This window comes from Grampus griseus, assembly GCF_964374135.1.
Source record: "Grampus griseus genome assembly, chromosome: 13".
Taxonomy (NCBI): Eukaryota; Metazoa; Chordata; class Mammalia; order Artiodactyla; family Delphinidae; genus Grampus; species Grampus griseus.
This window is the reverse complement of record NC_139007.1, coordinates 47,309,620-47,453,798: the sequence shown is the minus strand read 5'-3', so window position 1 is coordinate 47,453,798 and position 144,179 is coordinate 47,309,620. Positions and strand designations below refer to the sequence as shown.

At 39.2% G+C, this 144,179-nt stretch overlaps 2 protein-coding genes across 2 annotated transcripts; one reads left to right on the top strand and one right to left on the bottom strand.

Moving 5' to 3' along the window:
• The first annotated feature begins 57,003 nt into the window (after positions 1–57,003).
• Positions 57,004–139,081, top strand: MCM9 (minichromosome maintenance 9 homologous recombination repair factor). The gene is made up of 13 exons (XM_082668853.1): positions 57,004–57,121; positions 59,453–59,763; positions 68,845–69,161; positions 69,630–69,711; positions 73,415–73,615; positions 77,458–77,583; positions 79,031–79,150; positions 108,734–108,908; positions 127,934–128,136; positions 128,759–128,962; positions 130,069–130,151; positions 130,870–131,015; positions 136,317–139,081. The coding sequence occupies exons 2-13, from the start codon at positions 59,460–59,462 to the stop codon at positions 137,788–137,790; spliced, it is 3,435 nt and encodes a 1,144-aa protein (XP_082524979.1). The 5' UTR covers positions 57,004–57,121; positions 59,453–59,459; the 3' UTR covers positions 137,791–139,081.
• ASF1A (anti-silencing function 1A histone chaperone) lies at positions 81,417–95,248 on the bottom strand. The gene is made up of 4 exons (XM_082668854.1): positions 94,763–95,248; positions 88,840–88,955; positions 84,391–84,567; positions 81,417–83,095 (listed from the first exon to the last, which is right to left on the bottom strand). Exons 1-4 carry the CDS (start codon positions 94,869–94,871, stop codon positions 82,883–82,885), a joined length of 615 nt encoding a protein of 204 aa, XP_082524980.1. The 5' UTR covers positions 94,872–95,248; the 3' UTR covers positions 81,417–82,882.
• Positions 139,082–144,179: the final 5,098 nt, after the last annotated feature.

Here is a 144,179-nt window from a genome sequence, read left to right as displayed (position 1 = left end):
CAATTATAATTATGTTCAATGAACTCAGAAGAATGGATAAACACAGTGAAAAGTTTAACAAAGAGATAGAAAATATAAAGTAGAGCCAAACAGAGCTGAGGAATACAATAACTGAAAAAAAAAATACACTAGAAGGAATCAAGAGTAGATAAGATGATAAAGAGGAACAGAGCAGCAACTGGAAGACAAAAATGAAAACACACAAGCTGAACGAAAAGAAAAAAGATTTTAAAAAAATGAGGATAGTCTAAGAGACCTCTGGCACAGCATCAAGCATACTAACATTTGCATTAGAGGGATCCCAGAAGGAGAAGAGAGAAAAGGGCAGAGAACTTATTTGAAGAAATAATAGCTGAAAACTTCTCTAATGTGGGGAAGGAAACCGATATCCAGGTCCAGGAAGCACAGCGAGTCCGATAGAAGATTAACCCAAAGAGGTCCACACAAAGACACATTGTAATTAAAGTAGCAAAAATTAAAGATAATAAAAGAATATTAAAAGCAACAAGGAAAAAGCAACTAGTTACATGTAAGGCAACTCCCATAAGACTGTAGCTGACTCTTCAGCAGAAACTCTGCAGGCCAGAAGGGAGTGGCACAATATATTTAAAGTGATGAAAGGAAAAAACCTACAACCAAGAATACTCTACCCAGCAATGCTATCATTCAGATTTGACACAGAGACAAAGAGTTTTACAGACAAGCAAAGGCTAAAATAGTTCATCACCACTAAACCAGATTTTTAAAAAAATGTTAAAAGGACTTCTCTACGTGGAAAAGACAAGACCTAAACTAGAAATATGAAAATTACAAAAGGAAAATCTCATTTGTAATGACAAGTACACAGTAAAGGTAGTAGATCAACCACTTATAAAGCTAGTAGGAAGGTTACAAGACAAAAGTAGTAAATTCATCTACCCTCAATAAGTAGTTAAGAGATACACAAAACAAAAAGATGTAAAATATGATGTCAAAAACATTCAACATGAGGAGCGGGAAGTAAAAATGCAGGGTAGTAAGAATGCATTAGAAGTTAAGAAAAATCATCAACCTAAAATAATCACAAATAGAGAAAGACAGAGATAGACAGAGATAGAACTCTCAGTAGCCACAAAACAAAAATCTATGATTGATAAACACACACAAAACAGAAAGGAACCCAAACATAACGCTTAAGTTATCATCAAATCACAAAAGAGGGCAAAAGAAGAAAGAAAAAGAACTACAAAAATAACCCACAAACAATTAACAAAATGGCAATAAGTAAATACCTATTAATAATAACTTTAAATTTAAATGGACTAAATTTTCCAATCAAAAGACAGAGTGGGAGAGGGGGAAGATGGCGGAAGAGTAAGATGCAGAGATCACCTTCCTCCCCACAAATACATCAGAAATACATCTACACATGGAACAACTACAGAACACCTACTGAACACTGGCAGAAGACCTCAGACTTCCCAAAAGGCAAGAAACTCCCCACGTACCTGGGTAGGGCAAAAGAAAAAAGAATAAACAGAGACAAAAGAATAGGGACAGGGGCTACCCTGGTGGCGCAATGGTTGAGAGTCCGCCTGCCAATGCAGGGGACACGGGTTCGTGCCCCGGTCCGGGAAGATCCCACATGTCGCGGAGCGGCTGGGCCCATGAGCCATGGCCGTTGAGCCTGCGCATCCGGAGCCTGTGCTCCACAACGGGAGAGGCCACAACAGTGAGAGGCCCGTGTACTGCAAAAAAAAAAAAAAACGAATAGGGACGGGACCTGCACCAGTGGGAGGGAGGTGTAAAGGAGGAAAGGTTTCCACACAGTAGGAAGCGCCTTCGAGGGCGGAGACTGCGGGTGGCGGAGCGGGGAAGCTTCGGAGCTGCCAAGGAGAGTACAGAAACAGGGGTGTGGAGGACAAAGCAGAGAGATTCCCGCACAGAGGATCAGTGCCGACCAGCACTCACCAGCCTGAGAGGCTTGTCTGCTCACCCGCCAGGGCGGGCGGGGCTGAGACTTGAGGCTCGGGCTTCGGTTGGAGGGCAGAGGACTGGGGTTGGGAGCGTGAACACAGGCTTCAGGGGGTTAGTGCACCACGCCTAGACGGGAGGGAGTCCGGGTAAAAGTCTGGACCTGTCGAAGAGGCAAGAGACTTTTTCTTGCCTCTTTGTTTCCTGGTGCGTGAGGAGAGGGGATTAAGACCACTGCTTAAAGGAGCTCCAGAGACCGGCGCGAGCCGCGGCTAAAAACGCGGACCCCAGAGACGGGCATGAGACGCTAAGGCTGCTGCTGCCACCACCAAGAAGCCTGTGTGCGAGCACAGGTCACTATCCACAGCTCCCTTCCGGGGAGCCTGTGCAGCCCGCTACTGCCAGGATCCCGGGATCCAGGGACAACTTCCCCGGGAAAACGCAAAGCGCGCCTGAAGCTGGTGCAATGTCACGCTGGCCTCTGCCGCAGCAGACTCGCCCTGCATCGTGCCCCTCCCTTCCCCTGGCCTGAATGAGCCAGAGCCCCCAAATCAGCGGCTCCTTTAACCCCGGCCTGTCTGAGCAAAGAACAGACGCCCTCCAGCGACCTACACGCAGAGGCGGGGCTAAATCCAAAGCTGAGCCCTGGGAGCTGTGCTAACAAAGGAGAGAAAGGGTTATCTTTCCCAGCAGCCTCAGGAGCAGCAGATTAAATCTCCATAATCAACTTGATGTACCCTGCATCTGTGGAATGCCTGAATAGAAAACGAATCATCCCATATCGAGGAGGTGGACTTTGAGAGCAAGATTTATTATTTTTTCCCCTTTTCCTCTTTTTGTGAGTGTGTATGTGTATGCTTCTGTGTGAGATTTTGTCTGTATAGCTTTGCTTTCACCATTTGTCCTAGGGTTCAATCCATTCTTTTTTTTTTTTTTACTTTTTAAAAATATTTTTTTTTCATAATATTTTTTAATTTGAATAACTTTATTTTATTTTACCTTATTTTATTTTCCTTTATCCTCTTTCTTTCTTCTTTCTTTCTACTTTTTCTCCCTTTTATTCTGAGCCGTGTGGATGAAAGGTTCTTGGTGCTGCAGCCAGGAGTCAGTGCTGTGCCTCTGAGGTGGGAGAGCCAACTTCAGGACACTGGTCCACAAGAGACCTCCCAGCTCCACATAATATCAAACGGCGAAAATCTCCCAGAGATCTCCATCTCAACACCAACACCCAGCTTCATTCAAGGACCAGCAAGCTACAGTGCTGGACACCCTTTGCCAAACAACTAGCAAGACAGGAACACAACCCCACCCATTAGCAGAGAGGCTGCCTAAAATCATACTACATCCACAGACACCCCAAAACACACCACCAGACGTGGACCTGCCCACCAGAAAGACAAGATCCAGCATCATGCACCAGAACACAGGCACTAGTCACCTCCACCAGGAAGCCTACACAACCCACTGAACCAACTTTAGCCACTGGGAACAGACACCAAAAACAATGGGAACTACGAACCTGCAGCCTGCAAAAAGGAGACCCCAAACACAGTAAGATAAGCAAAATGAGAAGACAGAAAAACACACAGCAGATGAAGGAGCAAGATAAAAACCCATCAGACCTAACAAATGAGGAGGGAATAGGCAGTCTACCTGAAAAAGAATTCAGAATAATGATAGTAAAGATGATCCAAAATCTTGGAAATAGAATAGACAAAATGCAAGAAACATTTAAAAAGGACCTAGAAGAACTAAAGATGAAACAAGCAATGATAAACAACAAAATAAATAAAATTAAAAATATTCTAGATGGGATCAACAGCAGAATAACTAAGGCAGAAAAACGGAAAAGTGACCTGGAAGATAAAATAGTGGAAATAACTACTGCAGAGCAGAATAAAGAAAAAAGAATGTAAAGAACTGAGGACAGTCTCAGAGACCTCTGGGACAATATTAAACGCACCAACATTTGAATTATAGGGGTTCCAGAAGAAGAAGAGAAAAAGAAAGGGACTGAGAAAATATTTGAAGAGATTATACTTGAAAACCTCCCTAATATGGGAAAGGAAATAGTTAATCAAGTCCAGGAAGCACAGGGAGTCCCATACAGGAAAAATCCAAGGAGAAACACACCAAGACACATATTAATCAAACTGTCAAAAATTAAATGCAAACAAAACATATTAAAAGCAGCAAGGGAAAAACAACAAATAACACACAAGGGAATCCCCATAAGGTTAACAGCTGATCTTTCAGAAGAAACTCTGCAAGTCAGAAGGGACTGGCAGGACATATTTAAAATGAGGAAGGAGAAAAATCTACAACCAAGATTACTCTACCAGCAAGGATCTCATTCAGATTTGTTGGAGAAATTAAAACCTTTACAGACAAGCAAAAGCTGAGAGAGTTCAGCACCACCAAACCAGCTTTACAACAAATGCTAAAGGATCTTCTCTAGGCAAGACACACAAGAGAAGGAAAAGACCTATAATAACAAACCCCAAACAATTCAGAAAATGGGAATAGGAACATACATATCGATAATTACCTTAAACGTAAATGGATTAAATGCTCCCACCAAAAGACACAGACAGGCTGAATGGATACAAAAACAAGACCCATATATATGCTGTCTACAAGAGACCTACATCAGACCTAGAGACACATACAGACTGAAAGTGAGGGGATGGAAAAAGATATTCCATGCAAATGGAAACCAAAAGAAAGCTGGAGTAGCAATTCTCATATCACACAAAATAGACTTTAAAATAAAGACTATTACAAGAGACAAAGAAGGACACTACATAATGATCAAGGAATAGATCCAAGAAGAAGAAATAACAATTGTAAATATTTATGCACCCAACATAGGAGCACCTCAATACATAAGGCAAATGCTAACAGCCATAAAAGGGGAAATTGACAGTAACACATTCATAGTAGGGGACTTTAACACTCCACTTTCACCAATGCACAGATCATCCAAAATGAAAATAAATAAGGAAACACAAGCTTTAAATGATACATTAAACAAGATGGACTTAATTGATATGTATAAGACATTCCATCCAAAACAACAGAATACACATTTTTCTCAAGTGCTCATGGAACATTCTCCAGGATAGATCATATCTTGGGTCAAAAACCAAGCCTTGGTAAATTTAAAAAAATTCAAATTGTATCAAGTATCTTTTCTAACAACAACGATATGAGACTAGATATCAAATACACGAAAAGATCTGTAAAAAATACAAACACATGGAGGCTAAACAATACACTACTTAATAACGAAGTGATCACTGAAGAAATCAAAAAGGAAATAAAAAAATACCTAGAAACAAATGGCAATGGAGACACGATGACCCAAAACCTATGGGATGCAGCAAAAGCAGTTCTAAGAGGGAAGTTTATAGCAATACAATCCTACCTTAAGAAACAAGAAACATCTCGAATAAACAAACTAAACTTGCACCTAAAATAATTAGAGAAAGAAGAAGAAAAAAACCCCAAAGTTAGCAGAAGGAAAGAAATCATAAAGATCAGATCAGAAATAAATGAAAAAGAAATGAAGGAAATGATAGCAAAGATCAATAAAATTAAAAGGTGGGGCCTTCCCTGGTGGCGCAGTGGTTGGGAGTCCGCCTGCCGATGCAGGGGACGCGGGTTCGCGCCCCGGTCCGGGAGGATCCCACATGCCGCGGAGCGGCTGGGTCCGTGAGCCATGGCCGCTGAGCCTGCGCGTCTGGAGCCTGTGCTCCGCAACGGGAGAGGCCCGCGTACCGCAAAAAAAAAAAAAAAAAAATTAAAAGGTGGTTCTTTAAGAAGATAAACAAAATTGATAAACCATTAGCCAGACTCATCAAGAAAAAAAGGGAGACGACTCAAATAATAGAAGTAGAATTGAAAAAGGAGAAGTAACAACTGACACTGCAGAAATGTAAACAATCATGAGAGATTACTACAAGCAACTCTATACCAATGAAATGGACAACTTGGAATAAATGGACAAATTCTTAGAAATGCACAACCTGCCAAGACTGAATCAGGAAGAAATAGAAAATATGAACAGACCAATCACATGCACTGCAATTGAAACTGTGATTAAAAATCTTCCAACAAACAAAAGCCCAAGACGAGACGGCTTCACAGGCGAATTCTATCAAACATTTAGAGAAGAGCTAACACCTATCCTTCTCAAACTCTTCCAAAATATAGCAGAGGGAGGAACACTCTCAAACTCATTCTACGAGGCCACCATCACCCTGATACCAAAACCAGACAAGGATGTCAAAAAACGGAAAACTACAGGCCAATATCACTGATGAACATAAATGCAAAAATCCTCAACAAAATACTAGCAAACAGAATCCAACAGCACATTAAACGGATCATACACCATGATCAAGTGGGGTTTATTCGAGGAATGCAAGGATTCTTCAATATACGCAAATCAACCAACCATATTAACAAACTGAAGGAGAAAACCATACGGTCATCTCAATAGATGCAGAGAAAGCTTTTGACAAAATTCAACACCCATTTATGATAAAAACCCTGCAGAAAGTAGGCAGAGAGGGAACTTTCCTCAACATAAGAAAGGCCATATATGAAAAACCCACAGCCAACATCGTCCTCAATGGTGAAAAACTGAAACCATTTCCACTAAGATCAGGAAGAAGACAAGGTTGCCCACTCTCACCACTCTTATTCAACACAGTTTTGGAAGTTTTAGCCACAGCAATCAGAGAAGAAAAGGAAATAAAAGGAATCCAAATGGGAAAAGAAGAAGTAAAGCTGTCACTATTTGCAGATGACATGATACCATACATAGAGAATCCTAAAGATGCTACCAGAAAACTACTAGAGCTGATCAATGAATTTGGTAAAGTAGCAGCATACAAAATTAATGCACAGAAATCTCTGGCATTCCTATACACTAAGGATGAAAACTCTGAAAGTGAAATCAAGAAAACACTCCCATTTACCATTGCAACTAAAAGAATAAAATATCTAGGAATAAATCTACCTAAAGAGACAAAAGACGTGTATTCAGAAAATTATAAGACACTGATGAGAGAAATTAAAGATGATACAAATAGATGGAGACATATACCATGTTCTTGGATTGGAAGAATCAACATTGTGAAAATGACTCTACTACCCAAAGCAATCTACAGATTCAATGCAATCCCTATCAAACTACCACTGGCATTTTTCACTGAACTAGAACAAAAATATTTCACAATTTGTATGGAAACACAAAAGACCCCGAATGGCCAAAGCAATCTTGAGAACGAAAAATGGAGCTGGAGGAATCAGGCTCCCTGAACTTCAGACTATATGACAAAGCTACAGTAATCAAGACATTATGGTACTGGCACAAAAACAGAAAGATAGATCAATGGAACATGATAGAAAGCCCAGAGATAAACCCACACACATACAGTCACCTTATCTTTGATAAAGGAGGCAGGAATGTACAGTGGAGAAAGGTCAGCCTCTTCAATAAGTGGTGCTGGGAAAACTGGACAGGTACATGTAAAAGTATGAGATTAGATCACTCCCTAACACCATACACAAAAATAAGCTCAAAATGGATTAAACACCTAATTGTAAAGCCAGACACTATCAAACTCTTAGAGGAAAACACAGGCAGAACACTCTATAACATAAATCACAGCAAGGTCCTTTTTGACCCACCTCCTAGAGAAATGGAAATATAAACAAAAATAAACAAATGGGACCTAATGAAACTTCAAAGCTTTTGCACAGCAAAGGAAACCATAAACAAGACCAAAAGACAACCCTCAGAATGGGAGAAGATATCTGCAAATGAAGCAACTGACAAAGGATTAATCTCCAAAGTTTATAAGCAGCTCATGCAGCTTAATAACAAAAAAACAAACAACCCAATCCAAAAACGGGCCGAAGACCTATATAGACATTTCTCCAAAGAAGATATACAGAGTGTCAACAAACACATGAAAGAATGCTCAACATCACTAATCATTAGAAAAATGCATATCAGAACTACAATGAGATATCATCTCACACCAGTCAGAATGGCCATCATCAAAAAATCTAGAAACAATAAATGCTGGAGAGGGTGTGGAGAAAAGGGAACCCTCTTGCACTGTTGGTGGGAATGTAAATTGATACAGCCACTGTGGAGAACAGTATGGAGGTTCCTTAAAAAAGTACAAATAGAGCTACCATATGACCCAGCAATCCCACTACTGGGCATATACCCTGAGAAAACCATAATTCAAAAAGAGTCATGTACCAAAATGTTCATTGCAGCTCTATTTACAACAGCCCGGAGATGGAAACAACCTAAGTGTCCATCATCGGATGAATGCATAAAGAAGATGTGGCACATATATACAATGGAATATTACTGAGCCATATAAAAAACGAAATTGATGTATTTGTAATGAGGTGGATAGACCTAGAGTCTGTCATACAGAGTGAAGTAAGTCAGAAAGAGAGAGACAAATACCGTATGCTAACATATATATATGGAATTTAAGGAAAAAAATGTCATGAAGAACCTAGGGGTAAGACAGGAATAAAGACACAGACCTACTAGAGAATGGAATTGAGGATATGGGGAGGGGGAAGGGTAAGCTGTGACAAAGTGAGAGAGTGGCATGGACATATATACACTACCACATGTAAAATAGATAGCTAGTGGGAAGCAGCCACATAGCATTGGGAGATCAGCTTGGTGCTTTGTGACCACCTAGAGGGGTTGGATAGGGAGCGTTCAAGGGCGGGAGAGGCAAGAGGGAAGAGATATGGGAACATATGTATATGTACAAGTGATTCACTTTGTTATAAAGTAGAAACTAACACAACATTGTAAAGCAATTAGACTCCAATAAAGTTGAAAAAAAAGAAAGAAAAAAGACAGAATGGCTAAATGGACTGAAAAAACAAGACCAATGTATATGTTGCCTACAGGAAATTCACTTCAGAAATAAAGACATACACAGACTGAAAGAGAAGCGATGGAAAAAGGTATTCTTTGCTAACGGAAACCAAAAGGAAAAGAAAACCTGGAGTAGCAATACTTATATCAGAAAAAAATAAACTTTAAAACAAAGTCTGCAACAAGAGATAAGAAAGGATATTACATAATGATCAAGGAATCCATCCAAAAATAAATAAATATATATACACCTAACACAGCAGCACCTAAATACATAAAGCAAATATTACCAAACAGAAAGAGAGAAATTGACAACACAGTAATAGCAGGAGACTTTAAACTCCACTTTCATTAATGGACAGATAATCCAGACTGAAAAATAATAAGGAAACACTGACCTTAAATGACTTATTAGACCAGATGGACTTAACAGACACATATGGAACATTCCATCCAAAAGCAGCAGAATACATAATTTTTTCAAGGGCAAATGGAACTTTCTCCAGGATAGATCATATGCAAGGCCACAAAACAAGTGTCAATAAAATAAGAAGATTAAAATTATACCAAGAAATTTTTTCTGACAACACTATCAGACTATAAAACAACTACAAGAAAAAGGCCAGAAAAAACACAAACGTAGTGGTTAAAATATGCTACCATTAAAATACCATAAATATGCTACTAATTGATCAATGGGTCACTGAAGAAATCAAGAGGAAATAAAAACCATACCTGGAGATAAGTGAAAATGGAAATACACAATCCAAAATCTATGGGACACAGAAAAAGCAGTTCTTAGAGGGAAGTTTATAGCAATACAAGCCTATTTCAGGAAACAAGAAAAATCTCAAATAAACAACATAACCATACATATAAAGGAGCTAGAAAAAGAACAAAGAAAACCCAAAGTTAGTAAAAGGGAAAAAATCGTAAAGATCAGAGCAGAAAAAATTAGAAAAGATCAATGAAACTAAGAGCTGGTTCTTTGAGACAATAAAATTGATAAACCCAGAAGGAAAGAGAGGACCCAAAAGAATCAAACCAGAAATATAAAAGGAAACGTCACAAGTGAGATCAGAGAAATACAAAGGATCATAAGAGATTAGTATGAACAATTATACAGCAATAAAATGGATAAATGAGAAGAAATGGACAAATTCCCAGAAATGTACAATCTCCCAAGACTGAACCAGAAAGAAATAGAAAATATGAACAGACCAATTTCCAGTAATGAAATTTAATCAATAATAATTTTAAAACTCCCAACAAACAAAATCCCAGGGCCAGATGGTTTCACATGTGAATTCTATGAAAGAATTAGATGATAGATAACACCAATACCCTCCAAAAACATTGCAGAAGAAGGAACACTTCTGAACTGGTTCTATAAGAGCAGCATTAACCTTATACCAAAATCATACAAAGGTAACAACAACAACAAAAATTACAGACCAATAACACTGACGAACGTAGATGCAAAAATCCTCAATAAAATATTAGCAAACAGAATCCAACAATACAGTGAAAAAATCATACACCACAATCAATTAGGATTTATCCCAGGGACACAAGGATTTTTCAATATCTACAAATCAATTGATGTTATACAACACATTAACAATTTGAAGAATAAAAAAATATGATCATCTCAAATGACGCAGAAAAAGCTTTTGACAAAATTCAACATCCATTTTATTTATGATAAAAACTCTCTACAAGGTGAGCATAGAGGGAACGTAACTCAACGTAATAAAGGCCTTATATAACAAGCTCACAGTTAACATCATACTCAGTGGTGAAAAGCTGAAATCATTTCTTCTAATATCAGGAACAAGACAATGATACTCACTCTTACCACTTTCATTCAACAGAATTGGAGGCCCTAGCCACAGCAATCAGAAAAGAAAAGGAACTAAAAATAACTTAAATTGGAAAGAAAGAAATAAAACTGTCACTGTTTGCAGATGTCATGATACTATACAAAGAAAATCCTAAAGACACCTCCGGAAAGCTACTAGTGCTCATCAGTGAATTTGGTAAAGTTGCAGGTTACAAAATCAATATACAGAAATTCGTTGCATTTCTATACACTAACAACAAAATATCAGAAAGAGAAATTAAAGAAACAATCCCATTTGCAATCACATCGAAAAGAATAAAATACCTAGGAATAAACCTACCTAAGGAGATAAAGGACATATACTCGAAAAACTGTAAGACACTGATGAAAGAAACTAAAGATGACACAAACAGATGGAAAGATATACCATGTTCATGAATTGGAAGAATTTTGTTAAAATGACTCTACTACCCAAGGCAATCTACAGATTCAATGCAACCCCCATCAAAATACTGTGGGCATTTTTCACAGAACTAGAATAAATAATTTAAAAATTTGTATAGAAACACAAAAGACCCAGAACAGCCCAAACAATTTTGAGAAAGAACAAGAGAGCTAGAGGAATCATTCCCCCCGGACATCATGCTATTATACTACAAATCTACAGTCATCAAAACAGTATGGCACTGGCACAAAACCAGACACATAGGTCAATGGAACAGAAGAGAAAGCCCAGAAATAAACCCACGCACCTATGGTCAGCTAATCTATGACAAAGGAGGGAAGAACATACAAGGAAGAAAAGACAGTCTCTTCAATAAGAAGTATTGGGAAAACTGGACAGCTATGTGTAAAATAATGAAATTAGAACACTCTCTAACACTGTATACAAAAATAAACTCAAAATCAATTAAAGACCTAAATGTAAGACCATAAATAATAAAACTCCAAGAAGAGAACATATGCAGTATGCTCTTTGATACAAATTGTAGCAATATTTCTTTAGATCTGTCTCCTAATGCATAGAACATAAAAGGAAAAATAAACAAATGGGACCTAATCAAACTTTAAAACTTTTGCACAAGAAAGGAAACCACTGTCAAAATGAAAAGGTAACCTACAGAATGGTAAAAAGTATTTGCAAATATGACCAATAAGAGATTAATATACTATATATATATATATATATATATATATATATATATATATATGTACAGCTCATACAGCTCAACATCAAAAATACAACCTGATTAAAAAATGGGCAGAAGAACTAAAGAGACATTTTTCCAAAGAAGACATACAGATGGGTAATAGGCACATGAAAAGATGTTCAATATCGTTAATCATCAGCTAAATGCAAATTAAAACCACAATGAGATATCATCTCGCATCTTTCAGAATGGCTACATTCAAAAAGAACACAAATAACAAATGTTGGCAAGGATATGGAGAAAGGGGAACCTTCATACACTGTTGGTGGGAATGTAAATATGGAAAGCAGTGTGGAGGTTTCTCAAAAAACTAAAAATAGAACTACCATATGACCCAGCAATTCCACTCCTGGGTAAATATCTGGAAAAAACAACCAAAAAAAACACTAATTCTAAAAGATAAATGCACCCCGATGTTCATAACAGCATTATTTACGATTCCCAAGAGTGGAAGAAACGTAAGTGTCCATCCACAGATGAATGGATAAATAAGATGTGATATGTATGTGTATATTATATATACACATACATATATACGCACACATAAATACACACACACACAAAATGGAATACTACCCAGCTATAAAAAAGAATGAAATTTTGCCATTTGCAACAACGAGGATGAACTTGGAAGGTATTTCACTTAGTGAAATAAGTCAGACAGAGAAAGACAAAAACTTTATGATATAATTCCTATGTGGAATCTAAAAAATAAAACAAATTAGTGAATGTAACAAAACAGAAACAGACTCACATATAGAGAACAAACTAGTGGTTACCAGTGGGTGAGGGAAGAGGGGAAGGGAAAGATAGGAGTAGGGGACTAAGAGGTAAAAACTATTATGTATAAAATAAGCTACAAGGATATATTGTAGAACAAAAGAATATAGCCAATAGTATATAGTAACTATAAATGGAATATAATATTTAAAAACTGTGAATCTCTATGTTGTACACCTGAAACTTACATCATATTGTACATCAACAATCTCAATGAAAAAAAATCACAGGTTTTCCTGACAAGACAGTGGAGTAGAAGGACCTGAGCATGTCTCCTCTCCAAAAACACCAAAATCACACGTAACTGCTGAACAACCATTGACAAAAAGGACTGGAACCTACCAAAAGAGATTTTCTACTTCCAAAGACAAAGAAAAATCCACAATGAGATGGTAGGAGGGGAGCGTTTGCAATACAATCAAATCCCATACCGGGCAGGTGGGCAACACACAAACTGAAAAATAATTATATTAAGGAGGTTCTCCCACGGGAGTGAGAGTTCTCAGCCCCATGTCAGGATCCCCAGTATGGGGGTCTGGCATCGAGAGGAGGAGCTCCCAGAGCAATTGGCTTTGAAGGCCAGTAGGGCATGATCGTAGGAACTCCACAGGACTGGGGGAAAACAAAAACACCACTCATGAAGAATACGTGAGGTCTCGTGTGCACCAGGATGCAGGGGAAAAAGCAGTGACTTCAAAGAAGCCTGAGCCATACCTACCTGCGGGTCTTGAAGAGTCTCCTAAGGAGGCAGGGGTTGGCTGTGGCTCACTGCAGGGACAAGGACACTGCTGGTGGAGGTACAGGAAAGTACTCATTGGCATGAGTTGTCCTGCAGGCTGCCATTTTGATGCCAAGACCTGGTCCTAACCAACAGCCCTTAGGCTCCAGGACTTGGATGCCTCATGTCAGCCAGCCAACCAAGGGCAGGAACACAGCCCCATTGATCAGCAGACAGGCTGCTTAAAGTCTTCCTGAGCCCACAGCTGCCTCTAAACACATCCCTTGACATGAACCTGCCCACCAGAGGGACAAGATCCAGCTCCACCCACTACTGGGCAGACACCAGTTCATCCCACCAGGAGACCTGCACAAGCCCCTTAGACTAGCCTCAACCATGAGGGGGCAGACACCAGAAGCAAGAGGAACTACAGTCCTGTAGCCTGTGAGACCACAAAACAGAAACTTAAAATGAGACAGCAGAAAAATACATTCCAGTTAAAGGAACAAGATAAAACCCCAGAAGAACAAATGAGTGAAGTGGAGATAGGCAATCTACCTGAAAAAGAATTCAGAGTAGTGATAATAAAGATGATCAAAATTCTAGGAAAAAGAATGGAGGCACAGAGAAGATACAAGAAATGTTTAAGAAAGAGCTAGAAGATTTAAAGAACAAATGAACACTGCTGAACAATACAATAAGTGAAATGAAAAATACACTAGAAGAAATCAATAGCAAAATATATGAGGCAGATGAATGGGTAACTGATCTGGAAAACAGAATGGTGGAATAACTGCTGAGGAATAGAATTAAAAAAAAAAGAATGAAAAGGAATGAGGACAGTTTAGGAGACCACTGGGACAACATTAAATGCACCAACATTCACATTATAGGGGTATCAGAAGGAGAAGAGAGAAACAGCCTGACAAAATATGTGAAGACATAATAGCTGAAAACTTCCCTAACACAGGAAACAAACAGTCACGCAAGGCCAGGAAGCACACAGAGTCTGATACTGGATGAACCTAAGGAGGAACATGACAAGACACATATTAAGCAAATGGACAAAAATTAAAGACAAGGAGAAAAATTTAAAAGCAACAAGGGAAAAACAACAAATAACATACAAGGGAATCCCCATAAGGTTATCTGCTGATTTTTCAGCAGAAACTCTGTAGGCCAGAAGGGAATGGCATGATATATTTAAAGTGATGAAAGGAGAGGTCTGAACCAAGATGGCAGAGTAGAAGGACATGCTCTGACTCCCTCTTGAAAAAACACCAGAATCACAACTACTGCTGAACAATCATCGACAGGAAGACATTGGAACTCACCAGAAAAGATACCCCACATCCAAAGACAAAGGAGAAGCCACAATGAGATGGCAGGAGGGGTGCAATCACAATAACATCAAATCCCGTAACTGCTGGGTGGGTGACTCACAAACTGGAGAACACTTATACCACAGAAGTCCACCCACTGGAGTGAAGGTTCTGAACCCACGTCAGGCTTCCAAAACTGGGGCTCCAGCAACGGGAGGAGGAATTCCTAGAGAATCAGACATTGAAGGCTAGCGGGATTTGCTTGCATGACTCTGACAGGACTGGGGAAAACAAAGACTCGACTCTTGGAGGGGTCACACATAGTAGTGTGCACATCGGGACCCAGGGGAAGGATCAGTGACCCCAGGGAAGACAGAACCAGACCTACTGCTAGTGTTGGAGTGTCTCCGGCAGAGGCAGGGGAGGCTGTGTCTCACCCTGAGGACAAGGACGCTGGCAGCAGAAGTTCTGGGAAGTACTCGTTGGCATGAGCCTCCCAGAGTCTGCCATCAGCCCCACCAAAGAGCCAGGTAGGCTCCAGTGTTGGGTCGCCTCAGGCCAAACAACCAACAGGGAGGGAACCCAGCCCCACATATCAGCAGACAAGCAGATTAAAGTTTTACTGAGCTCTGCCCACCACAGCAACAGCCAGCTCTACCCACCACTAGTCCCTCCCATCAGGAAACTTGCACAAGCCTCTTAGATAGCCTCATCCACCAGAGGGCAGACAGCAGAAGCAAGAAGAACTACAATCCTGCAGCCTGTGGAACAAAAACCACATTCACAGAAAGATAGACAAGATGAAAAGGCAGAGGGCTATGTACCAGATGAAGGAACAAGATAAAACCCCAGAAAAACAACTAAATGAAGCGGAGATAGGCAACCCTCCAGAAGAATAATTCAGAATAAAGATAGTGAAGATGATCCAGGACCTCGGAAAAAGAATGGAGGCAAAGATTGAGAAGATGCAAGAAATGTTTAACAAAGACCTAGAAGAATTAAAGAACAAACAGAGATGAACAATACAATAACTGAAATGAAAACTACACTAGAAGGAATCAATAGCAGAATAACTGAGGCAGAAGAACGGATAAGTGACCTGGAAGACAGAACTGCTACAGAACAGAATAAAGAAAAAAGAAATGAAGACAGCCTAAGAGACCTCTGGGACAACATTAAATGCAACAACATTTGCATTATAGGGTTCCCAGAAGGAGAAGAGACAGAGAAACAACCCGAGAAAATATGTGAAGAAATTACAGCTGAAAACTTCCCTAACATGGGAAAGGAAATAGCCACCCAAGTCTAGGAAGTGCAGAGAGTCCCATACAGGATAAACCCAAGGAGAAACACACTGAGACACATAATAAGCAAACTGCCGAAAATTAAAGACAATGAAAAATTACTGAAAGCAGCAAGGGAAAAAAAACAAGTAACATACAAGGGAACTCCCATAATGTTAACAGCTGATTTCTCAGCAGAAACTCTACAAACCAGAAGGGAGTGGCATGATATTCTTAAAGTGATGAAAGGGAAGAACCTACACCCAAGATTACTCTACCCTGCAAGGATCTCATTCAGATTCGATAGAGAAATCAAAAGCTTTAGAGACAAGCAAAAGCTAAGAGAATTCAGCACCACCAAACCAGCTCTAAATCAAACGCTAAAGGAACTTCTCTAAGTACGGAACACAAGAGAAGAAAAGGACCTACAAAAAAAAACCCAAAACAATTAAGAAAATGGTCATAGGAACATACATATTGATAATTACCTTAAACGTGAATGGATTAAATGCTCCAACCAAAAGACTCAGGGTTGCTGAATGGATACAAAAACAAGACCCATATATATGCTGTCTACAAGAGACCCAATTCAGACCTAGGGACACATACAGACTGAAAGTGAGGGGATGGAAAAAGATATTCTATGCAAATGGAAATCAAATAAAGCTGGAGTAGCAATACTCATATCAGATAAAATAGACTTTAAAATAAAGAATGTTGGGGCTTCCCTGGTGGTGCAGTGGTAGAGAGTCTGCCTGCCAATGCAGGGGACATGGGTTCGTGCCGCGGTCCGGGAGGATCCCACATGCCGCGGAGCAGCTGGGCCTGTGAGCCATGGCCGCTGAGCCTGTGCGTCCGGAGCCTGTGCTCTGCAACGGGACAGGGCACGACAGTGAGAGGCCCGCAAACCACAAAAAAAAAATAAAAATAAAAAAATAAAGAATGTTACAAGAGACAAGGAAGGACACTACATAATGATTAAGGGATCAAACCAAGAAGATGATATAACAATTACAAATATATATGCACCCAACATAGGAGCACCTCAATACATAAGGCAACTGCTAACAGCTATAAAAGAGGAAACCGACAGTAACACAATTTTATAGCTAATAGTAATACAATTTTACAGCTAACAGTTATAAAAGAGGAAACCGACAGTAACAAAATTATAGTGGGAGACTTTAACACCTCACTTACACCAATGGACAGACCATAACAAATGAAAATAAATAATTAAACAGAAGCTTTAAATGACACAATAAAGCAGATATATTTAATTGATATTTATAGGACATTCCATTCAAAAACAGCAAATTACACTTTCTTCTCAAGCACGCATGGAATACTCTCCAGGATATATCACATCTTGGGTCACTAATCAAGCCTCAGTAAATTTAAGAAAATTGAAATCATATCAAGTATCTTTTCTCACCACAAGGCTAGGAGATTAGAAATGAATTGCAGGGAAAAAAACATAAAAAACACAAACACATGGAGGCTAAACAATAAGTTACTAAATAACCAAGAGATCACTGAAGAAATCAAAGAGGAAATCAAAAAATACCTAGAGAAAAATGACAATGAAAACATGACGATCCAAAACCTATGGGATGCAGCAAAAGCAGTTCTAAGAGGGAAGTTTATAGCTATATAAGCCTACCTCAAGAAACAAGAAAAATCTCAAATAAACAATCTAACATTACACCTAAAGGAACTAGAGAAAGAAGAACAAACAAAATCCAAAGTTAGCAGAAGGAAAGAAATCATAAAGATCAGACCAGAAATAAATGAAATAGAAACAAAGAAAACAATAGCAAAGATCAATAAAACTAAAAGCTGGTTCCTTGAGAAGATAAAACAAAATTGATAAACCATTAGCCAGAGTCATCAAGAAAAAGAGGGAGAGGACTTAATAAAATTAGAAATGAAAAAGGAGAAGTTACAACAGACACCACAGAAGTACAAAGCATCCTAAGAGACTACTACAAGCATCTCTATGCCAATAAAATGGACAACCTGGAAGAAATGGACAAATTCTTAGAAAGGTATAACCTTCCAAGACTGAACCAGGAAGAAATAGAAAATATGAACACACCAATCACAAGTAATGAAATTGAAACTGTGATTAAAAATCTTCCAACAAACAAAAGTTCAGGCCAAATGGCTTCACAGGTGAATTCTATAAAACATTTAGACAAGAGCTAACACTCATCCTTCTCAATCTCTTCCAAAAAACTGCAGCGGAAGGAACACTCCCAAACTCACTCTATGGGGCCACCATCACCCTGATACCGAAACCAGACTAAGACACTACAAAAAAAGAAAATTACAGACCAATATCACTGATGAATATAAATACAAAAATCCTCAACAAAATACTAGCAAAAAGAATTCAACAACACATTAAAAGGACCATAAACCATGATCAAGTGGGATTTATCCCAGGGATGCAAGGATTCTTCAATATATGCAAATCAATCAATGTGATACACCATATCAACAAATTGAAGATTAAAAACCATATGATCATCTAAATAGATGCAGAAAAAGTTTTTGACAAAACTCAATAGCAATTTATGATAAAACCTCTCCAGAAACTGGGCATTGAGGGATCTTATCTCAACATAATAAAGGCCATATATGACAAACCCACAGCAAACATCATTCTCAATGGTGAAAAACTGAAAGCAATTCCTCTAAGATCAGGAACAAGACAAGGACGTCCACTCTCACCACTATTATTCAACGTGGTTTTGGAAGTCCTAGCCATGGCAATCAGAGAAGAAATAAAAGGAATACAAATTGGAAAAAAAGAGGTAAAACTGTCACTGTTTGCAGATGACATGATACTGTACATAGAGAATCCTAAAGATGCCACCAGAAAACTACTAGAGCTAATCAATGAATTTGGTAAAGTAGCAGGATACAAAATTAATGCACAGAAATCTCTTGCATTCCTATATACTAATGATGAAAAATCTGAAAAAGAAATTAAGAAAACACTCCCATTTACCATTGCAACAAAATAAAATACCCAGGAATAAACCTACCTAGGGAGACAAAAGACCTGTATGCAGAAAACTATAAGACACTGATGAAAGAAATTAAAGATGATACGAACAGATGGAGAGATATACCATAGTCTTGGATTGGAAGAATCAATATTGTGAAAATGACTATACTACCCAAAGCAATCTACAGATTCAATGCAATCCCTATCAAATTACCAATGGCATTTTTTTTTTACAAAACTAGAACAAAAAATCTTCAAATTTGTGTGGAGACACAAAAAACCCCCAACAGTCAAAGCAGTCTTGAGGGAAAAAAGCAGAGCTGGAGGAATCAGACTCCCTGACTTCAGACTATACTACAAAGCTACAGTCATCAAGACAATATCGTACTGGCACAAAAACAGAAATACAGATCAATGGGACAGGATAGAAATCCCAGAGATAAACCCACGCAACCTATGGTCAACTAATCTATGACAAAGGAGGCAAGGATATACAATGGAGAAAAGACAGTCTCTTCAATAAGTGGTGCTGGGAAAACTGGACAACTACATGTAAAAGAATGAAATTAAAACACTCCCTAGTACCATACACAGAAATAAACTGAAAATGGATTAGACACCTAAATGTAAGACCAGACACTATGAAACTCTTAGAGGAAAACATAGGAAGAACACTCTGTTTTTGTTTTTACAGTACATGGGCCTCTCACTGTTGTGGCCTCTCCCGTTGCAGAGCACAGGCTCCGTATGCTCAGGCTCAGCAGCCATGGCTCACAGGCCTAGGCGCTCCGCGGCATGTGGGATCTTCCCAGACTGGGGCATGAACCCGTGTTCCCTGAATCAGCAGGCTGACTCTCAACCACTGCTCCACCAGGGAAGCCCCAAAGAACACTCTTTGACATAAATCACAGCAATATCTTTTTTGATCCACATCCTAGAGTAATGGAAATAAAAATAAACAAATGGGACCTAATGAAACTTCAAAGGTTTTGTACAGCGAAGGAAACCATAAACAAGACGAAAAGACAACCCTCAGAATGGGAGAAACTATTTGAAAACAAATCAACGGATGAAGGATTAATCTCCAAAATATATAAACAGCTCATGCAGTTCAGTATTAAAAAAACAAACAACCCAATCTAAAAATGGGCAGAAGACCTAAACAGACATCTCTCCAAAGAAGACATACAAATGGCCAAGAAGCACATAAAAAGCTGCTCAACATCACTAATTATTAGAGAAATGCAAATCAAAACTACACTGAAGTATCACCTCACACCAGTTAGAATGGGCATCATCAGAAAATCTACAAACAACAAGTGCTGGAGAGGGTGTGGAGAAAAGGGAACCCTCTTGCACTGTTGGTGGGAATGTAAATTGATACAGCCACTATGGAGAACAGTATGGAGGTTCCTTAAAAAACTAAAAATAGAATGACCCTATGATCCAGAAATCCCACTACTGGGCATATACCCAGAGAAAATCATAATTCAAAAACACACATGCACCACTTTGTTCACTGCAGCTCTATTTACAATAGCCAGGTCATGGAAGCAACCTAAATTCCCATCGACAGATGATTGGATAAGGCGGTATATGTATACAATGGAATACTACTCAATCATAAAAAGGAACAAAATTCCGTCATTTGTTGAGACGTGGATGGATCTAGAGACTGTCATACAGCGTGAAGTAAGTCAGAGAGAGAAAAACAGATATCGTATATTAACTCATATATGTGGAACCTAGAAAAATGGTATAGATGAACTGGTTTGCAGGGCAGAAATTGAGACACAGATGTAGAGAACAAATGTACGGACACCAAGGGGGTGAAGCGGCAGGTGGGTGGAGGTGGTGGTGTGATGAATTGGGCGATTGGGATTGACATGTATACACTGATGTGTATAAAATTGATGACTAATAAGGACATGCTGTATAAAAAAATAAAATAAAATTCGAAAAAATAATAATAAGGGAAAGTCCTACAACCAAGAACACTCTACCCAGGAAGGCTCTTGTTCAGATTCAGTGGAGAAATCAGAAGTCTTACAGACAAGCAAAAGCTAAGGGAATTCATCATCACCATACCAGTTTCACAACAATTGATAAAGGAACTTCTCTAGGTGGAAAAGGAAAGCTCACAACTAGAAACAAGAAAATGACAAATGGGAAAGCTCACTGGTAAAGGCAAACATAGAGTAAAGGTAGAAAATTATTCACACACAAATATGATATCAAAACCAGTAATCGTGAGAAGAGGAGAGTACAAATGCAGGTTATTGGAAATGCATTTGAAATTAAGAGACTGGCAACTTAAAACAATCTCGTATACTGATAGACTGCTACGTCAAAACCTCATGGTAACCACAAAGCAAAAATTTACAATAGATATATACACAAAAAAGAAAAAGGAATCCAAACACAACAATAAAGATAATCATCAAATAACAAGAGAACAAAAGAGGAAGGAAAGAAAAAGCACTTACAAAAACAAACCCAAGGGCTTCCCTGGTGGCACAGTGGTTGAGAATCTGCCTGCTAATGCAGGGGATACGGGTTCGAGCCCTGGTCTGGGAAGATCTCACATGCTGCAGAGGAACTAGGCCCGTGAGCCACAGCTACTGAGCCTGCGCATCTGGAGCCTGTGCTCCGCAACAAGAGAGGCCACAATAGTAAGTGGCCCCTGCTTGCCACAACTAGAGAAAGCCCTCACACAGAAATGAATACCCAACACAGCCAAAAACAAACAAATAAAAAATTTTTTAAAAAAAGAAACAAATCCAAAACAATTAACAAAATGGCAATAAGAATTTACATATCAGTAATTACCATAAATGTAAATGGATTTAATGCTCCAAACAAAAGATACAGACTGGCTGAATGGATACAAAAAGAAGACCCATGTGTATGCTGTCTACAAAAGACCCACTTCAGATCTAGGGCCACATACAGACTGAAAGCCAGCGGATGCAAAAAGGTATTCCATGAAAATGGAAAGCAGAAGGAAGCCGAGTTGCAACACTCTTATCAGACAAAATAGACTTTAACATAAAGACTGTTACAAAAGACAAAGAAGAACACTACACAATGATCAAGGCATAAACCAAGAAGAAGATATAACAATAATAAATATATATGCATCCAACATAGGAGTACCCCAATATATAAGGCAAATGCTAACAGTCATAAAAGGAGAAATCAACAGTAACCCAATAATAGTGGGGGTCTTTAACACCCCACTTATATCAATGGACAGATCATCCAGACAGAAAATTAATAATGAAACACAGGCCTTAAATGACAAATTAGACCAGATGGATTTAGTTGATATTTATAGAGCATTCCATCCAAAAGCAGCAGAATACACATTCTTTCCAACTGCACATGAACATTCTCCAGGATATATCACATGCTGGGACATAAAGCAAGCCTCCAAAAATGTAAGCAAGTTGAAATCATATCAAGTATCTTTTCTGACCACAATGCTATGAGATTAGAAATCAACTGAAAGAAAGAAACTGCAAAAAAACACACAAACAGGTGGAGGCTAAAAAAATATGGTATGAAAAAAACGAATGGATCACTGAAGAAATCACAGAGGAAGTCAAAAAATACCTAGAGACAAATGACAACTGAAGTATGACGATCCCAAACCTATGACACATAGTAAAAGCAGTTCTAAGAAGGAAGTTAACAGCAATACAATCTCACCTCAGGAAACAAGAAAAATCTCAAATATACAATGTAATCACACACCTAAAGGAAGTAGAGAAAGAAAAACAAACAAAACCCAAAGTGAGTAGAAGGAAAGAAATCATAAAAGTCATACCAGAAATAAATGAAATAGAGACAAGGAAAACAATAGAAAAGATCAATGAAACTAAAAGCTGGTTCTTTGAAAAGATAAACAAAATTGATAAAGCTTTAGCCAGACTCATCAAGAAAAAAGAGAGGGCTCAAATCAATAAAATTAGAAATGAAAAAGAAGTTACAGCAGGCACCACAGAAATACAAAGCTTCATAAAAGACTACTACAAGCAAGTATATGCCAATAAAATGGACAACCTAGAAGATGTGGACAAATTCTTAGAAAGGTAAAATTTCCCAAGACTGAGCCAGTCAGAAGTAGAAAATATGGACAGACCTATGACAAGCACTGAAATTGAAACTGTGATTTTAAAACTCCCAACAAAAGTCCAGGACTAGGTGAATTCTATCAAACAATTAGAGAAGAGTTAACACCTATCCTTCTGAAACTCTTCCACAAAATTTCAGAGGAAGGAACACTCCCAAACTCATTCTATGAGGCAAGCATCACCCTGATATCAAAACCAGACAAAGGTACCACAAATAAAAGAAAATTACAGGCCAGTATCACTAATGAACATAGATGCAAAAATCCTCGACAAAATACTACCAAGCTGAATCCAACAATACATTAAAAGGATCGCACACAACAATCAACTGGGATTTATCACAGGGATGCAAGTATTTTTCAATATCCATAAGTCAATCACTGTGATACACCACATTAACAAAATGAAGAATAAAAAACCAATATTATCATCTCAATAGATGCAGAAAAAGCTTTTGACAAAATTCAACATCCATTTATGATAAAAACTCTCCAGAAAGTGGGCACAGAGGGAACATACCTCAACATAATAAAGGCCATATATGAAAAGCCTACATCTAACATCATAATAAAAAGTGAAAAACTGAAAGCATTTTCTCTAAGATCAGGAACAATACAAGGAGGTCCACTTTCACTCAACATGGTTTTGGAAGTCCTAGGCATGGTAATCAGAGAAGAAAAAGAAAGAAAAGGAATCCAAATTTGAAAAGAAAAAGTAAACTGTCACTGTTTGCAGATGACATGATACTATACATTGAAAATCCTAAAGATGCTACCAGAAAACTACTAGAGCTCATCAATGAATTCAGTAAAGTTTCAGGATACAAAATTAACAAACAGAAATCTGTTGCATTTCTAACAATGAAAGATCAGAAAGAGAAATTAAAGAAACAATCCTATTCACCACTGTATCAAAAAGAATAAAATACCTAGGAATAAACCTACTTAAGGAGGCAAAAGACCTGTATTCCAAAAACTATAAGATGCTGATGAAAGGAAAGATGCTGATGAAAGAAACTGAAGATAACACAAGCATGGAAAGATATACAGTGTTCTTGAATTGGAATAATCACTACTGTTAAAATAACTGTACTGCCCAAGGCAATCTACAGATTCAGAGCAATCCCTATCAAATTACCAATGGCATTTTTCACAGAACCAGAACAAAATGTTTTTAAATTTGTATGGAGATATAAAAGACCCCAAATAGCCAAAGCAATCCTGAGAAAGAAAAAGCTAGAGCTGGAGGAATCAGCCTCTCTGACTTCGGGCTATACTACAAAGCTACAGTCATCAAAACAGTATGGTACTGGCACAAAAACAAAAACACAGATCAATGAAAAAGGACAGAAAGTCCAGAAATAAACCCACACATTTATGGTCAATTAATCTACGACAAAAGAGGCAAGAATATACAGTGGAGAAAAGACAGTCTCTTCAATAAATTGTTCTGGGAAAACTGGACAGCTTAACACCATACACAAAAATAAACTCAAAATGGATTAAAGACCTAAATGTAAAACCAGATACTATAAAACTCTTAGAGGAAAACAGGCAGAACACTCTGTGACCTAAATTGCAGCAATATCTTTTTTGATCCACCTTCTAGAATAATGAAAATAAAAATAAACAAATGGGACCTAACTAAACTTAAAAGCTTTTGCACAGTAAGGAAAACCATAAACAAAACAAAAATACAACCCATGGAATGGCAGAAAATATTTTCAAACAATGTAACTGACAAGGGATTTATCTCAAAAATTTGCAAACAGCTCAATACCAAATAAACGACCCAATAAGAAATTGGCAGAAGATCTAAATAGACATCTCTCCAAAGAAGACATACAGATGGTGGAGAAGCACATGATACTCAACATCACTAATCATTAGAGAACTACAAATCAAAACTACAATGAGGTATCACCTCACACCGATCAGAATGGCCATTATCAAAAAAATCTACAAGCAATAAATGCTGGAGAAGGTGTGGAGAAAAGTGAACCCTCCTACACTGTTGGTGGGAATGAAAATTGGTATAGCTACTATGGAGAAAAGTATGGAGGTTCCTCAAAAAACTAAAAACAGAACTACCATATGACACAGCAAACCCACCCCTGCACATAATATCCAGAGAAAACCACAGTTCAAAAGTATACACGCAACCCAATATTCACTGCAGTGCTGTTTGCTACAGCCAAGACATGGAAGCAACCTAAATGTCCATCAACAGATGCATGGATAAAGAAGATGTGGTAAATATATACAATGGAATACTACTCAAACATTAAACAGAATGAAATAATGCCATTTGCAGCAACATGGATGGACCTGGAGATTACCATAGGAAGTGAAGTCAGTCAGACAGAGAAGGGCAATATATGATACTGCTTATATTTGGAATCTAAAAAAAAAATTGATACAAATGAACTTATTCACAAAACAGAAACAGACTCACAGACCTAAAAAACAAATTTATGGTTACCAAAGTGCAAAGGTGGGGCTTGGGGAGGGATAAATTAGGAGGTTGGGATTAACAGATACACTATATATAACATAGATAATCAACAAGGCCCTACGTATAGCACAAGGAATTCTATTCAATAATCTGTAATAACCTATATGGAAAAAGAATCTGAAAAAGGATGTATATATGTATATGTATAACTGAATCACTTTGCTGTAGACCTGAAACTAACATATCACCTATATTCCAATATAATAAATTTTTTTTAAAGAGTAAGGGAAAACCCCTGAAAATAATAATAGAAATAAGTAATTTACCAGACGAAGAATTGAACATATTGGTCATAAAAATATTAAATGAATTAGGTTAAGGATTTATGCACGCAGTGAACACTTTAACAAGGAACTACAAAATATAACAGATACCCATACAAATACTGAAATGAATTCAATAGATGAAATATAATTATAAAAAACACTAGAAGGAATGGATGACAGACTGAATGATACATAAGAATGCATAACTGATCTAGAAGATACAGTAATGGAAATCATCCAATTAGAAAACAAAAAGAATTTTAATGAAAACAGTTTTAGAGATCTCGGGATAACATTAAGCTTATGAGGATTCACATTATAGGGGTACCAAGAGGAGAAAAGAGAGAGAAGAGGATCAAAAATGTACTTGAGAGGGCTTCCCTGGTGGCACAGTGGTTAAGAATCCACCTGCCAGGAGGGGGAAAATGGTGGAAGAGTAAGACGCGGAGATCACCTTCCTCCCCACAGATACCCCAGAAATACATCTACACATGGAACAACTCCTACAGAACACCTACTGAACGCTGGCAGAAGTCCTCAGACCTCCCAAAAGGCAAGAAACTCCACACGTACCTGGGTAGGGCAAAAGAAAAAAGAATAAACAGAGACAAAAGAATAGGGACAGGACCTGCACCAGTGGGAGGGAGCTGTGAAGGACGAAAGGTTTCCACACACTAGGAAGCCCCATCGTGGACGGAGACTGTGGGTGGCGGAAGGGGGAGCTTCGGTGCTGCGGAGGAGAGCACAGCAACAGGGGTGCGGAGGGCAAAGCGGAGAGATTCGCGCACAGAGGATCGGTGCCAACCAGCACTCACCAGCCCGAGGCTTGTCTGCTCACCTGCCGGGGTGGGCAGGGCTGGGAGCTGAGGCTCCAGCTTCGGTGGGAGCGCCGGGAGAGGACTGGGGTTGGCAGCGTAAACACAGCCTGCAGGGGTTAGTGCACCACGGCTAGCCGGGAGGGAGTCTGGGGGAAAGTCTGGACCTGCCGAAGAGGCAAGAAACTTTTTCTTCCCTTTTTGTTTCCCGGTGCGAGAGAAGAGGGGATTAAGAGTGCTGCTTAAAGGACCTCCACAGATGGGCGCGAGCCGTGGCTAACAGCGCGGACCCCAGAGACGGGCATGAGACACTAAGGCTGCTACTGCCACCACCAAGAAGCCTGTGTATGAACACAGATCACTATCCACACCCCCCTTCCGGGGAGCCTGTGCAGCTGCCACTGCCAGGGTCCTGGGAGCCAGGGACAACTTCCCTGGGAAAATGCACGGCGCGCCTCAGGCTGGTGCAACGTCACACCGGCCTCTGCCGCTGCTCACCCCGCATCCGCACCCCTCCCTCCCCCTGGCCTGAGTGAGCCAGAGCCCCCGACTCAGCTGCTCCTTTAACCCTGTCCTGTCTGAGCAAAGAACAAACGCCCTCCAGTGACCTACACGCAGAGGGGGGGCCAAATCCAAAGCTGAGCCCCTGGGAGCTGTGACAACAAAGAAGAGAAAGGGAAATCTCTCCCAGCAGCCTCAGAAGCAGCGAATTAAAGCTCAACAATCAACTTGACGTACCCTGCATCTGTGGAATACATGAATAGACAACGAATCATCCCAAATTGAGGAGGTGGACTTTGACAGCAATATTTATGATTTTTTCCCCTTTTCCTCTTTTTGTGAGTGTGTATGTGTATGCTTCTGTGTGAGATTTTGTCTGTATAGTTTTGCTTTCACCATTAGTCCTAGGGTTCTATCCATTTTGTTTGTTTTTTTTCTTTTTAAAAATTTTTCTTATTTTTTATTTTAATAACTTTATTTTATCTTACTTTATTTTATTTAATCTTTATTTTATTTTATTGTCTTTCTTTCCTTCTTTTCCTTCCTTCCTTTTTCTTTCCTTCTTTCCTCTTTCCTTCTTTCCTTCCTTCTCTCTTTCTCTTTTTCCCTCTCTCTTTCTCTCTTTCTTTCTTTCTTTCTTTCTTTCTACTTTTTCTCCCTTTTATTCTGAGCCATGTGGATGAAAGACTCTTGGTGCTGCAGCCAGGAGTCAGTGCTGTGCCTCTGAGGGGGGAGAGCCAACTTCAGGACACTAGTCCACAAGAGACCTCTCAGCTCCACATAATATCAAATGGCGAAAATCTCCCAGAAATCTTCATCTCAACACCAGCACCCAGCTTCACTCAACGACCAGCAAGCTACAGTGCTGGACACCCTATGCCAAACAACTAGCAAGACAGGAACACAACCCCACCCATTAGCAGAGAGGCTGCCTAAAATCATAATAAGTCCACAGACACCCCAAAACACACCACCAGATGTGGACCTGCCCACCAGAAAGAAAAGATCCAGCCTCATCAACCAGAACACAGGCACTAGTCACCTCCACCAGGAAGCCTACACAACCCACTGAACCAACTTTAGCCACTGCAGACAGACATCAGAAACAACGGGAAGTATGAACCTGCAGTCTGCAAAAAGGAGACGTAAAACACAGTAAGATAAGCAAAATGAGAAGACAGAAAAACACACAGCAGATGAAGGAGCAAGATAAAAACCCATCAGACCTAACAAATGAAGAGGAAATAGGCAGTCTACCTGAAAAAGAATTCAGAATAATGATAGTAAAGATGATCCAAAATCTTGGAAATAGAGAAAATGCAAGAAACATTTTAAAAGGACCTAGAAGAACTAAAGATGAAACAAGCAATGATGAACAACACAACAAATGTAATTAAAAATACTCTAGATGGGAGCAATAGCAGAATAACTGAGGCGGAAGAATGGATAAGTGACCTGGAAGGTAAAATAGTGGAAATAACTACTGCAGAGCAGAATAAAGAAAAAAGAATGAAAAGAACTGAGGACAGTCTCAGAGACCTCTGGGACAACATTAAACGCACCAACATTTGAATTATAGGGTTCCAGAAAAAGAAGAGAAAAAGAAAGGGACTGAGAAAATATTTGAAGAGATTATAGTTGAAAACTTCCCTAATATGGGAAAGGAAATAGTTAATCAAGTCCAGGAAGCACAGAGAGTCCCATACAGGATAAATCCAGGAGAAACACACCAAGACACATATTAATCAAACTGTCAAAAATTAAATGCAAACAAAACATATTAAAAGCAGCAAGGGAAAAACAACAAATAACACACAAGGGAATCCCCATAAGGTTAACAGCTGATCTTTCAGAAGAAACTCTGCAAGCCAGAAGGGAGTGGCAGGACATATTTAAAGTGATGAAGGAGAAAAACCTACAACCAAGATTACTCTACCCAGCAAGGATCTCACTCAGATTTGATGGAGAAATTAAAACCTTTACGGACAAGCAAAAGTTGAGAGAGTTAATCACCACCAAACCAGCTTTACAACAAATGCTAAAGGATTTTCTCTAGGCAAGACACACAAGAGAAGGAAAAGAACTATAATAACAAACCCAAAACAATTAAGAAAATGGGAATAGGAACATACATATCGATAATTACCTTGAATGTAAATGGATTAAATGCTGCCACCAAAAGACACAGACTGGCTGAATGGATACAAAAACAAGACCCATATATATGCTGTCTACAAGAGACCCACTTCAGACCTAGACACACATACAGACTGAAAGTGAGGGGATAGAAAAAGATATTCCATGCAAATGGAAACCAAAAGAAAGCTGGAGTAGCAATTCTCATATCAGACAAAATAGACTTTAAAATAAAGACTATTACAAGAGACAAAGAAGGACACTACATAATGATCAAGAAATCGATCCAAGAAGAAGAAATAACAATTGTAAATACTTATGAACCCAACATAGGAGCACCTCAAAACATCAGGCAAATGCTAACAGCCATAAAAGGGGAAATTGACAGTAACACATTCATAGTAGGGGACTTTAACACCCCACTTTCATCAATGGACAGATCATCCAAAATGAAAATAAATAAGGAAACACAAGCTTTAAATGATACATTAAACAAGATGGACTTAATTGATATTTATAGGACATTCCATCCAAAAACAACAGAATACACATTTTTCTCAAGTGCTCATGGAACATTCTCCAGGATAGATCATATCTTAGGTCACAAAGCAAGCCTCGGTAAATTTAAGACAACTGAAATTGTATCAAGTATCTTTTCCGACCACAATGCTATGAGACTAGGTATCAATTACAGGAAAAGATCTGTAAAAAAATACAAACACATGGAGGTTAAACAATACACTACTTAATAAGGAAGTGATCACTGAAGAAATCAAAGAGGAATTCAAAAAATACCTAGAAACAAATGGCAATGGAGACACGACAACCCAAAACCTATGGGATGCAGCAAAAGCAGTTCTAAGAGGGAAGTTTACAGCAATACAATCCTACCTTAAGAAACAGAAAACATCTCAAATAAACAAGCTAACCTTGCACCAAAAGCAATTAGAGAAAGAAGAACAAAACCCCCCAAAGTTAGCAGAAGGAAAGAAATCATAAAGATCAGATCAGAAATAAATGAAAAAGCAATGAAGGAAACGATAGCAAAGATCAATAAAACTAAAAGCTGGTTCTTTGAGAAGATAAAAAAATTGATAAACCATTAGCCAGACTCATCAAGAAAAAAAGGGAGAAGACTCAAATCAATAGAATTAGAAATGAAAAATGAGAAGTAACAACTGACGCTGCAGAAATAGAAAAGTTCATGAGACATTACTACAAGCAACACTATGCCAATAAAATGGACAACCTGAAAGAAATGGATAAAGTTTTAGAAATGCACAACCTGCTGAGACTGAATCAGGAAGAAATAGAAAATATGACCAGACCAATCACAAGCACTGAAATTGAAACTGTGATTAAAAATCTTCCAACAAACAAAAGCCCAGGACCAGATGAATTCACAGGTGAATTCTATCAAACATTTAGAGAAGAGCTAACCACCTATCCCTCTCAAACTCTTCCAAAATATAGCAGAGGAAGGAATACTCCCAAACTCATTCTACAAGGCCAGCATCACCCTGATACCAAAAACCAGACAAGGATGTCACAAAGAAAGAAATCTACAGGCCAACATCACTGATGAACACAAATGCAAAAATCCTCAACAAAATACTAGCAAACAGAATCCAACAGCACATTAAAAGGATCATACACCATGATCAAGTGGGGTTGATTCCAGGAATGCAAGGATTCTTCAATATATGCAAATCAACATGATACACCAAATTAACAAACTGAAGGAGAAAACCACATGATCATCTCAATAGATGCAGAGAAAGATTTCGACAAAATTCAACACCGATTTATGATAAAAACCCTCCAGAAAGTAGGCACACAGGGAACTTTCCTCAACATAATAAAGGCCATATATGACAAACCCACAGCAAACATCATCCTCAATGGTGAAAAACTGAAACCATTTCCACTAAGATCAGGAAGAAGACAAGGCTGCCCACTCTCACCACTCTTATTCAACATAGTTTTGGAAGTTTTAGCCACAGCAATCAGAGAAGAAAAGGAAATAAAAGGAATCCAAATGAGAAAAGAAGAAGTAAAGCTGTCACTGTTTGCAGATGACATGATACTATACATAGAGAATCCTAAAGATGCTACCAGAAAGCTACTAGAGCTAATCAATGAATTTGGTAAAGTAGCAGGATACAAAATTAATGCACAGAAATATCTGGCATTCCTGTACACTAAGGATGAAAACTCTGAAAGTGAAATCAAGAAAACACTCCCATTTACCATTGCAACAAAAAGAATAAAATATCTAGGAATAAACCTACCTAAGGAGACAAAAGACGTGTATTCAGAAAATTATAAGACACTGATGAAAGAAATTAAAGATGATAGAAATAGATGGAGAGGTATACTATGTTATGGATTGGAAGAATCAACATTGTGAAAATGACTCTACTACCCAAACCAATCTACAGATTCAATGCAATCCCTATCAAACTACCACTGGCATTTTTTACAGAACTAGAACAAAATATTTCACAATCTGTATGGAAACACAAAAGACCCCGAATAGCCAAAGCAATCTTGAGAACGAAAAACGGAGCTGGAGGAATCAGGCTCCCTGACTTCAGACTATACGACAAAGCTACAGTAATCAAGACATTATGGTACTGGCACAAAAACAGAAAGATAGATCAATGGAACAGGATAGAAGGCCCAGAGATAAACCCACACACATACGGTCACCTTATCTTTGATAAAGGAGGCAGGAATGTACAGTGGAGAAAGGACAGCCTCTTCAATAAGTGGTGCTGGGAAAACTGGACAGGTACATGTAAAAGTACGAGATTAGATCACTCCCTAACACCATACACAAAAATGAGCTCAATATGGATTAAAGATGTAAATGTAAGACCAGAAACTATCAAACTCTTAGAGGAAAACACAGGTAGAACACTCTATGACATAAATCACAGCAAGATCCTTTTTGACCCACCTCCCAGAGAAATGGAAATAAAATCAAAAATAAACAATGGGACCTAATGAAACTTCAAAGCATTTGCATGGCAAAGGAAACCATAAACAAGATCAAAAGACAACCCTCAGAATGGGAGAAAATATTTGCAAATGAAGCAACTGACAAAGGATTAATCTCCAAAATTTATTAGCAGCTCATGCAGCTCAATAACCAAAAAACAAATAACCCAATCCAGAAATGGGCAGAAGACCTAAATAGACATTTCTCTAAAGGAGATATACAGATTGCCAACCAAAACATGAAAGGAGTCTCAACATCATTAATCATTAGAGAAGTACAAATCAAAACTACAGTGAGATATCATCTCACACCGGTCAGAATGGCCATCATCAAAAAATCTAGAAACAATAAATGCTGGAGAGGGTGTGGAGAATAGGGAGCACTCTTGCACTGCTGGTGGGAATGTGAATTGGTACAGCCACTATGGAGAACAGTATGCAGGTTCCTTACAAAACTACAAATAGAACTACCATATTACCCAGCAATCCCACTACTGGGCATATACCCTGAGAAAACCATAATTCAAAAAGAGTCATGTATCAAAATGTTCATTGCAGCTCTATTTACAATAGCCAGGAGATGGAAACAACCTAAGTGTCCATCATCGGATGAATGCATAAAGAAGATGTGGCACATATATACAATGGAATATTACTCAGCCATAAAAATAAATGAAATTGAGTTATTTGTAGTGAGGTGGATGGACCTAGAGTCTGTCATACAGAGTGAAGTAAGTCATAAAGAGAATGACAAATACCGTATGCTAACACATACATATGGAATTTAAGAAAAAAATGTCATGAAGAATCTAGGGGTAAGACGGGAATAAAGACATAGACCTACTAGAGAATGGCCTTGAGGATATGGGGAGGGGTAAGTGTAAGCTGTGACAAAGTGAGAGAGTGGCATGGACATATATACACTACCAAACGTAAAATAGATAGCTAGTGGGAAGTAGTTGTATAAACAGGGAGATCAACTCGGTGCTTTGTGACCACCTGTATTGGTGGGATAGTGAGGGTGGGAGAGAGGGAGATGCAAGAGGGAGGAGATATGGGAACATATGTATATGTATAACTGATTCAGTTTGTTATAAAGCAGAAACTAACACACCATTGTAAAACAATTATACTCCAATAAAGATGTTTAAAAAAAAAGAATCTGCCTGCCAATGCAAGGGACACGGGTTCGAGCCGTGGTCCAGGAAGATCCCACATGCCACAGAGGAACTAAGCCTGTGTGCTACAACTACTGAGCCTGCATTCTAGAGCCTGTGATCCACAACTACTGAGCCCTGTGCCAGAACTACTGAAGCCCACGTGCCTAGAGCCCGTGCTCCGCAACAAGAGAAACCACCACAATGAGAAGCCCCCGCAGCCACAACTAGAGAAAGCCCGCCCACAGCAACAAAGACCTAACGCAGCCAAAAATAAAATAAAATAAATTTATTTTAAAAAATGTACTTGAGGAAATTATGGCAGAAAACATCCCTAACTTGAAGAAAGAAACATATATCCAGGTACAGGAAGCACAGAGGGTTCCAAACAAAATGAACCAAAACATATCCAAACCAAGACATATAATTAAAATGGCAAAAGTTAAAGAGAGAATTTAAAGTTAGCAAGAGAAAAACAGAGTCATATACAAAAGAATCCCCACAAGGTTATTCCATAATTTCCTTGCAGAAACTTTGCAGGCCAAAAGGGGCATGATATATTCAAAGTCCTAAAAGGGAAAATCTTGCAACCTAGTGTACTTTACCCAATAAGATTATCCTTTAGCATAGGAGAGAAGAAGAACTTCTCAGACGAGTAAAAACTTAAAAATGTCCATCATTACTATGTCTACCAAGAGAAATGTTAAAAGTTCTTCCTCAAGTCAAAAAGAAGAATCTATAGAAAAGGGAATATCCCACTAGGAAAGGCAAATATATAGTAGGGACTAAAGATCAACCACTTAAGACAGTATGAAGATTAAAAGATAAAAAATTTACAAAGCAACTATAACTATAATAAACAGTTAAAGGATAAGCATGATGGTATAAAAGATGACATCAGAACCACAGAATGTGGGAGAGGGAAGAGAAAACGTAGATCTTTTAGAATGTGTTTCAACTTGAATGACTACCAGTAGATATAGTTACAGGTCAACATATATGAACCCCATGGTAACCAGATATCAAAAACCTACTATAGATACAAAAAACTGAAAATAATAGAACACAAGCATACTATGAAAGAAAATCATCAAACCGAAAGAGAAGAAACAGAAAGAAGTAATGAACAGAGAAGAACTACAAAGCAACTGGAAAACAAACAAAATGGCAGTAAGTACATAACTATCAATAATTACTTTAAATGCTAGTGGACTAAACACTCTGATCAAAACACATAGGGTAGATAGACCCTTCTATACACTGTAAACAAGAGACTTACTAAAGGCACACAGAGTGAAAGTGAGGGGATGGAAAAATATACTTCATGCAAATGGAAACAACAAGAAAGTGAGGGTAGCAATCCTCATATCAGATAAAAAAGACTTTAAAACAAAGGCTATAACAAAAGACAAAGAAGGGTATTATATAATGATAAAGGGAGCAGTAAAAGAAGCGGTTATTATTACACTTGTTAACATACAAGCACCTAATACAGGAGCACCTAAATACCTAAAGCAAATACTAACAGACATAAAAAGGAGAAATTGACAATTATATAATAATAGTAGGGAACTTTAATTCCCCACTTACATCAATGTATAAATCATCCAGATAGAAAATCAATAAGGCAACTTGGTCTTAAATGACACAATGGACTAGTTGGAGTAAACAGACTTCTACAGGACATTTCATCCAAAAACAGCATAATATATATTCTTTTCAATTGCACATGGAATATCATCCAGGATAGATCATATTCTACCTAGGCCGCCAAACGAGTCTCAGATTTTTAAGAGGATAAAAATTGTATCAAATATATTTTGACCACAACAGTATGAAACTAGAAATCAACTGCAAAAAGAAAAATGGGAAAACAATAAACATTTTGAGACTAAACAACATGTGACTAAAAAACCAAGGGTTAATGAAGAAATCAAAGAGAAAATGAGGGACTTCCTTGGTGGCACAGTGGTTAAGAATCTGCCTGCCAATGCAGGGGACATGGGCTCGAGCCCTGGTCCAGGAAGATCCCACATGTCGTGGAGCAACTAAGCCCATGTGCCACAACCACTGAGCCTGTGCTCTAGAGCCCGTGAGCCACAACTACTGAAGCCTGTGTGCCTAGAACCTGTGCTCTGCAACAAGAGAAGCCACCACAATGAGAAGCCCGCACATTGCAACGAAGAGTAGCCCCCAGTTGCCGCAACTAGAGAAAGCCTGCACGCAGAAACGAAGACCCAATGCAGCCAAAAACAAATAAATAAAATAAACACAGTTTTTTAAAAAGGAGAGAAAATGAGAAAATACCTTGAGGCAAACGAAAATGGAAACACAACACTCCAAAATCTATGGGATGCAGGAAGAAGAGTTTAGGATGGTAGTTTATAGTGATACAGACCTTCCTCAAGAAATAAGAAAATCTCAGGACTTCCCTGGTGGTCCAGTGGTTAAGACTTCATGCTTCCACTGTAGGAGGCACAGGTTTGATTCCTGGTCAGGGGAACTAAGAGCCCACATGCTACATGGCGTGGCCAAAAAAAAAAGAAGACACAAGAAAATCTCAAACAACCTAGGCTACCACCTAAAGGAATTAGAAAAAGAAGAACAAACAAAGCCCAAAGTCGACAGAAGGAAGGAAATAATAATCAAAGAGGAAATAAAATAGAGAACAAAAAAAAGAAAAGATGAAGCCAAGAGCTGGGTTGTTTTAAAAGTAAATAAAATTGATAAACCTTTAGCCAGGCTCATGAAAAAAAGAGAGAGGACCCAAATAAATAATAAATGAAAGAGGAGAACTAACAACCAATACCACAGAGATACAGAAAATCATAAAAAAGACTATGAACGGTTATATGCCAACAGACTGGACAACCTAGAAAAATGGACTAATTTCTAGAAACACACAACTGCCAACAATGAATCAGGAAGAAACAGACAATTTGAACAGACCAATCACTAGTAGTGAAATTGAATTTGTAAAAAAAAAAATTCCAGCAAACAAAAGTCCAGGACCAGACAGCTTCATAGGGAAAATCTACCAGATATATAAAGAAGAAAAAGTACCTTCCTTCCCAAACCACTTCAAAAAACTGAAGAGGACGGAACATTCCCAAATTCATTCTACAAGGCCACAATTACCCTCATATAATAACCAGACAAAGACACTACAGAAAGAAAATTACAGGCCAGTATCTTTGATTAATATAAATGCAAAAATCCTCAACAAAGTATTAGCAAACCAAATCCAAGAATATGTAAAAAGGATCATAGGGCTTCCCTGGTGGCACAGTGGTTGGGAGTCCGCCTGCCGATGCAGGGGACACGGGTTCGTGCCCCGGTCCAGGAGGATCCCATGTGCCACGAAGCAGCTGGGCCCGTGAGCCATGGCCACTGAGTCTGCGCGTCTGGAGCCTGTGCTCCACAGCGGGAGACGCCGCAGCAGTGAGAGGCCTGCGTACAGCAAAAAAAAAAGGATCATACACCATGATTAAGTTGGATTTATTCCAGGGAGACAAGGACGGTTCAATATTTGCAAATCAATTGGTGTGATACGCCACATTAACCAAAGGAGGGATAAATCACATGATCATCTCCATAGACCAGAAAAGGCATTTGACAAAATTCAATATCCATTCATGATAAAAATCTCATGCAAGTGGGTGAGATTATATCTCAACATTATAAATGCCATTTGTGAGAACCCCACAGCTAACATCACATTCAATGGTGAAAAGCTGAAAGACTTTCCTCTAAATTCAGAAACAGGACAAGGATGCCCACTGTTGCCACTTCTATTTAACACTGTATTGAAGTCCTAGCCACAGTAACCAGACAAGAAAAAAAAAAAGGCATGCAAATTGGAAGGGAAGAAGTAAAACTGTCACTATTTGCAGATGACATGATACTTTATATAGAAAACCCTAAAGTCTCCACCCAAAAACTACTAGAACTAATAAATGAACTCAGCAAAGTTTCAGGATACAAGATTAATATACAGAAATCTGGGCTTCCCTGGTGGCGCAGTGGTTGAGAGTCCGCCTGTCGATGCAGGGGACACGGGTTCGTGCCCTGCTCCGGGAAGATCCCATATGCCGCGGAGCGGCTAGGCCCGTGAGCCATGGCAGCTGAGCCTGCGCGTCCGGAGCCTGTGCTCCGCAGCGGGAGAGGCCACAACAGTGAGAGGCCCGCGTACGGCAAAAAAAAAAAAAAAAAAGAAAAAAAAAAAGAAATCTGTTGCTCTTCTATACACTAATAATGAACTATCACAAAGTTTTAAAACTCCCATTTAAAATCACCTCAAAAAGAATAAAATACCTAGGAATAAACTTAACCAAGGAAGTGAAAGACCTATACACTGAAAATTATACAACATTGATAAAGGAAATGATCCAAAGAAATGGAAAGTTATCCTGAGCCCTTGGATTGGAAGAATATTGTTAAAATGGCCATACTACCCAGAACAATCTACAGATTTAATGCAATCACTATCAAAATACCTGGGACATTTTTCACCCAACTATAAGAAATAATCCTAAAATATGGAACCACAAATGACCCCAAATTGCCCAAAACAATCTTGAGAAAAATAAAAAAATCTGGAGGTATCACCCTCCCAGACTTCAGATTATACTACAAAACTACAGTAATCAAAACAGCATGGTACTGGCACACAGACACATAGGTTCATTGGACCAGAATAGAGAGCACATCAACATCATTAATCATTAGAGAAATGCAAATCAAAACTACAATGAGATATCATCTCACACCAGTCAGAATGGCCATCATCAAAAAATCTAGAAACAATAAATGCTGGAGAGGGTGTGGAGAAAAGGGAACACTCTTGCACTGCTGGTGGGAATGTGAATTGGTTCAGCCACTATGGAGAACAGTATGGAGGTTCCTTAAAAAACTACAAATAGAACTACCATATGACCCAGCAATCCCACTACTGGGCATATACCCTGAGAAAACCATAATTCAAAAAGAGTCATGTACCAAAATGTTCATTGCAGCTCTATTTACAATAGCCCAGAGATGGAAACAACCTAAGTGTCCATCATCGGATGAATGGATAAAGAAGATGTGGCACATATATACAATGGAATATTACTCAGCCATAAAAAGAAACGAAATTGAGCTATTTGTAATGAGGTGGATAGACCTAGAGTCTGTCATACAGAGTGAAGTAAGTCAGAAAGAAAAAGACAAATACCGTATGCTAACACATATATATGGAATTTAAGAAAAAAATGTCATGAAGAACCTAGGGGTAAAGCAGGAATAAAGACGCAGACCTCTTAGAGAACGGACTTGAGGTTATGGGGAGGGGGAAGGGTGAGCTGTGACAGGGCGAGAGAGAGTCATGGGCATATACACACTAACAAACGCAGTAAGGTAGATAGCTAGTGGGAAGCAGCCGCATGGCACAGGGATATTGGCTCGGTGCTTTGTGACAGCCTGGAGGGGTGGGATGGGGAGGGTGGGAGGGAGGGAGACGCAACAGGGAAGACATATGGGAACATATGTTTATGTATGACTGATTCACTTTGTTATAAAGCAGAAACTAACACACCATTGTAAAGCAATTATACCCCAATAAAGATGTTAAAAAAAAAATGTAATCAAAGGGAGAGGAAAATTACAGCAATGAATGCATAGGACGAACCTGGGAACATTCCTTTCAGTATCAAACTTCTTTCTTAGCTCCTATTTTGGAGGCTGATAATGGTTTTGTTACCTATCTTGGAAAATGTTTGTATTTTAGCAGATGCCTCTGATGTCTCCATCCATGTCTTTAGCCCACATGATAAAGTGGGCCATCAGGTACAATGGTAGGTAGGAGTTTTAAAGCAGAATGGCCTGACGGAAAATCTCAACTCCCTTCATGTAAGCAAGTGCTTACTCCACCTACTTAACAGTCACATATATTCCTGCATATCTGAAAATAAAAGATATAACCATCGTAAATTCACAGTCAAAAAGTAAGTCATTAAGATTTCTTAACAGGGCACAAAAGAGGCCATGAAAAAAAAATTTCATTTGAAATTAGGGGTTCCTTGCCTGAGTAGTAAGTTTGCACTTTGCGACATTTTATGTGTCCTGAATAAGCACATATGTCATAGACTGAATTGTGTCTCTCCAAAAGTCATTTATTGAGGCCCTAACCCCCACTGTGATGGTATTTGGAGGTGGGGCCTTTGGGAGGTAGTTAGGTTTAGATGAGGTTATGAGGGTGGAGGCCCCATGACAGGATTAGCGTCCTTTTAAGAAGAAGAAGAGAGATCAAAGTTCTCTTTCTTTCTTCTCTATGTGAGGACATGACAAGAAGGTGGCCATTTGTAATTCAGGAAGAGAGTCCTCACTGGGGAACTAAATCAGCTGGGACCTTGATCTTGGATTTCCTAGAACTGTGAGAAATAAATTCCTATTGTTGAAGCCAAAAAAAAAAAAAAAAAGAATAGAGAGCACAGAAGTAAACTTATGCACCTATGGTCAATTAATCTATGACAAAGGAGGCAAGAATATACAATGGAGATAACACATTTTCTTCAATAAATGCTGCTGGGAAAACTGGATAACTACATATAAAACAATGGGATTAGAACATTTCCCCACAGCACATACAAAAATAAATGCAAAATGGATTAAATGCCTAAATGTAAGACTTGAAACCCTACAACCCCTAAAAGCAAACATAGGCAGAACACTCTGACATAAGGTGTAGTAATTTTTTGGATCTGTCTCCTAAGGCAAAGGAAATAAAAGCAAAAGTAAATAAATTGGACCCAATTAAACTTAAAATCTTTTACACAGCAAAGGAAATCACTGACAAAAATGAAAAGACAAAGACAACCTACACAATGGGATAAAATGTTGGCAAATGATGACTGACAGGGGTTAATACCCAAAATATATAAACAGCTCAAACAACTCAGTATCAAAAAAACAACCCAATTGAAAATGAGAAGACCTGAATAGACATTTTTCCAAAGAAGAAATGAAGATGGCCAACAGACACATCAAAAGATGTTCAACATCACTAATCATCAGGGAAAAGCAAATCAAAACCATGAAATATCACCTCACATCTTTCAGAATGGCTATTATCAAAAAGATCACATAAAAAAAGTGTTGGTGAGGAACCCCTGTGCACTGTTGGTGGGAATGTAAATTGGTGCAACTGCTATGAAAAACAGTATGGAACAACATTGTAAATAAACTATTCCTCAATTTTTAAAAATTATAAAATAAAAAACAAAACAGTATGGAGGTTCCTCAAAAAGTAAAACAATAAGTTCTATAAAATCCAGCAATTCCGCCCCTGGATATTTATCTGAAGAAAACAAAAATACTAATTCGAAAACACACATTCATCCCTATGTTCATTACAGCAGTATTTACAATAGTCAAGATATGAAAGCAAACTTCATACCCATCAATAGATGAAAGGATAAGAAGTTATGGTATATAATAATGGAATGTTACTCATCCATAAAAAGGAATGTAATTTTGCCATTTGCAACAACATGGTTGGACCTACAGGGTATTATGCCAAGTGAGTACTGTATATACTGTACGATTTCACTTACATGTGAAATCTAAAAAACAAATGAATAAACATAAGAAAACAGAGGCATAGATATAGAGAACAAACAGCTGGTTGCCAGAGGGGAGGAGACAAATAGGTGAGTGAAGTTAAGAGGTACAAACTTCCAGTTACAAAATAAATGAGTCACAGGTATGAAATGTACCGAGTGGGGAGTATAGTCAATAATAATGTATTATCTTTGTATGGTGACAGACGTTAACTAACTTATTGTGATCATTTTGTAATGTATAGAAAGATGGAATCACTATGTTGTGCACCAGGAACCATCAGAGTGTTGTAAGTCAGTTACACTTCAAAAACAAACAAACTCGGGCCTCCCTGGTGGCGCAGTGGTTGAGAGTCCGCCTGCCGATGCAGGGGACACGGGTTCGTGCCCCGGTCCGGGAAGATCCCACATGCCGCGGAGCGGCTGGGCCCGTGAGCCATGGCCGCTGAGCCTGCGCATCCGGAGCCTGTGCTCCGCAACGGGAGAGGCCACAACAGTGAGAGGCCCACGTACCGCAAAAATCAAAAAACAAACAAACAAAAACAAACTTATAATAAAAGAAAGAGATCAGATTTATGGTTACCAGAGGTGGGGGTTAGGGGGAGGGGAACTGGATGAAGGTGGGGGTTAGGGGGAGGGGAACTGGATGAAGGTGGTCAAAAGTTACAAACATTCAGGTATAAGAAAGTAAGTACTAGGGATTCAATGTACAACATGATTAATATAACTAACACCACTGTATGTTACATATGAAAGTTGTTAAGAGAGTAAATCCTAAGTTATCTTTTTATTTTATTAATTAATTTATTCATTTATTTATTTTTGGCTGTGTTGGGTCTTCGTTGCTGCGCACGGGCTTTCTCTAGTTGCGGGGTGAGCGGGGGCTACTCTTTGTTGTGGTGCACGGGTTTCTCATTGCAGTGGCTTCTCTTGTTGCAGAGCATGGGCTCCAGGCACACAGGCTTCAGTAGTTGTGGCATGTGGGCTCAGTAGTGGTGGCCCACGGGCTTAGTTGCTCCATGGCATGTGGGATCCTCCCGGACCAGGGCTTGAGCTCATGTCCCCTGCATTGGCAGGCAGATTCTTAACCACTGCGCCACCAGGGAAGTCCCCTTATCTTTTAATTTGTATCTATATTAGATAATGGATGTTGACTAAACTTACTGTGGTAATCATTTCATGATGTATGTAAGTCAAATAATTATGCTATAAACCTTATACAGTGCTGTAAGTCAATTATATCTTGAAAAAACTGAAGAAAAAAAAGTCCTTCCAGACTAAAATTCAATTTTCTGTGTAGCAATGTCATAAACAAATAACATATTGTGGAAAAGTCACTGATTTTATTTTTCATTTAATAACTTTGTTGCATCATCATTATGTGCCAGTTAGTGTTCAAAATGCATTTGTAGTTGCTATTGAACCACCTTTTTCTAATAATTTAAAAATAGGCCACAATTCATGTTTCTTAAAAACATTTTAAGTGGGGAAATTTGTCCTATTGACTATGACGGCCAGGCATGCATCAGTGATATCCATCCCCCAAAATAATCTAGAAACCAGAATAGGCTTTAAAGTGTTCTAGTAATAAGAGATCATTACTCTAATTTACTCAACTTAGATGTTTAATAAAGTGATTTACGGCGAGAGGAGTTCTGGATCCCAGCATTGGGTGGGTATTTGGGATCCACAAAAATACAGGCATTTGGAGGCTCCTGAGAATCAGTGAGGATCTATGCCCAGCTAATGAATCAACAATTCTTGTTTTCTCTGTGCACTTCCCCTAAAAACACTCCTTGGTCCACAAGGCTGGCCCCTGGCAGTCACGTTTAACTATATGACTTGGCCAGCCTCGCTGTAGCTAATTGAACCAAAGATCAGTATAGAGCTCTAACTGGGAAAATCTGATTCTCTCACCAAGAACATGGAACTCAGCACAAAGCAAGTTCAGTTAATTTTATCATGTAGCTGCATCTGTAACACCTAAGACTTGGAGCTGCAAGGCCACCAAGTTCAACTAAACCGAGGAGTAAGAAACAGCAACCAACAGAAAGAAACCGTGGAGCAAAGAAGTGTGAAAGAGACTGAAGATTCAGAGATTCCTGAGGGCTTTCACTTCGTGGTTAAGTCCTTCCCTGAGGAAGGACTTAACCTGAATTCCTCCTCTTTGGCTATTTAAGGTACTTAGTATCTTTACAGGAATTTTACTGAAGCTATTTTGAGTTAGCTTCTGTTATTTGCAGCCAAGAATTCCTTAAAAACACATACACTTGGAAATAATATCAATAGATTTATCCTTAATAATCTGGCCAAGTCTGTGCCCTCTTAATGGCATTTATTTCACTTGTTACTTTGAAGCTAAGAAGTTTGCATTAAGATTTAAACCCACCTTCATGAACGGTCTCTATCAAATGCAGTTTGGCATATTGTTTTGCTGCCTTAGCCAGATGTCTTTTCACTTCCCTGCAGTCTTAGGTTAACCAGAAGTTAAAACAGTTATCTTTGTATGGTGACAGACGTTGTGTGTTGATACTCTCATTTGCACAAACGTGACAAAACGACTGATCTCTTTCTGTCATTAACGCTTTAGTAGGAGATGAAGAGGGAAACTTTTTCATGGGAAATTAGGAGTGTTCAAAAGATCTTCAGATAGCTGCCTTCATTTTAGTTTTTGTAATACTCTAATTTCAACAATATAGTTACCAATGGGCTCAGAAATTGTTATTTTGAAAATTAAGATTGAGGGGAAATATTTAAACGTCATCTAACACAGTGGTTCTCACGTTTTGGTCTGCATGAGTCACCTTGGTTACTTGTTTAAAATACTGACTTCAGGGCCCCACCTCCAGAGATTCTTATTCCATGAGTCTCAGGTGAGCCAAGGTATCAGCCTTTAATAAGCATTTGATTCACATGGTGAGCTATAAAGATGGTTAAAAAAAAAGGAAGGCTAACTTTTTCATAAACTTTCACCATAACCCTAAAGCAATGTTTGTTTATTATATACCCATAGTAAAATGTTTGTGAGCACACAACCCCAAAGAAGTAACTAATTTATGTAGATGCACATATTATTGTACTGATATACACATTATGTAGAAAAAAACCCATCACTATGGTGATGGCATTTATATTTCAAGGCCTCTTCAGGCACAGTTCATGGCTAATGATAGTAGATGATATAATCTAAGTTTTTTCTATGTTAATTTAGTTAAATTTAGAGACATATAATCTGTAGGGTGACAACATATATTTAAATAATATATCATTGTTATATACTAATGTAATACATCAATGTCATATTAATTGTATCATTATAATAAAAATATGATATAACCTGAACAATATATAATCTGTAGATCTATACACAAACTGCAACACAGTCACAACAGAAAACAAAGAAATTGAGGTACAGTGCTACAGTCCACACATGCAATTTTAGATCTCCCCCTCTCCCCTGAAAACTCAAGAACTTTACCTGAAAATCATCTGACATAAACATAAGGGTCCAGTTGCAATTTTTACAATACTTTTTCTAAAATTTAAAATTTTTGGCTGCATTGGGTCTTCATTGCTGTGTGCAGGCTTTCTCTAGTTGCAGCAAGTGGGGGCTACTCTTCGTTGCGGTGCATGGGCTTCTCATCGTGGTGGCTTCTCGTTGCAGAGCATGGACTCTAGGCATGCAGGCTTCAGTAATTGCAGCACGTGGGCTCAGTGGTCATGGCAGGTGGCCCTAGAGTGTGTGGGCTTCAGTAGTTGCAGCACGCGGGCTCAGTAGTTGTGGCTTGTGGGCTTAGTTGCTCCACGGCATGTGGGATCTTACCAGAGCAGGGATTGAACCTGTGTCCCCTGCACTGGCAGGCAGATTCTTAACCACTGTGCCACCAGGGAAGTCCAACAATAAATACTTAAATATATTATTTTTAGACTCAAAAATAAATATAAAATATATAAATAGAAGTTCCAATAAATGTCTCTTCATCACAGTGGCTCATCTTGCACACCCCCTGAAGTTGAATACTGCTTCCTCAGATCACAGATAAAGGTTTCTCTATGAAAACTTCCTCCTATAACTTGCCCTTCCAAATAATACATTATAAATTATTGGAGCTTGAAATTTTCTCTGATTCATTGAGGAGTGATCCATGGGAAAATATTCTTCCAATCCATATTCTCTCCATAAAGGATTTAGCAACACCATCACCTACAGTGGCACTGAGATGGTCAGAGACAAATATGTGCTGCATTGATTGAATTGAGAGCAGGCAGCAAAACAATAAATGTGCCCTCTCAAACGAGGGGTGTAAAAAATAGGCATATTAAGGGCTTCCCTAGTGGCACAGTGGTTAAGAATCTGCCTGCCAATGCAGGGGACATGGGTTCAAGCCCTGGTCCGGGAGGATCCCATATGCCATGGAGCAACTAAGCCTGTGCTCCACAACTACCGAGGCTGCGCTCTAGAGCCTGCAAGCCACAACTACTGAGCCCATGCACCATGACTACTGAAGCCCGTGCACCTAGAGCCTGTGCTCCGCAACAAGAGAAGCCACCACAATGAGAAGCCCGTGCACAGCAACAAAGAGTAGCCCCCGCTCGCCACAGCTAGAGAAAGCCCGAGGGCAGCAACGAAGACCCAACACAGCCAAAAATAAATAAATAAAATAAATTTATATTAAAAAAAGGAGGCATATTAAATATCCTTGTTAGGAAGCCAAATCTAGACAGAATGAATCTATGTGTTCAAAGTGAGTTTAAAGAGGTCTGTCCGTTTCTAAGGAGAGGGCTGGAATCTATTAGGGACCATGGTTTGAATTCACAGAGCAGGAAACATTGAAAAAGACATCCTGTGAACCTTGTGAACTAGTCTCACCAAAAACAAAACTGTAAAAAGTCAAAGGTTGAAGTAAATTTTTAAAAAATTAGTCATGTAAAAATAATATCTCCAACATTTGTTGCACACCTTCAATATGCTGAGAACTGTTTTATGACTAGGGATATACCAATGAGGGGAAAAATGCAAAAAACCTGCTTTGTGTGCTCTGTGGAGCTTATATTGTTGTGGGAGTGTATCTGTATACATACATACATATGACAGATTAAAAAATCAGTAAAAAGCACAATTGTGTATTGTCAGATGGTAATGATAAATAAAATGGAGAAGAACAAGGGACGGAAGACATGGAGTATGAGGCAGGGAGTGGGGATGTGGGGACTGAACCAGGTAGGGAACTGGGGGTGAGCATTCCAGGCGGGAGTAACAGCAAATGCAAAGTGCTAGGAAAAGCAGGAATGTCTAAGCAGCAGCACTGTTGCTGTATTGGAGTGAGCAAAGGAAGAAAGTATGCAATAAATTGATGAAAATTTTAAAAACTGAAAAACATATTTAAAGACTAGAACCAATTCATAAGCTCAAACATTTCAGTAATATGACAAGAATTCAATTCAACAAACAGTATTCAGAATCTACTATGTGAAAGGCCCTGTTTTAGTAGCTTCAAAACCAACAAAAATTCCTGCTTGCATTTTAGCAGAGTGTAAATTGTGAGAAAGTAGAATAAAAGAAAATACAAAACAGTAGGACAAAAATAGAAATTAAGAATTCTTGTAATACAGTATAATAATTTTAAACTATACAACTAAAAATTTACAGAAATAAAACAAGATAAAAGATTCAAAACTACATAATTAACAATATGAACAATAAGTGGTAGAGGATCATGTTAGGTAGAGACATGATAGAAAATACTTTTTAAATGACCCAAATCTAACTTCTGGAGAAGAAAATTACAATGGCTGAGATGTAACATACATTGAATGGATTAACAGCAGATTAGACATTGCCCAAGAAAAGATTAGTGAACTTACAGACATAACAATAGAAATTATCCAAAATGAAACAGAGTCCAAAATATTCAGGGTATCAGTGAGTTCTGTAGGACAAAGTCAAGTAGCATAATATATGTATAATTGGAGTCCCCAAAGGACAGGGGTAAGGGAAGCAGAAAAATATCAAAAGAAGTAGAAGCCAAAATATTTTCCAAATTTGATGAAAACTATAAGCCCACAGATCCAAGAAACTCAACAAATCCAAAACACAAGTGTGAGATAACAGAAGGTATATACATTTGACCCTTGAACAACACAGATTTGAATGGTGCAGGTCCACTTATATGTGGATTTTTTCAATAAATACACACCATGGTACACATCATGTGAGGTTGGCTGAATCCTTGGATGTGGAACTGCAGGTATGGAGGGCTGATTGTAAAGTTATATGCGAATTTTCGACAATGCAGGTGATCAATACCCCTAATCCAAACATTTTTCAAGAATCAACTATACTGGGCTTTGCCTCTGGTTTCTGGCACAGAACTCCTGAAATCCTTGTAATTTCCTAAGTGATAAGAACACTGGAGCACCTCTAATATTTATCTTTGACGCTGTTCCTGACATAGTGCTCTGAAAACCCTTGTAAACTCCTAAGTGATAAGAGGAGTGGGAGCATCTTTTGTTCTATTGAGAAGACTCTAAAGGGCTCCTGGATGGCTCCTGAATGGGGCTGGTCACCAGAAAGACTAAGCCAGTCTCTCACATTTCTCCAGAGAGGGGAGAGGGGCTGGAAACAGTTAATAACAGACCATGCCTATGTGAGGAAGCCTCCGTAAAATCCCAGTAGTATGGGGTTTGGAGACCTTCCAGGTCAGCCAGCACTTCGACACCAGGAGGATGATGCACCCCAACTCCATGGGACAGAAGCTACTCAGGGGCTTTCCCAGACATGATCCTATTGTAGTTTTTTATCTGGTGTTCATCTGTATCCTTTATCATATCCTTATAAACGTAAACATAAGTATTTCCCTGAGTTCGGTAAGCTGCTCTAGCAAATTGATCAAACCCAAGGAGGGGGTTTTTGGAACCTCTGATCTACAGCAGATTGGTCAGAAGCACAGGTGATAACCCGGGCTTGCAACTGGCGTCTGAAGTATGTGTGTGTGGGGAGGAGGGGTTCAATCTTGTGGGACTGAGCCCTTAACCTATGGGATCTGATGCTAGCTCTGGGTAGATAATAATAGAACATGGTTAAATTGTAAGACACCCCACTGGTGTCAGACGTGCGTGTTTTTGTGGGGTAAAGCCCCCACACATTTGGTATTCAGAAGTGAAGTGTTTTTTGTGAGGACTAAAGGAGACTCACAGAGAAAAAACACATAGTAGGAAAAAACCTTTTTTTTTTTTCCTACATAGAAAGGAACACAGAAAAAACTGAGTTTTTCATTTTCAACAAGAAATTGAAGAAAAATACATCCAGGCAAATCACAAACTGCTGAACCCAGTGATAAGTAGAAAATTTGCAAAGGAGCCAAAGGGAAGAGGTACAGAAAATACATGAATAAATAATGAAAGAGCACTGGAAATCATAACTGCATGCATAAATATATACAATTATTTTCTTGTTATTTAAATTTCTTTAAAAGATGATTGAGATGTCTGATTTCTTGTCCAGCAGAAACCTGAAAATTGCCACTCAGTTCTAACAAGTAAAAACCTGAAACACTGAAAAATCAACAACTCTTCTTAAATCCATGAGAGTGAGGTCACAGGGCAAATTATTGCCCTCCAAACTGAAGAGACAACAGAGAATCACAACTTACCAGAGTAGAAACTCATGAGCTGAAAACTTCTACAGGAACTGGTGCTGCGGTAGGAAAACTTGAACTGTAATTGACAAATCACTGGAGGCTTGGTGCAGGCAAGTCTGAAAAGTTAAAAACTCCAGAGGGGCCCACTCACACTTTTGTGGGTTTTACCTCCAGGAGTTCATCAGGTTCTCACAGTAAATACTGGAGAAAAATCCCTTCCTGCTTCTGGCAGGAGCTGGGGAAAGAGAGCCATTTTGAAATACACCAGAGCATTCTGTTCTTCTTAATAAGCTCTGCCCTCAGCTGAAACTATTTAACCAGAGCCTAACCTGCTGGGGTCTATCAGAGACTAATTGACCTTGGGAAAGGGAAATATCCATCTCCAGCTGGATCTAGCTTTCCACATGAAGGAAGGAAAATACACAACTCCAGCCTCCTTTAGCCTTCCACATGGGAGAAGGAAAATATCCAGTTCCAGCCCATTCTAACCATCCTGTCCCACATAATTGGGGAAGGGACTGAGAAGAACATGCAAACTTCATAATCCAGTGGCAAAGATAATCCAGTCACTAAAAGATTGACACCTAATCACAGGACTACAGAACTTCTTCCCACTCCACACCATACCACCACATTACTAAAGGCATATTTACAGCACTTTTATCCAGTACATCATCTCCATCTTTCAACAAAAAATTATATGATATATTAAAAGAAAAAAAAACCCACACAGTTTGAAGAAACAGAGCAAGCAACAGAACCAGGCTCCGATATGGCAGGGATGTTGGAATTATCACACTGAAAATTTAAAACTATGATTAATATGCTAAGGGCTCTAATGGATAAAATAGACAGCATGCAAGAACAGATGGGTGATGTATGCAGAGAGATGGAAATTCTAAGAAAGAAGCAAAAAGAAATATTACAGATTAAAATCACTGTAACTGAATAAGAAATGTGTTTGATGGGCTCATTAGCAGACTGCACACAGCTGAGGAAAGAACCTCTGGGCTTGAGGATATATCAGTAGAAACCTCCAAAACTGAAAAGCAAAGAGAAAAAAGACTGAAAAAAAAAAAAAACCCCACTGGAATATCCAAGAACTGTGTGACAATTACAAAAGGTATAACATACAAATAATGGGAATACCAAAACTAGTAAGAGAAAGGAACACAAGAAATATTTAAAGTAATAATGACTGAGGACTTCCACCAAATTTATGTCAAATTAATGATAAAGATAAAAAATCCTGAAAGAAGTAAGGGGGGGAAAAAACACTTGTAGAGGAACAGAGATAAAATTTATATTCAACTTACCTTCAGAAACTATGCAAGCAAGAAGAAAGTAGAGTAAAATATTTAGTGTTGAGAGAAAAATCCCACCAACGTAGAATTCTGTACCCTGCAAAATTACCCTTCAAAAGTGAAGTAAAAATAAAGATTTTTCTCAGACAAACAAAAATTGAGGGAGTTTGCTGACAGCAGACCTGCCTAGCAAGAAAAGTTAAAAGTCCTTTGAAGAGAAGGAAAATAATATGTCAGAAACTCAGATCTATATAAAGTAAGGAAGAGTATTGAAGGAGGACTAAATAAAAATAAAATCAAAACTTCTATTTTTCCTATTCTTAATTGCTCTAGCAGACAACAATTTGTTCGACATAATAATAGCAACAATGTAGTCATTATGCATATCTAAGTCTTATAAGCTTATATAAACAAAATAGATGAGTGCAATGATACAAGGGATAGGAGGGAAGATTCAGGATTACTTTGCTACTATAAAATATTTGCACTACCCTTGAAGTGGTATAATGTTATTTGAAAGTGGACTTAGATAGTTATAATGTAAATTCTAGTAGGCAACCAATTAAAATGAAAAAGGAAGCAACTGAATGCTAAGAAAGGAGAGAAAATGGAATTATATAAAATGCTCAATTAAAACCACAAAGGGCAGAAAAAGTATGGAAGGCAAATATAGGAAAAAAGAACAAGGGTAACAAGTAGAAAAGACTAACAAATATAGTAGATATTAATCCAACCATGTCAATAATCACTTTGTATGTCTAATGGTCTTAATTCACCAATTAAAAGTCAGAGATTGTCAGAGTGGATTAAAAAAATAAGACCCAACTATATATTTTCTATAAGAAACCCACTTTAAAGATAAAAACCTATAGATTAAAAGTAAAGGGATAAAGAAAGATATACCATACTAACACTAGTCAAAAGAAAGCAGTAGCTATATTAATTTCAGACAGAGTGGACTTCAAAGCAGGAATAGTTGTCAGGGAGAGAGAGGGGCATTACATAATGATAAAGGAATCAACACACCAAGAACACATAACACATATCCTTAATATGTATGGGCCTCAGAATATGTAAGCCAAAAACTGATGGAACTCAAGGGGGAAACAGATGAATCTAAATTATAGTTGGAGACTTAAACACCCCTCTATAGAAATGTACAGATCCAGCTGGCAGAAAATCAGTAAGGCCATAGTTGAACTCAACAACACTATCTATCAACTGGATATAATGGACATCTATAGACTGCTTAATCCAATAACAGCAGATTACATTCATCTCATAGAACATAGAATATTGAACATCTATGTTCTAACATAGAACATTGACCAAGACAGACCACATACTGGGCCATAAAACACACCTTAACAAATTTAAATGAACAGAAATCATACAGTGTCTGCTCTCAGACCATGGTGGAAGTAAACTAGAAATCAATAACAGAAGGAACGATGGAAAAACACAAAATACTTGAAGATTAAGCAACACACTTCTAAATAACAAAGGGGTCAAAGAAAAAAACTCAAAAGAAAATCTTAAAATATTTTAAACTAAATGAAAATGAAAACACAATTTATCAAAATTTGTGAGATGCAGTGAAAGCAGTGCCTAGAGAGAAATTTATAGCATAGAATACATATATTAGAATAAAGGAAAAATCCAAAATCAATCATCTAAGCTTCCATCTTAGGTAACCAGGCAAAGAAGAGCAAATTAAATCCAAAGTAGGCAAAAGAGAAGAAATAATAAAAATCAGAATAGAAATCAATGCAACTGAAAAGAGGCAATCAATAGAGAAAATCTTTGAAAAGACCAATAAAGTTGATAAGCCTCTAGCCCAAGAAAAAGAGAGAAAATACAAATTACTAATATCAGAAATGAGAGAGGGGATATTATTAAAGATCTCACAGCCATTAAAAGGATCATAATGAAATATTACAAACAACTCTATGCCCACAAATTTGATAACCTAGATGAAATGGACCAATTCTTTGAAAGACACAATCTGCCAAAAGAACAAATAGAGTCTGAATAGGCTTATATATGTATATATATATAATATCTATATATTATATATATATATACACACACATATATATATATATATATAATTAATACAGAAAGCACCAGGTTCATAGGTTTAATGGTGAATTCTTATCAAACATTTAGGGACAAAATTATACAAATTCTCTATAATCTTCCAGAACACGACAGCAGAGAGAATACTTCCTAATTCATTCTTTCAGGCCAGCATTACACTAATACCAAAATCTTACAAAGACATTACAAGAAAACCACAGACCAATATCTCTCATGAACATAAATGCAAAAATCCTTAACAAAATATTAGCAAATTGAATCTAACATTGTATAAAAAGAATTAGGCACCACACCCAAGTTGGATTTATCATGATATGTAAGGCTGGTTCCAATCTAAAAATCCATTAATGTAATCCCTCACATGGTCAGGATAATGAAAGAAAATCACAGGATCATATCAAGAGATGCAGAAAAAGCATTTGACAAAATCCAGCACCCATTCATGATAAAAACTCTCAGCAAACTAGAAATAGAGGGGAACTTCCTCAAGTTGATAAAGAACATCTACAAGAAACCTACAGCTAAGATCATACTTAATGGTGAGAAAATTGAAGCTGTCCTACTAAGAAAGTAACAAGGCAAGGATGTCCCCTCTCATCACTGCTTTTCAATATCATACTGGAAGTCCTACTTTATGAAATAAGAAAGGAAATAAAAAGCATACAGATCGGGAAGGAAGAAATAAGCTGTCCTTATTTGCATATGACATGTCTGTTTATATAGAAAATATGGAAAAAATCTACCAAAAAAACTTCTAGAACTAATAAGTGATTATAGCAAGATTGCAGGATATAAGGTTAACATGCAAAGTCAGGTGCTTTCTTATATACCAGCAATGCACAGGTGGAATTTGAAATTAAAAATGTATTACCATTTACATTAACACCCTCCCCAAACAAATAGTTTGGTGTAAATCTAAGAAAATATATACAATATGTATATGACAGAAACTATAAAAATTTGATAAAGTATATCAAAGAAGAACTAGATAAGTGAAGAGATAGATATTCCATGTTCATGGATAGAAGATTCAATATTGTCAAAATGTCAGCTCTTTCCAACTTGATCTATAGAGTCATCTCATCACAATCAAAATCCCAGCAAGTTATTTTGTGAATGTTGACAAACTGATTCTAAAGTTTATGTGAAAGGGCAAAAGACCCAGAATAGCAAACTCAATATTGAAGGAGAAGAAAAAAGTTGGAGGACTACTAACAATACCTGAGTTCAAGACTCACTATAAAACCACAGTAATCAAGACAGTGTGGTATTTGTGAAAGAATAGACAAATAGATCTGTGGAACAGAATAGAGAGCCCAGAAATAGACCCACATGAATATAGCCAACTGATCTTTGACAAAGGAGCAAAGGCAATACAAATCGTTGACAGATGGAGCAAAGATAGTCTTTTCAACAAATGATACTATTACCGAGTCCAAGCTCTTACCGCTTGCCACACAACAGGCCAATAAATCGACAGACGAGTGGTTAGGGCAAAGAATAGCAACTTTATTCAGAAAGCCAGCAGACTGAGAAGATGGTGTCCCAAAGAACCATCTTTCCTCAGTTAGAACTCAGGCTTCTTTTGTGCTAAAAGGGGAGAGGGGTGTGGCTGGTTGTTGTAAACTTCTTGGTGCTGGAATCCTTTGTTCTTGCAGCTGTCCAGGTAGGTCTGGTCACAATATTCCTATAAACCTCCAACAAGACAGATGTTATTCTCTGTTCCGCAACTTTTTATCTCTATATGAATGGAAAAGTGTTACAGCTTTAAAGGTCAGAGCCTTGAGAATGGGCTATTCCGTATATTTCAGGCTATAGGCAACATTCTTTTATAAAAGGTTCAGAGCCAGCATGACTAAGCACAGGCAACAGAGCACAAGGGTTAGAGCTAAAGGAATAGATTCAACATGGAGTCAAGTTTGTTCTTCTCTGTTATAGTACTGGAACAACTGGATGTCCACAGGCACGTGCACACACACACACACACACACACACATCTAGACACAGACGTTACATTCTTCACAAAAATTAACTCAAGATGGATCATAGACCTAAGTGTACAACACAAAACTGTAAGAGTCCTAGAACAGAGGAGAAAATCTAGATACTCTGGGGTGATGACTTATTAAATATAACACCAAAAGCACAGTCCATGAGAGAAACAATCGATAAGCTGGACTTAATTAAAATTAAAAATCTGCTCTGTGAATGAAAATGTCAAGAAAATGAGAAGACAAGCCACAGACTGGGATGAAATACTTGCAACACACATTTGATAAAGGATCCTTAAAACTCAACAATAAGAAAGTAAGCAATGTTATTTAAAAATGGGCAAAAGACCTGAAGATGCCTCACCAAAGAAGATATATAGATGAAAATTAAGCAGATGAAAAGATATTCAACATCATATGTCATCAGGGAAATGCAAAGCAAAATAATAATGAGAGACTACACATGTATTAGAATGACTAAAATCCAAAACACTGAAAACACCAAATGCTGGAGAGGATATGGAGCAGTAGGAACTCTCATTCATGGCTGATGGGAATGCAACATGGTACAGCTACTTTGGAAGACATTTTAATGGTTTCTTACAAAACTACTCTTATCATATGATACAGCAATCATGCTCCTTGGTATTTACCCAAAGGAGCTGAAAACTTACGGCAAAACCTGCACGTGGATGTTTATAGCAGCTTTAGCCATAATTGGCAAAACTTGGAAGCAACCAAAATGTCCTTCTGTAGGTGAGTGGATAAAGTGTGATACATTCAGATAATGGACTATTATTCAGCACCAAAAAGAAATGAGCTGCCAAGCCTTGAAAAGACATGAAGGAACCTTAAATATATATTACTAAGTGAAAAAGCCAGTCTGAAAAGGCAACATACTGTATGATTTCAACTATATGATATCCTGGAAAACTACAGAGAGAGTAAAAAGATCAGTTGTTGCTAGGGGTTAGGTGGGAGGGAAGGATGAACAGCCAGAATTCAGAAGATTTTTATTTAGGGCAGTGAAACTATTCTGTATGATACTACAGGGGTGGATGCATGTTATTATACATCTGTCAAAACGGACAGAATGTACAACACATAGAGTGAACCCTACTATAAGCCGTGGACTTTGAGTGATGATGATGTGTTAATGCAGGTTCATCAGTTGTAATAAACCCACCACTCTGGTAAAGGGATATTGATAGGGAAGCTGTGGGTGTGTGGGGGCAAGGATCATAAAGGAAATCTTTGTACTTCCTGCTCAATTTTGCTATGAACCTGACACTGCTCTAAAAAAAAAAAATTAATTTAAAAATTTTAATAATAAAATTTAAAAAATCAATTGTATTTCTACATGCTAGAAAAGAACCAGAAATTGAAATTGAAAATATCATTTACATAGCATCAAAAAGTATGGTTCCTTGGACTTCCCTGGTGGCTCAGTGGTTGAGAATCCACCTGCCAATGCAGGGGACATGGCTTCAAGCCCTGGTCCACAAAGATCCCACGTGCCGTGGAGCAACTAAGTCCGTGCACCACATCTACTGAAGCCCACGCGCCTAGAGCCCACGTGCCATAACTACTAAGCCCATGTGCTGCAACTACTGAAGCCAGCGCGCCTAGAGCCCGTGCTCCGCAACAAGAGAAGCCACCGCAATGAGGAGCCCGCGCACCACAAGGAAGAGTAGCCCCCGCTCGCCGCAACTAGAGAAAGCCTGCGTGCAGCAAAGAAACACCCAACGCAGCCAAAAGTAAATAAAAATTTTTTAAAAAGTATGGTTCCTCCTTCCCCATGATTTTAGGGATAAATTTGAGACATAAATCTGACAAAAGATCAAACATTTTTGAAATTATATAACACCTAAATAAATGGTGAGGTTTACTTTGTTCAAGGGTCATATGATTCAATATTATTAACACATAAATTCTTCCCACATTGACCTATAGATTCCATGCAACTCCAACAGAAATCCCAGCTTTTTAATAGAAAATGACAAGCCGGCTTTAAAATTCATATTGAAAGAGAAGAGCCCAAACAACTTTGAAAGAACAAAATTGGAGGCCAAACACTACCCGCTTTCAAGACTCATTATAGTTAGAGTAATTAAGACAACGTCGTGTTCTTACAGTTAGACAAATAGATTGGGGAACAGAAATATTAAGTGTTAGACCCACATATAAGGACAACTGATTTTTGACACAGGTGCAAAGGCTATTCCGTGGAAAAAATACAGCTCTTTCAACAAATAGTGGTAGATATCCATATGATAAAAAGTTACCTAAGATCCACACTTCGCATCATTTCCAAAAATTAGCTCAAAATGAATCATAGACCTAGACATAAAACCTTCATTCTAAAACTTCTAGAAGCAGACAGATAATCGTTGTGGCCTTGGCTTTGGCGGAGTTCTGAGCCGGAAAGCCCGGGCCGTACACTCCCTCATAGCCTAAGCACAGCCCGGCACTCCTCCCCACTACCGAGCGGCGGCTCCGCCCAGTCCCGCCCGGGACCCTACTCGCCCCTCCCAGCCAGCCCTGCCCCGCCCCTCTCGTCCCGCGGCGGCTGGTGGGGCGCGCGCCCGCCCGCTTCTCCACCCGGAAGAGCCACCTGAGCCGCCAAGTTGAGGCAGTGCACGTCCCGGCGCCCCTCGGGAGCGCGGGGCCGGCAGAGCCGCCCGCGTGGCGCCTATCTCGTCCGGGCGCAAGGTGGGCGCGCTGGAGCCTGCGCGCCCCCGCGGCCGACGGCGCCCCGCGCGGCCCCACGCGCGCGCCCCGCCCCGCCCCCACCCGGGCCTTCTCCCGCCTCTTTGGACCCCGCCGATCGGCTTGAACTCTCCGCGCCCCTCGGCCTCGGGAGCACTGCGCCCTCGGTGACTTCTTACACCGCGTATCCGCCAGTAAGTGACAGCCGCTGCCTTGTTGCACCATTATTATTTTTCCCATAGTGCGTCCCAAGTCTCGCCCACACCCTGGTTAGTTCCAAAACTATTCAACTCTGGGACCAGGCCGGCGATGGAGCTGCCCGCAGCCGAGCCTGGGAAGTGTCAGAGACCTGCCGAATTCTTGTAGGGTACGGGCTACGTCCAGAGACGGAAGTGTGGAAAGCAGTTCTCTGGGCACAAATCGCCTCCACGTTTGCCGAGCGCCCGCGGCGAGCCAGGCGTGAAGCAGGCGCCGACCTGAAGCGGGCGGGCGGGGAAGGGGCGGTGCCAGCGGGGAGGGTCTTGGGACGCGGAGGGGCGTGGCTCCCGGAGGGGCGGTGCGGCGGGGGGCGGGCTGGCGCCTGGGAGCCAGCTAGATTGCCGCTGATGCATTCTCCCGGATTTTTCTTGTTGGCAGTTTACTCAAGAGGATAAGGTAGCACAACTTGTCTTTATTGATTTTGTCTTCAAATGTTCCATAAGGAAAAGGAAACGGAACTTGAAAGTTGTAAAACACTGCCACCAGTCAATCTGGGTGAGCATGTTTCTAGCGTTTGCAAACTGCTAAGAAATATTTGATTAGTCAGTTGTGTCCAGGTATTGAAAGTGAGTGCTATTTTTTTTAGTGATGCTATTTCAGAAAGACTAGGCGAAATTTAATCTGATCTTAATCTGAACCATGAATTCTGCGGCTGTCTCCTTCCTGCCCTATGTGGAACTGCCTTTTAAATTGCTAAATTTGTGGCTCCAAATTTAATATGCATTTATAGAATCTTAGAGATATTTTATAGCCACTCTTGGGATTCCAGATTTTTTTTTTTTTTTTAGCAACGGCCACATCGTGAATATATTGTATGATTAGCTGTTCCTTCCCAAGTGCTTTTTCTGCTTTATGCTTAGGTGAATTTATATTACCTAACCCAAACTAAATACTTACCAATATAGTGGCCTACACATCTCTTAATCTCACATTGGCATCCTCTAGGTGTCAGGATTCTTGACCTAACTGTGGTATACCGTGCCCCTCCCTACACACCTTCTAGTAGAAGGCAAATATTGCTAATAGCACGTGTAATACATATTTAGGATGCTAAACTGTGAATGTCATAATCTTCTTTAATCTTTCTGTTTCTAAAGCCTAGTACAATAAACGTTGGTTGAACGAAATTAGTCAGAGGACACTTATCCTTTGACTAATAAGAATTTCTTAAATGATCCGTTTGGACAGTTTATTTGTAACTGTCCATTGTCACATCTGGGATTATCACTGCATTTAAATTTAATCCTTCTCTTCTTTGTGCTCCTATTTGTATTGCATTTTTGCCACTTTTAGAGCACCGTTTCATTTGATCTGTACCTTGGTTCTTTGAGGGCATAGAGGACCTTTTATTATGCTTTTTTCATTTCCCAGAATAGTGCCTTGTACATGGTAGATATCTACGTGTATACATGAAAATAGAATGGGGGTAGGCCCTTTTAATCTGTAGGTACAAATTTAAAAATATATACATATAGCCAGGAATTTAATATACTGTATTTACTTTCAATCATAGTGATTTATTAGAGACCAATTTCCTTTCCTCAGTTTAATGATCTAGTTTTTTTAGACTCTTGACAGCTGTTTTTGCTGAAGCTAATAGTTTTCCTAGGTTAGAAAAAGAAAATAGGAACAAGTTCACCTCCAAATGTAAATTTCTAAAGCCAATTTGTTAACTATTTAAGTCAGAATTGCTGACCAATCTGAATAGTAGTGTGTGTTCTGTTTAAGTAGCAGAATACAAATGAATGTGCGCGTGCGTGCGTGTATGTAACTAGGTTGTGGGGAGACAGAGAGAAAGATACGTTTTTTATGTGACTAAAATGTAGAACCAGGATGCTTGCAAAGAACTCTACTAGGAGTAACTTAAACCAAAAGACTGGCATTTAAGATTTTATACTTGAGAGCAAACGCATATATGGAATCTGATTAAAGAAAAGACAAAGGACTTTTACATGACGTATTATAGAGTTAAGAGGAGGAAGTTTGGGGAAAAGATATGGGCAAGGCATTGGACCATTTTGGATTTCGGTTATCAGTACCAACATAATTCTTTGACTTAAAATTAACTTCACTCACTGAAAAAAATAAATTTGATAAGTGACTGTGACTCTGTCAGATCTAATTAAGATTTGAATTCAGATAGTATTTTGAGATTAGAGTGTGGCCCAAAGTCAGAATGATTTATAACCAATCTTTTTGTAAACTAGTGTATAAGTCTAGAAAATCAAAGGTATAATACAGTCCTTTGTGTTTCTTTTGTTACCTAGATCCAAGATGAATAGCGATCAAGTTACACTGGTTGGTCAAGTGTTTGAGTCTTATGTTTCGGAATACCATAAGAACGATATTCTTCTCATCTTGAAGGAAAGAGATGAAGATGCTCATTACCCAGTTGTGGTTAATGCCATGACCCTTTTTGAGACCAACATGGAAATCGGGGAATATTTCAACGTGTTCCCTAATGAAGTGCTAACTATTTTTGATAGTGCACTTCAAAGATCAGCCTTGACAATTCTCCAGTCCCTTTCTCAGCTTGAAGGTGTCTCCATGAAGCAGAATCTTCACGCCAGGATATCAGGTGAATCACTTAAGGATTTTACTGCCATGTTATTGTTTAGAAAGATTTTGAGAAATCCCAACATATATTGAATTTAAGCACTAAGAATTAATTGACATTTATACTTTAAAATATATCCATTATGTAGTTGATGGTCACTTTTGGAAAAGAATCATGATTTTATACTGTTTTCTCTGGACATTTGGGAGGCTGGGGTACTAGCCATGCCAACTGAGAGGAGGGAGAATGTGTGGAGGCAGTATATTTGTGTGCATATACACATATATGTATGTGTGTACAAAACTAGTTCAGCTTTCTGAGCTTTTATGACTCCTGACAATGAAAGAATTGATAATTCAAAGAATTAGCAAAGTGGTAGATGCTACCTAGTGATCTTCAAAACTATTTTAGGAAATTCATTATTTTTATATATCAAGTTTAACATTGTGCTGGCCACCTATTAGGCACTCAATAACTTTTTTTGAATGAACGACAGATAAAGCCTCTTAACTTTAAAGAAATCACAGTGGAGCAATCAGCAACTTGTGGTGTCAAAGCTGTGTCTTTGAATTCCTGCACTCTTTGATTAAGTTGGAGAACACATGTACCATTTTGTTTAAAAATAAATATTTACTTTATAGTACATTTTAGAAAGGTGGGGATTTATAATCAACAAAAATGATTACTGTGATTCCAAAAAAGGTTAGGAGTCACTATAGAATTTCTTGGAGATAAATTAAGATTCAAAAAACTTCCAGACATTTGATTTAAGTGAAAAATTAGTATCTGAGTGAAAAAATAGTATCTGCGATTGCACTTACTGGAATAAAATTATGAAGATTATTAATATTCATGCATCAGACACTAGGTAATCTCTTGCTAGGATCAAGAAGAAATGTCCTCTTCTGATAATGTTGCAGAAGGATTATTAAAAGAGGCTTTAGTTAATGTTATTGAAATGGTATTTAGCAAATGGTTTTAGGCTGTCCTTACATTTAGAAACTTTTCCATGCTCAGTTTAAATACTAAAGTTCTGTCTGCCTGAGTGACTCTATTGGTTTCAGGTGAATTTAGCCTAGTTCTTCATTATTCTCCGAGAAAGTGAGTTGCAAATTATGTCACTACCATAGTAACCTTCATTCTACAAGCATATCCCGTGTAGGCATTTGCAAGACACTTGGGAAACCAAAACGAATATGGTATAGTCCCTCATCTAAAGGAGTTCAAGGCTGTAGGGGGGACAGCTATATATTCAAATATTTCCATATCGTGTATGTATGCCCACAGGTACATGCATATGTACATATTAAACATAATTGTAAAGGAGCTTACTGGCAGCTTTTACTTATGTGATGCATGCATCACTCAAGGTACGTGTGAGATATATTAGCTCACTGGGCAGGGAGTGAATTGTCCTAGGGGTTTCACCCAAAGATTCAAGACTAGATGGTGAGATTAGGGAAGGATGCAGGTGTCCCAGGCAGTGAACCAGGGATGGGAAAAGTCTGGTTTTAGGTATATTGCACCTCCATCTTGGACTCCAGACAAGTGAATTAGTAAAACCCAGGATGCCTCTGTGGTTCAGTCTCCTTAGGAACATTGCATTGCTCTTTGTCTTCTGGGATTTTTATTGGTCGAAAGTTTACTTGCTATTCCCAGTGGTTTTGATGAAAGGTATTCAAATACGCAGTTAGCATCAAAGTATTGAATAAATGAGGAAGAAAAAAATAGCCTTCACGTGTTATTTAGAGTAGTGTTTCTCAAACATTAATGGGCATCAGAATCACCTGTAGGGCTTATTAAAGCGCCGATTGCTGGGCCCCACCCCCAGAGTTTCTCACTGAAGAGGTCTGGCCTGGGGTCCAAGAATTTGCCCTTCTCAAAGCTCTGAGGCTGATGCCGATTTCTAGGGACTGCACGCTGGAAACCATGGACCTGAAGTAATTGATCTGGACCTATCTCTAACACAGATGTGGACATGTCTCTGTTTTAAATAAAAATTTATTTACTTATTTTGATCCGTGAATGAGTCAGAGAATGACAAAGGTTTTTGTTGTTTAGCACTAATGGTGGCTTAGTGCCTGATGTACCCTGCTTCACTGGGATAGTTGAAGAACACACTTAGTAGCATATAGTAAGACAGAAAGATTAAAATGAATTGACATTTCTATCAAAACACTGTCCCTTACCCTTTTTTAGTTCTAAGGTTTTGATTTTCGTGGTCAGTTTTGCTTAACATTATGTTACTTTTATCTCTGTCTTTATATTATAAATTTACTTTAAAACTTGTGATATGAAAGTAAAGACTCTGAAGATCCAAAAATGTACTCACCTCTGCTACCCTTTTCTTAATATAGTTACTTTATTATACAAAATAAACCACTTAATGGAAATGATATCATGTTTTAGACTAATTTGCTTGATTCTAAAAAAAAAAAAATGTTTATCCTAACAGGTACCATATACATGATTCCATTCAGTAAGATAAGAACATTAAGGATGGCATATTGCCCCATATTATAAAAGTATAGAAGATAATGAAAAGCTAATCTTAGAAAAATTGGTTGTAAATGTTTACATAGTTTTTTCTTTAGAGGTGCTGTAATTGGGTTTAGACACAGGCCCCTTGTTGGAGGTGGGCGGCAGGGAATTCACGCTTGCTGGCCACACTTCAGGAGGGACACAGAGAAGGTTGGTGAGCATATGAGGGACACTTGTGGCTGAGCCTGACGCCCTCCACCTCTCACCTGCCTTCTTCCTGAGTGTGTAATATCTCTCCAGCACATCTCCTTATGCTGATTGAAATAAAATCAGTATTGCATAGACTTGTCATGACCCAGCATGCACAGGCCTAAGTTATCATGTGCAAGGAAAGGAAGGTGTCTCTGGACCTAAGGAGTATCTTCTTTTGCACTCTTCCTGGCAGAAGTTTCCTCCAGATATAAGAAGCATCTTTTATGCAATGATGCATTCATTTGACCATTTTGCTTAGCTGTTCCATTTGTGTCTGTGTGAGGGTGCTAGCCTGGACTTAGGGAAGTTTTCTTGCAAAAGGGTAAACATGAGTGTACTCTTCCTGGCTGAGTGAACTGGGGAGAGTTCTCCAGACAAAGTAGCATGCCTAAGGAAAGCTACAGAGGTACCACGAAATGCACAGAAAAATTCATGCACTTTGTCTGGACTAGGAGATCGGAGGCCAGATGTGATAAAGGGAAGGCTAGAGAGAGAGGGAAAGCCCATTTCCCCTTCTCTTATTCTCTAATTTTCTCCTTATCTAAAAGTACTTAATAAAGCACTGGGCTGGGCACAGAGGAGCATGGAAAGGATCTCAAGAAGTGACGCTACCCTCCAGATACAAAACGGTTAAGGAGCAGGCGCAAAGCAATACGTGACTAAGGTCCTAAATGACTGGTTCAGGCAGTAAGTGATTATGAGTGTCCCTATCATGTTGTCCTAGCATTTGGGGCAGGTCGTGTAGGATGTGATCTAAACAGGAGCTGAGTAGGCAATAGGAGACGTTAGGGCATTACTATTAAATGAAAGGAGGGGAGGGAGGTTTAGTGACTGTTCCCACAATGTAAGCCCCTTTTTCTAGTCTTAGAGGTATTGATATGCAAGTCAATAGAACTATGGGACTGAGGATTTAAATAAGAGGTTCTTCAGGGTTATTATGTTGAGAAAGTTACAGAGCCTCTTCAGAAAATGCAGGTGTATATATATTTAAATGTCTGCCTGAATTTCAAGAGGTTCAGGGCTTTCCTAAAGCCCAGCCATGGCCTCTACTCAAGAATCTGGATTTAGATGAGACATGCATCCTGGTAAGTTACCATCTTAGGGAGATGGGTAAGCCAGGTGCTAGAAGTCAGTCACCACTCATACCAGCACCCCGGGGGAAGCATGGAGCCTATGGGGGTGTGGTGGGCGGTGGCCAGGATGACCAGGAATCCTTTCTGTCTCCCTTTCAGGAGAGAGGCCCCTCTTTCAACTCTGTGTCCCTCTACCCTCCATCTACTCTCCTTTCATAACAGTGTTTTGCCTGAGTTCATGCCTTCTTTAGCATAACCTTCTCCCATTCACCCTTTCACCTCCACCACACTGAACGCACCCTCCCCCACCTTCCCAGTGGCTGCCTCATGGCCAGACTGAAGGACGAGTGTCGGGATTTCTCTTCCTTTATTTCCCTGCTGGATTTGATACTGTTGCCTCCTCCCCCCTTATGAAACTCCAGCCTTGGCCCCACTGACAGCACTGTCTTGCCCTTTCCTCCCTCTCTAGCTGTGGCTTTTCTCCCTGCTCTGGGAGCCTCTTCCTTTACTGGTCCTGTAGGTGTGAGGTCCTCAGGGTGCAGATGTGGCCATCTGCTCCTGAATCCTGCGTTCCCTTCCTGATGGGGTGGCCTCCATTCTGAACCTAGGCTTCAGCTGCCACTTATAGAGCAACAGGCGCCAACTTGATTGATTGATTGCTTGATTGCCAGAATCTGTCTCTTAAGCTCTGTATTCAGATATCCTCTTGTCCGTCAGATGTTTCAAACTAGAGATATCTTCTTGCAAACTCAGTGTATCAAAAAGGGTAGTCATGATTTCCCTCCCCTCTCTGTGCCCCCCTCCATCTGAAAATCGTATTTCCTTATTTATTCTTTCATTAGATATTTACTGATTGACTACCATGTGCCTTCCAGAATTCCCTGACTTGGTTAATGGAACCAGAGAACTAGGAGTCGCTCTAAATTTCACCCTCTTCCTTATACCTTATCTCTAATTGGTTTCAAAGCTCATGTAGTATCTTTAATATCTATTCCTCCCCTCTTCCTTGCCTTCCTTTCATCTATCTTTCTTTCGAGTTTTTTCTTTTTTAATGCTTACTATTTATAAAGCGATGATAATATAGTAGTGAATAAAATTTACCTCTGCCCTGCCCCGATGGAGTTTATATTCTAGAGTGGAAACATAATAATTATGTATCCTTTTTATTTAAATTGTGGTAAGTGGTATGAAGGAGAAGAACATTGTGTTAAGGCACATAAAAGAGGGAATTTAACCTGAAATGGGTTAAAGAAAGATTTCATTAAGAAAATTATGTTTAAGCCAACCTTTTAAGGGGGAAAATGATAAGATTACATATAAGAACTGTTTAAATGGTGCTTGCTATATGCAAGTTACTTTTCCAAGAAACTTTATATGAATTCTTTTAATCTTCTTGTGATCCTGTGAGGTAGGTTTTGTTGTTATTGCCATATCACAGGTGGGAAATCTGAGAGGTTACAATTTGGCCAAGGTCACACAGCTAGTGCGTGATAGAGCTGTGACTCAACTCACTCATTCGGGCTCCACAGTATGTATTCTGAACCCTTATGTTGCTTCTTAGTGTGGGCATTTTTGAGGGACAGAGTAGGGAGGAGAGTGTCAGGCAAAGGGGACACTGTATGAGAGCATTCGAGTGCCCAGAGGGCTTGGTGTGAGAAGAAGCCCGTCACAACGTCCTGTGGTCCAATCCCACATTTGGTTCCTTATTCTTAGATCTGGGAGCAGCATGGAAGGGTTTAAGTGGAGGAGATTAAAAGTTAGGCCTGTGTTATTTCTTGCCTGGATTACTATAGAAGCACCAGGGAATATGGTGTTTCACTCTTCCACTTGAAGATGCTCTTCAGAGTAAGACACAGCATCAATTTAATAGTAGCTTTTTAGGAAAAAACTACAATAAAATTATACATAGCTTCATTTTTAAGCTGAAGTTTGTTTTTAGGACAAAAATAGCAAGCATCTAACTACATGATTATGTTAAGACCTTATTCGTTATATGTATGACTTCATCATATTGAACATCCAGAGTCTGCTGAATTACACTGGGCAGTCTGTGGTTTCACTGGGCATTCTGCTCTGTGCATGGCATCAGAGTAACATAGCACTCTCTATAACCCACTTCTTGTGATCTTAGTTTTTCTTAAGTTTTAATATATTGACAGTAGAATTTAAACTGAACAATCAGTTTGCATCTGAAGCAGAGCTAGGAATGAGAGGAGTAGAAATGGGATGAAAAGTGTTATTTCTTTAGGAGCCAAGAAAGAGAATGGATGTTTCAAACATCTAAGTGTTTTCAAAAATATAATTGTTGTTAAGTTCTCTAACCCATCACTTTTTTTTCCTATTCTCCTCCTCACTTTGCTCATCTTTCTCAGAAGTAATTTTGATAGATTTTGTTTATACTTTAAGAAGCAAATTGGGTTAATAATCCTGTTTCCCACTTGAGTATCCTTTTACATACTTACCATAGAGAACACTTAGTGATTCTTTGAAAACTTAAAAAGTAAAATTATTATAAAAAGTATATTCAACCCAGCAATCCTACTCCTAGGTGTATGCCCAAGATAATTGAAAACAGGTATTCAAACAAAAACTTGCACATAAATGTTTGTAATAACATTATTCATAATGGGAGAAAAATGTAAACAACCCAAATGTCCATCAGCCGATGAATGTATAAACAAAATGGTATATCCATACAGTTGAATATTCAGCCATAAAAAGGAATGAAGAACTGATACAGGTTACAATATGGGTGAATCTTGAAAATGTGTGCTAAGTGAAAGAAGCCAGACACAAAAGGGTGCATATTTTATGATTCCATTTACATGAAATGTCCAGAATAGATAAATCCGTAGAGACATAAAGTAGCTTAGTGGTTGCCAGAGGCGCAGGGGAGGGGGTATAGAGACTGTCTGCTACTGCAAACAGGGTTTCTTTTTTTTTTTTTTTTTTTCTTTGCGGTACACGGGCCTCTCACTGTTGTGGCCTCGCCGGTTGCGGAGCACAGGCTCCGGACGCACAGGCTCAGCAGCCATGGCTCATGGGCCCAGCCGCTCCGCGGCAGGTGGGATCTTCCCGGACTGGGGCACGGAACCCGTGTCCCCTGCATCGGCAGGCGGACTCTTAACCACTGTGCCACCAGGGAAGCCCCCAGGGTTTCTTTTTTAAGCAGTGAAAATATTCTGGAATTAGATAGTGGTGATGATTGTATAACCTTGTGAATGTACTAATAACCACTGAATTATATACTTAAAAAAGGCAAATTTATGGTACCTAAATTATATCCTAATTTTTAAAAAGCATTCATGTGGGGAGCAAGAAAAAGGTAATTGAGAATCTGCAAGCGTTGTGAAGATGTGTTGCCATAATGTACATCGAATTAAGGCCAAGTAAGAAGAGACACCTCCACTTGGTGGATTTTTGTTTCTTAACATTCTAGGATGGGAACTAAAAGAGGACATTGTACCCCTGAAACATAAGCAGTGAGGATATGAGGACTAGACCTGTTCTTTTTTTTTTTTTTTTTTTTTGCGGTACGTGGGCCTCTCACTGCTGTGGCCTCTCCCGTTGCGGAGCACAGGCTCAGCAGCCATGGCTCACGGGCCCAGCCTCTCCGCGGCATGTGGGATCTTCCTGGACCGGGGCACGAATCTATGTCCCCTGCATCGGCAGGCAGACTCTCAACCACTGCGCCACCAGGGAAGCCCTAGACCTGTTCTTAATGAAAAGCTTTTGGTTGTTAGTTTGGCTTTTACTTGGTTGTAACTAGAAATATTGGTGTGTTCTCAACATTTAGCTACATGCAGCTGAATTAACAGACGCCTGAGATGAGCACTGAGAAATGAATACAGTGGGTATTTTAATGGCTAAAACCTGCTTTATTCCTGCCCCAACCTCTCTGTCTATTCCTGCATGTATGATGTAGCACTGGTGAGCCCCAGGGTGTTTTAATGAAGCGTTCCCTAGGAATTTGGAAATAGGAAAATAAGTTTGTTTTCTGATAGTTAAACTGTAAAGTTGACACAGAACAGAGCAGAGATACACAAAATCATCGTAAGCAAAAGTATGGCTCCCTTACTGGCAAAGTGTGATACAATCCAAGTTCATATAAATAAAGAGTATTTCCATTAGAAAGCAGGCAAGTCAGCCTTGGAAGCTTAGAAAAAAGAGTCATAGTGGCAAATGTTGCAGTGCCCACCCTGTTTATACAGTATAGGATATATGGAGAGAGAGTCTCAGCCAGCAGCAGAGAAAATTCAGGTCTGTCTGTAGACGTCTAAGCTGTATCACCAGATTAATGTAGGCTGGCGCCTTAAGCATTCAGTTCATCTAACCAGTCTGCTGCTTTTTTTTTTCCTTAAATTCCTTGCATCCCAAACTGCCTTCTGATGACAGTGATGATGACAGTGATGATAATGATGTGGCTTTCAGAATAGATATAAACAGGGAGAAAATGTTCTGACCATAGAAACTTAAAGTGTAATCATGCCTATTATGGTTATTTCTTATGAGCTTGGCAAATCCAATAGATCTGTCTTCAGTGTTCATACTTATCAGGTTTCAGAGCTAAGTTCAAGGACAAGACCATAGACCACGGGACATGAACCAGTGTAACAAATGCTCCCTTGATAAACCTGTTAGGAGGCAGCCTTTGACCATCACAGACAGCATCTCTCTACTCCAGTGGTGCCTTGTAGCCAAATACGAGAAAGAGGGCATTTCCACATAAGAATTTTCTTTGGCATTTTGCACCTTTTAAGTTGCCTGTTTATTAATGGTGAAAAACACAAGGTTTTTAAAGGATGAAGTGGTGCTGTAGGTAAACCTCTAGGTAATTCAAGACTTGAAAACACTATCCGATTTATGTATTAATAAATCCTGAACCTAACTAGAAAAAGCACTAGCCTTTGTTCATTCCACTACCATCTCTTTATCACTCAGCTTTGATTTTATGTGTGGCATGTGGCAGTATATTCTTCATTGAATGAGGTTAAAATTATATACTGCGTTTACATCCTACTGAGATAGCCCTCTTAAGAGAATCAATTCTTTTTTTAATCCAGGTTATTATCAATATATCATCTAGATACATACTTTTAAAGAGAGTCCATTGATAATTGTTATTTGAAATAATTCTTTTATATTTTCTTGAGTTGATCTTTTTTCTTAAGTAAAACACAAAGATTTCTTTTTCCTGAAATTATACTTTCTCCCTCAGGAAATATGAGAAGAATGTATTGCATGGAGTCACATCCCAAGTAGAAGTTGATGTGTTTTTGTTTTGTTTCTCCATCAGGATTGCCTGTTTGTCCTGAGCTGGTGAGGGAGCACATCCCTAGAACCAAGGATGTGGGACACTTTTTATCTGTCACTGGGACAGTGATTCGAACGAGTCTGGTGAAGATCCTGGAGTTTGAGCGGGATTACATGTGCAACAAATGCAAGCATGTATTTGTGGTCAGGGCTGACTTTGAGCAGTATTATACCTTCTGTCGGCCATCCTCATGTCCCAGCTTGGAGAGCTGTGATTCTGCAAAATTCACTTGCCTCTCAGACTTGTCTTCATCTCCAACTAGGTGTAGAGATTATCAGGAAATCAAAATTCAGGAACAGGTAAGTGATCAAATAAATGCGAAAAATAACAAATTAGAAGAAGTGTTTTTCATCTGTGGGCAAATTGCCAGGACTAGGGAACACATTTGTAATCTGTTACTAAGAAATAATCAGAGGCACCGAGTGATTTGTCTTATGACTAGATGCAGGAAAGAACTGCCTCTCTTTTCTAGTTAAGTAAATGTTACTGTGTTTAGTAGTTGGAGCATGTGTTTATTTTGCCCATCCACAAGGTAGATTATATTTTGAGATATTTTCCATATGGATGTTTTTATTTTATTGTAGTTTTAGTGAATTCTTAAACTGATAGTAGGCACAAGTTTCAAGAAAATTCCATAAATCCCCATCGTAATTAAATTGTGTGATAATACCAGAGAAATAGAAACAGTAATTGCAAGAACTGCTAGGCTTCTGAATACTTAGTATGTATCTGAGCATACTCAGTGTCTGCTTTCTTTTCCCTGCTAGGTTCAAAGGCTATCTGTTGGAAGTATCCCACGAACAATGAAGGTTATCCTGGAAGATGACTTAGTAGACAGTTGCAAATCTGGTGAGAATGTTAGCTTATATAGTAGGTCCTAAAGTATTGACTAGGAAAAGCCACTTTTTATTTTCCCAAGATCACTGGCAAGTGAGTGTGGGGAACTTTAGAACAGAGACTGGCATGAGGAGGTAGGTAATAGCAGGAAAGAAACTGGGCTGGAGTTCAGCGATCTAGTCTAGCTGCTTGTTTTACAGATGAAGCACCTGATTTGCCCATGAGAGCTTATCCTTTGTGTTTCCTCCTCTTATTCCAAACAGCTTAAAAACTGTTGCTTTTACTGTTTGCCTAGCAATTTCCACTGGCTGTTTAACATTTAATTTAAATTGAAGGTGGGTCAGAAAATGCAAATGATTGTTGTCAACGATTGCCTTTCAACTAACTTCAACATTTCCTGCTTTAAGTATTTCCCACCCTCACTAAGAACCCCTTAATCTCTATTAAAAAAAAAAAAAAACTAGCACCAATGTGTCCCCTGGGCAGTAACAGGTATGTCTGACCTCTTATTTCATATCCCAGTGCTCCCCTACTGGACAAGTCGAAAATGCTTTATGTCTCTAAATTCCATCATTTCCTTTTCTTAACCCTAAGCTTCTCCAAATGCCTCATTTTTACTGAGCTGCCATTTCATTAAAATGATGAGGCAAAGGCTCTATGGAAACAGAGTTCAGTATCTAGAGTCAAGAATAATTCCTTGTCAAAATATTCTCCCCTTCCACCAAGAATCACCAACCCATAGTTAGAAATTTATGTCAAATATATTAACAGTTCATACTTGTCTAAACAGTATTCTAAGTAAATAACAGCTTCGATCATGGTTTGCCTGCTAAATGGACAAGGCTGTGTCAAAGTACCTTGTTCATATAAGACTCTAGATTTTAACCAGAATCTGTAATGTCTGGATCAGCAAAGCAGTGCTTGTATGAGCTTAGCCAGAACATGAAAATGTCCTTTGATAGAGATTAAGATGTTTTCATGCAGTTCATCTAAACTAAATTCTTTCTGCACTTAAAAAAAAAAAAATCTGGGCTTCCCTGGTGGCGCAGTGGTTGAGAGTCCACCTGCCGATGCAGGGGACACGGGTTCGTGCCCTGGTCCGGGAAGATCCCACATGCCGTGGAGCGGCTGGGCCCGTGAGCCATGGCTGCTGAGCCTGCGTGTCTGGAGCCTGTGCTCCGCAACAGAAGAGGCCACAACAGTGAGAGGCCCGTGTACCGCAAAAAAGAAAAAAAAAAAAAAAAAAATCTTAAGCTATTTTTCTTTCACATGTCACTAATAGAGAATGGATGGAAGCAGTCTGTCATCAGCTGTCTTTCATTTATCCATTGCTACAAACCTCTGTGAGAATCAGAAGACATAAATGGCATAATCCTTGCCCTTCAGGAATTTACAGTCTAGTTAGGAACCCCAGTCTGACGTTGCAGAGTAATAAAGTTGGAGGTTGTGTACTGATAACTGTTAAGTGCTGCAAGAGATCAAAGACGGGTCTGACCAGGGTGGCTGCAGTGGTAAATATGCTGCAGAAGATAGAGGGGACAAAGAGATTGGATTGTAAAAGTAAGAATTTTAGCTTTCTGAAGATAACATTCTTTCCAGTAACATTTACTATGGAAAAACATGCAAGTTTCAAATTAGTATCTATTGCCTTGGACTATCATGTATACCTCACAATTGTTCTGATGATCATATGAATCTTTCTCTCAAATATCTGAATAAATGAACACATGTATATATTAAAGGGTGTTTAATGGTATTAGTTGCTTTACAAATGTAAAGTAGGTTTACTATAATAATAGCTAATATGTATTGAGCATGTATTCTAGATATTGCATGAAGTACTTTATATATATTATCTGACCCAATTCTCACTATAGTTCTGTGATGTAAGTATAATTATTCCCATTTTGTAGGTCAAGAAATAAGCTCAGTTTATTAGGTAGCTTGCCACACAGCCAGTGAGTGGTGGAGCTGGGATTTGAGTCCACATCTGGTGAGTCAGTGCTCTTGTCCATTCCTGAGCACTTCACATTTTCCACATTACTGCTGCTTAGTAAAGTCAGGTTATTACTAGCGGGTGCAATACCTGAAAGTTAAATTTCTCATTTGACTTAATGTAGAAACAACCTATATATAACCCATTAAAATGACCGTAGTAGAGAATTCTTTGAAGTGCTCATATAAAGTTGCCCTGGCCATTTTCATCTAAAAAATTGGGGGCAGACAATATAGTAAGTGATCACTATTCCCGATTGGATTTGAAAACCATCCAGCAGTGGTTGAGGAAGTATCTTGAAAATGTGTGAAGATTTAATGTGTTCATCACCATTTACTGTGAAGTTGCCTTTGGCTAGAAATATGCCTTCTATTCGGTGAATTGCTACCAGCAGTTCCATGCATTTAGCATTCACAGAACACTTTTCTTCAGGAAATCAAAAGCCATGCAGATTACACATTATACATTGACATTTAGAGAGTGAAAGGCATTTTGTATCAGCAGATATCATATATTTGACATAGGCTTGGAAATGAAGACTTGCCTGTTAGTTCAGAGTGTAAATACTAGGATTGGATTTAAGGTATGTCCAACATCTTATGTTCAACAAGATTGAAATCTGGGGGACTAGGATTATCTTTCCTTTTTTGCCCACTTTTCTCCAGTACCAAAATATCGAATGCCAAGCACTCACCTATACTCGTTAATTGAATTGTATGTAATAATAAAAACAGTTGTCATTGTGCCTGTAAGTTACCCAAGGCCTCTTAGGAAAATCTGTAAAAGTTTAATATTCTACCCATCAATTAGGAATGGGAGAGTTTCCTTAGATGGGAAGGAACCAGCCAAGAAAGAACAAGCAGAGTTGTATCTTCTGCTTTCATAGCTTATGGAAAGGAGCTTTGAAGTAGAACAAGTATTCATTCATTTCTTAGTGCACTCATTCTTTTGTTCATTAAAAAAAAAAGGCAGCGAGTGAATGTTAACAAATGCAGTTAAGTAAAAATGAAATATACAAGAAACTAAAACTAGTATAGTATCCATTATCTCGAGATTATCTCCTTTCCTGACACCAAATTGATTATGCAATTGACCCTTGAACAACATGGGTTTGAACTTTGTGGGTCCGCTTATACACGGATTTTTTTCAATAGTAAATACTACAGTACTACACGATCCATGGTTGCTTGAATCTGCAGATGCGGAACCTCAGATTCAGAGGGCTGACTGTGGACTTGAGCATCCGTGGATTTTGGCATCTGAGGTGGGTTCTGGAACCAATCCCCTGCAGATACTGAGGGCAGACTGCACTTTAACCTTTTGGCTGCAATTCCTACCTCCAATTCTCCTTAAGTGAGAACTATATGGTTAGAGATTCTGAGAGGATGAACATTTCACCCAATATAATCATGATGAATAAATCATCCAGTAAACTATTTTCCCAGGGAAAGTTTAGAATTTGGTGTGATTATCATGTGGCAGATTAAGAAAAATTAAAATGCTGGCTTTAGCTTCTAGCCGTGCAAATACAAGTGCCTGTTTAAAAAAAAAAAATCGGGACTCTGTGGTGTTCTTTTGCCCCAAATGGTTTCTGGAAGAATGTGTACTACTCTAAACCATGGTGGGGTAGTGGTTTATTTCTTGGTTCTGGTCCTTTGTCGAGTTTGTGCCCAAGCAGGCAGGATGCTACTGCTGGACTCACTCGGTGCTTTGTCCCAGGTGATGACCTCACTATTTATGGGGTTGTAATGCAACGGTGGAAGCCCTTTCGGCAAGATGTGCGCTGTGAAGTGGAGATAGTCCTGAAAGCCAATTACGTCCAAGTAAATAATGAGCAGTCTTCAGGGATCAACATGGATGAGGAGGTCCGAAAAGAATTTGAAGATTTTTGGGAATACTATAAGAGCGATCCTTTTGCAGGTTTGTGTTAAGGGTATAGAGCTGATAATTATTAACGGCATTTTATTCATTAGTTAAATATAATGTTTGTGATTTACATGCTATGTATCAGTGACTGTGCAAAGGGAGTAGCATTAGTCAGTACCTCTAGCTGTAGTCTCCCTTTGCAGCCCTTTTCTGGTATAATCTTTTCTATTTAGAGATCTTACTGGAAATTCCAAGAGATTTTCCATTTCAACTATTATTTTAACATCTCTTATATTGCCAAAATAGTTTCAGAGCTTTCTACCTTCTTTACCAATTAAATACATACATAGTTCTGCCTTAAATAGGCAAAACTCATCCTATTATGAAACTTCATCCTATTAAAACCATTTCTTTTCTGATGTATCTGATACAGTTAAGACAGCTTCACACAGTTTTAGCTGAAGATTTAAAAATATGAAGTAGGAAAGAGATGCAAAAAATAAGCTTTGTCATCACAGCAAAAAAATTTTGACTGACACTAAGATGTCATTACACAGATTAAAACATTATAGCCATTGGGTTTGTAGAGTATTTTTTATTTTAAAATCCCAAATGTATAAAACACCAATTAAATCTTCAAATGTCTATTTTCATTCTTCCTTGGAGGTATCTTCTGAGAAAAATAAACGGAAGCCAGTAAAAGACTATTTCTGATAAACCTCACCTCAAATCTAATACACAGTGATTACTTTATTCTTAAATCACATGCTGAACTGGACAGATACTGTTTCACAAAAAAAGACTTTCAGGGACTTTCCTGGTGGTCCAGCGGTTAAGACTCCGTGCTTCCAATGCAGGGGACGTGGGTTCGACCCCTGGTCGGGGAACTAAGATCCCACATGCTGCGTGGCTCAATGAAATAAAAATTAATTAATTAATTAACTTAAGAAAAGGCTTTCACTTGCCTAAATATAGGCAGTTTGCTTTTATTTTGTGGGATGATTTTATTTTATTTTTATTTTATTTTGCTTATGTGTGTAACACAAGTATGGTAGTTACGGATTATTCTTTTATTTGATCCACACAGAAAGAAGCAAAGGTCTCTATGTTGTGGCTTTATTAAGCAAACCTTTTAAGAATCATGTATTTTTAAATAAATTTTTTTACTTAAAATTGTTTCTTAGGCTCAAATCCTCACAAAAAATCTGTAACTCTTCCTTGGAACGTAATCATTCCTTATTAATTCCAGTGCCACAGCTACACTCCACCTAGTAACAGTGAAGGAAGGGCATCATACAGTGTTCCAACTAGGCCGTCAGAAGTTCTCTGTGCTGGTGATTAGTCTATTTTGTTTTAATTAGAAGGCTATAGCTATACATCTCATTTACTGGATGAAAAGAAGAAAATAATATTCTGTGAGAAGACAGGGAGAAAACGAGGCAACTATTTTCTTTTTAGCATGAACAGATTCTGCTTTCTTCATTTCCTAAGTACCAAGTATCAGCCCACTATATTTTACCATTTCAAAGTGTATGTGTGTGTGTTGGGGGGTGTGGGGAGGAGGGTGGAGGTGGGGAGCTGCATCCAAAAGCGTGTCTTCATTTTGCTGGTCTAAAGCCAGAGATGACTTCACTGCTCAGCTCTGGGAGGTTGGCCTGCTTCATTAAGCTCTGGTGCTGTGAGTATTGACGAGGAGCTAAAGATTTTCTTCTGATCTACACTGATCTCAGGGATCCCCTGGCCCTGATGCATAGAGGCTGGATAGAAACCCAAATATAGGGGTTGGGGTCTTCTGGGCCATCTCAACCCACTCCAGGGTGACTCATTTATCTTAAATCCTAGAAGTTCTCTTCCTTGGGGTAACTGAAGGCCATGCCACAAGAGTGGATTACATGGGCACACTATTAACATGGTCTAGAACCAGAAATTTGAGAGGGAGGGAGGGAAGGAATGGGGTAGCATTCACCCTAATGCATTCTCTTCCATGATATAGTCATGGGAGCTTCTATTGCCATGACCCAAGGAATCAAGTTTTTCAACTTTAGATGACAAATTTAGGGAATGGACCTTCCCCTTTGCTTTTCTCTGGTACCTCAGACCTGACTTCAGAGTGTATCCTTTGTGTTGACCACAGTGTGAGGAAACCTTGAGATGAGAAACAAGCACAAGTAGTACAGGTAATATAATAGTTAACAAGTAAGTAGCTCCTACTGTGTGCCAGATACTATTCTGTGTGCTGTGCACCTATTAGCTCCTTAACAACCCTGCGAGATACCATCATTATCTCCATTTCACAGATAAGGAAATGGAGGTGGAGAGAGTAAGAGACCTGCCCAAGGTCAGACAGCTAGTGAACAGTAGCACTGGGCTCTGCCACCAGAGCCTGTGGGATGTGCTTCCTGTCAGCACATTAGTCACTGAATCCACCTTTACTGAAAAAGCTGGCTCTAACAGCTCTGGCTTGAGTGTCTTCTAGGCCAGTTTGCCTACTTGTTCCCTGCTTGCTGAGGCTATTCTTTCTTTCTTTGTATGTGTAATCTCCAGATTCTGGTCAGAATTTACATACCTGCTGTCGGGTCTTAACTATGTAGATCTCAGACCTTTCATCTTTTTTCTCTAGACTTTCTACCTCAGGAAAGGAGGGATTCCCTCCAGCAGTTAATGAACTTCCTTCCAGGATTTACTAATGCTTCTTTTTGGTTCCCTTTTTACTAAAATGTTTTCTTTCTTACCCATTTCTGCCATCCCAGGTCACATCACCATAGCTTAATTGCCGCTGAGTCAATTTTGATTCGTTAGGAAAAGTAGCCTTTGTGCATAGGGACACAAATTATGGAGGAAGGCCCTTTCCTTTATCTTGACGGAAAAGCTTCTGGAACTGGAATCATCAGCTAAAGTAGTACTTCTATGATTATTTTCCTCCTCAAAAGAGCTATCATTGAAACATGAGTACAAGCTCAGAGTTAAATATAAAAGCCCTCAAACGTGCAGATTAGTTACCAGCATGTGGACATTAATTTCTGGTAACTTGAATGCAGACATACAGAGTACCATCACAGTAGTGAATTCCATATAAGACAGACTCCGTAGGGGCTTGTTAGAGTCTCGTAAATTCTGTGGGCCTCATTGGTTGATTGGCCAATGACAGAATGAAATACCTACTTTATTCATTGATGGCATAGGCAGATCTCAGATTTGGTGTTTGATATTTCTGAAAACAGAACCTAAAACCGTGGTAATCGCTTATGTAAAGCATGTTATCAGAAGAATCCTGAGACCTCCAGCTTGGATTGCTAGAGTTGTCGTTTATAATGATCTTCTAAATATCCTGATACATTGATGCTTAGTCTAGATAAGACAATTTACCAAACTGCTCAGAGCAAATGCTGAATTGACTTGCAGGATGGGTTGATTTTACCTCTCTTATACCTCTGGAGAAGCTCCATGAGCTCCAAGTACCTTTTGTATTTAAAGATTACAGGCTTCTACAATCTGTCTCATTGTTTCTGAGATGGAACACCTTCCTTTTATTTAGGCAGTGGAGTAATTTTACTGAAATTATTGCACAAGAAGTGCAGCTGGTATTATTTTTAAGGGATAATGTTGGTCCAATGAGGGAGAAAAGAGATTTCTTTCTGTCCCTTGTAAAGTACGCTAAATTTATAGAAACAAACAGGGAGCACCCAGGAATAAAAAGAATTTTCATCTCATGGCATTATAAGAAGAAGAGGACTTTTAGGACCAAAACAAAGTTATTCACTCCTTTTAGTCATTTGGAAATGGTACCCTTGATCATTTTAGAGCATAGAGTGTTTCTAAGAAGATAGGATAGAAAGGGAAATTTCAGCTAGGATTTCTTGAAAATTATTGGTAACTCATCTTTCTGCCTTTCCCAGGAAGGAGTGAAATATTGGCTAGCTTGTGCCCTCAAGTTTTTGGAATGTACCTAGTAAAGCTTGCTGTGGCCCTGGTGCTGGCTGGTGGGATTCAAAGGACCGATGCTACAGGAACACGGGTCAGAGGTTAGTACCCATTTAAAATTTTTGAGAAATATTAACACACAGAGTAAGAAGAGAAGCTAGAATTTTTCTTTCCTGAATAAAAATTGTTTGTTGAGCTTTATTTTCCAAATGTAATCTTTTAAAACTGACAGTTGTTCCCTATGTAATATTCAGTTCAGCATCAGGAACTACTGTGTAGAATACCAGTCTTTCCAAAGACTTTCAATGAGTATATATTTTTGTTCCAGCCTATCAGGGTGCCACAAAATAAAACCTTTACATTTCTTTTACTGTCTGTTTTTCATTGGATCCCCAGTCTCTCTCCAAGAGGAAAAGATAAGAAATAGTGCTTTTTAATGTCTCCAAGTCAGTGTCTCTCCATCTGTGACTGTCAGTGTGTTTGTCTCAGACTGCTGCTCTCAGTCATCTGCCTGCTGATTCCCCTTCTGCTGGTGGGTAGCAAACGTGCCATCTGCCAAGAGGTGCTGCCATAGGTCATGCATTCCAGCAAAAATTACTCTAAGTGTGTAATTACATCCAAATGGCAGAAAGCTCTTTTGTGGTTAACACACTTAACTGACCTGACTCTGGCATAAACTAGGTTTATTATGGCCCTCATATAGGCAATATGAGGGTCATAACCAAAGGCTTAACCGAAAGACTAAAAGGACATTATTGTAAATCAGACTTTTAGTAGGGACTCAAAAACCATACTGTACAGTATAGAATAGTAAGTATAATAAGGTTTATGTGTATTGTATGTTTTGATTACCTACTGTTTGCAAGGCCTTCTGCTAAATGTTGAGCTTATGTAGTATTTCCCTATTAATGTATTCAGAAAATACTTGAATATTACTGAATAAATTTGCTTGATCAGTGAGATAACATATGCTGCAGGATGCTCATATGTTCATCTATGTTATGTTTGAAAAATAAGAGTACGTTAAGATAGATATTTCATTAAACTACTAAAATTTTCATAGAATGAAAAGGTTTTCACTTAACTGTTAGAATCATAAGTGATTTGGTATTTATAAAGCACTTATGAAGTCCCAGACACTTAAAAATACTTAAATAAAAATAGAATAAAATACTTATATGGTGGGATGGAAAGATTTAATCACAGTATTTTGATACTTAAAATAGATTAAATAAAATCAGAAACTTTATAAGCCAAAAATTTTTTAAATGTTAAACAGTCTTAAACATCTGGAAATAGCACAAAAATCTGTTAAAAAATTTAGATTTTAAATGGTATTCAGAAATCAATTAAAAGATTGTTATTTACTTTGAAAGTCAACTTTTCTAAGATATTCTGGTTAAATCCCTCCTTGAATGACCTTAAGCAAAAGCACCATATAAAATATAAATTGTGTGGGCATCCCAAGTGGACCATTTTCTTTTTGATTAATTACACTTACGAGTCTTTTCATAGAAATTTAAAACTACATTATTTATATTTTTCTAGGTGAATCTCATCTTTTATTGGTTGGGGATCCTGGCACAGGGAAATCTCAATTCCTCAAATATGCAGCAAAAATTACACCAAGGTCTGTGCTCACCACAGGAATTGGATCTACTAGTGCAGGTATTTTATGTGACAATTTCAATTAATTTAATGTTACTGCAGAAGCTAACACAATGGTTGCTTTCTTGTGGAAAAGTACCTATAACAGGATACATTTCAAGATTTTTGAGTTACTGCCAAAAACCTAAGTAAATATGTAGCATTACTTTTGTAGCTCCAAGAAAATATTTTAAAACCTCCACCTTCACTTAAAGTTATTTTCCAAAAGCTTATTCCATATATCTTTTTGTATCTTAAGTTTTGAATGATCCTATTCAATTTTCTCATTCTCTGATTACTTTCAAACATGTTTATGCAGCATCTGTTATTCTGTGAAGACCCAGCAAACAGTGCTGAAATTAATAGGGGGAAAAATCTCACTTCATAAAAGTACATAGCTGGCGTAAAGCTTAAGACATTTTCATGCTCATGGATCTCACGGGCAACAGTAATTCCTACTGAAAATTCTTAGGTAGAAAATTTGTCTTAGTATGTGGAAAGCGTACTTTCATCATTGCAACGTGTAGCTTCATTCATACATTGTAATGATTCTTCAACAAGTATATTTAAAGCCTTTGCTGATATGTCAAGATTTGATTATAAAGTGACTTCAGGAAAAAATTATTTTAAAAAACATGTTTTGATGCCTTTTTGAATTTTTACACTGTTTTGATTGGGGAAATATTTCTCCTATTCTCCTATAATAGGCCTTTGGTTTCACACATTTTAAAAATGTTATTTGTTACTTGTTAGGGATGCCTACTGTCCGTGGCTTGTGCTCAGATTTCTTATGAGAAGCTTATAGTCAAAAACTTATCATAAAACAGCAAATGCTCCATTAATGGTCCTATGTAACAAGAGCCCCATTTTAATGGACTCTTAGGTTTTGAAATATAACTAAACAGTACATTAAGCACTGATAAGAAGGGATTTATGGATTGAGAGGCGTAGACAAGCTTTAGGATACTAGAGGCAAGCGTATATGAAGAACACTTCATGTGCATTTTAAAATTGTTATGACCCAGTGTTCTAGAGTTCTGTATTAAATGATATTAACAACAAACAAATAAAGGTGTTTCCCGAGTAACAATGTGGAATGTTTCCTAAGTTAATTATATGGAGTGTCAAGAAATGAGTCCAATTTGTGGACTATTAGTAACTTCAGAGTATTTGGACAGTTTTAAAGTGAATGGCTGATGAATTCACTGTATTAGCCCTTTTCCTTCTTTTTCTTATTGCCAAATTCATAATCTGAATATGAAAGAAATGACAGGTAGAGGGAATATAAATTTTAGAACTGTAGAAAAGTTATTGCTACTTCTTGTCTACCCAAAGGGCCAGACTAGCCTTTCTTTAAACTGTATCACAACCCATTAGAGGGTCATAAAGTTATTTCAGTGGGTCAAAACCAGCACTTTCAAAATAAAAGATACTAGAATATACTAGTGCACACAGTAAAGGTGCACAATTAAGGGCACATTTTCATGAAAATTGTTAATATAAATACATATTTGTGTTATCAGGTCATACTTAAATTTTTTTTTTTTACCATGGATTACATAAAAAGTTTTGAAAACTGCTGCCACAGGCTTTCTTGGTAAAACTAGAAACCCCAAACCTGAGGGTAAGACCACATGGAAGCCTACGGTTGTATAAGGTTATAAATGAACGAATGCATGCACGTTTCTCAGACTTCTGCTTGTTTTCTCAGCTCAAATGATATCCTTATTCCCTCCAGCCTACACGCCTATCTCTTTTGTGGCAATAACTAATTTGTTCATGTTTATCTTCTGAGGACACAGCTATTTACTGTGATCAGAAAGGGAAAAAACAGTTCTAAACTTTCTAGCTATAATTCAGGCAGCATCTAGCTAAACAGGAAAAATAAAAAACAACCTGTGCATTACAGTTTCTTAGTTCCTAATGTCTGAATACTAAATATTTTAATTTTTAAAATTATCTTATAGAACCATAAAAATTTTAAATAAGAGATAATAGTTTTTAAGTCTCAAACTTTTGTGAAAATTGGCTGTTGGTTTACAAATTGATATAAAAACCTAACCCTTTGATGTCAGTACAAACCAATCATAATTAATCAGAATAAAAACTCAGCAGTGAATTGATTTGGAAATTTGGCTTATATATGCTTTATTCCTGACAAGCACATATTGTGTTCTTGTTATATTAATCACTGAGCTCTTGGTTGGAAAGTATTACTTTTATTTTCATTTTAATATTTTAACATTTTCTTTTAATTGCAATTAGACAAAAATGAAATTTTCTTCATATGGTTTTAACAGCCGGATGTATTTTACTTTTAAAGTCTATGAACTAGTTAGTGGACAGTATTTTAATTATCTGGTATATTAAATTTCAAAGTTTAACATTTAGCAAAATTTTGCTTCACAAAGTCACTTTTTAGAATGACAGGAAATATATACAACTGAGAATCCATATGCAGACAAATGCCCCTTTCCCTTCCTCAAAATAAGCTTTAAAAAGTGCAGTATAAAAGTTTGAGATATGAAGGCACTGCATAACTCTGCATTATATGGCTAATGTCTTGCTTAGCAGCAAGAGTAATGAGAATATTCTACATTTAATTTACTGGAGCATAAGAAACTCTTTGAGGAAGGACCTAGCTCTCATCAGTGAAAAAGAACTTTTTGGCCCATTTAGTTAATGCATTCCTTTCCAAGACTGCTTTTAAAAAACTTACCTGGAAAAGCTATCTAAAATATGTCCACCACAAATACGCCTAATCTTATTGTGCATGAGTGTCAGGGGATATGGAGAAGAGTACTACATGTGAAAATATATATAGTTCCAAAATAGTAACTTATCTATTATGATAAAGCTAAATATATCTTTCCAAATCCACTGCTTTTATATAAATGCTGCCAACAACAGATGACCTAGCAAAACAGTTTTAAAGAGTTAAGTTCATAGTATTATAAATCTAACGAACGGAACGAAGTCATTATACTCTCCTGCTCTTAAACTTAGGGAATTTGTATCTGCTCTTGACCTGCTGAATTCACTGGGTAGTAATGATGTATGATTCAAGGAGTGTTCTGATGTCCTGAACTGTTATAAAAACAAAAATCATAGCCAGAGGACCTTATAAACAATTAACCACATTTGTTGTCTTAGAAACCAAACTGAATGCTGGCTAACATTATATGAACTGAACAGTAGCCGTTAAGAGGCTTCAAGGTGGCCTGGAAAATCAGATCCTAGAGTTCTTGGTAGCATACAGTTGACTTCAAATCCCTTCTTTAAGGGCATGCCGTAAAAAGAATGAAAACTTGCCCCTTAAATCAAACCAAACTATGTGTTATCACAGGAAGACACATTTTAGTTGAAGTTAACTTTGTTCTTTCAAAGATTAGTAAAATAGTGGTCCAAAGATTATTGTCCAAGAGGCTAAGATATCTTTACAACCTGGTCTAATGATTCACTTTTCTTTATAAGTGCTTTAATTACATATAGAGGAAAAGAAAATAATATATATGTTTTAATCAGATTAGTTTCAGAACAAATAAAATAACACATTAGAGAAAAAAATTACTTAAAAATAGTTGTATTTATATTCCACAATTTGCTCAAATACTGGTTTTCTTATAAACTTTCTACAGGATGTTTTTTAAACAAATTCTTCACATTGTATCTTGACTATGGACTTATGGAATTTCAGGGAAATAGTTCTGTGTGTTTTTATAGCTTAATTTGTACTATAGGGATGGCAGGTGGTCACATGCAGTCCATGTGGGATTCTAACATGACATTTAGTGAGTTTTCTGATGTGGACCATCCCTTTGATGCTGAAGGTAATGCATCTGTTGAAAGAAGTGATTGTAGATTTGGATTACTGCTCTCTGCATCTTCCAGTTTTTCTGTGTTATCTTCCCAATTAATGTGGAATCTTGTGACTCTGGGATTGGATGCCAAAATGTTCCTTTGAAGCTAGAGGAAGAAGGAAATATATAAATGGTAAACACTAAGAAAGTTAGATTACCATACACAAATAGACCTTAATAGAATGGTTCTTTATATTAGTACTCCTTAAGGGCTAATTCATATACAAAAGTGTAAGTCAAGTAAAGCACATTAAACATAACATAAACGAGAAATAGGGCCGAAGCAAAGAAATTATTTTAGTCTAATGGAAGCAAGATGTGGAGAACCTGAGGGAATTATCCAGCTCTTTTACTATCCAACAAAATATTCTAACTCTGTACTTGTTTCCTAAAGGGGAGAGAATCTCTTGAACGCTTCAGAGGATGCTTTATTTAACAAATTAACATGCTTTCTAGATTAATGTGGTGTTTCTTCACTAATATTTTCAAGGAAAATGAAAAATATTCCCACATATGACCTCTCATTATTAATAGTTTCCTATCTTTTAATTATTATGGCTCATTCTTAGAAACAATATTCTAGTTTCTTCTCTTTTTGCTATACAAGGAACCATACAGGTAACTAATAAATTTGAAATGGAACGTTCCACATCAGAATAAAAAACCTTCCAGCCTTATTATCAGAAAGGAGAACATTCCATTCTACTCCCATGTAATTTTTCTTGCATGGTCTGGCAGATAGGGTGTTATGTTCAATCTCACAAAAATCACCAGTTACTAAACTATTACAGCTCCCAATGGAAAATCATAAAGTACTTAGTATTTTTGAGAATACCGAATCACAGATTTTCAGCTTCTCACTCAGAAGCTACGCTGTTTTCACCACCAGATAATATTTAAGACCTTTAGTTTAACCTCTGAGAACAGCACATAAAGCAAGGCGTACAGGAGTTTTGAGATAACAACGTTCCTATGAAAAACAAACACAAAACTTCCCCCCACAATTTTGGGAAGAGTTACAGACAAAAATATTATTGAATAATCAGTAAAACAAACATGAATTTGAATGTCTAAAGACTGAAATGGATAGAATCATGACGTATGGGGAATGCCACACAGGGAGCCATTACTAGAGACCTGTTTCTTATAGGAGGCACTTTCAATTTTCTAAATCATCAGAGACTCTCAAGGTGCCGAACCAACAGTAATTACTAATGACTAATCTGGAGGTAGGGTTTGAGGTCATCCATGGTAATGGAACAAAGATTAGTTTGCTCAGTTGGCACAAGGACCTCAAATTTATTTTGTCTCAAAGCCATTTTCATAGTGTACCATGAAATGGCAATTGCTTAAAAAAGTTGTATAGTAAAATTAATGAAAAAGGAAAAATCAGAGCATTACCTTAGAAAAGTCTGGTTTTACTGGCGGATTTTCCCTTAATTCTGTCTCAGTATATTCATTATTTACATAATAACCAACTCTAATAAATTCTTGACCTCGATAGGTGCATGTAATTAGCACAACTGTTACACCTACTGCATCTGCATCTGGAATGAGTCCCGGATTAGGTGCATCAGCCTAGAATAATTTAAAAAGAAAAGAAACACACATCACAAAAGGTTGTTAACCATAAGCAAAACTGGAGTTTTGGTTACACTGAGCACCTTTGGTTAAGGGTGCAGCAACCAAAATATGGAAATCATACTGGGAAGGCAAATGCTCACTTTTTTTGAAACTGACTTATAGCTAGAAAATATAATTCACGTGTTTCTCCACAGTATACCTAAGTACCTGGGCACCTGAAAGCATCACTACGTCTAGAGAAAAATAATTCTGGCTACAGTGTGTGGTTGTTCATGAGGGATTATGCAATATTCAATAATAGAACCTTTTATAAAATATAGTAAGCAAATCAATAGTCTTACTAATTCCAACCTTTCCCAGTCATAATTTTCAGACCTAAATTAGTAAATATTCAGTTATCTCCATATAGCCTTTTGGCAGCAAATGTTTGTTATCCAGTTTCCCAGGACACATATTCTCATATCCACTCATCCACCCTTCACAGATATTCTAATAGTAAATTAATATAAAACTGAAAATGGAATGGAAATAGTTATATAGCAGATTTTCAAAAAATACAAATAGTCCCACACATGGAAATTCAATGAAGGTAAAGATTGTTTGAGATTGATCATGTAATCAATGATCTTGTTTTGAATCAAAGTGCTGTAAGCTGAACCTTGAGGAACGCAGAAGGTGGGGCAAGTGAGCTAGAGGTGGCTGAGAACATGAGTGAAGGCTAGCGCCCTGTCCACAGCCGTGTGGAAGACAGTGAGGACACTGGTTGGAAGGAATCACAGACTGGGGACAGGCAGTGATGGTGAGGCATTGAGCATGACCTGAAGCAGCTATTCTGAGTGGTAAAGTGCATGAAGTCCCAGCAGATTGGCTTACTCTTGCTACGACACTAAGGACCATCCCTGGGCCTCGGTGAACACTTCAGCCAATGTCTTAGCTTGGGAACACTTCTGACTAGTGTTCTCAATCAGGCCATTATCATAGAAGACTCATAATTACAGTATACCTACCACATGTAGGTGACACAAAAAGGCATAAAACACTCACCTAGTTACCCAGACTAAAAATCTGTCACCCTCAGCTTCCCTACCTCCTCCATCTAGGCAGTTTCAATGTTTCCCATCTCTGACAGCAGAATTCAAGTCTTTATCTCTTATCTGGAATATTGCTAAAACTTCCCTACTGGTCTGCCCCAGCAGTAGCCTATTTGCACTGAGGCCAGCATTCGCTATCTAAGCACAGATCCATTCCCATCCCTTTACCAGGTTTTAAAACCTCAGATGATTACCCTCATTTCTGAGATAAGGATCTCAGTTTTTAACTTCATTTATAAGGCCCTTCACAACTGGTCTCCACCCAACATCACAACCCCTTTAACTCCACATCTCTTGGTCTAGAAATGTAGGTTCTTTAAAATGTAATAATAAGCTTTCATGCCTCTGTGCCTTGCATATACTCCTTCCCTAACATTCAGAAAAATTCATCTTTGAAGCTTGCATCAAATGTATCCTTTTTAGTGAAACCCTTTCTAACTCAAAGGTGTAATTAATAGCACTCTTTATGCACTCATATTATTCAACACAAATTCTCTCTCTTTTTTTTTTTTTTTTTTTTGCGGTACGCGGGCCTCTCACTGCTGTGGCCTCTCCCGTTGCGGAGCACAGGCTCCGGACACGCAGGCTCAGCAGCCATGGCTCACGGGCCCAGCTGCTCCGCGGCATGTGGGATCTTCCCGGACCGGGGCACGAATCCGTGTCCCCTGCATTGGCAGGCGGACTCAACCACTGCGCCACCAGGGAAGCCCACAAATTCTCTATTAATGTATGTCCAATGATCTAAATATGTTTCCCCTTCAGTCTTCTCTGCGATTCTATGCTTTATCTCGGGCAGGCATCCCATCCAGCTCATCTTTGTGATCTCGAGTCCAGCATAGCTCTAGGCACACAGTATATACTTAGTATTTTGAAATTCATTCGTAACTCAGTTCCTGCCCTGACGTGGTTTATGATCTCTCTTGGAGAGATACCAGAATGGGGACAGAGGGCCTGTCCTCAGAATATGCCGTTTGCCTTTGGGTGGAGATGGGAAATAGAGGTAGTTCAGTAATATGGGAACTTTCCCCTCTATTGCTTCCCATCCCCTCAGCAAATTGGTTCTAGGCATGTTTGTGTTTTAACAGTTGTTTGCTAAAGGATTCAGCTTGAGCAAATTCAAGGAGAGAAGCCTGCAGGCCTCTCAGATCATTTAGGATGGAGAAGTGATCAGCAGAGATCTTTGACTCCAACAGGCAATACTAGGCAGACGTCCGGGCACCTTCCTGCTAGCCTTATTCTGAGGCAAAATCCTGGCAGACCAGGGGAATGCTATGGTAGTTTGTTTAAAACATAAAAACTGTTTTAGTTCCTTTCTGCTGATAATGGTGAATCCTAAAAAATGCACAGGCTGAACATATGATCTAAATCACACTGTACTTGCTTTGTACTTTTGGCAACATGTGCACAGGATGCCAAGGTAAAAATCACTAGAGGGAAATAGTTTTGAGTAATTTTTTTCCTATGATACTTCAAGCCAAAAACTAAGGAGTATTCTTAACCAACATAAACACATAGAAAAGATTTTTAAAAGTCTGTTTCAAAAACATGGCATTTATTTGCAAGTTCTGTTTTTTGTTTTGTTTTAGCAGCATAGAAAGGTATATTACTACCTCTCAAATCAAGTTTCTTGCATCATAAATTATCATCTGTGAAGTAGAGGTTCTCCAGGCTTGTGGGTTAGAGCAAATACTGCTTCTCTGTATAACAATTTCAAGAAGCTAAGAGAATAAAAGCTTAGTTCCAATTATAGAAATAGGCACTGTCTGTCAGTGATTATACTAAACTGCTTTATTCCTCATTTAATCCTCGTAACGTTCTTATGAGGTAGGCTAGTATCCACGTTTTAGGGATGACTGGAGTGACTAGGGGAGGCTGGGAGCCTGTCTGAAGTCACACGTGGCTAATAAGCAGCAGAGTGGGATCTGAACCAGGTCTACAACTGCAGTGCATCCCCACACAGTCACACAACTCAGCTTCACAGCACTTTTAATATATTTGAGCCTTTAGTCAATATATTTAAGCTTTTCTTAACTGTTTATTTAAAATATAGTATTTGTTGCTTTTTATTTAATAAAAAGCACTAGGGCTAGGAGAACAAAATTCTGAATTCTATATTTAGGAGAGGGGAGGGAGCAGTAGCAGCTCTAGAGATACCATATGTCTGAGAGATTCTTAGCTCATATCTGGTGGGATTATTTGACCAACAGTATTTATTTAAATTGGTCCCATCTGTGAAGTGAGCGAAGTGAGAGGTCAGGGAGAGAAAAGTTAGATTTTCAGTGGGTTCTACTTAACTAATGAGACTCTGTTGGGTAGAAATACTTGTAACAAAATTAAGAATAATAGTTTTTTAAAAAGCAATGGCTACTCACTCTTTGGATTATTATAAATATCTCCCTCTAATAAACATGGATAATTGAGAAGTGACTGAATAGTTTTATACAACAATTTGACATGGATTAAAAGAAGTAATATTTTTGAATGCAGAAGACAATGTCCGAAGACTTGGCACAGACCTAAATACTGTCAGTGGTATCTGAGAACATAATTATGTTAGCAGAATTTCTCCTCACAAATGATAAATAGAGTTGTGGATTTGTAACTGTAATCCTCTATAAGAACTGTAGAGTAGATGCTTTAGTAGACCACTGGACTTCATTTAGTTCCAGTGACCCAAGATCTCGTACATCTCTATCTTCTAACATACCTGATAACCTAGCTGAGTTATTGATTATGCTGAAATAAAGTTGTTTTGTTATATCATCATCATTCCTAGTGGCTGAAACTATAATCTGAAAATGCATATTACTAACTATCCCCAGTTAGTAGTAAGCATTTTGAATCCCTGTTTGGGGCTGCTGGACAGCCACCCTGAAGGTCTCATACTAAGGGACTATTCACAGGAAGAGCCCAAAATTAACCACCACGTGGTCCTGACAGAGTATAAGGTTTACTGCATGCTGTGCAAACCCTGAAGTATAAACATCACAGTAACATCTCTCAGCACACAAAAACAGGAAGTGGCATTCCTTCATGACACAGAGACTTCTTAAAACATGATAGAAGCAGACAAAAAGTGAATGCAGCAGAACCAGAGTGATTTAACCCAAAAGGAAAGGGTTAAGGACCATTTAGAAATGTATTTGGCATACATGTTTACCAAGAATAATCTTACCTGAAATACAAACATATGCCTTCCTGCAGGAACAGGGCCCACTAAAACAGAGTCTAAAACTTGATCGTATTCTTCACTTTCTGCAGAGCCCACATAGATAATTTTCCATTCCAGGTCTAGGGTTAAAAACCAAAACATTATTTCATATTCATTAATTACATTATGAGATGACATCAAAGACCCTTTGAATGTCCACTTACACCATTTATTGGCTGCTAAAATTGGCTTTTCATAGCAGAAAACCCAGAAAGGCACTGAAGTGCTCCTTATAAATTTTGGGTGTGAAATTCTTACATTTCATAGCAGAGTTTCTCAAAATGCTGTTTTGTGAAATACTGGTCCCTGGGCAGGGCTCCTCACAAACAAAACAACATGGCCAAAAACTTGGGAAATACTACAACCTTCTCTTGAGGATTCATAAAGCACACTGGTACAGCAAGGGGTCTGAAAAATCCTTCAGTAAGGAACACCAGTACCATTAATCCAGTGTTTCCTAAACTGATTTGGCTAAGGAATCCCTCCCCCCCCTTTTCTGTATGTCATCTTTTAACAACCTGCTAAGCACACTTTTGAAGGGCTCCCCCATGCTATGTTGCACAGATCCAAATCATCAAAGAGCTCCAAAGTGGAAAAATCATTACTTGCAAACTGCTCTTGTGGATCAGAAGCCCCTTAGGGCTTCAACTCATCAACTGTTAAGGGCCCACAGCGGGGTTTTTCCCTCATGGCACCCCTTCATGGCATACATTCTTTACACTGGGAAGAGGAAAACCAAGGATCCTTATACCACTTGATACATCAGAATATTTACAGTGGGAACAGGCACGAGTAACAAGACAGAATAAAGTGCAACCTAAGACGTTCCGTGTAATTCAGACTTTATTGAGCACCCTTTACAGTGTGCTCTGTGAGAAGAACCCAGAGATGAGTCAAATGATTGTTCTTTGGAAGAGGCCTCTTCTTTAGTAGGGGGAGAAAGACCACTCTACAAATTCTCTGAGACCTCCTGGTCCCGTTAGGGTGTTTGGCACTGTGTGGCCTGCCTCTTGGATTCACTCCACAGAGTCTACACCAGCAATCCCAGAGGGTGTTTCTGGGCCACCTGTGGAGAATCCAGTTAATGCCACCATGTATTGTCATTTTTCTGTAACTTTGTAGATATTTTTGTTCCCTAAACAGATAACAGAAGTGTAGTATAGGTAATACTTATTCATACTGTATTACAAACTGCAAGTTATTGAACTAAAAGATCCCTTAGGTTTATATTTCTTTTATTATGTCATGGTTCTGTCCCAGACCTAGACCACTTTATCTCCAGTTTCTAGCACATTTCCAGATGCAGGGTCCTACATCTGACATCTCATGAGATCATCTGTTTGTTGATGAAGATTAAGAGAGGGAACAAGCAATATGAATATCTAGTCAGAAGGAACAGCAAGTACAAAGTCCAGGCAGTAGGCACATGCTTGACATGCTCAAGAAAAAGCAAAGTCGCCAGCGCAGGAGCAGAATGAGCAAAGGGGAAAACAGCCAACCATGAAATTGGGGGCAAGAGGCGTGGCCAGATGATGCAAGATCTTGAAGGCCATCATCAAGATTTTAGGCTTTTACACTGAGTGGCATGGGAAGCCACTGGAGGGTTTTGGGTAGAGGAGTGACATGATCTGACTTTCATTTTAGGAGGATCATTTTGGCTGCTGTGTTCAGTGTAGACTGTAAGAGGGCAAGGGAAAAAACAAGAGACTAGTTCAGCTGAGGCAAGAAATTATGGTGGCTTGGACCACATGTAGCCCTGGGGGCGAGAAGGAGTAATATTCTGGATAAATCCCGAAGATAGAGCCAGCAAGAGCCACTTATTTTTACAGGGGGCAGGGGAGGGAAACAATCAGGAGTTCTAGAGATAATGAATAAGTGGAGATAATGAATAGGTCTGGTAAAAATTTAGTTGAAAATAGGTGGGATCCCTAGGGAGTGAGCCTGGGCACTCTCCAAAGTTAAGAGGTTGGGGAGATAAGATCAATAAAGTCACAAAACTAGTGGCTAGTGAGGTAGGTAACCCAAAAGTCAGTTGGAGAAACGGTTTTAAGAAGAAAGGGGTGTGGAAGCTACTAAACTAGCTGAGTAGAGATAAGACTGGGAATTGTCACATACAGGTTTTCATAATGCTTTGTTCATTTCATGTGTATCTGTACCACTCTGTATCGTGCTCTTAGCTCAATTGGTATAAATTGGCATTTGTGGTCTGGCATAGGAACATGGTTATGACTTAAAAACTTACTTTCATAAAATACCTACTATGTGCTGGGCATTGGCCTTGCCACTTCACACCTGTTGTTTAAAACCTCAACAGCTTTGTATCATATGGATTTAATTATACCTATTATACAAATAGGAAAGTTAAGACTCAGAGAGGCTAAGTAACATACCCAAATTCATACAGCTAGTAAATCGAAGAATCAGAATCCAAGCTATGTCTCTGCTTGGACATAAACTCCAAAGCCTGGACCCAACTTGGACCCAACTCCAAAGCCTGGGCTCTTTCCAAAAATCTAAGGAAGATAAATTATTCCTTTTAGTTCTCAAATGAATAGTGAAATAAAGGAACTTAATTGTGGGAGGTGGGAAGGAATGGGTGAGGGCAGAGGCCATGAGGAGATAATCTAGCCTTAAGGAGTATAGGCTGTAACTCAGGGAACACCTGTAGCTTAATTTTTATGCTTATGGATGCTTGCTGTAGCTACTGAGTTTAAAATGCTCAGTACTTATTTATAAATCAGCATCAGTTGTTTTGTCCTTTTTTTTTTTTTTGGAACCCAGCTTTCATTCCCTTGTCTCCTATATTTGAAACAAGAAGGGATATGGTCAGATGCTTTGCACAGATTATCACTTGAAGGAGTTTACTCATTTATTTAAAAAGTTAACTTTCATTTAATCATGGTAATCCCAGCCTGCAAATTATCTCCATTTGTGGTAGGAGTGAGGGACGTCACCAAGGGAATTTCAAACTAATTACACTACTTGGGAAGACCTGTGATCTAGGGGGAAGTATGTAGTCTTTGTGAATTAGTACAAGCCTGAGGTTTTAAAGTAGGAAGCACCATTCAGTTCTGGTACATTATAAGTATTCAACTGACAGTAGCTATAATTATTGATATTGATCAACTTAAAAAAGAAAAGGCTCCATTCAGTAAAGAAGCAGAGAGTCAGCAATCCACAAGGCATAACAAAGAGAGAAATAAAGTCAATCAAAACTTGTACAGGCTTGGTGACCATCAGATCAAACACATCCAAGGTCTCCTATCTCCCAGATTTACAGGAAAGCCTCTGTTTAAATCTGTGGATTGCTGTCCTACCCCTGTATAGGTCTTACAGTAGAAACAAGTATATTCTCTTAAGAGTAAGTACTCCTTAAAGCTTTTTCTGAAGCAAAGCTACAGGGCAGCTTTTAAAGGAAAGTGAAAACATTTGGGGGCTATTGACAACTTAAAGTATGGAAAATGGCGGCCAACCTCTGACTTGGGACTTGAGACAAAATTATAAAGTGAAAATTTCTCTTCAGAATATTCTTTAGTTCAATTTCAAGAACAAATTTTTTTAAAGAACTGCAGTATAAAAGATGGGACCTATAAGAAACCTTTGCTAAGTAAACTCAATTTCCTTAATCCACACAGCCTCTAGGTGGAGTATGTAAGCATGGCACCTTTTTGAAAGATTCCTTTGCAGCTTTGGTATGACTCAGCTTAAACTCTTAAACAATACTAAATAAACGCCCAGTATAGATGCCCTGGGAAGAGAGGTATACAAGCAGAAGTAGGTATATTCCTGACATTAGTAAAAACTTTGATGTGATTCAGCTGGGTTCTGAACAGATCCTAGTTAACAAACAGAACACATCAATGGCAGGTTTCAACCATCCAATGTCAAAGCCCTGTAACAACATCCTGAATCATCTAACTTCCTTGTTCAGAACTGACTCCTAAAATGGAAGGTATCACTTAGAAATACCCGTAATTTCAAGAAGTTCTAATGCCTAAAACACTGTAGTATAAGTTGGAAAGGACTCAATAGTTTTTCGTGCATTTGCCCATTTTTATATGCAATTGGTAATAAAAAGGGAAAATTAGTTTAAAGGGCATGAAAATGGGCCTGGTCGCTGAAGTGCTTATGGTAGTACTATGGGAAAGTAACCAAATAGTTTCAAAGTACCGTAATAAGAAAAATCCCCTTTAATGTTATTACCAATGGCCTATTTAGGAATTAGTTTAATAAATGAATCGTCTCTGAAAATGTGCCCTACTTATATATGTGCATTTGTGCTTTATATATGTAGTAAAACTATATGGAAGAGCACAGACTAAAGTGTTAATTATGGTTACTTAGAGTGAGATTGGGGAAGGTATTGAGTACAGAGGACTGTTAACTTTATATATGTATGTACAACTTTTTAAAAAGTCTATTACAATGAGCATATATTGTTTTTGCAATTTAAAAAGTTAACAAGTTAACACCCTACATAAAATACATTATACAGAGATTAAGAACTAATTTTTAAAGTGAAAGTGCTTTACATGCCTTGATTAGCATATAATTTAAAGTGCATTTTGCTAAACATACTTGTAAGTTCAAAGAAGTATGTCCCCTATTTAATTGTTGAATTACCATTGATGAAGTTAAACTTTTTCCCCCTCAAATTTTGAAAATGGAGCACTGGATTGTTTTAATAAAATCGCAAAGACCTTGGCAGATTTTAGCTTTTTAAATTTATTACTGCATATATTAAATATTTATCTTTTTGAAGACCTTAAAACGTACTTAGAAAAAAATAGTAAAAAATTTTGCATTGCCATCAGGACTTTACCTTTTATTTCCTAGCCCACTTTAGTGTTTTATGTTCAGGGTATTTGGATGTGGAGTTACTGTATTTAGATTTCAACACGTTCTTGAAGAAAGTCTTCTTTCAGACTACTTAGAAGCCAGTGATTAAGTCCTGGAAATTATTTAAGTATTTTACTTATTTCTGTTCTCGGGTTAAATGTAACTTCCTAGCTTAGCAATATTTTTCTTCCTGAGAGGAGAGAAGATTTCGGTCATTAAGGATGAGGAGTCCACGCTGGTCTGGGCAAGCCTGAGCGCCAGCATCCCCAGGCGCCCCGAGCATCCCGGGCGCCGGCCGGGGAGCGCCGGCCCGCGAGCACCGGCGGCCCCCGGGAGCACCGGCCCGCGGCGCCGAGGGGCCGAGCCTGCGCCCGCCTCCCCTGCTGGTTGGTCCAGGGAGCCAGAAATCAGCGCAAGGACAGCCTCGCTCTCCTCCCCGAGGCGGCCGGGCATGGCCACCCAGGAGAGTACGGCAACTCCAGCGTAAGCCCTAAAAATGGATCTGCCTCTTGCTCGGGGGCAGGAAGGTGGGCAGGCGGGGCGCCGCGTTCGTCACCCGCGGAGAGGAGGCGTCGTGACGCCGGGGTCGGTGGCCCAGTTCTCTACTCTCGGTAAGATGGCTCCGCTGCGAACTCGCCGGCGCGACCACACACATATGCCTCTCCTTCCCACCTCCTCACTGGGGCCGTGGGGGCCGCGGAGGCCGTTGGCGGCCGGGGGCCAGCCCAGCGCGACCCCCGGCCGGCGCCACGGGCGCGAGTGCGGGTCTCGCGAACCGTCCGCCCGCCAGACAAAGCTGACAACATGGCTACCTCCGCTCGAACAAGTTCCTCGCAAGTTGAGCCGCGGCAGGCGCCCGGGCTGCGGCCGAACGCCGCGCGCGCCTCGCCGGCCGTCGTCCATCAACTTCAAGTTTCCCTCCGCAGAGCCGAGCCCGCAGCCCGCCCGGCGCTAAGCACCGGCCGCCCGCGCGAGGCCGGGCCCGGGAAACTTTCAACGTCTGCAGCCCGCAACTGACAGCCCGGCGGCGGGCGGGCGCCCGACTCACCTTCAGACAGGTCCTCGATGCACTCGAAGGTGATCTCGAACTGGAATGGGTTGTAGAAAGGAGAAGGGTTATCCAGCACCACTACATTGTTCACCTGAACCTTTGCCATATTTTGAAAAAAACACAAACAATGGGAACGGGGGCTTGTTGCGGCACAATAAAGTCCAGCGCGTGGCCGCTCGGGAGAGCGCAGACCCCCGCCCCGGCGCCGGCCCGACGTCGTGCAGCGGAGACTTGAGAAACTTTTTTTTCCTCTTTTTATTTACACGGGAACACTCCACAGTGTTTTGCAGCTTTCCTATTTCACTAAACTACAGCCCATTCTGCTCTGATAACTAGCAGCGTTGTCCACGATTGGCTGCACCCGAGCTCTGACCCTCCTCCTCCAGCGAGGGCCTCCGCGGCGAGCAAGATGGGCTCCCGCTCTCGGAATGGACTCGGAAACTTTAACTGCGGCTCCACCTGCTGGTGTGGATTAGGACAAAGGCGGAGAACAAAGTGAGTGGAATACGGGCTGTGAGGCCCGCGCGGAGGCCGCCGGCGGCGGCGGTGGGAGGGGCGGCTCAAGCCCCGCCTCCGGCCCGGCGGCTCCCGCGCCTCACGTCGGGCGTGGCCTCGGTGGGGCGGGGTCGGAGGAGGAGGCGTGGCCACGGCTAGGCGGAGGGAGGCGTGGCCACGGCGGGGAGGGTTGCTCGTCGTCCGCACGGCGGCGGGAGAGCGCGATCTCCGGCGAAGCCCGCCCCTCGGGTTTGCTTAGTGTGGTTTTTTGGTTTTTTTTTTTTCTTTTAACGCTTTCTTTACATAAGTCCAACGGCTGTGCCGGCTCTCTAGCAGATGTGAATTCGCTGTCTACACTAGGTTAGGTTCAGTTGTCTGTATATTGGGTAGTATTTGAGGTACAGGGAAGGGTTGGTTGCAGTGGAAGTAAATTGCATTTTATAGACTGATGCCAGCTCGAAAGGAGCAAAGCCATTTTGGAAATCTAGTTCTTGGCCAGTATGCGTTTGGGCACGACAGCGCCGTTAGTTAAATAGATACAAAATGAAGGGCAAGGAGACGCTTTTCCACCCACACTTTGTGGAATAGGTAATATTTGGGCTGCACCTGGGTCTTCCTCCTCCCATTCCAACCGGAAAGTCTGGAATAAGAAAAAGATGATTAAAGGTGGGATCAGTTACGCCCAGGTTTCTCCCGTGCGGTGGGCACAGCAGGAACATAAAAGGAGAAAATGGAAGTGTCAGGAGACCAAAGGGCAACAGATAAAACAGAGAAGGGAAAAGCAGAGGAGAAACCACAAAAGCATACCAAGACATGCAATTTTCAAAAAATTCATGACCTAAACCGTTAGTAAGTAAAAATTTGTGGCAGACACCACAAGTTCAGAGGAACCTTTGCTTGATTATTCTCCATTCAGTGTCAGTGTATTTATGCTGCTTGACTACCTCTGTAGGGAAAGGGAGAGCTTGTAACACATTTTTAAGGTTGTTGAACTGTTTCTATTTACTAAGTGAGAGGGGTATAAAGGGATTTTTTTTTGCTGCTGCTGCATAAACCATTTTTTTCCTTAAGTATTTTGAAATGAAACAATTAAACGGCTAATTAAATTCAGAGAGAAAATTATTTAAGTATCATCTATGCTGGAAGTTTGAGAGAAAATAATTTCTTAAGTATCCTCTATGCTGGAAGTTTTCTCTTAGAGAATTTTTGCAGAGAATTTTTCAGTTATCATTCTTTGGACATTGTTCATACCTAAGTAGTTTGCTTTTGATGACTTTTGATGACTTCTTCATCTGATGGTCTTTTGAAAATTAATATGGGACAGCTAATACCAGGCCTCCCCGCATTTAGGGAAAGTACTTAGAGTGGGGATCCCATTTTATCGTCAGTGGATTAGCAGTCCTATATGACCTACTAGAAAAGGTTGCCTCAAGCCCAGTTGCTTGTGTGCATTAGACTATAAGAGTGATACTGTGGCGACAGATGCAGATTGCGTTGAGTGATAAACTGTATTTTCTGTTCGCTGTTATTAATGCTGGGCCTAACACCGCCTCAGATAAAGTATAAATTGCTGTATGCTGTAAGACACACTGGACATATAAGATAAATAACCATTTGAAGTATAAAACATGACTCCCTTGAGAATGGTGTATGGAGTTTCCTGATTACTGCAGGCACACTTAAGAGGAGATTCTAATCCACTTGCTTTATAAAAATGACCTTATAAGCTTGGTAAAATCAAGTGCATTTTGAATCTGACCATAGGTGTGTCATAATAAGGTGCGTCTTATCATAAGATTTGCTTCTGGTGGTATGCAGCATGAAGAATGAGAAGATTTGCTGGATACTACTTGTTTGGCTTATTTTCTTTGAAATCTTTTGTTTAACATGTCGTATATAACAGTATTTAAGGGGGAAAAAAACCCTCCCTATTAGTTCACTGGAAGCCACAGAATTGGCTCCAGGCCTTTCATATTGCCTTTCGCCATCTTAACTCTCTTTGTTACTGCCCCTCAGAAGTATTAAAGAGCCTTTGGGTATGCTCTCCAATAGTTTCCTCACCGCTGACAGTGCTTTCTAGGAAAGGCCAAAGGGATTCTCAGACGTACCCTCGCATATCTCTAAATTAACTGGCATGCCATAGGGGTAAAGATTGTAAAAGCATTATTCTGGTTTCAGAGGCAGTCTATAAGATCTGTTGCTGAACAACTTTTTGGTGACCCTCAAACAGTTAACGATATTGCAACAGATGGGTCACCATGAATGCTGTCATGTCTTAGGTACCCAAGGGGACCCACATGATGCTTGGAGGTCTACACGGAATGTAATCCCCAAATCACTTCTCTCTGTACAGACTGATTGGGGGAAGGATGGCTGAAAAAGGATGCTTTGGCTCTTAAATGAACAAAGCCTAAATTAATGCCTAGGACAGAGGTAAATAAACCTAGTTAGCTATCGTTATGGGCCGAATTGTGCCCTCCACCCCCAAATTCATATGTTGAAGCACTACTATGCCCTCAGTCCCTCAGACTGTGACTGTATTTGGTGACAGGGCCTTTAAAGAGGTGGTTACGTTAAAGTGAGTCCTTTAGGTTGGGCCCTAATCCATTCTAACTGGCATCTATATACAAGGAGGAAATTTGGACGTAAAAAGAGACACCAAGGGCACTCATGCACAGGAGAAAGACCAGGTGAGGACACAGCAAGAAGGCGGCCATTTGTAAGTCAAATGAAACCAACCTTGCTGACACCTGATCTTTTATGTCTAACCTCCAGAACTGTGAGAAAATAGATTACTGTTGTTTAAGCCACCCAGTCTGGTGTTTTGTTATGGCAGCCCTAGCCAACTAATGTAGGTGTAATTTTTCCTCCCAGAATTAAGTTTATTTGGTACTCTAAGTGTGTTTAATCCACGTACTGTCCATCTATCAAGGGGCCATTTAGCCATGCCAGCAGGCCGTGGGGTGGGGTGGGGTGGGGTGCTGTAGCTGTTCCTCAGAGGAAGTGCCTGCTGTAGGGTGTGCACACCTTAAATTCTGAGCAGACCAGATGCAACTCGCGTCTGTGTTCCGAAGCTCATCTACAGAGGGCTCCTAAGTATCTTAAACTTGAAGTTAAATTGAAGTCACACACAAAACTAGATGAAGGAGTGAGTTAAAATGTACTAGAATTAAATTGGATTAAGTTAAAATATACTGGATTAGGGACTTTCCTCGTGGCGCAGTAGTTAAGAATCCACCTGCCAATACAAGGGACACGGGTTCGAGCCCTGGTCCGGGAAGATCCCACATGCCGCGGAACAACTAAGTCCGTGCGCCACAACTGCTGAGCCTGCACTCTAGAGCCAGCGCTCCGCAACAAGGCAGGCCACCGCAATGAGAAGCCAGTGCACCGCAGCAAAGAGTAGCCCCCCCTCGCCTCAACTAGAGAAAAGGCTGGGTGCAGCAACAGAGACCCAGTGCAACCAAAAATTAAAAATAAATAAATTAAAATATACTGGATTAAAATGTATTAGAACTAAGAATTAAATCAAAGTCTCAGACCCTACCTGCTGCAGAAGTTATCATAGGTATGGAAATGCTGACCTCTTGCCTTTGTTCAAATCCTAAATTTCACCTGGGGTAATTATATTATCACTGTCTTGAATTCTCTTTGAGAAGACATTTGCGTTATCGTCCCCATCTCTTAAAAAAATTCTCATGTAAGGCTTGTTGTAATATGATCTTTAGTTTAAAGGGCTCCCTATTCTTATTATAGGATGTCAAAATTTCATGACAGTTTTAAATGAAAATTTCTGTATGAATGTAGAACGTAGAGATTTGCTGCAGTTTACAGACATTTCTAGAAGGAATAACTCCTAGAGTAATGATTTTAATAATAATAACTCATTATATATGTAGAGAGAGAGTATTTATTATGTGAATTATTGTGCTAAGCTCTGCGGAATATTCAAAGACAAAAACGTATGTGGACATTATCCTCAAAGACCTTATGGTCCAGTAGGAAAGATAACTACGTAATCAAGTCAGTATGGTACAGAATAGAAAGTGTTAGATGCAACTTTAACAGTAATAGTTAAAGTTCTATGGGAGGCAAAATATGGTATCACAATAAAGGCTGTGTGTGTGTATATATATACGGTATACATACAGATATATGGCATATATGTATATACCTATGATGTTTTCTTTACTATTTGTAAAAAATTTTTAAATAACCTGTTTTTGAGCCTTGTAGCACACTGGTATGGTAGGAAGGTAAAATATTATCATCTCCAGATAACAAATGAGGACACTGGTGCTCAGAAACCTGCTCCTTTAAGTGCTGACTTAGTGCTTCTCTGTTTTCTGTCCACTGTGTCGGATAATATTTAAAGTGGACTTTACGTGGTGCAGAAAAGCAATTGGTATAATTTCCTGGAAGAACCCACAGGCTGGCAGACACTGCAGTAATGACTTGATGAATGAACTCTTGAGGAACAAAGCTCCATGAATGAGGTTTGCTCCGGTATATACTGGGAGTGAGAGGAGGCTGCAGCCAAGGCAGAGCTGTGGGAGCCTCCCCATTGAGGCTGCATATGCCAAGTCTCCTGTTGCGGGAGGAGTGATTGGGAGGTGGGGAGGATAGATCCTGGAATGCATCATTACACTCTTAATAAGGTTTTTATGTTTGTTACATAAAGTGTGTCCCCCTCCTCCATTCTCTGTAACAGTTTCACTGTTTTGTGTTCATTGCTACCCACCATTAGGTTACAAATTTGTTGAAGAGAAGCTGTGTTTGGCCCCTTATCCATAGCTGGACTATACTGTTAAACAACTTTTGGATGGACTATACTGTTAAACATCTTTTGGATCACTGTCAATACTAGTCAGCTTTCTGAAGCACCATAATCACGTTTCTTGTGGACAGTCTGCTGATGTCAATATCATGGTATTGTTTCTGACCAGAAGAATATGGATGGACATGCTTGATAATTATATTGTTTCTTTCTTTCTTTTTTTTTTTTTTGCGGTACGCGGGCCTCTCACTGTTGTGGCCTCTTCCGTTACGGAGCACAGGCTCCGGACGCGCAGGCTCAGCGGCCATGGCTCACGGGCCCAGCCGCTCCGCGGCATGTGGGATCTTCCCAGACCGGGGCACGAACCCGTGTCCCCTGCAGCGGCAGGCGGACTCTCAACCACTGCGCCACCAGGAAAGCCCTATATTCTGTTTCTTGTATCTAGTTTTTAACCATGTGTTCTTAGTCCTCTTATAAATGAAGCTCCTTCTAAACTCGTTTCCTTTTGAAATCAGTCTCTACTTGTAGTCCACTGTCCTTCATGTTTTACATTCTGTCCTTTTCTCTTTCACCCTCCACCTCTCCTGTTTGTCAGAGGCTCTGTCCTTTCCCTAGTACCAGGAAGAATTCAGTGCTAAGTAGAGAGGGGACTCAAGTCTTTAAAACATCTCTAGGCTGGACCACTGCTTGCACAAAACCTCTGCTAAGCACAGCAGCTTTTTTAGTCGGTTACTATAGAGACAAATGACGTTAGATGGAGTCACGCTTGACGGAAGCTAGGCAAGTCAGCTTCCTGAGATTGGAGGCCTTATATGCAGGGTTTTTTAGAAAAGGTAGAAAACTAGCAAGGATAGGAAGTGGAAAGGTTTCACAATGAACTGATAGCTAATTAATTGGTGGATCTTGTTGGTAGAATTTGTGCCCGTTAAGGCCTTGAATCCAGCATGCAAAGAATCTATCTCTAAATACCCCCGGTATGATTACACAGTGATTTTTTTTTTTAATAACAGATATATTGCTATCAACATTTGTATACAGATTTTTGTGGGGGACATATGTTTTCATTTTTCTGGGTATATGCTTAAGAGTGAAGTTGTTGGATCATATGGTAACAAGAAGCTACTAGACTGTTTTCCAGAGTGGCTGCACCATTTCACGTTCCCACCAACAGTGTATAAGCTTTCCAATTTCTCCACATCCTCACCAACACTTGTTACTGTGTCTTTCTGATTATACCTTTGGGTGCTGTGAGAAGTCGTTCTCACTGTGGTTTTGATTTACATTTCCCTGGTGGCTAAAGGTGTTGAGCATTTTCCATTTGCTTATCAGCCATTTGTATGTCTTCTGTAGAGAAATGTCTCTTCAGCTCCTTTAGCCATCTAAAAAATTGGGTTATTTGTCTTTTTTATGGTTAGATTGTGAGTTATTTATATATTCTAAATATATATGGAATATATAGTCTCTGATAAGAGACTTGTATTTACCAGGTTTGCAAAATTTTTCTCCTGTAGTGTAGCTTATCTTTTCATTTTCTTGGGGGTGTCTTTTGCATCACAAAAGCTTTTAATTTTGATGAAGTCCAATGTCGTAATGGCATAACGATATAGACCAACAGGACAGAGTTGATTGTCCAGAAATAAACCCATACATTTATGGTCAGTTCATTTTTGATAAGGGTTCCAAGACAATTCATTAGGGAAAGAATCGTCTTTTCAAAAGTTACTGCTGGGAAATTGGACATCCACATGCAAAAATATAAATTTGGATCCCTCTTCACACCATATGCAAAAAATAATTCAAACTGGCTCAAAGACATCAACGTAAGGTGCTAAAAGTATAAAACTCTTAGAAGAAAACACAGGCATCAATCTTCTGGCCCTTGATTAGGCAGTATTTTTGAGAGATGATAAAAAGCACAAGCAAAAAAAGTCTGAATATGGGGTGTTTTTTATTTACATCATTTTAAATTTCTTTCAACAACGTTCTGTACTTTTCACAGTACAGTTTTATATATTTCTATATATTTTTATATATTTTTATATATTTTTATATATTTCTATTTATATATTTTTATATATTTCTATATTTATATATTTCTTTTGTTAAATTCATTCCTAAGTATTTTATTCTTTTTGATGCTTTGTAAATGGAATTACTTTCTTAATTATATTTTCATATTCTTCATTGCAAGTATATAGAGATACAATGGATTTTTTAAAATTGATTTTGTATACTTCAACCTTGATGAACTCATTTGTTAGTTGTAGTTTTTAGTGATTTCCTTAGGATTTTCTATATGTAAGATCATGTCATCTGCAAACAGGGATAGTTTTCCTTCTCCCTTTCCCTTCTGGATGTCTGTTATTTCATTTTTTGCCTAATTGCCCTTCCTAGAACCTCCAGTACAGTGTTGAATAGGAGAAGTGAGAGTGAACATCCCTGTCTTGTTTCTGATCTTAACAGGGAAGCATTCAGTCTTACATCAAGAATGATGTTAGTTCTGGGTTTATCAGGTTGAAGAAGATGTCCTTTATCAGGTTGAAGAAGTTCTCTTCTGTTCCTGGTTTGAGTGTTTTTTAATGAAGCGTGGTTGAATTTTGTCAAGTGCTTTTCCTGCCTCTATTGAGATGATCATATGCCTTTTGTCCCTAATTCTATTAATATGAGGATATTACATTAATTGATTTCCAGATGTTATACCACCAATCTTGGATTCCTGAGATAAATCTCACTGGGTTATGGTTATATAGTCCTTTTTATATATTGCTGGATTTGGTTTGCTAGTATTTTGTTGAGGATTTTCGTATATGTAGTCATAAGAGATATTGGTCTTTACTTTGATTTTTGGTGTATGGGTAATACTGTTCTCATAGAGAATGAGTTAGGAAGTATTTCCTCCTTTTCTACTTCTAAAGATGAGTTTGTGAAGGATTCATATTTGATTCTTTTAATGTTTGGTAGAATTCACCAGTGAGGCCATCTGTGTATGGTTTTCTCTTTGTGGGTAGTTTTTAAATTACTAATTCAATCCCTACTTATTATAGGTCTGTTCAGATTTTCTTTTTTTTCTTGAGTCAGTTTTGGTAGTGTCTTTTTAGAGTTTTGTCAATTTCATCTAAATTATCTAATTAGTTGATATACAGTTATTGTTGTGTCCCTTTGTAATACTTTTTATTTCTGTAAAGTCATTAATAATGTCCCATCTTTTTAATTCCTGATTTTAGTAATTTTATTCTTCTCTCTCTTTTTGGTTTGGTCAGTCTAGCTAAAATTTGTCAATTTTTGGATTCATTAATTTTCTCTGTTGTTTTTATATCTCTGTTTCAGTAGTTTCTGTTATATATTATTTCCTTCCTTCCGCTTTCTTTGGGTTTAGTTTGCTCTGCTTTATTTCCAGTATCTTAAGGTGGCAGCATAGATTGTTGATTTGAGATCTATCTTCTTTTTTAATGTAGACGTTTATAGCTATAAGTTACTCTCTGAGCACTGCTTTAGCTGCATCCCATTAGTTGTGGTATGTTGTATCTTCATTTTCTTTCATCGCGGTGTTTTCTAATTTCACGTTGTTCAGCCACCTATTCACTGCATAAATACGTTTCTACACTATCTCTGATAACTGGACTTTCCACTTTTACTTAAAGATTACTTTGACGAACAGTTTATTCCTTTGCAAAGTAGCTCATTCCTTTTTAAACACCTCAAGGTTTCCAGTAGTTCCCTGTAAAATTCTGCACGTTGGTCTCAGTAATTTCTTTTGAAGCCACCCCAAATTAGCCTAATTGCTCTTCCATAGGATAGTTCTCTAAATATGTAATAATTATTACTTTCTCTTCTCTAAATCTTTGTTTCAGGCTAATCATAGCCTATGCAGTAAACTATTTTTTAAGTGGCATTATTTCCATGTCCTTCATTATTTGTTTACTTTCTTTTTTATTAGTATTTCTTTTAAAATTTGATGTCTCAATGTAGATATTAATACTGTACATCAGGAGTCAGCAACTTTTTTCTGTGAAGGGCCAGATATAAATATTTTAGATTTTTGAAGGCCATTCAATGTCTGTCACAACTACTTGACTCTGCCATTGTAGTGTGAAAACAGCCATAGACAGTATGTAAATGATGAGCATGACTGTGTTCCAGAAAACGATTTTTACAAAAACAGGTGGTTGGGCCAGATTTGGCCCACAGATCATAGTTTGCTGACTCCTGCTCTGGATGTTATCTAACCAGTGCAGAACTTAGTGTGATTTTATCTTCACTTCTGAATGCTAGTCTTGCCTTAATGTATTTTTTAGATTGTATTGAAATATTCTGAGGGGAAGTTGGATATAATTCTCATTTATGCTCCTCTATAGGTAAGGTGGTTTTTTTCCCCCCCTCTGGCTTTTTTCAAGACTTTTTTCTTTACCTTTGATTTTCTAAAGTTTAAATCATATGCATAGGTATGGTTTCTTTAGTGTTTTTCCTGCTTTATAGTCTCTGAGTTTTCTGGATCCATGGTTTGGTGTCTGACATTAATTTTGGGAATTTCTCATTATTGCTTCAAATACTGCTTCTGTTCTCCTTCTCTCTTTCTTCTTCTGGTATTCCCATTACATACACTGCATGTATGTTACACCTTTTGTAGTTGTTCCATAGTTCTTGGATATTCTGTTCTGTTATTTTCCATGTTTTTCTCTTTACTTTTCAGTTTTGGAAATTTCTACTGAGTATCCTTATTCTCAGAGATTCTTTCCGTAGCCATGTCCCCTCTACAAGTGAGCCCATCAAAGGCATTCTTCATCTCTAGTGATTTTGATCTCTAGAATTTCTTTTTGATTTTTTCTTAGACTTTTAATCTCTCTGTTTACAATGTCAGAGACAAATTGTTGACATTCAATGTGAGAACCTGGTAGAGCTCTTGGAGGTGAAACTCACAGAAGTGTGTGTACCCACCCCCTCCATGACTGGGTTCCTAAGGAATTTTTAATTCTCAGAGTTGTCCACAAGGAGGCTCCAGCAATTTGTCAGTTACAGTTCAGGGATTCCTGTCCCAGTGCTGGTGCCCGTAGAGGATTCTGTTCTGGTAAGTTACAATTCTCTGTCTTTCCAATTTTGGGGGCAGCAGTTTGCCCTGTGAGCTCATTTTTTTTTTTGATGGATCTTAGAACAATTGTTGATTTTTCAGTTTGTTTAGGTTTTCACTTTTTAGGATGGATTAGCAACTTCTAAGCTCTTTAAGTGCTGCACCAGAAACCAGAGGAGCTCACATAGCTTTTTTCCTGTTTTCTTCTATAAGTTTTACATTTTTCATTTAGGTCTTTAATTCATTATGAGTTAATTTTTGTATTAAATGTGAGGTATGGAGAAATAATGATTTTTTTTCTGTTTGCATAAGGATATCCAACTATTACAGCACCATTTGTGGAACAGATTATCCTTCCTCCATCGAATTGCTTTTTCATTTTTATCAAAAATTACTTGACCATATATTTGTGGGCCTATTTTTGGACTCTTATTCTATTTCATTATTCTGTCTGTCTATATCTTTTCTCCAATACCACACATAATTGATTACTTCAGCTTTGTAGTAAATCTGGAAATTGCGTCGTGTGAGACCTCCTAGTTTCTTTTTTGGTTTGATTCTTCTATTTCCTTTGCTTCTCCATTTAAATTTTAGAATCACCTTGTCAATTTCTATAACAAGAAAAATCCCACTAGGATTTTGTTTGGACTTGCATTGAATCTATAGAGCAGTTTGGGGAAACATCTTAAAAGTATTGAGTTTTCAGTTCATTCCATGAACATGGAGAATCTCTTGATTTGATTACATCATCTTTGATTTCCTTTATCAATGTTTTGTAGTTTTTGCACACAGATCTTGCACATCTTTTTTAAGATTTATAACCAAGTATTCATATTTGGGGGTAATATTATAAATATATTATTTTAAAATTGCAATTTCTAATTGTTTTTTCCTAATATATAGAAAGATAGTTGATTTTTGTATATTGACTTGCACCCTGCAACATTACTACACTTACTTATTAGTTTTAGTATTTTTTGTAGATTATCTGGAATTTTCTACGTAATCATTTTCTGCAATTTTAATTTTTCCTTTTCAACCTGTACATTGTTTATTTCTTTTCCTCGTTTTATTTCGCTGGCTAGAACCTCCAGTATGATTTTGAATAAGTGATGAGAGCTGATCTCCATGCCATGTTCTGATCTTGGGGGTAAGCATTCAGCCTTTCATCATTAAGTATGTTAGCTGCAGGATTTTTGTAAATACCCTTTTTCAGATTGAAGAAGTTCCCTCTGTTCCCTAGCTTTCTGAGAGATTTATTCTTTTCTTTTTAATCGTGAATGATTGTTGAGTTTTATCAAGTGTTTTTTCTGTATCTGTTGAGGTTTGCTTTTTCTTCCTTAGTTTGTTGATATGATGAATTACAGTGATTAATAGTTGAATGTTGAATTAGCCTTGCATTCTCAAGGTAAACTTCATTTAGTTATGATCTGTTATCATTTTATGTACTGTTTGATTTTTATTTTTTCAGGGTTTTTTGCATCTATGTTAATGAGGGGTACTGGTGTGTAGTTTTAGTATATCTTTATCTGTTTTGGGTATCATGATAATGCTGACTTCATTAAATGAGTTAGGAAGTGTTCCTTGTTTCTCTATATTTTTGAAAGCTTTGGTATAATCGGTATTATTTCTTCCATAAATGTTTGGTAGGTTTAACCATGAAGTCATCTCAGCCTGTAGGTTTCTGTTTTGCATCGTCTTTAACTACAGAATCAATTTTCAAAGTAGATGCAGGATTTTGCAAGTTATCTATTCCTTTTTAGGTAAACTTTGGCAGTTTATATATTTCGAAGAATTTGACCATTTCATCTAAGCTAGGACATAGAGTCATTCATTGTATTTCCTTAGGGCCTATAGTGATGTCCCCTCTTTCATTCCTGGTATTTATAACTTGTGTCTCCTCCTTTTTTTTTTCCTTGATCAGTCTAGCCAGAGGTTTATCAATTTTTATCAACAGTAGTTATTATAATTACTCATTGTGCTCCTTTCAAAGAGCTTTATTTATATTCTATTTGAAAATCTAAGAATCTGTTAAGTATTTTCTATTGTTATCCTTTTTTTATAGATAAATAAACTGAGGCCTGGATATACGGGCATACCTCAGAGATACTGCAGGTTCAGTTCCAGACCACTGCAGTAAAGCAAGTCATGAATTTTTTGGTTTCCCAATGATATAAAAGTTATGTTTACACTATGCTGTAGTCCATTAGGTCTGCAATAGCATTATATCTAAAAAATAGTACATACCTTAATTAAAAAATAGTTTATTGCTAAAAAATGCAAACCATCATCTGAGCCTTCAGTAAGTCATAATCTTTTTGCTGGTGGAGGGTCTTGTCTCGATGCTGATGCTGCTGACTGATGAGGGTGGTGGTTGCTGAAGGTTGGGGTAGCCATGGCAGTTTCTTAAAATAAGACACCGGGGAAGTTTGCCACATCAGTGGCTCTTCCTCTCAGGAATTCTCTGTAGCGTTCTACAATATTTGGTAGCATTTTGCCCACAGTAGAACTTCTTTCAAAATTGGAGTCAATTCTCTCAAATCCTGTTGCTGCTTTATCAGCTAAGTTTCTGTAATATTCTAAATCCTTTGCTATCATTTCAGTAATCTGCATAGCATCTTCAGTAGCTTCAGTAGATTCCATCTCGAGAAACCACTTTCTTTGCCCATTCATAAGAAGCAACTCCTCAAAAAGTTTTATCGTGAGATTGTAGCAATTCAGTCACATCCTCAGGCTCCACCTCTAATTCTAGTTCTCTGACTATTCCCACCACACCTTCAGTTACAGTAGTAACAGGAAAGATCACCGATCACAGATCACCACAAGAAATGCAATAATCATGAAGAAGTTTGAAGTATTGCGAGAATTACCAAAATGTGACACAGAGACATGAAGTAAGCAAATGCTGTTGGAAAAATGGCACCAGTAGACTTGCTGTACTCAGGGTTACCACACACCTTCAATTTGTAAAAAACACAGTATCTGTGAAGTGCAGTGAAGCACAGCTCCATAAAACAAGGTATGCCTGTATTAGGAAACTTGTCTATAATATGACAGCCAGAATGACAGATCCAAGGTTCAAATCCAAGTCTAGGTGGCTCCAGAGCCTTTGCGTTTGACCAGCTCTGCTTTATTGACTGGTATAAAGGATGACTCAAAATCCGATAATACTTATGAAGGGAATCCTCTCCTTCACACTGCGACTGGCAGCAAACGTTTCATTTTCATCATTGGACTGCAGTACCTACTGTTCTCGGTCTTTGGACTCTTCTCTGTAAACAGCATATAGTTCAGCACTTATTGTCATAAGATCTCTGGAGATCTGTTTGCTCCATCTAAAAGTTTAGACTGCTCAGTGAGCGTACCTACCAAGGAGAGACAGAAAATTTGGGGACTTCTGTCTGCCACAAAATACTCAATAACACATATTAGATTTTCAGAACATAGAATCTCCCGAGATCTTCCAGTGAATGGATACCTGCAGTAGCTGTCCTGATGCCATCTGTTGTTGGTAGAAATTAAAGCCTTGACTCTATCCCCTTCCCTTTAAAATATAGGAATTTCTTTACCTTCTTAGTTATAAGATATGCTTTCGAAAATAAAAACTAACATAGCTTGCTTGTTTCCTTAGGTCTGACGGTAACTGCTGTAAAAGACTCAGGAGAATGGAATTTGGAGGCTGGGGCGTTAGTCCTTGCAGATGCAGGCCTTTGCTGTATTGATGAGTTTAATAGCCTCAAAGAGCATGACAGAACCAGTATCCACGAAGCAATGGAGCAACAAACCATAAGTGTTGCTAAGGCTGGGTAAGAATTTATTTTCTTTAAAATGTATGGGAATAGTGAGATTAGTTAATATATGACTATGGGAAAATGTGAACCATATTGAACTGCAAGGTATGTTTGGTCCTCTAAGAGATTATCAACTGTCACCGTTCAACACACATTAGTCTTCCCATGGAGATACGTGAAGAAGTAAATTGAGGTGTTGAGAAAAAGTAAGGTAAGGCTAAAGTATAAATGTAAGTTGACTTAATTCTTGCAGGGAACTTATGAAGAGCTTTCAATGCAGCATTCAACTCGTCCTCACATTTAGTAATTGTGTGTCTACTCTGGGCATAGTACTATGTTAGGAATTTTGAAAGATTCGAAAAGAAAAAAAATGTAATTTCTGCTTTCGATGGCATTCTCCTTATATATCCTAATGGAAGGTTTATCACTGCATATAGAAACCTAAATAATATATATTAGCATAAGATGAAGTACCTACTGTGACTCAAGGAGATTCAGAGGTTCAGGTATGTGAGTCTCTGGCTGCACGTGACCAATGAGGAGCAAACTCTGCCCCACACCGCCACACGAAGCACAGGGTAATGACAGCTCAGCACAGAGAGAATTTGAAGTCTGTGCTGCACTAAGAGTAAAGATCACAACAGCAGTGCCAATCCCCAGACTAACTGTGATGGTCTTGCACTCTACCTGAAGTGGTATGGTATTATTTGAAGGTAGACTGTAACCAATTAAAGATATAAATGCTAGAACAACCACTAGAAAATAAGAGACAAAACTAAAACTAATATGTAAGTTGTGGAGGTAAAATGCTATCGTAAATAATCCAAAAGAAGGCAGGAAGAGAAGAAAAAGGGAACAAAGAATAGATGAGACAAAGAGAATATAATTAGCAAGATGATAGATTTATTTATTTATGTATTTATTTATTTGGACTACATCAACATTTAAAACTTCGGAGCATAAAAGGATGCAATGGAGTGAAAAATTAACATGTGGAATCAGAGAAAATATTTGCAAATAATGTATCTGAAAAGGAGTTAATAGCCAGAATATATAAAGAACTCCTACAGCTCAGCAACACAAAATAATCAAGTTAAAAACTGGGCAAAGAACTTGAATACACATTCATCCAAAGATGATACACAAATGGCCAGCAAGCACATGAAAAGATGCTCAGCATCACCAATCACTAGGAAAATGCAAATCAAACACGATATCACCACACAAATGTTAGGAGGCTACCATAAAACAAACAAACAAACAAAAAGGAAAGAACAAGTGTTTGTGAGGGTGGGGAGCAATTGGAGCACCTGGAATCCTTGTGGATTATTGGAAATATAATATATAAAATGATGCAGCCACTATGGAAAACAGTTTTGCAGTTCAGTTTCAGTTTTGCAAGATGAAGTGCTGGAGACTGGTCACACAACAATTTAAACACATTTAACACTATTGCATGTACACTTAGAAATGGTTGAGATGGTGAATTTTATGATATGCATTTTTACCACAATAAAAAATAATATACAAATTTGAAAAAATATAACCCATTCACATTGTTGTACAACCATTTGTGTACTTTTCAAAAGAGTTTTCTAGCCAATAGGAAAGTGAGGGTGAGAAGATACTTATGACTCTCCAAACTTACTTACTTCATTTGTATATGAAGGTGTTCACAGGGACTCCTTGTGTTTATGAACTCAGTTGATTCTCCAAAATAGTTTCAGAATTATTACCCCAACACCATTGCCAATAACAACAACCACAAAGAAACTAAGTAATATTTAAGCCTTCTTTGCAGTTCTTTTTGGGTTTAGAGTATATTCCACTAAGATTATATATGGTCAGAGTGCATGTTCAAAAGTTATTTGAATTAATTCTTTTCTTTGTGTGGTCATATTACTGATTTGGTATACAGTTAGGAAACAGGTCTTTAAACCTATGTTTGTGTACACTTTTAGAGTTTGCCTTTTGATTAATTTTGTTTTCTGAATTTGTAAAACATATTTCAAAAGTCAAAACTATTATACCAAAGAAGTTACACTTATATCCCTTCACCTTCCATTCTGTTTTCTCCTATCCCTTTCCTAAACCTTGGTTTCTGATTTATCCTTCCTATATTCCTTGTTTTAGCAAAAATAGTCAAAAACACACATGTGGGTATTTGTGCACACTCGCATGCACACCTCCCCTCTTTTTTATGCAAAAGATAGCATAATATATATGCTCTTTGTCACTGTTTTAATGGTATCCTGTAATTATTATATGTAGTGTTCTCATTATCATTTTTTATATGTTTTTTATAAATTCTGCAGTTTTGGTTTGTACATCCCTTTTCTCTCAAGGTTTTTTTTTTTTTTTTTGCGGTACGTGGGCCTCTCACTATTGTGGCCTCTCCCGTTGCGGAGCACAGGCTCCGGACGCGCAGGCTCAGTGACCATGGCTCATGGGCCCAGCCGCTCCGCGGCATATGGGATCTTCCCAGACCGGGGCACGAACCCGTGTTCCCTGCATTGGCAGGCAGACTCTCAACCACTGCGCCACCAGGGAAGTCCCTCAAGGTTTGTTTTAAAGAGTTTTTTAACCTCCAGGTAGAAGGACCTTTTGAAAATTATTTGTTTTTCAATGGTGCTATTCATTTCTGGTTTTATTGCATTGTGGTCAGAGAATGTTGTTTGTATTATTTCTACTTTAAGGAGCTTCATGAGTGTTGTTTCTTTGTGGCCTCATGTTAGAACAATTTCATGACTGGCCCATCTTTGCTTGAGAAGTTATATTCTTTATAATCAAGATGTGATACACACACACACAGATACACACACACACACACAAACACACACACCTATAAACTATACGTTATAAGGTCTTCTATATCTTTATTTACCTTTTGTCTGTTTGATGTGTCTTAGGCTGAAAGTGGTTTGTTAAAGTATTATTACTGTGTGTCTGTTGTTTTCTCTTTTCATGTCTCACATCAGAAACTTTGCATAAAGTTTCTGCTTTATCAAGGTAGTTGCTGTGGCTTTAGCATTTGCAGTTTGTGTTAATGCTGTGTGGCCTGAATTTTACCTTGCCTGGTATCAAGATCACAACTCCTGATTTCATATTTTTTACATTTGCCTAATATATCTGCCTCTTCCTTTATGTTCAGCCTTTTGATTGCAATTTGTTCTCTTGTATACAGCATAAAGTTGGTTTTATTTTACTTTGCTTTGTCTTACAAGTAACCTGAAAATCTATTTCTTTTAATGTGAGTTAAGCACATTTACATTTATTGGTATTACCAATATGCTTGGTGTCAAGTGTTTCATTTTTTTAAAAACTTTGTTTCTTTTTCTATTTGTTTGGCATTTAAGAAGGTTTGCATTCTTGTTATACATTAGGGGTTGGCAAATTTTTTGTATAAAGGTCCAGTTAGTAAATATTTTAGGGTTTTGTGGGCTATATAGTCTCTGTTGCAACTACTCACCTCTGCTAATGTAGACAATATGACTGCATCAATATGTCTATGATGTGGACAGAACAAAGAAGCCATAGACAATATGTAAAACAATAGGTGTAGCTGTTTCCCAGTGAAGCTTTACTTAAAAAATAGGTAGTGAGCTGGATTTGATCTGCTGGCTGTAGTTTGACGACGCCTGTTCTAGGGCTTACCTATAAATACCTTTTATAATGCCTGCAGCCCCCTTTATCTTCCCTTGGGAGCTTTAAGTAATATCCTTTGACTGTACTTACCCATTTGGTAACCAATGAGCATATGCTACTTTCCCTTTTCTCCCTTCCCTTTACTATTAAAAAATTGTTATATTATTTATACTTTGTCAGGACAGATAACACTTATATGTATATACTGTTCTACTTTTATACCTTCCTTTGTTTTGGTCTTAGACCTAAAATTAAATATATTCAGGGCTCACCATCAATCCTTTTGCCAGAGTATCACTGTCATCTCTTGGTTGAATGAAGGTCTCCTCTAACAGATTCCTTGGGAGGGGTTCCTGAGTACTGTACTGAGATTGTGCAGGTTTAAAGCTATTAATATTTTTCATAGCTTTGATACTTGAAGAACAGCGTGACTGTATATAAAGACCTAGCCTTATACTTTCTTTCCTGTCATCTTGCGTTGCATGTTGCTGTTGACAAATCTAATGCCATCCTGATATCCTTTGCTTTGTAGGTGATTTGATTTTCTTGCCTGAAGGCCCAGAAGAATTTTTCTCTTTGTGGTTTAAGTGTAATACTTTTACTAGGCTATATCTTAGTTGATTATCCTTGGTCATTTTTTTTTAGATGTTAGTGAGCTCTTTGAAATGTATCAATACAAGACTTCATTTCTCTCTGGAAATGTTTCTTGAATTATAGTTTCACATATTCTGTTCTTTGTTTTGTTTTTATTTTTCAGAAATTCCAATTACGTGTATGTTAGGTCTTCTTTGCCTAGATTCTATAGCAACCAATTTTTTTCTGAGACTTTTTAGCTGTTTTGTTTTTATTATCTTGGCATTTTTATTCCTCCCCTTAGCACCCTTTATTATATTTTCATTCCTGTCTATCCTCTCTTTGGATGCCCAGATTTAAATGTTCATTTCTGAAATTATTTTGTCTCCCTCCCTTCCCCCATTTTCTTCCCTGAGTCATCTCTGGATGTTCATCTTCCTCTTTTTTATATGTTTCTGAGTTTTTGAATTCTGATTTGGAATGGTTCTTCATACGTACAAATGTTTGTTTAAGAATATTTAATTTAAGTGAGTGTATTAAATACAGATTGCTTCTGCTTTGTGGGCTTTTTTAGGGGGAGGTGGGGTGGGGGTTTTACCAACTAAGGTATTTTGATTCTTGTGGTAGTTTTGTACTAATAATGCATATTATTTCCATTCATTCTGAAATGTCTTATCTTTTCCTGAATCAGTAGTAGTTATTCTGTTAAGTTGGTGGTCAGAGGTTTGGATGGTGTACTAGTTTTTAGTTCAGGGTAATCTCAGCTCAGTGCATTTTACTTAATAGAGTTTTTTCCTAAGGTTTAAGGGGGGCAGGTGATGTGTTCTGATTTTGTGTTTCTCATTTGTGCTGTAGGATCTTTAATATACTGCTTGCCTCCTTCTCCTGATTGCCAACACTCCAAGACACCCTTGCCCCTTGTAAGTCATCTCCATCCACTCCAGGACCCTTCCCAAGCCTGCCACCTCTGGTCCCAGGAACTTTCACGTTCCTCTTTCTATTGCCCAGTAGTCACTGCTTTGATGAGGTCTCAAGGCTGTTCTCAATATTTCCCCGCTCCTTGTGGAATTCCCTCCTTGTAAGGGTGGTTTTATCTGTGTTCCTCCATCATGAGGAACCCATTGCCCGCTCCTCCTTTTCACTCAGTCTCCACCCATCTTCCTGTTCCAACATGGGCTCTAGATTAGCTTTGCTGGTTTCTAATGTCTGTTTACATGGAAATTGAAGTTTGTAGTATTCTGTCTCTCTCTTAGCTAGCTTTCAGTTTTGTTTTACAGCTTTATTTGCTCTTCTTGTTTATCCCTAAGGTCTCTGGAGCATGTGTTGAGAGATTTGGATATAAGCAGCTGCCATTATCCTATGGAAGCCTGGAAGTCAACATTTTGTCTTTTAAGCTATTCTTTCTTGTTGTTTAAATAACATCAACTTTTTGCTGTATGTTTTTAAAACATTGCCTGTGTTTTCCTTGAACCATTTCCAGAAAAAGTAATTAGATTGTTATCTGCAATCATTTTGAAGGGCTCAAATATAGATATGGAATTAGACTTGTTCCATATTCTTTAGAATCAATGGATTGAAGGTTCAGGGAAGCATATTTAGAATCAGTACAAGCAAGACTTCTCAGTGGCTAGAGCTGCCTAGAGATAAGTAGGCTGCCTATAGGGTTTAGAGGTCTTCAAGTTCATCTAGAAAAAAGTTATATAAGGAATTCAAGCATCTAATGAGTAAATGGATAACCTTTAAGGTGCCACCTATGAGATGCTGCAAATTATGGGCTGGCCCACAGACTCAGCCATGATGAACGAATTCAGCTGCTGGCTGGTTTATTGCAGAATATGTACAATACGGTTTCACATTATATCATGAAATATGGAACATGATCTGTGCTAGACATGGAACAAGTTCAGGAAACTGCATCAGGAGCTCTACCTTTTTAAAATGACCACAAGAATGTATTGGGTATTGAAAGAATTATCATAATGATGAAGAGCAAGAGTCCCCGAGCTAGTCTGGCTGGGTTGAGGTTCCATCTCCACTTCCTGCTAGCCAGGCATATCACTCGACTCCTCTGTGCCTTGGTTTCCTCATGGTACGATGGTGAGAATTGTTCTATCTGTTTCATACGGCTGTTGTGAAAATTAAGTGAGTTAATCCAGTGAAGTGCTTAGGATAGAACCTGGCACATAATAAGTGCCTTTTAAGTGTTAACTATTATAGGTCTCTAATTCCTTTCAGAAACTCGTGGGGCCCAAATGCATGTTCGAATTCAGATTTTTTGTTTCAATTTTAAGAAAGCACTACAATGCATGTGTCATATATTATGAAACCCACTAGCAGTGTCTGAGACAGCACTCTGTATTCAAATGCCTTAATTATTTAATTATTTTGTGAAACTTATAAAACTTCACACTAAATGGGATAAAGACTCACATCAATTTAGGTCAGAGTTTGCTGCCAGATTACCTATGAAAACCTTGCCTTTTTTAAGAGCTTTTTGGATTTTGAAATTGTTATAAGTGAATATGGGCCATTGTCACCATCATCATCAGGTCCCTGCATTTGTCTAGGATCCTTGAGCTGTCAGCAACATGGTTCTGCTCCAGGATGAAATAGTGAACCTACAAGGTGGATGATAACTGTAAAGGTTTTTTAAAGTTATAATGAGACTAGCTCAACTTACCTGAAGTAGACCTTAAGCCAGGCCTGCTAGGGTATGTGGGAGAGTAAAAGCTGCCTTTGGGTGTGACTGGAACATAACTTGGGGGATGGGAGTTTGTAGATATAAAATAGCAGCTATATTATCTCATTGCCACCTTAGCATCAGAAGTATATTCATTTTCAGACCTGCTCTCCCATTGTTGTGACTCGGATATTTTCTCTGTCTTTGATTTATCTGTGTGTTTGTCTTTTAGGCTTGTTCACCTCTCTTTAGTAGCTCAGCTCTCCCTCTTGTGTCCATTTCAGATACCCTCAAGAGAGGCCCAGTTAGATATTGTCATCTAGATTTATGCAAGAGCAGCCCAGAGACCTCTGGCCAGTTTATGGGCTGACTGCTCTTGGGTCAGGTTCCAATATCAGGCCCAGCCAGTCGTCCATGTAAGGCAGTTTACATACAAGGGATTGTGGAGTTACGTGCTTGGTGGGCATTCCAGTGGTTGGCCTGTCCAGGACTATAATGAGGACAAAGGATCACTTAAGAAATATCCCAAAGAACAAGTCATATGTCAGTTGTAAGTATTAGTAGATTTGTCGGTGCTGGGAAACAATAGTTTGTTTACACAGACAGAGTACCCTGGTGAATCAATCTAAATAGGAGGTAGCTCTTCATGAGCAAAGTCTCGAGCTCAGTGGATTTCAAAGAGATGGACAAAAAGGATGGCAGGGTTTTAAATGACAGTACTTAGTCACATGTACCTAGTGAGTTGTAAACTCTTGGTCAAGCTGTGTAGTTTGTAGAAGTTCTTACAGTTTCTCCCCAGATCATAGCTCCCACCAATTATGCAATTATGTGATCTTCATTCCTCCATTCGAGTTGTCCTTTTACGTTTGGGGTTTTTTTTAACTTTTATTTTGACGTCACTGTAATAGCTATAATACCACTTACAGAAAAGTGCAAGAATATGGTACATGTTGGTTTTGCTCTTGGGCTGGCAGTTAAGTGTGCCCTCAGTTACCACTGTCCATCTGTCATCTCCTTGGTGGTGGGAACCAAAGAAAACACTCTTCAGGTTCCACTTAGCTCATGTGTTCATTTGTCATAGCACTCACTCTGGGCCACTCTACAATTTAAGAAAAAGTTGGACCTGCTTCAAGCAGTTGCTCATCTAATTTTGTGGCCAACAGTGTTCAGAATCTTAAGTTCACTCTCCCTAATTAGAAGCCTGTTAATCTTCCTGATGGAAAGTATACAGTTAATTGCTAAATGCAGAACTCTTTCAGAAAATGTCTCTAGATACATAAAGCATGTCAGGTTGTTCATTAGTAAGCAGGTAAGAAGGGTTAAGTATGAAAAAGGAATACTTAATCATGTATTCAACTAAAATAAAATAAGAATACTCTGAATTTTCCTCTTGAAACACCTTACCTACTCCTCACTCCCCAGTTTTCAGACTTTTCTTCCTTTGGCTTTCGTCCCCTAGAATAGGAGTCCTTCAGTGAGCCGTCATCATCCAGATGTTCTGGGCCCTTTCTCTAGGACCATGTCAGGATTGTCTTTGAGATGTTTGATACCTTGCAGCATCATTTTTAGGAACTCTTTGATATGTATGCTTTTGTTTTCTCTCTCTCTCTCATGTCTCAAGTGACTAAAGTCTGATTGACTTGTGAAGGAATTTTTGTTTGAATTATAATCTCCCTTAAGGGTATCAATGTGAACTGCTGGATCAGAATGGCTGGCCACCAAGGCTGCAGGGAATCTTGCAGAGAGGTGTGTGTGTGTGTGTGTGTGTGTGTGTGTGTGTGACTTTATATACATTACATAGAAGTAGAGAATTCTTTTAAAAAATAAGACCCACACACTTAATTGTTCCATGTAACTGTGCCAGTTCCACAAACTGTTTTTTAAGTTGAGGTTAAAGTTTATCCATGTGGTGAGCGTATACCTGTGAGGGCATATCATAAGCCATATACCCACCATTCAAATGCACAAGGGGCTGGGAGAGAATCAGTCAATATGATTTCTGTGGTGTAAAAGCTTGTTATGGGCAGTCAGAATAGAAAAAAATGCTAAAACACTCAGGATGTCTACTACGAATGTCTACTGTCTACTAAAATGTAACTTACAGTGTTAGTGCCAAAATATAGGTCTTATTGAATCCATATTTGTTTGAAAAGACCAATAGTTTTATTGTTCTCTGCTTATGTTACTTAAATCTGAAAACATTTTTAAAGTTTGGGAGTTTAACACTTTACATTTGTCCTGGCTGCTTAATGAAAGAGAAGAAGAAACCAAGAAGGAAAGGATGCAGTGTAAGCTTAAAAGGGGGTATCAGTATTTGAAAGTACCTGTTTAAGCTGTGCAAATCAGTCCCTGCAACTGGCAAATGGCAGCACAGTGCCACTGTGTGAAGTCATTTGAGAGAGCTTTACGTGGTGATGATCTTTAAGGCTGTAGAATGCTAAACTAAATAATGATTTGGGAAAGATAGTGTTTCATGTATTTACCAGGTTGCTTTCAATCCTAATAGGATAGCTTCTCATCAAAGGCAGGGTATCCGATTCTTAAATAATAGAGGATACCCTCACTATTTGCTGAGGACACATTTTAGGAGAAAATCTGACATTGCAATTATATATTTGCTGCTACCCAATTATACTCATATGCCTAGGTGGAAGTACGGTCTAAAATTTAAAAACAGCAAGATGGCAGATTCTTGTTTTGCTCAGCAAACATGTCTTGAACACTCAGCAACATCATGGTCTCTGCTAGCTACTGACACCACAAAGGTGAAAAGACAAGGCCTTTGTTCTCAAGATGCTGACAACCTTGTAGCGAGACAGACAAGTAAACATTTATTGTGCACCTCGATTCCAATAGCCATGGAAGAGCCACAGCACCAGTCCCCACTGGGCTGATCTTCAGTTTTCTAGCCCACACCAGGCCTACCAGTCAGAATCTCGGAGGTGGGACCTGGGAATGTGTATTGTCAAAACCCACCTGGGTTCTCATCGACAAGCCAGGCTTGGGAACCATGGCTCCAGGGTAAGATGCCTCCACCCCTGGCACCCAGCTTGCCTCCTCCTTCCAGGATCTTGAGAAGCTGCTTCTCTGGTAGCATCCTTCACAGACTAGCCTCAGGTTAAGAGGGGGAAACAGGGAGAGGAGGGAACAGATTGAGAAGTGTTCCTTAGAGGCATCCAAGCATGCCACCAAGATGTGAAAATCTAAGTGCACATCAGGTACTCAGAGAGTGTCCTGTTCTTTCTAGACAATACGTACGAGCAGTACTTTCACCCCTTTCCTCTTTCCTATTCCCATTGCCTGTGCATCTCTTGTTACCACTCATTGGGTCAATCTAGATGTGAAAGGTAACTTGTCAACTTTATCGACCTTGTTAGAAAGCAGGGGAGGGTGTGTGTACCTCAGCGTTTAAGATTGCCAAAAAGAATGTAATGGATTGTGAGAATATCATTATTATGTTTTTGCTTTGTATAGTTTTGTGGGTGTTTTCATCACATTTTTCGGGGTGCTAAACATTTTTATTTTTAAATCGAGGGCCTATTAATCTAGAAAAGTTGGATAATCCGGAAACTGATATGTGAATGCTGCATCCAGGCTGTTTTCTGGCCTGATTCTTTAGGTTAGGAGGAGATCACTTAAACACTGGGATGGTTATTGTCATAGCCAGCGGATCTGGAGCTCAGTAGAGAGATGTGCTGTGTATTAGTCAGGTCAGGCTACGCTAACCACTATAGCAAACCGTGGCTTAACACAACCTAAGAATTAATCCTCAACTACTGAGGGATCGTCAGTCAGTAATCTTTGCTTCCCCATCCCTGGGTGGCACAATTCTAATGTATGTTCCTCGAGGTTCCCTGGCAGGACTGAGCCCCAATTTCCTGCCATAGTAACTTGCTCATCATTGTACTCTTTATTGGCTTTTCTCTTTTTCTGGTCTGACTCTCCCCACTCCTAGGGTTGCCTCCCAAATAAACTCCCTGTTCCTAAATCCTTATCTCAGAAGTCAGCTTTTGAGGGAACCCAGCAATGCACGGTCGAGCTGAGAAAGACAAGTATGTTCCCACCCTACACAGTATATACCATGGTGGACCAGACTGGTTGATCACAGTAACAACCTCTACTTAGAAAGGGGGAAAACGGAAAATACATGGCAGGCACTGGATTGTAGAAATTCTGGGGTCCTGCTGAGCGGGCATTATTAAGGGAGGTTTTGTGATTAAACCCTGGTTCTAATTCTAAGATAACTCCTTTTGCACTGTTCTCTGGCCCCTGGCTCAGCTCAGCACACAAAGGGTTCTTCTTGTCCGTTATCTTCCTTTGGCCACATCTGAAGGCGGCACCTGAGCTTCCCAGCCTGCATCCTCCTGGAGCAAGCTTAGGGGACCAAGATTGTTATTTTTGTTTGTTTGTTTTTTACAAACGTACCATTTTATTTTGATTCTTTCCTCTGACTTTTTCTCTTAACAGCTTTGAGGTATAATTCACATACTACATAAAGTCCACCCTTCTGAAGTATACAATTCTGTAGTTTTTAGTATATTCATAGAGTTGTGCAGCTATTACCACTGGTTCCTGAGCATTTTAGTCACCCCAAAGAGAAATCCCATATCCTGTAGCTCTCACTCCCCATTTTCTGTCTCTCCCAAGCCCTTGGCAACTACTAATCTGCTTTCTATCTCTGTGGATTTGCCTGTTCTGAACATTTCATATAAATCGAATCATATAAGATGTGACTTTTTGTGTCTGGCAACTTTCACTTGTTTTTAAGGTTCATCCGTGTTGTTGCATGTATCAATAGTTTGTTTCTGTATATGGCTGAATAGTCTTTCTTTATATGAATATACCACATTTTGTTTATCCATTCATCAGTTGATAAAAATTTAGGCTGTTTCCAATTTGGGGCTATTATGAATAATGCTACTAAGAAGATTCAAGTACAAGTTTTTGTGGGGACAATATGTTTTCATTACTCTTGAGTGTATACATAGGAGCAGATTGCTGGGTCAAATGGTAACTCCATATTTAACTTTTTGAGGAACTGTTTTCCAAAGCCACTATACCATTTTACAATCTCTCGAGCGATGTATGAAGGGTCCAATTTCTCTACATTCTTGCTAACACTTGTTATTGTCTTTGTGATTATAACAGTACTAGTGTATCTAAAGTCGTATCTCACTGTGTTTTTTTTTTAACTAAAGTGTAGTTGATTAACAGTGATCCAGATATATATACAGTTATATATCTATATATCTATATATATATATATTCTTTTTCAGGTTCTTTTCCCTTATAGGTTATTATAGAATATTGAGTATAGTTCCCTGTGCTATATACAGTAGGTCCTTGTTGGTTATCTATTTTATATACAGTAGTGTGGATGTGTTAATCCCAAACTCCTAATTTATTCCTCCTACCCCCCTTTCCCCTTTGGTAACCATAAGTTTGTTTTCTATGTCTGTGGGTCTATTTCTGTTGTTTAAATAAGTTCATTTGTATTTTATTATTTTTCAGATTCCACATATAAGCAATATTATATGTTTGTCTTTCTCTGTCTGGCTTACTTCACTTAGTATGATAATCTCTAGGTCTATCCATATTGCTGCAGATGGCATTATGTCATTCTTTATACACCTGAGTAATGTTCCATTGTATAAATATACCACATCTTCTTTTTCCATTCATCTCTTGATGGACATTTAGGTTGTTTCTGTGTCTTGGCTATTGTAAATAGTACTGCCATGAACATTGGGATGCATGTATCTTTTCAAATTATAGTTTTCTCTGGATATATGCCCAGGAGTGGGATTGCTGGATCATATGTTAACTCTATTTTTAGTTTTTTAAAAAACCTCCACACTGTTCTCCATAGTGGCTGTACCATTTTACATTCCTACCAACAGTGTAGGAGGGTTCCTTTTTCTCCACAACCTCTCTAGCATTTATTATTTGTAGACTTTTTGAAGATGGCCAGTCTGACCAGAGTGAGGTGATACCTCCTTGTAGTTTTGATTTGCATTTCTCTCATAATTAGCAGTGTTGAGCATTTTTTCATGTGCCTGTTGGCCATCTGTATGTCTTCTTTGGAGACATGTCTGTTTAGGTCTTCTGCCCATTTTTTGATTGGGTTGTTTGGTTTTTTTGATATTGAGCTACATGAACTGTTTGTGTGTTTTGGAAATTAATCCCTTGTCAGTAGCATTGTTTGCAAATATTTCCTCTGATTCTGTAGGTTGTCTTTTCTATTTTGTTTATGGTTTACTCACTGAGGTTTTGATTTGCATTTTCCTAATGACTAAAGACATTGAGCATCTTTTCGTATGTTTATTAGCCATTTGTATATCTTCTTTGGAGAAATGTCTATTCCAATCCTTTGCCCATTTTTAACTGGGTTATTTATCATTTTATTGTTGAGTTCTAAGAGTTCTTTGTATGTTCTGACTATAAGTCCTTTATCAGATATATGATGTGCAAATAATAATTTCTTCCATTCTGTGTGTGGGTTTTTTCACCTCCTTGATGGCATCCTTTGAAGCATAAAAGTTTCAAATTTTGATGCGGTTCATTTTACCTATTTTGTCTTTTTTTTTACTTGTGCTTTTGGTGTCATTTGTGCAAAAGGTTGTTTTTACAACTTGAAAGCAATTGTCAATGAAAAAATTAATCAATAGTCGATCTAAGAAAGAAATGGAAAATTTTATTTGAGCCAACCTGAGATTATAACCTGGGTGACAGTCTTTCAGGAAGCTCTGAGGACAGTTCTGAGGTCAAAGCACAGTTATGTAAGTTTTTGACATGATGGGTTATATGTCAAAGGATGTATTATTGACAGTTTACACAATCCAGATCTACACATACAAAGTGAGCTGTGGGTCATGGGTCATCATGGCCCCTTACAAGATTAAGAAGGAAGGTTATCTCCTAAGGAGGTCTGGTTAATGCAGATACACAATACACACTAAAGGGGAGGGAGGAGGCCCAAATAGGCAGAGAAGAATTTTATGTTTAAATTTTCTTGTCTTGCCATAAAGTATGAATTTTATTCCATCACAGCAAAGGCTTCTTCAGACTGAGTTTGTGGTTTCTTTGGCAGTGCAGATCCCGTAGTAATTTAGGTCTCTGATCCCTTTGCTTCTAGTCAGTTGCATATGCCAGTATCCAGAATTCCTTTCTTGACATATTTCTCAAGCTCAGTTTGTTGGGTTTTGGGGGTTTTTCCTTCTTTGCCTTGGGCTGCTATAACAAAATACTGTAGACTGATTGGCTTAAACAACAGACATTTATGTCTCATAGTTCCAGAGGCTGGGGAGTCCAAGGTCAAGATTTGATTCCTAGTGAGGACCCGCTTCCTTGCTCTGAAACAGCTGCATTCTTGCTGTTGCCCACATGGCCTCCCCTCCCTGTGCGAGCCCGAAGAGAGCGCTCTTGTCTCTCATCCTCTGCTTTCAGGATGTGAATCCCATTATGAGGGCTGTACACTCATAACCCCATCTAAACCTGGTTACCTTCCTAAGCTCCCCAACTCATAATATCAGCACTTTGGGTGTCAGGGCTTCAAAATAGGAATTTTGGGGGGACACAAACATTCAGTCCATAACGCTGTCCATTCCATTTTTTTCAATTGTGGTTAAAAAACAAAAAACATGTAAAATTTACCATCCTAATTATTTCTAAGTATACAGTTCAGTAGTGTTAAGTACATTCACATTGTTATGTAACCGATCTTCAGAACTCTTCATCTTGCAAAACTGAAACTCTACACCCATTAAACAACAGCTCCCCATTTTCCCCTCTCCCCAGTCCCTGGCAACCACCATTTTACTTTCTGTTTCTGTGAATGTGACTACTCTAGAAACCCCGTATAAATGGTATCATATAGTATTTGTCTTTTGTGACTGACTTAATTCACGTACCATGATGTTCTCAAAGTTCATCCATGTTGTATTTTGTGACAGGATTTCCTTTCTTTCAGGCTGAATAACATTTCATTGTGTGAGTGTGTGTATTGTTTATCCATTTATTCATCCGTGGACACTTGTATTGCTTCCTCCTCTTGGCTATTATATAGCTGCTGTGAATGTGGGTGGGCCTTCGTTCCATTTTTCTTCAACTTAATGGTGGCTACCCTAAGGCCATCTAAGCTGAAGGCTTCACTCTTTTTTTTTTTTTTTTTTTTTTTTGGGCCTCTCACTGTTTTGGCCTCTCCCCTTGCGGAGCACAGGCTCTGGACGCGCAGGCTCAGCGGCCATTGCTCACGGGCCCAGCCGCTCCACGGCATATGGGATCCTCCCGGACTGGGGGCACGAACCTGTGTCCCCTGCATCGGCAGGCGGACTCTCAACCACTGCGCCACCAGGGAAGCCCAAGGCTTCACTCTTAATCTGGGTCACTTTATACTACTGAGAAAATTGACTGGGCCTTTGTTGTTCAAAGCCTGTTTCAGTCTTTTCCCTTACTTTCTGGGGTCTAGAGGCAACTGTCTTTTCCAGCCCTTCAAAGCCTCAAATTCCTGAGCTGTCTATTCTCTTTCGTTACTCCTTGAAAAGTGGTCACTTCTCTCCTGTGCTCATCTCTTCCTGCAGTGTTTTGCCAGAGGGAGTTTTTCTTGCTTGAGTCACAGTCTGATGTGGGTGGTGGGTGAGGCGCTGTGCTCCATAGTCCCTCAGGTGGCTGTCTGACTCCAGGGCCTTATCCTCACCTGTACCAGCAAAGAGAGAGAGAAGCGGGGAGGGTTGCACAGGAAGGCTTTTAGGAGCCTGACCTGGAAGTAGCATATGTTCTCCTACCCCCATTCCATTGGCAAGACTTGTTATTACAGCTCTCCTTAACTGGAAAGGAGGATGGGAAATTAAATCTTGCTCTGTCCCCAGGGAGAAAGGAAAACAAGGTTTGGTGAGCACAGAGCAGCCACTGCCACAGGCTAGAGCTAAATTTGGAGGTGCCAGCCTATAGGTAGTGATTAAACCCATGAGCAAAGATGGGGATCACCGGTAAAGATGTAATGAGAGTAATGGGGGACCATCACAAAAATAAGGGCACTATCGGGAGGGCCTGTCATGGTAAAAATAATTTATGTAACTTAACTTTACGATGTTTAGAAAAAGTACTCCCATGTATATAGGAAGTTTTAAACATGTGGATTAAAAATGGAAGAATAGCTTTTTCAGAAACTGGAATGTTTTCATTCCTTGAAGTTAATGCAGAAAACAAAATATATTAGCGTGATTATTTTATGACTGATGAAGCCTGTGAGTATAAAATGACTCTGAATTTTAGAAATACTGTACTAAGTAAAGATTAATTTTTGTTTATCACTTATTCAGTACATGTTTATTGAGCATCTAATATGTGACAGACAGTGTGAGCATTATAACAGTAAGTCACAGGCCCTCAAGGGGGATCAAATTAAGTAGGAAAAAAAATAAGGCAAGGAGGGCTTCCCCAGTGGCACAGTGGTTGAGAGTCCGCCTGCCAACGTAGGGGACACGGGTTCGTGCCCCGGTCCGGGAGGATCCCACATGCCGCGGAGCGGCTGGGCCCGTGAGCCATGGCTGCTGAGCCTGCGCGTCTGGAGCCTGTGCTCCGCAACGGGAGAGGCCACAACAGTGAGAGGCCCGTGTAACGCAAAAAAATAAAAAAGTAAGGCAAGTAATGAATACCTAAAACATGAGGCAGAATCTTCAAGACCACAGGAAGTATTTAAAATGTGACACCACCAGGGTGGCAGTCTGGAGATGAAAGAGCATTGGTTTTGGAGTTAAGCAGATCTGGGTTTGAATCACAGCTCTGTAGCTCTCCACGTAACCTTGGGGAAGTTATTAACAACTTGGGACTTCTAGTTTCCTTATTTCCAAGTTGATGATAATAATATCTACCTTTCAGGTTGTTGTGAAGATTAGGGGTAATATGTATACACAAAGCCTAACACAGTGCTTGGTATTACAAATATGGTAGTTATCTTCTTATTACTGAGGAAGGTAGAGCTCGTATTGGATTGGAAAAATGACCCTTACCTTCCACTAATTCATGAGTTCCTCATTCAGTAGTATTTAGCGAAGCTTTACTGTGCACACAGTACTTAGACTGTGTGAGTATCTTTGTTCGCTACAGCCCCATTCAGTTTGTAATGCAGTCATGTTCGTACACAGGTCTGCAGCCACCAGGTTTATATGCTGTCTTCCCCTTTCAAGTGATCGAGACCACTCTGTTCCTTCTGACGCCGTCCCCATCCTCCTCTTTGCTATTGGCAGCTGCCTGACTTACTACCCCACACAGTCTTCTCTTCTCCTGCCCACCGCTCTACCTTCATTGCTTGAATTTCCACAAGCTGCCCCTCAGGAAACCTGTTTTCTTCACATATAAATCTTCCTTAGCCCCCTTCCCTAAGCTTCTCCTTTCATTTTTTCCCAGTTACCTCAGGAATAACTCACCACCTTTTTTCTGTCTTGGCTTGCTCATTTTCCTTCTCACGTCATGGATATCGTTAAGAGTCTATGTCTTACACGTATCCAGGCATCTCCACAGAAGTCTCTCTTTGTGGACACTGACGCTGACGCCAGCTTCCGTTGCACACGTCCTGTCTGGCAGGCGCTGTGTTGAGCCTCCTTATCCTCCAGCAGTCCTATTGTAAACTAACTGAAGGCCGGGACCAGCTATACACCCTTCTCATTTCTCAGTACAGTCCTCTGCACACAGGAAATGGCTTGTAAATAGCTCTTGATCAGAGAAAGGAAGAACAATCAGTTTTACCTGTCAGAAAATAATTTTTGAGAAATTAATTCATATACAGTTGTATTTTGTTTCATTGCCAGTATTGCAGCAATATTCCTTTTTTATGATAAATGCAAACAGCCTCGCTTCAGTATTGGATTAAATGTGCTTTTTGTGGGATTAGTTAAGGACCATTTATTACATTGTTTTTATGGCAAACTTGAATCTGAGTTCTAAACAGCTGCCTTTACAAAGTCATTTTGGTGCATAAATGTTAAGATGTGGACTCTCTGTTCAAAATTTTTCCCTATCAATAATTTTTTTAAAAAGAGGATTTAGTTTTCAGTGAAAGTGCCTCGTTTGTCTTTCTCTTCTGTGTCTTCTTGTGCCATTTACCAAAAATAAAAATTCTCAAACTTTTTCAGTCTTCAGGCATGAGGTAATTGCTAGAGCCAACTGGAAATAGATCAGGGATTAACAGACATAGCACATGTTTGCCGATGTCCCAGGGTTTTGACTGCTGAGAGGCAGACATGCCGCTGTAACTGAAAACAGTCATCACTGGAGAGCATACAACTTTACAGAGAAAGAATGCTGTACTCGTTGTTGTCAGTGAATGTGCCGTATTATTTTGAGGGCTTGCCCATCATAAACAAGTTTAAAAACAACATCTAAGTTATGTCACCTCCGTATCTATCCTGTCACTGCTCTGTTGAAGACTTGAGTGCCTCTTCCTGGGCCACTGCCCTTGTCTCTCCCATGTGTCCCGTCCGTGGTCCTTCCCCATCTGACCAGCCCTCCTCCGCAGCCTTCCCTTCACTGTTGCTCCTCAAAAACACTACGCTGATCAACCTTTCTTTTTCCTGATTTCTTCTTCTTTTATCCCTCCCTCCCTCCCTCCCTTTCCCTTCATCCTGTTTCTTTCACTTTTAGAAAACCGAAACAAAGTAGGTAAACGCACAGAACAAGTCCAGATTTCAGGAAAGGCCCAGTTCAAAAACTACTTCGTAATGTTTCTCTGAGTGTCTCTTCCATCCACATAGATGAATACACATCATCTTTATTTCCCCTGGGAAATTTATGTTTCTAGAACTTACCATATTCTGCCTTGTCTTACCATTATAGCTAGTGGACTGCAAGCTCCCTAAGAGCAGTATGCATGTGTGGTTTAACTTTGTACACCTCTTAACACCCCTTAGCAGAGGGGTCTGCTCATACTCAGGGCATAAGAAGTGTTTGTTAAATACTTACTTCTCTTCAAGATAGGCTAGTGTAAATGTCCTTCATTTGAACTTGGTGTTTGTATCATTCACATTCTCTTTCACATGAGTGTAGATTTTCAAGGGGCAAGAGCAGTCCCTTTCTATTAACAAGTTTAATCTTGCTTTTCATTTGAATCCCAACAGTCAGTGAATTGTACCTTCTCTTTTGGTAGCCTCGTGTGCAAGCTGAACACAAGGACCACCATCCTCGCAGCAACCAACCCCAAAGGCCAGTACGACCCCCATGAGTCTGTGTCAGTGAACATTGCCCTTGGCAGCCCACTCTTAAGTCGATTCGACCTGATCCTGGTTTTGCTTGATACCAAGAATGAAGACTGGGATCGTATAATTTCTGCCTTTATCTTAGAAAACAAAGGTACGTGGAGACGAACAAATCATTCAAATTGACAAAAAGTAGACGTAACAAATGAAATTTTCCTTGAAGAAAATTAAATAAATACCCAAGGTACCGTAACTAATGGGCAGTAGAGAGAGGCTTAGATAGAAAGCAGTGAGAAGAGTCAGTTAGTGAGCCCAGAATAACAAACGGAAGGAAAAGGGTCTTTCTCTGCTTGCCATTGATGAGATTAAAGTTGGTAAATGTGTCCTTTGTGGTGAAAGGGGGCAACCTTATGATATATAATTACCACGTGGTTCACCTCTTGCACCCAAAAAAATGGACTGAGTTTATGAAACAGAATTCTAAATGTGGGACTTCTGTCAAAAACTTAGATTTACCAAGTACTATTTATTTCTGTATATGGCAGAACAGAATTATTCTGAATAATTTAAACCTCTGTAGGAAGCTTACCTTTATTAAGCTTAGCGCCTAAGACTGTTTATTATAGAACTATATGCAAAGACACGTCTAGATTTCAATGGCCACAAAACCTGAAGGTCATCTTTTTAAAAATGAGTACAAGAACTTTAGCAAAACCCTTAATATGAGATGTTTGCCTGTTCTTAGAAATTACTGACCCAATACGTGATATATACAGGTTATCCAAGCAAATCAGAGAAGCTCTGGAGCATGGAAAAGATGAAAACCTATTTCTGCCTCATTAGGAATCTGCAGCCCACACTGTCTGATGAGGGTAATCAAGTTCTCCTCCGGTACTACCAGATGCAGAGGCAGAGCGATTCCCGGAACGCTGCCCGGACAACCATCCGCCTGCTGGAAAGCTTGATACGATTAGCAGAAGGTTTATTTCCTTCAGCAGATAATACTTTTATCGGGTGTCCAGTGTGAGCAAGGCATGGGGCTTGGCACCGTGAATTCAGAGATGAGTGAGGATGACCTCTGAGGTGCTTGCTCATAGTTGCTTAAAAAGTAAAAACTCGGAGCTATGAAACCACTCTTCTGGGGACGGATTATAGATGTTGAGTGGAACGAAGCGTCGTTCAGAAAGAGGAATCTCTGTGACATCTCAGAACCTCCCATAACTTAAGACATCATTCATGTAGAAGGTCTCATTTACGGATGTTTGTTTCTCGATGGCTTCTGTTAGCACTTGGGGTGGAATACTCCCTTACTGGGAAATATTTCCTATATAGCACCCTGGGTTATTTCTTACCAGTTGCCACTCACAGCCCACCACTAGCACAATAATGCTGAATTAACAGTACCATGCTCTATCCCATCCCTAAGGTATGAGACTTACATGCATACTTGCAGCTAATATGCGTCTCCAGACGTTTTCTTTTTTTTCTAATACTGGCTTTTACATTTAGCCTTTATTAAACAATCCTAAATTTTTTTCACATGAGCTGACTGTATCATATGATGATATAATATATGCTTACCAAAAAGTTCTATAAAACAAAAGTGCCTCCCTCACTTTTTCAAGGATTTATAACGAATATTAAGGCAAGAAATACCCAAGATTCAGGCTTGCAAATTTGGCAGTTTTGAAAAGCTCACAGATAAAGAGATGTATCAGAGATGAGAAATGAATATTAATTTTAATTTTGTATGATTTATAATAGATTAGAAAGTAAGGATTAAAAGTCACTGAATATTAAATATATGCCGCATAGCACCTTTCTTTGCTGGAGCCCAGAGTACCTTTTCATGTAAATACACAGAACTGCCATGGGCTGTGCAGAAGGATTAGGCCCATTATTAGAGAAACAACCTTAAAGCTAGTTGAAGTTAGACTTACGTGCTTGCTCTAGTAAAATGTATTTGTTATTAGTAGCTCATTTATAAAATACAGTTTTGGAATGGGGGGATCCAGGAGAGTATTACATTTATCACCTCAAAAATTCATAAAAATAATTCTTCATAATTTCAAATGCAACTTATTAGCTCATGCTCGCCTGATGTTCCGTGACACAGTGACTCTGGAAGATGCTATTACAGTGGTGTCGGTAATGGAGTCCTCCATGCAGGTAAGGATATTTTGTACCTAATGTTTTGTTTTGTTTTGTTTTGTTTTTCCGGTACCCGGGCCTCTCACTGTTGTGGCCTCTCCCGTTGCGGAGCACAGGCTCCGGACGCGCAGGCTCAGCGGCCATGGCTCACGGGCCCAGCCGCTCCGCGGCACGTGGGATCTTCCCAGACCGGGGCACGAACCCGTGTCCCCTGCATCGGCAGGTGGACTCTCAACCACTGCGCCACCAGGGAAGCCCTGTACCTAATGTTTGAACCCTAGTTACAAGCATTGTTTCAAAGAGACAATTTATAGCCTATCAGGAGTTATAAAAATGATCATATTCTAGACCTAGTAATTCCTGGAAATATATCCAAAGGAAACTATTTAAAAGAAGGGGCAAAAATTGTCATAGAAACAGTCTCTGCATCAGTAGCATTGCTTTACCCACTGGTATAAAGCAGTGGGTCTCAATCCTTTTTCTCCTCAACACGCCTGGGAGATGCTTATGGTCCCACTAGAGACAGTGTGGCTTCTCAGAGCAATGCATGCCACCAGGAATTGAGGGCGAGGACCACTGAAATTTGAAAAAGGCTCCCAGGTGATTCTGATACTGTGATGGGGGTGTAGAGGGCTGGTCTCAGCCATCTGGGATCAGTGGCCTCTTGTGTGTACTTCCTGTCTGCAGGCTAGCCTGGTGACTCTCCCTGGCATTTCCCATTTTCTCACCCTTTCAGGGAGGTGCTCTGCTGGGAGGTGTGAATGCACTCCACACATCCTTTCCTGATAACCCTCTGGAGCAGTACCAGAAGCAGTGTGAACTTATTCTGGAAAAGCTGGAGCTGCACAGCCTCTTAAGGGAAGAGCTAAGAAGACTTGAAAGGTGAGAAAAGAAAACCAAGAAAAGCATGTGATGGAAAATGCTTGTTTGGCATTTAGTGAAATGGAAGAAGTATCAAGTAAGTGGAAAATCTGTCTGTACTCTCAGTAGGGGATTTCAGTTATCTAGTACTGTATAATCTACTACCTCAAAGCTCAGCAGCTTAAAAACAAGACAAAACAAACAAAAAAAAACACCACAACTTTTTAGTGCTCACTTTTCTGGGAGTCAGAAATTCAGGAGCGCTCAGTGGGGATGGCTTATCTCCATTCCACATAGTGCCAGCTGGGGTCACTCACACACCTGCATTTATTTAGCTGGGAGCTCAATTGGAATTGGAACATCCAAGATACCTTCCATGATGTGTGGTGCCTTCGCAGGGGTGGCTTAAATGGCCGGGGGCTAGCTGGGCTCTGTCTACGGTAAGGTAGTAAGAATTCTGAGGTGGTAGCTTAGGACTCAAGTAGCTTAGCAAAAGTGGAAGCTGCAGGCCTCTTATGGGCTGGGCCGGAGCTGACTCAGCATCACTTCTACCACATTTTGTAGTTCAGAGCAAGTCACAGGGTCAACCCACATGCAAGGTAAAGGGAAATGGACACCACCTCTCGATGGGAGAAGTGGCATAGACATATAGGAAAGAGGGAATTGAGGGCTGCCTCTTTGGAGACCACCTTCCACAGCTGCATTTCCTCGGCTTACTGGTTTGGTGAGCCTCGTGGAGAACACTGACTGGTCCTTTACTATATGTAATAAACTGGGTCCTGACTATATGAGAAGCACCAAGGTGTGCCACCTACAGTTTACACCCAACATGACACACAGTTTCCATCAAGAAACCTTGGTGAATGGGCTGTATCCTGTTTACTGCCACTTTGCCTTCTTCTCTTTCTTTGGCTCAGTATAAGAAGTAGAGCAGTGCTATTCGGAGAGGTGGCTGGGACTGCTGTTGAGGAAGAGGAAGTTGGCCTCTAAGGGAGTGACCTATCCCATCCTGGGCCAGACCCAGACACAAAATATTTTATAACTTGGCTGTATCGTTTTTCATCACCGGGAGAGGACATGTGCAATGGCCTTTACATAAAGAATCTTAGTGCTTATTAATATTTTAACTCTTTTCTTACTGTTTGTAAAGCTTTCTTCAAAGCATAATAAATATTTGATCATTAGTCATTATGTATCTCTGGTAGAAGAAAATCGCAGGTAGAGACCCAGACTGCTTTCAGGCCAGCCTGTGCTGGCACACTGGGAAGGTTACAGAAGTAGAAGTGGAAGTACTGACTCTCACCCAGGAAAGGCCTTCCTGGTCCATTAGCAGCAGCACTGACTTTCCCTTCAGCATCACGATTTCCTTCCCTACATGCCCCAATCCATGACTTTTAAAAATTTACAATTTAACAGTCAGACTAAAAAAAACTCCCCAGTGAGAATGAGGTATTTTATGTTAAAGAAGGAACTGTTATTCTTTTTTTTTTATAAATTTATTTTTTGGCTGCATTGGGTCTTCGTTGCTGCGTGCAGGCTTTTCTCTGGTTGCGGCGCGCAGGGGCTACTCTTCGTTGTGGTGCTCAGGCTTCTCATCACGGTGGCTGCTCTGGTTGCGGAGCATGGGCTCTAGGCACATGGGCTTCAGTAGTTGTGGCACGCGGGCTCAGTAGTTGTGGCTCTCGGGCTCTAGAGCGCAGGCTCAGTAGTTGTGGTGCACGGGCATAGTTGCTCCACGGCATGTGAGATGTTCCCAGACCAGGGCTCGAACCCGTGTCCCTTGCACTGGCAGGCGGATTCTTAACCACCATGCCACCAGGGAAGTCCCGACATTTATTTTAAATATTCTGTTTTAGTATCAGGACTCAGCATAGTGCCTCACATGGAATACTGAATAAATGACTGATTTTATGGCCTTATTCACACTGGGATTTTGCCACCAGGGAAGACCATGAAGGAACTGTTTTTCATCCTACAGGGGAACAACTCAGGAATGACAACAGCAATGTTTCAAAACTCCCCTTTCTAGTGACTTGTTAAAATGTGGACATGTGGGAAGGAATGTGTCACACACATTACCTAAAGAATTTTTGCCTGAACTTTCATGTTTGCATGCTCCCTAAATACATGAGCTTCTAAAAAGCCTGACTTTGAGTCTGTGCCTGTGAAGCAAGAGTGAGGAATGGCAAGTGTGTCCATCGGGCCTCTTCCTTGTTCGTGTGAGTGGGTTAATGACTGACCTGAATCTGGTTACGGGTGTTGATCTCAAAGCTGGGGGCTGGTGAATGGAGGGCATGTGGGAGCAGAGCAGCTGCACAGCAAGAATTTGGGGAGCACACTGAGATTATTGACTGTTTAAGTAAAACCTTGAGAATTCTTTTCCTGGCATTTCTCTCCTATTTGCTCACTCTCTTCATCCAGCAGTGTTCTTGTTCTGTTTATAAAACCTCAGCACAGCCTTTTGGGGAAGTATGGGGACTGGTTTTGTCCCACTAATACCCAGGTGCCAGCCTGCAGTAAACTTGCACTTTGTCTAAAATCAGACTCTTTTTTTTTTTTTTGGTCTCCTGGCTTTTTCACGATAAAAGCTCTTCCTCTGGTTCTTTTATAGTTTGATGTAGCTGATCCTTTTCAGGCCTGTCCTGGGTTTGGCTTTGCTTTTGGAAAGGCTGCTCATTTTGAGTGGCCAGAACCTGGTCATTTTGACTACCCTAAGCTGACATGCTGGATTCAGGAAAGAAGGAATGTGAGGCTCAGAACCTGTGTTGTGTGATAGAAAAATAGCAATTGGACTTACCAAATTCAAGATGACCCTCCTGGAGGGAAAGAAGGGAAACAAAAAAAGAGTAGGTGATGGTCTAAAAAACAGACCTTAAAGTGGCCTTTAAAATGTTTTTTTTCTTCTGGTATTTCTCTGTAATGCAAGGGCATGTTCTGGAGCTGATCCTCACAGCAGCAAAGCCAGGTGCTCCGCAAAGGAGCCTCCAAGACACACTCTAAAGCCAAGCTTAGCAAGAGGGAAAACCCCCAGTAGCACGTGGGTTTATCCCTTTGGGAAAGAGTTTTCTATTTCTTAAGGAGAGCACATGTTAATAATAAAGCTGTTTGTATTTTTATCACTTTTCTTTGGGAAAATGCTTTACTAGTGACAGCCAGCCTCAAATGGTGGCTGTTCTACCCACCTCAAAACGACCGAGCAATCCCACTCCTGGGCATATACCCTGAGAAAACCATAATTCAAAGAGTCATGTACCACAATGTTCATTGAAGCTCTATTTACAATAGCCAGGACATGGAAGCAACCTAAGTGTCCATCGACAGATGAATGGATAAAGAAGGTGTGGCACATGTATACAATGGAATATTACTCAGCCATAAAGAGAAACGAAATTAAGTTATCTGTAGTGAGGTGGATGGACCTAGAGTCTGTCGTACAGAGTGAATTAAGTCAGAAAGAGAAAAACAAATACAGTATGCTAACACATATGTATGGAATCTTAAAAAAAAAAAATGGTTATGAAGAACCTAGGGCCAGGACAGGAATAAAGACACAGACGTAGAGAATGGGCTTGAGGACACGGGGAAGGGGAAGGGTAAGCTGGGAAGAAGTGAGAGAGTGGCATGGACATACATACACTACCAAGTGTAAAATAGATAGCTAGTGGGAAGCAGCCGCATAGCACAGGGAGATCAGCTCGGTGCTTTGTGACCACCTAGAGGGGTGGGATAGGGAGGGTGGGAGGGAGATGCAAGAGGGAGGGGATATGGGGGTATATGTATATGTATAGCTGATTCACTTTGTTATAAAGCAGAAACTAACACCATTGTAAAGCAATTATACTCCAATAAAGATGTTTCAAAAACAAAAACAGTGTGTAAAGATGTCTTAGGAGGTATAGTAAAATGCAGAATTTAAACAGTGGAGAAATTAATTTCACACATCAGAATCAGACTAAGATAGTAGGGCTAAATTATTCTACCCTTAAAATTCCCATAAATTTTTAAAGTTATGGAGCGTTAACAATTACGAGTATCCCTGACCTCAATTTGATACTGAAAGTATACTAGATAGTAGTAATTTTGAAAGCTATTTGGGTTTTTTTTTGTTTTGCCTTTGTCTGGCTGTGACTACAGTGAACCTAGGTTTTCCTGTATTGATATTCCCAACTCTACCAGTGACTATAGTCCAAAATAATTTTCGGGTATTTTTTTCCCCAATTGTAAGCAATAATGCACATTCTTCACAGAGTATTTTGAAAGTATCAATAATAAATTAATAATGAAAAAATCAGACATAATCTTATTTCCCAGAGAGAGCTATCATTATTAACATGTTAATGTATTTAAATATATTTAAGTTTAAAATCCATTTAATTTGAACATATTTTCTTCTGTTTCTTTTTCTATGATTACCCATGACCTTTAGAATAATTTACTCATCTGCTTTTTGGTGTAGTTTCTGTTTGGATTTAGTGCATGGAAGCAGTCATATTGCCCCTTATACTGAGGAGGCATTTCTAGGTTGTTAGGAGGGGCTTTCTAAGGGACAGGCTTTTGAGAAGCTACAATCCCTGTTAGAAATTGGTCCTCTGGCATTATTCCAGTTTAAAACGAATATCACAAGATGAGCTCCGCCTTCTGGGCAGGTCAGTAGGTTTCAACTCTGTATCAGTCTAATGGAGAGTGGCTGCCCAGAACACATGCTGAAACGTGGCTGGGCTAGGCAGGGAAGAGGTCACAGCTGCCTGGAGGAGGTCTACCATGCAGGTGGCTGGCAGAGGGCCGGGGGCCACAGCGTGGAGGAGTCACAGTCTGTTTACTCCTGAGGAAGGTGATTTTTCAGATGCACGAAAATTCAGTACCTCAGTTAAGTCAAGAGATGTGAGGAGCTCGTAAACTATAGTCTTTCACTTTGGTTCAGATCTGAGGACTGGCTACCAAACAACTCGAGCCACTTCTCTTGGTCCATAATCAGCGACTCTGCACATAGCCACCAGTCTGTCTTGTAGGAGAACATTTAACACGAGAGAGAAGACTGAGCATTCTAAAATGAATGAAATGGACTTTCAGAGAGATCTGAAAATATGTACACAAACCTGCTACCTCATTTTCTTTATTTTACTACCGTTTTAGGTCAAATTAGAATGATTATCAGAACACTTGAATTCTGTCCTGATGAAAGTATAATTTCCTACTGCTGCTCTAAGGGACTGTATGTGGTATTAACCCGGAATTATATTGGACTTAAACCCTCAGATGGCATCTCAGAGAATAAAGAAATGAAAAGATTAAAGCAGTACACGTTTTCCTTATCTTCTACAGGTTACAGAATCAGAGTGTGTGTCAACGCCGGCCACGGGCAATGGAAGCAGAGACGACTTCAGGGTCCCTGAGAGATGTTCCAGGGGAAGAATCAAAGCTCAGCCCATCAGCTCAGCAGGAAGTGAACTGCAGCACACATCTGTCCTCTACCGGAGGCAGGCCTGGGGGAAGCCCACTTCTCAGTCCCCCATCCCATCTGGAGCCCGATAGACTGACAAGTAGAAGGCATTCAGCTGAGCACAAAAATAGCCAAGATGACAGTTTGGACCAGTTTGACTCCATAGCAACTCATCCGATGGAACCTAAAAACACCGTTCCTGTGTCTCCTAGACCCAAAACAAGTGGGGGGGAGATGACTTTGAAAATCTCCAACAACAAATCTCAGGGTAAGGAAAAAAGGGAGCCAGGCCAAAGGAGCAAATTGGAAACTGGACCGCTTCCAACACCAGAAGAGACAGAAGCTCCATTGAGGCCAGACAGCCTTGAGGGTGAAAAGGCAAAAAAGGCAGCAGTGGTTTCTGAAGCAGCAGTATCTGCTGATGAGCCAGACCCAGTACTGACTCATCACGTCCCCAGGAAACTGCACAAGCTGCGCAAGGAGAGGGCCCAGGGGTGGTGCAGGAATCCCGCCAGGCCGCCCTCGCAGCCCACAAGCTCTCCTCATCCTCGGCCCACTCCTGTACAGAGCCCAGAGAGAGTGCTTGGAACTCCCAAAAGAAAGAGACAGAAATCCCTTGCTCGGGTGCAAGAGCCGCACCTTGAAAGTGTTGAGAGTCCGGGTCCCCCTGTGGCCAAACTAGCAAAGTTTACTTTCAAAAAGAAGTCAAAACTGATCCACTCTCCTGAAGATTGCAGCCCTGTGTCTCCTGGCACAAGTGAAACAGCAGTTCAGAGTCCTGAAATTCCCCAACGTAGAGCAAGAGGAAAAGCAGCTCTGCCTGGGAAGGGTCCAGACAAGCTGGCCTCTACCTCAGAAGTCAGAAGCCCAGCTCAGCTGCAAGATAAGACAAAGGAGGTGTCACGGCAGCCACCGGACAGAGACAGACCGAGAGAGAAGAGGGAACGTGCCCCTGCAAAGGGAGCTGTCCAGCCTGACTTAGAGCTTGGGAGCAACACTGGGCGTTTGCATCTTGCTTCTGAAAGAGACAGAAAGGAAGAGGTTTCGTGCCATAGTAAAAGTGGCAAGGTTCATGCTTGCACATTAGCGAGATTGGGAAACTTCTCCTTTACTTCCCCCTCTGAATCCAAATCAGAATCCCCTCCTCCTCCTGAAAGTAAGAACCTGGGTGAGGGAGGCCCCAGCCCTCTTCTTGTGACCGCAGCTACAGTGCTTGGCAGGAAAAGGAAAACTTTTCAGCTGGGGGGATCCACCGAGAGACTGAGTCTTTCCAAAACATCTCTCTTCACTTTACCGGAACTAGATGATGAACCATTAGACTTTGATTGGGATGAAGAAATAAGAAAAAAGCCATAATCATGAAAAGCTTTCTGGTCAGGTTTCACCCTCATCCACTCAAGCCCGCACCTTCAGGATATCAACATGGTGTTTATGGATATATAGAAGTATTGACCATATTGGGCGCCATTCTGAACACCAGCCCCCCCCCCATCAGGTTTTATAAATTCAGGTTTATCTTCATGATTTGAAAAGGTGTATAATCAATGAAGGTCAGTGTGATACCAGTACTTGAATCTAATTGAATCTAATTAATTAACAATTGTGCTTGATTTTGCAAACAGAGTACTTATATTCCCAAAGATGTTTCTGTTCGTTTTGTTTGGGTTTGGTTTTATTTTTTTAGGGGGTAGGTTTTCCTGCGATCCCTTCATTCACTCAGGAGCAAATGCCAGGAAGGTAACACTCACAACGCTGACAAGTCAGATGAACTCTTTTTCTGTTTGTTTGTTTTTTTCCTTTGTTGTTTTTTTTTTTCACCCAAGATGTGCTGAGTGTGGTAAATATTTATTATGATTTGCCAAAATCATGTGATTTTTAATAATTTTTTTGTACTTATTCTCATGTGTCAGATTAAATATGACTGAAGCTTTTGTTTCTTTGAGAGGTCTTCTCACAGTTCCGTGATAGTCATAGAGATCTGGCCACTGGTCAGATAGTAGCTTTCTTGGGGTATTGACCTTTTGAGTCTTCCTTTCTTTCTTGAGCCAACAGTTCGTGCTTCAGATTCTTTTTTATGTCTTGGGGACTTACCTTCAATACAATTTAAATCCTACAGTTGGAAGAAGAGAGTGTGCAGTAGTCTCAGTCATATATCATGGCATCCATCCAAGTGGTTAACATGGAAACATGATTCCTACTAAGTTATGATTCATTTGTCTTTAAAACCAAGCAATAACTGTGTTTGGTAGGAAAAGACCACTCAAGCTTTGTCCTTCTTAAATGCTTTTAGAGTAACTTTTTCTTTTAGATTCTAGCAAGGGTTGTTAGGATTTCATAATTATAGACGTTCTCTTCTGAAGTTTGAACTTGGAAAATGATAATAGAATCTTTCATTGTCTGAGGGACTTTAGACTTGAGGAATACTGAAAACTATATGTACTTTGTCTAATGATCACTTCATTAAATTCATACAGAAAAAAAATTAGGAATCTAATTTTTCTTGAGCATTTAAACATTAATTCCAAAATTGACTAATTAAATTTTCTGAAAAATTTTAAACTATGAGTACAAATTTAGTATGGATGAGTCTTGAAATCCTCCAACACCTTAAGCAGCTGATGAACAACATACATAAGCAGTGATTATAAGTTATTATTGCACATTCACATAAACCTGTCCTAAAACTTCAAGGCTATGGTTTAGGTAATTTCTTCATTATTTCTGTACTTTACTAACTTCCCAGTGTAGTATGATTCTTAATGTGATATAGTCCTAATTTTTAAGTATTAGTACTTCCCTGAGTTTTAGCGTTCTTACGAGAACTAAAGGAAAAGCAAAGCCTCTGGGTTGTTGACTGGTGATTCTTGGCCTGGATATGGTCTGATTGTGAAGACTAGGGTATTTCAAACTTGAGCCACAGTGTCGAGCTGACTTTTTTTATGGTAAACTTTTAAGTTCCTTTCTTATAAATTATTGTCTTTGAAACTTGGTATCTTTTGCAGTAGTGATGTATGAAGCTGGGCATGGCTGATAATTCCTAACCTATTGATTTGCCATTAGGGTATTTTGATCTGTTCTGTTTTTTATCATTTAATATGGTTGTATTCTAGAGCTTTCATTTCAATCTTGATTGTAGAGCACTTAGTTTCATGTAGTTAACTTGTCTCTTCAGGACACTGAGTAATTCACATTTTAAAATACAATGTTGAATTGTCCGTCTTCCTTAGTTACTGTATATGACCGTCTATGCCATCTTCTACCTGGTGTTATCTCACCATATGTCCTATTATTTGTGTTAATAAATCCACCCTACTTTTTTTAGTGCCTTCTTCTGCCAGGATCATTTGGTCAAGTTACAAGTTCCATGTGTTTATTCTTCAGTGCTTACCCAGAGAGCAATGACTATATATGTAAATATTATAAACAGACATAATTATTAGAAGAAATAAACTACTCAATATGACTGCTCCCCTACTTATTAAAAAAAATAAACTTCTGTCACAGCTTAGTTTCGTGTTATGACCACCTCTGTACTTGTTTTTGATGTGCAAATTCTTACAACTCAGTCAATGGGAAGTCCCTTTATGTTCACACCAATGTCCTTTTAAGACTCTGACTTTCCCAAAAGCACCCAAGCTATCTGAAAACAACAGCATGTTCCAGACTCATTTTATTTTTTTTCCCAACTCAAGTCATAGAATCCACTACCCCTAAGGCACTTTATTCCTTTAGTGACAAACGGTATTAAAGGCCGAACACAGGGCTTTGGGGATGCATGGGGAAGTCAGTACTGCCACTACTGTGGGGTCCCTTAGTTTCAGAGCCGAAAATGTTTAATGTCCTGAGGTCACGTTTTATCCTGCTGTGTCCTACTTTTTTATATACTGTGTGATTTCACAACCACTAAGACTTTCTCTTATATGGTATTTAATGTGTGTACCAAGGAAAAACACATGTCTCAGGGGAAATATGTACAGTCTCAAAAATCATATTTTTAGTCAATAAAGGAAAGTATAAAAATAACCTTTAATTCTGAATCAACATGTCAGGATATAGCTTTTTCAGGCCAGTGGACTCCTTGAAAACATTTTAATAATGTAAAATTATATAAACACAATAAAAGCTGTACCTAATTTTCTCTGTGAGAGGACCAAACCAGGATCTTAATTCTATCATAACTACATAAAAGAGTTGAGTTTTCTGACATTGTTAAAGATACACTTTTCAGTGTATATGTGGTATTCTAAAATTTATAATAGGGATTTTATTATTTTAATTTTTAGTGTTTCTTAGAAATACAGACAAAACAAGCATGTTATTCTGATATCTTTAACTCTTTGGCTTAACTCAGCCAAACTGTAAACTTTTTTTGAAGGTATACCAAAACTATAATAATAGAGATCTATTCTTGATTGACAGGTTTTAATTCTTGCAGACCTACGTATTCTTTATGTGTGTATTGTATTTGATTTCTGTGCCTTCCCCTAGTGCTAAATCTGCCTAGCTGGTGGAATTACTGGAAGAACAGTTCTAGAGAAAATCTTAGGTCAGCCACAAGGAAGATCCCTAGAGCTCACTTTCAGCCAATCCACAACACTTGGGTGTTCAGAACCTACCTACCCTGATGAAGGTCTAAGTCTAGGGACTACCTGGGACCAGGTTAACCTTTCAGATGCAGCTTATCAGACACCCTAGTTCCAAATCTGACAAACTCAAAATGTGGAAGGCGAGGCCAGTGTGTATTCCTCAGTGTTCAGAATAACATTTTCCATGTCTGCTTTCCATATTGTTAACATTCAGGAAAAGTAAAAGAAGGCTCCTGGCTCACATTAGTACTCTCTCCAGTAGAGGTTTTGCTGTCTATGACCCATCTTGCAAGTGGTGAAGCAGCCCTCCACCCCAGGTGTACGGGGGAGCATTAACCACACTCATTCCCTTCACTGCCACTCAGAGGACACACACAGGAAACTGTGGTAACTCTTCTGTTGTTCTTATATCAGTTCCACCGTCTTCCCTCTTAAAGGCTTAAAAATGCATCTGAAAGTAATACTTGTAAACATGAACTTGACAGAAATGTTAACTTAAACTCAAGTAAACTGTTCATGTGTCTACGTAAATACTCTGATGCAAGATATAGAACAAGGGAAATAGGATATGCACGCTGGGCCTGATCTCACTAAGGAGTAGGGCGTAAGTTATTTATCTTGTGAGTGTAAATGGTTTTTAGGCCGCTCTTCTTTATGTTTCGTTGGAACCTTAAGCCTTGGCTGAATCGAACCACCAGAAAGCAAGTATTTGCGTCGGGCACACTTCGATGTGGGGACAGAGTTGGTTTAATTTAGGGCTTCCGTAAAACCAGTGTTGAAAGACTGCTTAATATTTCAGATCTTACTTTTTCAGTGCCTACTGATACATCAAGGAGATTGGTAGCACAGCAAAATTGGGAATCGGGCGAATTGGGTTCCAGGACTGAATGATCACTGAGCAGCAGTTATCTTACTTGATTTGGTGTGGCTGACTCCTGTCCCCTCCCTGGAATCCTTTGTCACTTGGCCTCCAGGACATCACATGCCTGTGGTTTTCCTTACTAACCTCTTCTGGTCTCAGCTTTTCTTCTCCTTACCTAGTTTCTCCTTCTCTCCCAGACCTTTAGTGTTCTCATTGAGTCTTAGGACTCCCCAAACCTATTGGTCAGCTGATGATTCCTTTCCTGAACTCCAGACTCCTCTATCCAACTCCTAGTCAATATACCTCCACCTCAACATATTTCAAATAATACTCCTGATCTTGTCCCCATCAAATGTGTTCATTTCCCAGATTTATCCATCTTGGGAAATTAGAGACTCCAACCTTCCAATTGCTTAGGCCAAAAACTTGAGTCATCCTTGACCATTTACTTTCTCTTGTACCTCACACCCCATCTGTTAGCAAATCCTGTGCAATCTCTATTGAAAATATATCTAGGGACTTTCCTGGTGGCGCAGTGGTTAACAGGGGACACGGGTTCGAGCTCTGGTCTGGGAACATCTCACATGCCGTGGAGCACCTAAGCCCATGCGTCACAACTACTGAGCCTGCGCTCTAGAGCCCGCAAGCCACAACTCCTGAGCCTGTGTGCAACAACTGCTGAAACCCTCACACCTAGAGCCAGTGCTCCACAACAAGAGAAGCCACCACAATGAGAAGCCCGCGCACTGCAAGGAAGAGCAGCCCCCACTCACTGCAACTAGAGAAAGCCCGCGTGCGGCAACAAAGACCCAACGCAGCCAAAAATAAATAAATTATTATTTTTTTTTTAAATGGTCCACATCAAAAAAAAATCTTTAAAAAGAAAAATATATATATATCCAGAATCTGTACACTTCTCACCACATTTGCTGCCCTCACACCAGTCCAAGCCACCATACTCTCTCACTGTGCTTCCCTACAGGCTATTCTCAGCACAGTAATCAGAGTGAACCTGTCAGGTAATACTACTTCTTACCTCAAACCCTCCAGCAGCTCTCATCTCATCCTGGGTAAAAGCCAAAGTCCATATAATATTGATCTCTAAGGCCCTGCACATTTGGCCACGTGCTACCTTTTTGACATCAAACACTAACCATGCTGGTTCCTATAATTCTCCAGACATGAAGCAGCCCCAGGGCTTTTTCACTTGCTCTTCTGTCTGTGGAGTGCTTTTTCTCTGAAGGTAATCCCTCCTCACTTCCTTCAGGATTTTGCTCAAATGTCACTTCAATGAAGACTACCTACCTTCAAAATTGCAAAACGTTCTTCCCCTTCCTTAATTTTTCTGTAGCATTCTTATCCTCTGACATACTATAACATTTACTCATTTAGTTCATTGTCTGTCACAGGTGCTAACCAAGGGTGAGGGAAATCTAGAATGGATGGTAGAGGAGAGAGACCCTGAGTATCAGTTGCTGCCTCCAGATCAGCTGCTGTGGGCAGGGGGGGGGGGGCTGAGGGGTAGGCGCGCGGCCGGGGCTTATACCACATCTGGCACAACAGCTGCCGTTGGCGCTACAGGTTACTGGAGCTTGGGGTACTCTGCTGACGTTTTCCCCGATCTAGTTCTTGTAGAGGCCAGACTGATGAATTAAATGGAAATCGATGGGGATCACCACTCTGCTTCCTTTAGGTCTTTAAGGGTGGCGCTACTTTCTGCTGTTTGCCTTGGGATGTGTGTAATTTGCAGTCTCGCTCAGAGGGGGAGTAGAGGGGGAGCTTCAGAGGCCCCCACTTGTCCTTTCCCACGTTCATTCACAGGCTAAGGAACCAGTGTGGATATGTGAGTGTTCTGGCGACTTCCCAGTATTATCTATGTCCGCCTACTCTGAAGTAGACCTGGGTCCATCTATTACCTGGCCCACACACACATTTTTTCTACCGGGGGAACGTGTTTGTATCATACTGGGTATCATTTTTCAACTCAGACCTTGTGTCCAATGGTTCTCAAAGTATTAAGTATTGGGCTATTTCCTTTCCCCAGGGTATAGTTACCCAGGTAAATACCTGCCAGTCCCTTTGTAGAAGGACTGGGGTAATCACTGTCATATAGTCTTGCCAAGGTGTTGCAGGGTACTTCTACCTAAGGACCTGACCTTTGCTTCAGTCAATGGGCTCCAAGTCCAAAACTTGATCCAGGTCCAGAAGCTGGTCAGAGAATTCTGACTTTCTTGGCACAGCTGCCCTCAGCCTCTTCCAGATCCTTCCTCGTGACCAGTGCATCTGGAGTGCCTGGA

Bases quoted from the DNA above. Each gene is read 5' to 3' on its own strand.
- MCM9 (XM_082668853.1), top strand. From the start codon at position 59,460: ATGAATAGCGATCAAGTTACACTGGTTGGTCAAGTGTTTGAGTCTTAT. The intron at 69,712-73,414 runs GTGAGAATGTTA...GCTTTGTCCCAG, and splicing joins AGTAGACAGTTGCAAATCTG to GTGATGACCTCACTATTTAT. The intron at 131,016-136,316 runs GTGAGAAAAGAA...TATCTTCTACAG, and splicing joins GAGCTAAGAAGACTTGAAAG to GTTACAGAATCAGAGTGTGT.
- ASF1A (XM_082668854.1), bottom strand. From the start codon at position 94,871: ATGGCAAAGGTTCAGGTGAACAATGTAGTGGTGCTGGATAACCCTTCT. The intron at 84,568-88,839 runs GTAAGATTATTC...AAATTATTCTAG, and splicing joins GGCATATGTTTGTATTTCAG to GCTGATGCACCTAATCCGGG. The intron at 83,096-84,390 runs GTAATGCTCTGA...TTCTTCCTCTAG, and splicing joins TAAAACCAGACTTTTCTAAG to CTTCAAAGGAACATTTTGGC.